General features: G+C 37.3%; 7 protein-coding genes across 10 annotated transcripts; 4 read left to right on the plus strand and 3 right to left on the minus strand.

Moving 5' to 3' along the window:
• The first annotated feature begins 10,017 nt into the window (after positions 1-10,017).
• Positions 10,018-32,712, plus strand: LOC107829307 (uncharacterized). Its single transcript, XM_075250979.1, has 22 exons — positions 10,018-11,201; positions 17,547-17,662; positions 18,099-18,304; positions 19,320-19,439; positions 20,805-20,933; positions 21,024-21,149; positions 21,608-21,663; positions 21,755-21,854; positions 21,955-22,072; positions 22,396-22,605; positions 24,642-24,975; positions 26,916-27,009; positions 27,263-27,371; positions 27,741-28,012; positions 28,133-28,260; positions 28,559-28,793; positions 29,562-29,750; positions 29,848-30,137; positions 30,739-30,940; positions 31,017-31,259; positions 32,068-32,147; positions 32,229-32,712. The coding sequence occupies exons 1-22, from the start codon at positions 10,417-10,419 to the stop codon at positions 32,374-32,376; spliced, it is 4,290 nt and encodes a 1,429-aa protein (XP_075107080.1). The 5' UTR covers positions 10,018-10,416; the 3' UTR covers positions 32,377-32,712.
• Positions 32,713-33,666: 954 nt separating this feature from the next.
• Positions 33,667-36,250, minus strand: LOC107829308 (glutamyl-tRNA(Gln) amidotransferase subunit C, chloroplastic/mitochondrial). The gene is made up of 5 exons (XM_016656779.2): positions 35,980-36,250; positions 35,860-35,900; positions 34,819-34,874; positions 34,040-34,091; positions 33,667-33,949 (listed from the first exon to the last, which is right to left on the minus strand). Exons 1-5 carry the CDS (start codon positions 36,178-36,180, stop codon positions 33,874-33,876), a joined length of 426 nt encoding a protein of 141 aa, XP_016512265.1. The 5' UTR covers positions 36,181-36,250; the 3' UTR covers positions 33,667-33,873.
• Positions 36,251-40,968: 4,718 nt separating this feature from the next.
• On the plus strand, positions 40,969-49,885 carry LOC107822880 (protein NAR1). The gene is made up of 11 exons (XM_016649459.2): positions 40,969-41,282; positions 41,637-41,725; positions 44,418-44,571; positions 44,813-44,999; positions 45,088-45,214; positions 45,615-45,771; positions 45,957-46,006; positions 46,088-46,259; positions 48,535-48,661; positions 48,763-48,854; positions 49,348-49,885. Exons 1-11 carry the CDS (start codon positions 41,169-41,171, stop codon positions 49,498-49,500), a joined length of 1,422 nt encoding a protein of 473 aa, XP_016504945.1. The 5' UTR covers positions 40,969-41,168; the 3' UTR covers positions 49,501-49,885.
• Positions 49,886-60,482: 10,597 nt separating this feature from the next.
• On the minus strand, positions 60,483-77,136 carry LOC107822878 (calcineurin-binding protein 1). Its single transcript, XM_075250989.1, has 19 exons — positions 76,997-77,136; positions 76,806-76,880; positions 76,187-76,306; positions 76,014-76,054; positions 75,298-75,509; positions 73,332-75,139; positions 71,510-71,719; positions 70,677-71,384; positions 70,281-70,516; positions 69,970-70,180; positions 69,682-69,837; positions 69,144-69,301; positions 68,880-69,072; positions 67,961-68,349; positions 64,177-64,357; positions 63,339-63,568; positions 61,832-62,495; positions 61,052-61,127; positions 60,483-60,959 (listed from the first exon to the last, which is right to left on the minus strand). Exons 1-19 carry the CDS (start codon positions 76,997-76,999, stop codon positions 60,571-60,573), a joined length of 6,060 nt encoding a protein of 2,019 aa, XP_075107090.1. The 5' UTR covers positions 77,000-77,136; the 3' UTR covers positions 60,483-60,570.
• A 2,017-nt stretch (positions 77,137-79,153) lies between these two features.
• Positions 79,154-86,286, minus strand: LOC107822881 (long chain base biosynthesis protein 1-like). Of its 4 annotated transcripts, none has more exons than XM_016649465.2 (14): positions 85,987-86,286; positions 85,828-85,904; positions 84,288-84,405; positions 84,103-84,197; positions 83,561-83,652; positions 82,391-82,484; positions 82,232-82,304; positions 81,994-82,126; positions 80,975-81,149; positions 80,336-80,476; positions 80,164-80,259; positions 79,900-80,041; positions 79,682-79,809; positions 79,154-79,572 (listed from the first exon to the last, which is right to left on the minus strand). In XM_016649465.2, exons 3-14 carry the CDS (start codon positions 84,400-84,402, stop codon positions 79,396-79,398), a joined length of 1,461 nt encoding a protein of 486 aa, XP_016504951.1. In that variant the 5' UTR covers positions 84,403-84,405; positions 85,828-85,904; positions 85,987-86,286; the 3' UTR covers positions 79,154-79,395. The 4 variants fall into 4 exon arrangements, with proteins under 4 accessions (XP_016504951.1, XP_016504949.1, XP_016504948.1 ...); XM_016649463.2 differs by having other exon boundaries at positions 84,288-84,412; XM_016649462.2 differs by lacking the exon at positions 85,828-85,904.
• Positions 86,287-100,514: 14,228 nt separating this feature from the next.
• On the plus strand, positions 100,515-104,502 carry LOC107823143 (uncharacterized). The gene is made up of 5 exons (XM_016649739.2): positions 100,515-100,888; positions 101,398-101,536; positions 101,624-101,746; positions 101,835-101,925; positions 104,062-104,502. The coding sequence occupies exons 1-5, from the start codon at positions 100,803-100,805 to the stop codon at positions 104,229-104,231; spliced, it is 609 nt and encodes a 202-aa protein (XP_016505225.1). The 5' UTR covers positions 100,515-100,802; the 3' UTR covers positions 104,232-104,502.
• A 586-nt stretch (positions 104,503-105,088) lies between these two features.
• LOC107823141 (oleosin G-like) lies at positions 105,089-105,511 on the plus strand. The gene has a single exon (XM_016649737.1). The coding sequence runs from the start codon at positions 105,089-105,091 to the stop codon at positions 105,509-105,511; it is 423 nt and encodes a 140-aa protein (XP_016505223.1).
• The last annotated feature ends 38,668 nt before the right edge of the window (positions 105,512-144,179 follow it).

Consider the following 144,179-nt stretch of genomic DNA (forward strand, 5'->3'; position numbering starts at 1 on the left):
GTGATCTAATGATATTACATTCGTACTTCCATTCAGCATACAAATGACTAGGTTGAGGACGAATGCACTTAAACGCGAGAAGATTTTGGATAAATAAAAATGAGCTGCTTGCCTACCAAACGTGCCTGCTTCACCAACTTACTTTCCGTCCTACTTGCTTGAGCTACTCAACACATGTCTAAATTATTTAATGAGGATGAGACACATGTTTCAAAATAGAAAAAGAACCAACATGAATCACCTACTTGATTAAGTAGGTGACAAGTAGGTGCATCACCTACGTAAAAGTTTGTAGACCAAATTTAAAGGGAAAGGGAAATGATAGAGATGGGCATCCAACCCATCTGTCCAAGCCCATTATTAGGGCCATATATACATAGATATTTCACTAAGAAAACAATTTAGAATCCCTATCTCTCTATTAAAATGTGAAGAAGCTCCAAAACATCATCCCAAGATCTCTATCAAAGTTATCCTACGGTTCAAGACCAAATACACAAGTTGGTAAGGTGATTTCTCTCTTGGAAGATCAAGATCACCTAGTTTATCTCTCTCTACTTTGTTGTTTGGGGTAAAGATATTGGCTGAGCTTGTAGTAAAGCTTAGTTGGACAAGTACTCTTACTGCCAAGGTAAGGTTTAACTCTCCTATATGTTATTAAGATCATCTATGTATATCTAGTTGATTTGTTAAAGAAAACTTGTGAAGTAGGTTAAACTTCATGTTGAAGTGTTGTAGTGTGGGACTATATTGGAGTTGAATTCTTGATGTTTTATGGCTGGAAATCAGTAGAAATAACTTAAGAATACTATTACTATTTATGGTTGATGTGTTTGGAAGGAGAGAAGGCTTGGAAAGTGCAAGTTAGAACTTGGTTGTTGGGTGAGATGGTGTGGACTGTTTTGGTGATGTATTGTAATGAATATGGGGTTAGATATAGATATAATATATATATATATATATATATATATATATATATATATATATATATATATATATATATATATATATATATATATATATTATGTTTGTTGACATTTTGGACATGTTGGTCTTGTTGTTTGATTTAATGAAAATGAAAAGAATAAGGGGAGGTGTTTTCGTAGATGAGCTAGTCGCACATTTGTGTTGAGTTCTAGCTTATGTAAGCTTAACAATGGTCCCTTGTTGTTTGTTGTAGATTGAAGTACTAATGAGTTGAACCATCATCGTGTGGTTAGGTAAAAGACAAAGGTACGTTAAGGCTATCTCTTCTTTTCTTTTGGCATGATCCGTATGATACACACGAAACGAGCAAACATGCAACTTTCACAAATGACTATATTCTTAAAAGTACTAGGGGTTCCTATGTCTTGATTCCCCATATGTCCTATTATTCTATCGTCTGTTCATGGGTCTTAGAAAATACGTAAGTTGATAAAGTTTATTTTATGATATTAATCAAAGGCATAATGATCTTATGACAATCCGAGAGATCTTATTGACGTACTTCTCATACATTGCATTCATTTATACATGTACATTAACTCATGACCATATGACATTATATACACGTATATTATATATATATTGGGTATGGGGAAAGGTTATGGCATTATATACGCACCACCTACCTGATCAACTGGTATACATTGATGATTTTGCCCACAATGGCTGAGATGAGATGATGGGATGCCCTTAGAGGCTTGATGATGTTATGTACACATATACCTATGCATGAAATAACATTTATATGTATATGCATGACATTATAAATGTTCCATGCTTCACAGAGCTATTCAGACTTACAGGTTGAGTCTTTTCTTTTGTGTTTCTTTCATGTTTACTATATACTACTTTCATACCTTGCATACTTAGTACTTTATTTGTACTGACATCCCTTTTGCTTGGGACGTTTCATTTTATACCCGCAGGTCCCGATAGACAGGTTGAGAGTCTTCCAAGTAGGCTATTAGCTCAGCAAAAGGTGTTGTTCACTTCATTTGCTCCGGAGTTTCCTATTTGATCAATATGATTTGGACATGTATTGATTGGTATAGCGGGGCCATGTCCCGACCTTTATGATATTTATGTACTCTTAGAGGCTTGTAGACATATGTCATGTATATTGAAACTTGTATGGCCTTGTCGACCTATGTTTTGAGTATACAAATGATCATGTCGGTCTTATAGTCTCGTACGTTATATGTATAAGCCGCTATATCATGTTGGGTCATCCTATGTCAAGTATTGCCTCATATTTTATTCTAATTATTTCATAACAGCATTTCCGGCTTATTTACCTATGATAGTATGACACATAAGATATGTTATGTTAGTACTTGGTTGAGTAAGGCACCGATTGCCCGTCGCGGCCTATCGATTTGGGTCGTGATACTGGGCAGCGAGCCTACATCGCACCATCAGCTCCTGTGAGTGCGCCTCTAATTCGGAGTTATCATCGAAGTTATTCGGACTGTTCGAGTCAGTCTCAATTTCAACTGCCACAACACCATAAGGTTGTTTTGAGCGTGGTGGTTTTGGGCATATCATGAGGACTTGTCTGAGATTATTGGGTGGCACGCCACAGCAAAGTTCTCGTGCCATAGTTCCGGCATCGGTTGCACCACCGCCCGCTCAGACAGTTAGAGGCAGGGGTCAGACAGCTAGAAGTGGAGGCTAGGCTACTATAGGCGGAGGTCAAGTCGCTAGAGGTAAATGCCAGCTAGCTAAAGACCATCCTAAAGATGTATTTTAGAGTGGTGGGGCCCAGCCCCGATGTTATGCTTTCCCAGTCACACCTGAGGCTGAGTCATCTAACATTGTTATCACAGGTACTATTTCAGTTTGCTGTAGGGATGCTTCAGTTCTATTTGATCAGGGCTCTACTTATTCTTATGTGTCATCCTACTTTGCTTAATATCTGGTTGTGCCTCGTGATTCTTTGAGTGCTCCTGTGTATATGTCCACACTTGTGGGAGATTCTACTATTGTAGATCGTATTTATCGTTTGTGTGTGGTTACTATTGAGAGTCTCGAGACTGGCGTAGATCTTCTACTCCTCAATATGGTAGATTTTGATGTCATCTTGGGTATGGATTGGTTGTCATGTTATCATACTATATTAGATTGTCACGCCAAGATGGTGACCTTAGCTTTGTCGGGGTTGCCTCGATTAAAGTGGATGGGGAGTCCTAGCCATTCTACCAGCAAGGTTATCTCTTATGTGAAGGCTCGACATATGGTCGAGAAGGGGTGTCTAGCTTATTTGGCTTATGTCCGCGATTCTGGTGCAGAGGTTCCTTCCATGGATTCAGTACTAGTTGTTCGTGAGTTTTCAGAGGTGTTTCCTGCTGATCTGCTAGGGATGCCACCCGATAAAGATATTGACTTATGTACTGATTTGGCTTTGGGCACTCAGCCCATTTCTCTTTTATCGTACCATATGGCCCCGCTAGAGTTGAAAGAATTGAAGGAGTAGTTGCAAAATTTGCTTGATACGGGCTTCATCAGACCTAGTGTCTCGCCCTGAGGTGTGCCTGTGTTGTTCATAAAGAAAAAGGATAGGTGAATAAGGATGTGCATAGATTATCGAAAGTTGAACAAAGTCACCCTCAAGAACAAGTATCCATTATCGAGGATTGATGACTTATTTGATCAGCTTCAGGGTGACAAAGTGTTTTAGAAGATTGATTTGAGGTCTGGCTACCATCAGTTGAATATTAGGGCATTTGATATCCATAAGACAACTTTTCGGACTCGATATGGGCATTATGAGTTTCTAGTGATGTCATTTGGGCTGACGAATGCCCCAGCGACATTTATGGATTTGATAAACGGGGTGTTCAAGCCCTATTTGGATTCCTTTGTGATTGTGTTTATTGATGATATATTGATCAACTCCCGCAGTCGAGAGGAGCACGAGTAGCATCTTCGGATTGTACTTCAGACTTTGAGAGGCAGCTAGTTATATGCTAAGTATTCAAAGTGCGAGTTTTGGTTGGACTCGGTCGCTCTCTTCCGACACGTAGTATTGGCATAGGGCATTCAAGTGGATCCTAAGAAGATTGAGGCGGTTCAGAACTGGCCTAGACCCACTTAAGCCATGGAGATCCGGAGTTTCTTGGGTTTGGTGGGTTATTATTGTTGGTTTGTGGAGGGGTTCTCATCTATCCATTGACCAGGTTGACCCAGAAGGGTGACCCGTTTAGATGGTCAAATAAGTGTGAGGCGAGCTTTCAGAAGCTCAAGACTGCTTTGACTAAGGCGCTAATGTTAGTGTTGCCCACAGGTTCAGGATCTTATACGGTGTATTGTGATGCATCTCCTGTGTGGCTCAGTGCAATATTAATGCAGGATGGCAGGGTGATTGCATATGCACTAAGGCAGTTGAAGATTCACGAAAAGAATTATCATGTTTATGACCTAGAGTTGGCAGCCATTATTTATATGCTGAAGATCTGTAAGCATTGTCTTTACGGCGTGTCATACAAGGTTTTCACAGATTATCGGAGTCTACAGTACTTGTTCAAACAAAATGATATCAATTTGAGGCAGAGGAGGTGGTTGGAGCTATTGAAAAACTATAATATCACCATCTTGTATCATCCTAGGAAGGCTAATGTGGTGACCGATGCCTTGAGTAGAAAGGTAGTGAGTATGGGAAGTCTTGTGTATATTCCAGTCGGTGAGAGACCACTTGCATCAGATGTTCAGGCTTTGGATAATCAGTTCGTGAGGTTAGATGTTTTAGAGCCCAGTCATGTTCTAGCTTGTACACGGTAGCTCGATCTTCCTTGTTTGAGCTCATCAAGGAGAGGCAGTATGATGACCTTAGGGACAGTGTGGCACGGTGGTGACAAGCAGGTTACTATTGGAGATGATGGAGTTTTGAGGATGCAAGGTCATATTTGTGTGCCCAATGTAGATGGACTTTGTGATTTGATTCTTGAGGAGGACCACAGTTTCCGGTATTCTATTCATCCGGGTGCCACCAAGATATATCAGGACTTGCAGCAACATTATTGGTGGAGAAGGATGAAGAAGGATATAGTTACATATGTAGCTTGGTGTCTAAATTGTCAGCAAGTAAAGTGTGAGCATCAGAGACCTGGTGGTTTGCTTTAGAAGTTAGAGATTCCTGAGTGGAAGTGGGAGAGTATCACTATAAATTTTGTTGTTGGACTCCCATTGACTCAGAAGAAGTTCGATGCAGTATGGGTTATTGTGGACAGGCTAATCAAGTCAGCGTATTTCATTCCTGTGGCAGTTACCTATTCTTCAGAGCAGTTGACTGAGATTTATATCCGCGAGATCGTGCGTCTTCACAGTGTGCCCGTGTCTATCATTTCTGATCGAGGTACGCAGTTCACTTTGCACTTCTGGAGGGCAGCACAGCATGAGTTGGGCATGCAGGTTGAGTTGAGCACAACATTTCACCCTTAGACAGACGGACAATCTGAGATATGCTTCGTGCTTGTGTTATAGATTTCGGGGGTTCTTGGGATCAGTTCTTGACACTTGCTGAGTTTGGCTACAACAACAACTATCAGTCGAGCATTTAGATGGCTCCCTATAAGGCATTATATGGGAGGCGGTGTCGATCGCCAGTTGGATGGTTCGAGCCGGAAGAGGCTCGGTTGTTGGGTACAGATTTAGTACAAGATGCCTTAGATAAAGTCAAGATTATTCAGGATCGACTTTGCACATCTCAGTCTAGGCAGAAGAGTTATGCCGATCGTAGAGTTTGTGATGTTGCATTCATGATCGGAGAGAGGGTGTTGCTCGGGGTTTCGCCCATGAAGGGTGAGGTGAGGTTTGGGAAGAAGGGCAAGTTGAGCCCTAGGTATATCAGACCTTTTGAGATATTTCAGAGAGTGGGTGAGGTGGCTTACAAACTAGCATTGCCACCTAGTTTATCACCAGTCCATCCGGTGTTCCCTGTGTCTATGCTCCGGAAGTATCACGGTGATCTGTCCCATGTGTTAAATTTTAGCTCAGTCTAGTTGGACAAGGATTTAACTTATGAGGAGGAACCGATGGCTATTCTAGCCCAGCAAGTTCGATAGTTGAGGTCAAAGAGTTATCCTTCAGTTTGAGTGTAGTAAAAAGGTCATCCGGTTGAGGCAGCTACTTGGGAGTCTGACACGGACATATAGAGTAGATATCGACACCTTTTTACCATCCTAGGTACTTTTCTATGCCCGTTCAAGGACGAATGGTTGTTTTAGAGATGGAGAATGTGATGAACTGATAGGTCATCTAGAGTTTCAAACATTAATTCTGTGTTTCGAAGCCTCCAATAGCTTCTTTAATCCTTCCTCAATTTACGTGCACAGTCCAAGTATTTTTCCGGAAGGCTTTTATGTTAAAAATAATAAAATATGAAATTTGACCTTAAAGATCCATTTGAGTTGACTTCGGTCAATATTTTGAGCAAACGAATCCGGATCTATTTTTGATGGTTCTTATGGGTCCATATCGTGATTTGGAACCTGGGCGTATGCTCGGAATCAAATTCGGAGATCCGTAGCTCGAGTTATCGCTTTTTGTCGAAAATTGAAAGTTTAAAGGTTTAATGACTTTAAATAATTGACCAATGCCTGACTTTATTTATACCGGGTCCATATTCTGATTTTGGAACCGGTATAGGTCCATTACTATATTTATGACTTGTCTATCAAATTTGTTGAGAAACGGAGTTGGTTTGACGTGATTCGGACGTCTGATTGTTAAAATAGAAATTCTAAAGTTTTCTCAAAAATTTCATTTGATTTGGTGTTCGATTCATAGTTCTAGGCATTATTTTGGCATTTTGATCATGCGAGCAAGTTCGTATAATGTTTTTGGACTCGTGTGCATGTTTAGTTTGGATCTCAGAAGGCTCGGGTGAATTTCGAATAGGCTACGGGTGGTTTGGAACTTAGAAAAATCTTGTTTTTCCTTAGCTTCAGCTATCATCTGGTTTCCTTCTTCGCGATCGCGAAGGTACTCACGCGATCGCGAAGAGTGATCTGGGCTGGGTGGGACTTTCTTTATCGTGAACGCGATTGTTGGGTCGCGAACGCGGAGTGTTGGGGGGTTTACCCTCCACGAATGCGACCAGCTTCACGCGAACACGTAGCTTTAGGGACCTGTGGAAGGGGACAATCATTTCTTCTACGCGAACGCGAGCACTGGCTCGCGAATGCGAACGCCATGGGGGAACAACCTTTACGAACGCATTGTCGAACTCACGAATGTGAAGGCCACTTGGGTTGTTGCACATCGCGAATGCGAAGAAGGCCTGACGCAATGACTAAAAATAGACCAAAAATGGGATTCTTCCATTTTTTGATAAACTCTCCATTGGAGCTCGGCCTAGAGGCAATTTTAAAGGGAAAACTCAACATCAATTCATAGATTTGTACACTTTAACTCATTATCTTCCATTTCTAACATCACCCCATTAATTTCTAGCCCTAATCTTTATTCTTCCATGGTAGAAACGGGGGATTTAGGAAGAATTGAGGGTTTTTTCAAATTAGGGCTTTAAACCTCAATTTGAGGTCGAATTCCGAAACTAATTACATAATCGGGTTCGAGGGTAAATGGGTAAATAAATTTTGGTCCGAACCTCAGGTTTTGACCAAGCGGGCCCGGGTCAATTTTTGACTTTTTTGGGAAAAGTGTGGGAATTCTAAATTTATGCATGTAATTGATTCCTTTAGCAATATTTGATATTATTGAGTCAATTGTGGTTAAATACGAGTGGTTTGGAGGCGGATTCTAGGGGAAAAGCTCCCGTAGAGCTCTGAGTTGATTATGAAGTGAGGTAAGCGTTGATTTTAGCCTTAATTTGAGGGAATTAGGAACCCTCTGACTATGTGCTATGTGAATTTCATGTGTTGCGGCGTATATCCAAGGTGACGAGTGCTTATACGCCGCCAAATTACTTGTTTCCCTGATTTTCTACTTTTCCTTAATTACCTCCTTCCCTGCCTTAACTATTATGTGCCCAAATGCCTTCCATGTTTTAATTGCTACTTGTTAATCGTTGTTTCTCCTGTTAAAAATGTTAGACCTCTTCATGCTTTCATGACTTGCTGTTATTTTCCTTAATTGATGTACTTGCACCTTCTAATTGTCATTTACTGGACTTGTTTTGCCGTATAGTATTTCATATGTAAATTTTCAAGTGGTGCAAGGTTTCCTTTATGTTTCAGCTTTATATTCATCAGTTTTGGAAGTTCTTGTGATTTGAAATATGGATTTAATTGTACTCGGCGAATAATTGTACTTATATGGTGGGATCGGGTTGCACGCTGCAACATGTAAAATAATGGTGGATTGACACGGAGGAATAAGGGTGATTTTGCACTGATATGGTGTGATCGGGTTGTAAGCCGCGTCAAGTGAAATAAGGGTGGATTAATACGGTGAAATAAGGGTGAATTGTGATATTGATTATGTTATATGATGGGATCGGATTACGCGCCGCAACATATATTTATTATGATTGTTGATATTATTACGGGGGGATAAGATAGGATTGTGTTGTATGGGTTGGATCGGGTTGCATGCCACAACAACCTATGTGTTTCTATTTTCGTGAGCTGTGTCGGTTTTCGGTATTTTCATTTGAAACTCTACGGATTAACAATTCTGACCATCACTGGTTTATTTCTTGAGGTTGTAGCTATTATCTTCAGTTAACTGTCTTATTTTGTTCTACATTTCCTTCTTCTGTCTTTATTATATACTGCATAAAGATTGTAGTGTGAGTGACTTGCCTTAGCCTCGTCACTACCTCGTCGAGGTTAGGCTCGCACTTACAGAGTATATGGGGTCGGTTGTACTCATACTATATTCTGCATTTCTTGTGCAGATTTTGGAGTTGGTCCCAGCGGCGGTTATTAGCGTGCTCGGATTGGACAGCTTTGTGGAGACTTGAGGTACAACTGCTCAGCGTCTGCAGCTCCTAGAGTCCCCTCTCCTTTTATTTAGCTGTGTACTTTCCTTCAGACAAATTTATGTTTTATTCAGACCCTTGTTTGTACTATTCTAGTAACTCGTGCACTTGTGACATCGAGTTAAGGGTTGTATCAGATATTTTAGTTGTTATAGTTTCCGCATTTTACTTTTGATTATTACAGTTATTTTAGTTCTTTCTCACTGTTTAATTTAAATTGTTGAAAAATGGATATATTGTTCTAACGTTGCTTGCCTAGCAAGTGAAATATTAGGCGCCATCACGGTGTGAGAATTTAGTGTCGTGACAATAGTACTATTTTATTTTGTAATATTTTTACCTTTTTACAAGCCATGGTTTTGATCCCCGTGGGACATCCATGACCAAATATTGTAAAGTTAAATAGTTATTGATCAATATCTTATTTAACAAAAAAAGAAATAAGAATACACTCATATGTACTAACAACTTCATACTTAAGATGCTGATCGCTATTCTCTTAGTGTTGTTATCAGTTGGAGAAGAAAGGAAAGTAGGGCTTTTTTCCGGTTCGAAGAAGATCAAATTTTAAGGGACACACAAAGATCTTCTCCTTACATAATATGTGAATTTTTTATTTTCGTTGGTTTAAATGCATTCATTTTGTCACAATATAAACGTATTTTTTCCCCTCTCAATTTGGAAAAAGTATTATATCTAAAAGGTTGTACTTGGAACCACATTATATGAATTAATTTAGTTGGTTCATTCTTACAAGTACATATTAATTATTTGAAAAAAATTGGTTACAAAATAAATCATAAATAATTTATGTAATAATCTTTTCTTATTCTTTTTTTCGTGGAGTTTTTTCTTGATATATCTTTCATAAGAATACTTTCCTTTTACAATCTTGGAACCCCACATTTAGTAAACTTTCCCAAAATATTTTAACGAAAAGTTTTACTAAAATCCAATATAATTAGGAAAGTACAAATTACTATGTAAGAATTTAGAAAAAAACTTGTCACTCCTTACCTAATCACAAACCTTTTACCTATCCCACATTAAACAAACAAAACCCTCACTCCCATCATCTCACCACGCTCTCCTCTCCTCTTTCCTTTTCCTTTTTCCCCATTTGCTCACCTCATTTCCAACTTTCCTCTCTCTCTCTCTCTCTCTCTCTCTAAACCCTTTTCTCCCAAACCTCTCTGTCCCCTTTACCGCGAGATTCTCTTCTCCTTCACAAAAAAGAATTTTTTTCTAGGGTTTTCTCTTCTCCAAAAAATTCTAATTTTCCTATATTCATAAGCCCCAAATATAAATACTTATTATTACAGCTGTCTTTCTACAAAAACCCAACTGGGTTTTGTTCAGTATAAGCTTAATCTTTATACGGTTTGATTTTGGGCGGATTTTTTGAGGTGGGATTTTTTTCTCCCTATTTGCGATGCAAAAATCCGATCTTTATCACTGTCCGATGTGATGACTATTTTCATCAGTCAATGGCTTTGACTCTCCTACTTTTTTTGGTATTTTTCGTAAACCCTCTATCGATTTCGGGTTATTCAGACGATGATTCCGAGTTAATTCTATTCCATCAAGACTATTCCCCGCCGGCGCCGCCACCTCCGCCGCCGCACCCGCCGTCGGTATCATGCGAGGACGATCTTGGCGGCGTTGGGTCGTTGGATACAACTTGCAAGATTGTGTCCAATGTGAATATCACTAAGAGTGTGTATATAGAAGGGAAGGGAAATTTTTATGTCCTTCCAAACGTGACCGTAAATTGTACTTTTACCGGTTGTGAAATTGGGATTAATGTGACTGGGAACTTCACTTTGGGTGAGAATTCCGTGATACTAGTTGGAACATTCCAGCTGGTGGCGGATAACGCTACATTTAGTAATAGTTCAGCTGTGAATACCACTGGTTTGGCTGGTTCAGCGCCAGCTCAGACGAGTGGGACGCCACAGGGAGTGGAGGGAGCGGGTGGAGGGTACGGGGGACGAGGGGCGTGTTGTTTGACGGATGAAAAAAAGATTCAGGAGGATGTTTGGGGCGGGGATGCTTATGGATGGTCCACATTGCAAATGCCATGGAGTTATGGGAGTAAAGGCGGGACCACAAGTAAGGTTGTGGACTATGGTGGGGGTGGAGGTGGAAAGATAATGCTGTTGGTGGACAAGTTTCTTGAAGTGAATGGCAGTGTGTTGGCTGATGGAGGTGATGGAGGCGTCAAAGGTGGCGGCGGCTCTGGCGGTAGCATCTACATCAAAGCCTATAAGATGTAATATTTCTTTTGCTTTATTTCCATATTCATATTCAGCAGTATTACTATCTTTCTGTGCCCTTGAATTTCTCCATATTATTAGTTTGTACTGGCGTACTGCCATTATTCTTTGTGACTAGAAATGTGGATTTTCTTTCATATTGCTATTCTTATACTGCCCTTATTCTTATGTTACTAGAAATGTTCAGTAGGTTCATGTAGAAATCTTTTTCTTCTGTGGGATGATGAAGTGTTAGACTATGAGTTGGTAGGAGAAATAGGGTTGTTTTTTGAGGGAATACATGGAACTCTGCACCATTGGGACAAACAAAAGGAGCTTATCACTTGTAAAGGTGCTACAACATGTAGTTTGCATGACTTGCAATCAACCTTTGGTTTGCACCGGATATTTTGTGAATGATTATATCATGTTTCAACGAAAATTTTCAGTGCATGGATGGTATCATATCACTGTGAGATGTGCTTATGCTGAATTTATCTTGCTTTATAAGAGACTGTCCTTGGTCGCATGGTTGTTTCTACAGAATGAAATATGTTAGGTAGATACATGTAATTAGGCTTGACGAACCATGCTTGAATGGTTCAAAATAATAGCTTGTTTGGCCAATCTTCTAAAATCATCTTATTTTGAGAAGCGCAAGTACTTTTCTAAAAAGTACTTTTGGTGAGAAGCAGTTTGTGTTTAGCTAATTGATTTAAAAAGCATTTTTGAGCAGCAATTAGTGTTTGGCCAAGCTGTATAAAAGTGTATAAAAGTGTATTTTTCTCAAAGGTGCTTTTCAAAAAAGTGCTTCGGGGTAGAAGCTACTTTTTTCTGCTTCTGCTTTTATTCAAAAGCACTTTTTTTTCTTCCAAAAGCTTGGCCAAACAATTCAACTTTGAAAAAAAGCATTAGTGCTTTTGGCCTTGGAGAAGCTTGTCTAAACAGGCTATAAGTTGATTTATCATGAGGAATAATCCCAGTAAGTAGAAGAAGAAAGAATACATGAGCTGCAGAATTTCTTGCTATTGGCTCAAGTGAAACAGGAGTAGATCATCCTACATTACTGCACTAGGGTTGGAGGCGTGCTTCTTGGGGCTCTTCGTGGTAGCCTATGAGAGGCAGTAAGTTTATCTTATCCGAATATCCTGTTTAGCTAGAAAACAAGAGTGAAAAGAAAGGAGTAGACACATCTGAGGTTGGTGTTCATGATGAGAAAGAATTCCTCGTTGCTGGGAACAGCACGTGCATACTCTCAGTCAAGATATAGACTACTATTAAAATTTTGGGTTGAAGTGTGCATACTGAAAAAGGAAGATGAAAGTTTGATTATATAAATATTTCTGAAGTCATTTTATCCCCCAAAAAGAAAAAAATTCTGAAGTCATAGGTAGTTGAAAGATTCCTTTTACTATTTACGCATGTTAGTAACTTATAGATACATCTCTTGGGTGATTTTGGAATTCAAATATTTCTGTCGATCAGTACAGATATTCAAGTATTTTATATGTGACCTTTAGATACCATGAGAAAATAAGAGAAGAGAAATATCGATTACTTGAAATTTGATGAGTACAAGGTCTGCATCTTTATTGGGTAACGGGTAAATTCCGAAGCTGTTCTACCTCTTTATAGGTCTTAATGAAGAGACACATATGATATTTGTCCAATGTGGGATAATTCCAACTTAAGACTTAATTCTTCTTAAACGGTGAGCCTTAAAAGAGTTAATTCTTCTATTACTTTAATTGTAACATGCTTACACTAACTCTTCAACATTCTTACACACCCCTTGAAACTCAAAGTAAAACTTAGAGATCTATTCAAAACTATACACCCAATAGAAAAAGCTTATGTACCATCTAGCACTGACATGACCTTTGATTTGAAAACAGCAACTTATTTTTCCTTCATACCTAAAAAAGAAATCTCGTTCTTGCACGCGGAGATAAGGATTTCGTTAATTATTCTTCTGGAACACTGTTCCTGCAGCAGTATGGTGGGTGATATGGAAGGAAGAAATCAGAGAATTTTGAAAAGAAGAAAGGAAAGCATTCTGAAGCTCAAGAACAAATGTATCAATAGTCTAGCTCTTTGGTGTAAGACAATGGATGTAAATGTTACATATAGTTTGGTACTTCCTTAGGTACTGTAGCAGTGTGGTGGGTGATATGGAAAGAAGAAATCAGAGAATTTTGAAAGGAAGAGAGGAAAGCATTATGAAGCTCAAGAACAAACGTATCTATAGTCTAGCTCTTTGGTGTAAGACACCACCACCACCACCAACAACAACACAAACCCAATGGAATCCCACAAGTGGGGTTTGGGGAGGATGATGTGCACACAGACCTTACCCCTGCTTGTGTAGATAAAGAGGTTGTTTCTAATAGAACCCCGACTCAACATCGTCGCAACAACAAAGCAAAGGAAATAAAGTAATGAAAAAGACATGGAAAAGGCAATAACAACAAAGAAGATAGTAACAGAAGCGAAGAAGCGAAGCAGAAGCACATTAGATGGATATAGACAACCAAGAATAAGACTAAATGAGAGGTGCGTACAAGTTGGCCCGGATACCACAGTTATACAAAAAGAATAACACTAAATGAGAGTAATACTAAAACTATCAGTAAGGACAGACAGAAAGCTCTATTACCTACTAACCTTCCACCTTAATTCTCGACCTCCACAACTTCCTATCCACTGTCATGTCCTCACTAAGATAATGGATTTAAATGTTACATATTGAAACAAATGGTAGTTCCTTAGTTACTTGCACATGCACTAAGGAATTGAGCTTTTTGCAATGCCACTCCTGACTCCACTAAACCAACCTGGTGCCAGTACAGCTTTTGCTAAGTTTGCTACGTGATTAAAAATGTCCTAATATATATGTATAGATTTGATATTTCATAAGAATTGGTTAGCATTAGCCATTATGTGGGTTTTATGGAAAGAGAGAAACACGAGAACTCTTGAATGAGTAGAGAGTGATTTCATCAAATTGCAAAATAGCCTTTTGTTTCTAGTTACTTTTTGGTGTACCCATGAGGTTCCTGTGTGTATAAATGATTGGGTTACTTTGTAGAGAACCATATTGCGGTGTAGGTTCTTTTTTAGTATACGGCTTTTATACGGGATTTTCCCTCATCGTTAATAAAATTCTTTACTTTATAAAAAAGCATTTTGTAAGAATGGAACAAAAGTTCACTTATACAGAGGAATTTGACAACTTTTACCTATCAAACAAAGAAACAAAGAATGGAACGAACATGTTGCTTGGGTACTTGATGTCACACATCAAAAGAAGGTAGTGGTTGCTGCTGAGGGAGGGATGGTGAAGGAATTAAAGAATGGAAAAGGTCAAATGAAAAGATTGATACATCAAATGCAGATAATCACATGCCTGTCAAAAGTAACTGAAGCTTTAGATGCATTATTGGGGCTGGCTGTTACAGTTTGTGGTAAACTTTCTTTAAAAGTTAGCTTCCTTTAAGCTGTCATGTTCTTTACTTGAATTGAATGGCATCCTGATTCTCTGATTTGTTTACTCCTGTGTAATTATTCAAGTCAATTCTATGATATCACTGAGGCATCTAGGAAGTGCCTCATAAAAGATGAGCGCATGGAACGTGATGTTCAAGGCGTCCAAAAATGAATCCAAGCATCTTTAGACTTTAAGCTTCAGAAATACAGTGTTGACTTTAAGAGCTAAGCTGAATTCAGTATTATGATGACTTCCAGTATCCGGAATAAGCTTCTTGTTTTAAGTTTTCATGTCTTGCATTTGAATAAAATGGTAATCTTATATCTGCTGTAAGGTTTCCCCATTCGATTTTCAAGTAAATTCATTGATATAGGGAATGCATCTAGCAAGTGGGTAGGGGAATGATGTTCCTCTGTGAGGCTGAAGGCCTTGTAAACATCAACTGATCATGTAATCATATATTGATATGCTCTTGCTTTAGCACATTCACAAGATATAGTTGGCATTCAAGTTGAGATTTGTAGTGTGTGGTGTGAAGTATTATGATCAAAACCTGCAATATAATAAGGTATAACCAAGAAATTCCCCCTGGGTTAGTTAGTTGGCTCAGTCCTAATTGGCGCCATGGGTGAGAGGTTGGCTATGGGGGGATGAGGAGAGGTAGAGGTAGAGGTAGGCCTAAGAAGTATTGGGGAGAGGTGATTAGGCATGACATGGGCTACTTCAGCTTATTGAGGACATGACCGTTGATAGGAAGGTATGGAGGTTGAGAATTAGGGTAGAAGGGTAGTGGTTAAGCAGGCGTGTCTTATTTATATGTCGGTCTCATTAGTGTTAGTCTCGTATTTTCATTTCTTCGTATCCGCATATTTCTTTTACTATATGTCGTTTCTTTCGCTTCGGTCATTATATCACCTTTGCTTGCTATGGTTACTACTTGTTGTTTCTGCTTCCTTTTTAGTTTTTTCTCTTGAGCCGGGGTCTATCAGAAACAACCTCTCTACCTTCGTAAGGTAGGAGTAAGGTCTGCATACACTCTACCCTCTCCAGACCCCCACTTTGTGGGATATCACTGCGTTTGTTGTTGTTGTTGTTGGACACTCTTGTGCTAAGCAATAGATACATGCATCTAAATACATGGAAATTTCAAAATTTGGAGGACACATGGTGCATACTTCTCACATAATGCATCAATTTCGAAGGTGTCTTCTTGAATGATCAATTTCATAATATTTGACATCAAAATGGATAGTCATTCTACAAAAGATTCTAAAATACATTTTCGAAAAAAAAAAGGTTCTAAAATAGCAGCAGGTTAGAAAAGAAAATGGAATACGACATTTGATGTGTGCATCTCTAGTTCTCTTTGGTCTATTTCCTTGTTGGTTCTGTTTGTCTGTTCACAAGTTTCTTTTGCTCCACAGCTCCAGAGAGACCCAAGTCCTCTCTCTCTTATTTCTCCCCCCCCCCTCCCCCCCCCCCAAAGTTGTTCCCTGCACCTAAGAAAGCTTTTGACAAAATAAAAGAGCATGGAACTAGTGACGAATTGTTGTCTATTGGGCTGACATGAATTGAAAAATTCTAAAAGCTATTGGACATGCTGGGTTGGTATTGGACTCAAACATCTGAATGCGAGTGGACTTGAATTGGTGTTCGTGTTATGTGGCTCAGTTGTCTGAGATATGGTGTCCATGCTTGCTAGCTCTTTTATTTTGGCAGATGTGTAGTGAATATGATTTTCAAACTGGCAGGCACCACCACCTTGCTGCCAGCATCAACTTTCTTTCATTAACCTATTAAAAGTTTTCTTATGATGAAGGTAAAAGCTATAATTGCTGAAGGTTCACTTGCAAAAATTGTGTGAAAAAGGTTACCTGAAAGAGACAAACGGTAGAAACCTACTGTATGAAGAATGCTTGACCTGTTGCAAACTTGCAATGCGCATTTATGTTACTCTTTGAATAGCTATATATGCATTGATGTCCTTTTCCCTTATCTTCCTGGATGGTTCCTATTGTTCTCTTTCCCCATCTGCTGGTTATCAGCAGTTATGAGTTACTGTTTTCCACTTTTAGCCATCAGAGTAATTTTGAAACATTTGAAATGGAAGCCCAAGTGGCTGACTTGGAAACTTTGCAATAGGTAGTGTAAATAGAGATGGACCAGATTTTTTCCAAATTCCATGCATGATAACTACTTAGGAGCTACTTACTTATCAGTGTCTCTGGTGATTGCGGATCCCCTTCCTTGTCAATCAGAAGTAGTTGAAGTGATAGAGCCTTTATTCAAATAAATTTTATTAGTATGATGAGCTTCTCTCAATTATGTTGGGTGATAGAATAGGGGATTTGCTTTGATAAGCTTATGAATTTACAAGAATGTAGAGAGGTCAGGTAGGATAGGAACAGGAAGTATAATATGATCGGAAAACAGCTACTTGGTGGAACATCTCTACTGAAGAACTATTTCAGTAGAACGGGTGCTGCTGTGTGGTGACCATAGAAGTAAATTAGTAATGAAAAGGAAAAAGTTATGTCGTTTAACTATTAGTTCTATTGGTTCGATTTTTGCTTCTAGCGAAGATGAGAAGCAAAAAATGAATGTGTTGGTAATACACCCCAAGGTTTCTTTAACAAAAGAATCTTGATAAAAATATAAAATAATACATTAGCCCTTCCATGACTCTAGCAGCTATCTTATACGACATATTATTTCATGTTTATACACAATTACCCTGTTGCCGGGAACACAGTGGTTTTCCTGAAATTTTAATTGCAATTACCTTACTCGGTTGTTGATATGTCTTAAGTTGCAAAAAGAGTCGAATGCTTGTACCTGCACTGCCATTTAACCCTTTCTTTCTCACCAAATGCAGGACCGGAAACGGTAGAATTAGCGCTTGTGGAGGTGATGGTTTTGCTGGTGGAGGTGGTGGAAGAGTTTCTGTCGATATTTTTAGTAGACACGACGAACCAGAGATCTTTGCGTATGGTAGGGCTATTTACCTTGTTTGTTTAAGAATCTTCTAACTTCACACATTGTTTATGTGAAGTGTGATAACTTCCCAGTTCCCGCTCATAGTTGAGCAAGGGAACTAAACCATGGAAAATTCTATGGCTATTCCAAAGATGAATGATGAAGTGAGAATTGGCCTCTCGTGCTTTTGGATTTTAACTTGCACCATGCTGTGTTAAACATTAGCTATCTCTACGTAGCAACTATTCCCTTAGCAGGATGCATTATCTCTCGTCTTGATGAAAGATTTATTCTAGAAATACTTATGGTAAGAAAACCTTATCATGTGGGCTCCGTAAGTAGTTAATTGTGGCCTTTGGATAGGTAAACCGCTTGAACATTTCTTACTTCTATTTATTATTTTGTTCAGCTGGTACTAAAGCCAATGCAACCTCCATTTTTCTGCATGCAGGAGGAAGCAGTCGTGGTTGCCCAGAAAATGCAGGCGCAGCTGGAACTTTCTATGATAATGTCCCCCGCAGTCTTACTGTTAGCAACCACAATAAATCAACTTCTACAGACACGCTTCTCTTGGATCTTCCTCAGCCACTTCTGACAAATGTTTATATTCGCAACCACGCTAAGGCTGCTGTCCCCTTGCTGTGGAGTCGTGTTCAGGTTGGTGGAGTGCATCTTAATTTTCCTTTTTCAGTTTTTCGTGAGAGTAAATATATGTGTAACCTCAATTGATTGAACTTACTTGACATTGAATCTATTGAGTGAAGCATCATAGAGAAGTTATATTTTCCTTGGTTATAATGAGAAATTTTGCTGTTTATTCTTTATAAAGATAGTCCCTTCCTACTCCTTTATTCTATTTTATGCATATCAAACTCTTGCCTCAGGATGTTATGTATGTTTCTAAATGATTCCTGCATTGTTTTACAATTAATGCTTTATTTTCCTTGGTTGCGTTAGTTTTCATGGTTTTGCTTCGTGTTTCCTAGGTTAGGTGTCTTTAACTTGTCCTCATTGATTTTCTTCACATGGATCTTACAATGAAGAAAAGGGATTGTTCTGGTTTCCCATTTTTTATTTTGTTATTTGTTCTGATGTTTTACCGATACTTTTAAGTTGTACCCATAATGTGATGCATTGTAGATAAATCTAGAAATTGAGTTATGTACCAAAGTTATCAACTCATCTTCATTCTAGATTCTACATGTCACAGGATGGGCATTTAATCTGAAAAGGTTAAATTTGCTTGACATCTAACTTCTTTCATCTAAGAAGAACTTGATTTCCTTATGTGAAAGGAACTTGTATAAGATAGAAAGATAAAATCCCCAAGAGCTGCAATGGGGGTCCAAGGGCTCTGAAAGAATAAAAGTGATACAAAACACTCCAATCCTTTTTTTGCTTTTCCAGTTATAGAGCTCTTCATTTAAATTATCTTTATAACACCCCTTTTAATTGAAGAATTTAATTATTCAGAAGCTTACAATAATTCTTTTACTTTCACTCCTTGAAAAGCCAAACAAGCCAAGGGGTTTCTTTTCACCTTGAGGTGACAATGAAATGCCTTGGGAAATTTAGCTGCCTAAGCATTGTAGTGGTTCTCCAGCTTCCTTCTGTTTTGCACCCCTGCCTCTGTTTTTGGATTATATGAGTATCTTATCTCTCTCTCATATAGGTCCAAGGTCAAATCAGCCTTTTGTGTAATGGAGCGCTGAGCTTTGGGCTGGCACGTTATGCGATGTCAGAGTTTGAATTATTGGCAGAGGAGCTTTTGATGAGTGATTCTGTCATTAAGGTAAGCGGTAGAATCTCCTTGCAAATACAGATTTTGTTGTTTTATAGGGTTGTAGTGTCTCCTTAAGCCCTTTCTTTTGGTGATCTATAGAAGTGTTAATGCAATATTCCAATTGGAAAGTCTTTTTCACATCCGTTTTTCATTTACATTTGTCTTCATAAACTCTTAACTGTTAAACTCTAGCTTGTGCCTCTACTCTTCTTTTCTTCTACTTGAATGATGTTATAGCTGTCCTTTGGAGCGTCAACTTTGATGCATTACTTGCATTGACCACCGGAAACATCAATACATGCAATACATATTGCATGTGTTTGCTAAAGCTACTTCACGGAAGTTGAAAAACAGCTTAGCTAAGCGTAAGGTCTCCCTGCTGTTGTGTTGTAGTTGTACTCTAATAACAGCTTGACTAACTATTAACCGTAATGTCTCCTCAGTCTTGCATTTTCTGACACTGTCATATAAAAGCATAAAAATAATCTTAAACGAAGGGAAAAGTTCCAGACTGAAGCAGGTGACGCTAGCTTTGTTACCTTCTTTTCATGCTGCTGTATCTCTCCTCCTTGTACTAAAATAAGGTGTCTCTCCTTGTAGTGCAGATGCCTGAGGCTGTCAAGTAGCTCCCTGAATATAAATTGAAAATTATCTTGAGTTGGTTATTTTGAGAACTTTCTATGTTTAGTTTGCATGATTTGGGTTCTACCTATGTCAAAATGATTTAGAACCCTACCTTCGGTTATTTAACCTAAGATTTTTGCTATAATCATTTTGCTTACTGAAAAAAGGATAATAATAGCAGGGATGACTCTTAGATTTGTGCAATGCGCGGCACCAATTTTGAAACTGTGGTCCAGCACCCTTTTCTTTTATTTCAAAAAGATTTGCATGTCTAGAATCAAAAGGAGAGTTTATAGTTTCTCTTTCCTTCATTATTTGGGGTCATAAGCAACCAAATGAGTTGGGATCCTCTGAATGCTGTTCCTTATTTGATTGTAGATTAATGTTTCTTTCATCATTAAGGTTTTAAGGAAGAGTTGTCACAATTATTCATTAGGATGAAAGAGAAGTTGGAGTTTTATTCACTGACAATGTCTGGTCTATCTCGCTGCTGCTGTTCCCTTCGTGTTGTATGCTCTTGTACCTATTTTTTTGATACGGTAGGGTAAAATACCTACTTCAGCCAGCCTCAGTTTTGCTTCTGTGATTTTATGCTTTCTTTTGGCTCTTTGGCATAAATTTCTTCACTCTGCTTCTAGAATCATGATTATATATTGCAGCTCTTATACTCATTGTCCTTAAGCGCTGTGTCTTGTATTAGCGTATTTCTGAAACCTTGGCAGTGAATGTTATCTGATTTGTTCTTTTCAGGTTTTTGGAGCGCTACGGATGTCTGTCAAAATGTTTCTGATGTGGAATTCGAGAATGATAATTGATGGTGGTGGAGATCAAAATGTTGAGACAACAATGCTTGAGGCTAGTAACCTAATTGTTCTTAAGGTGCTCTTTCTTTTTCCGTTGCTTGTTTTTCTTGGTTGTCTTCGCGTACTTGTTCATTTTGAGATGTCCTCTACGTGCCATCTTATGCAGGAATCATCTCAAATTCGTTCGAATGCAAATCTTGGAGTTCATGGCCAAGGGTTGTTGAATTTATCTGGACCAGGAGATGCTATTGAAGCTCAAAGACTGGTCCTGTCTTTATTTTACAGCGTCAATGTGAGCAGAAATCTTGTTTTGAGTCCTTTTGTTTCTGTGTTTATAGGAGATGTGCAATAGATTCCTAACTGGTCTATACTTGCTTTCTTTCGACACTTGATTTTTCCTGGTCACTTGATCTTTTATGGTATTTTTGACATCGGTATATGGATTTTTCAAATTGCGTGTAGTAATTTCTTTCTCCCTCGTCGTCTTTATATGAATATCAGATGCAAGATAATATATGTCAGTCTGCATTGGGTATCTGTGTTACTGTTCCAATTCTTTTCACTAGCAAGGTGGTAACTGAGCTTAGTCTTTGCTCAGGTTTTCACCTGATCTATGTTCTGCCTCAGCTCCTGAGGAGCTTGGTATTCCAGTTCCTGGCCTTATATGTAGTTTGGGTTGACCATTTTTTTTTTCTATATATCATATCTATTTATTTTATTTCTTGCCTACTATTCTCTTACTGCATGCAGATTGGACCAGGGTCGGTTTTGCGTGGTCCTTCACGAAATGCGACAGCTGATGCTGTGTGAGTTCCTAATTACTTGTTCCCTCCCCCTATTGTTTCTTTTCCAAGAAGCTTTCTTTGATTTGTTAATGGGATATATGGTGCTTGATAGGAAACCGAAGTTGAACTGTGATAGTCCAGGTTGTCCTTTTGAATTGCTCCACCCTCCAGAAGACTGCAACGTGAATTCTTCACTATCATTCACTTTACAGGTGCTATTTTCTGCCCAGTATCAAAACAGACATCTCTGCATGATGTGTGTATAGATTGTACGGTGCACTTATGCAACTCTAATTCTCCCTTTATCTGCAGATCTGCCGAGTTGAAGATATCCTTGTTGAAGGCCTCATAGAAGGATCTGTTGTTCATTTCCACAGAGCAAGGACTGTAGATGTGCAACCTTATGGAATTATTAGCACATCAGGGATGGGTCTGTTCTTAATTTCCTTCAATTTATATTTGATGTTATCATATTAACTTTTTCAATGTAACCCTTATCTTACATTGCTTTTCTTAAGGCAGGGTTTAATTTCTTTAGTGATTGAGAAATACTAGTGTATACTATCATTGCTTTGACAGTTCAAATTTATCTGTTAGAGAAAGGTCAAATTTGCCTTAAAGAAAAAAGCTCACATTTAGATGCAAAACTTCAATGTTATTATTGTCAAACAAATCAAACGACAACAATATACTTTCTCAGAACGTATTATGTAACCTCATTGTTTCATCGGTTCCACTGTGTCATCTCCACAGGCTGCACTGGAGGAGTAGGCAAAGGATCAGTTCTAAGCAATGGTCTTGGCAGTGGTGCTGGTCATGGTGGTGAAGGCGGATATGGATATTATAATGGAAGCTGCATTGGGGGTGGCATCACATATGGAGATCCCAATTTGCCATGTGAACCCGGCAGTGGAAGTGGGAATAGTAGCCTAGCTGGATCAACAGCAGGTGGTGGTGTTTTGGGTAAGTTGGATTCGTCTTCACTATAATCCCCAACTTCCACTTTCTTCCCTGTGCTAGCTTTATCTTTTTGTATATGACAAGTGACAACCTGTGGATGGTTGATCAACTCGATTTGGTAATGAAACAAATTGCATAAACATCTATTGCTTTATTAATTTTGTAGTAAAGGTGGAATTCTTCATGTGATCTTGAATTTCCTCTTTAAGTAGTAGAATAATTATCATGGCATGCCATGGGCCTGGTGAAAAAAAACAATGCAAGCTTTGTAATGCCAAATTTAAATGTTAAGCCGACAACAGTTTTAAATGCCACTTCTTTTTGTTGCAACCATATCAGCTAAGTCTTACATTCAACTGAGAGGTCAGGCCAACTCCGCATTCATCCTGGTTTGATCCAAAAATTAGATTTTATTGAATGGATTAATCACCCGAAATTACTAAAATTTTGAAAGAAAGATACATCTTATTCAAATTCTCCCGCTATACGAGTGGTATAAAGAAGTAGAAGACCTGCACAAACATATGGTTCTTCACAAATAATATCCGCTTATACTTATAAAAACTTTGCCGGTACTCCAAGATTTAACCAGTAACAAGAAACTAGCATTCAGTACAAAATTATTTTCCACACTTTCACAAGCTTCCTTTTTTCTTCTAGAGTACCCACAAGATAGCCAAAAGGGTTTCATCACATGCTCTACATCTTCTATTCCTTCGTCGGAAACCCCAGCTAAACATCACATCCTTTTCTGTGGTGGGCATCATCCACTATATTCCGAACAGACTCTGCACCATCCATCATAATTGACTAGCTGCCAAAAGGGTGGTAATAGTTTGTCCACGTTTTCTCTCGAGCGGTCGCACATGTAACACTGCTATTTACTTATTTTTCGAATAAAGTAATAGTTGCAGATGTTTTGTATAGTCTGCAGGCATAGTAGAGTGTTCATTGATTGAAGATCTGGGGTCTTCTTATTCTCCAAACATGGCAGTTTTGGTATCTGCATCTAATGCTTCTTCTTCCATTGTTTGTAGTCGTCCTCTTTTCCTTCCCTTCCAAGGTCCAAGAACTCTTTTTTGATAAGTCAAATGCTTCATTAATAAGCACCAATTCAGTGTCCGAAAATACATACAAGATGTGTGTGTCACTCTGCTTGAGTCATACATTGTCTTCTACCAAAGGTACATGTGCAATAACAAAGATCTATTCATGCTTTCTACATCATTCTCACTATTACAAAATGATCTCCTATTCCATTTGTTCCATATACTCCTAACGGAGACAAGTAGATGTCATCTTCCATGTCTTTCCTTTCGTTGCTGATTCTCTCCAATCTCCAGCTTTTAGTTGCGTTCTCTACTAGTTCCAAGTAATTTTGTTGATAAAATGATCGATTGTTTCTCTTTGCTGAGGGAAGGGAGTGTGTATGAGATGATCTATTAGATTGTTCCTAACCAACCATCTTGTACCTAAAGAATTTGCTTTGGACAGAAAAGCTTGAAAACAAATAAAAGGGGCTTGGAAAAAATGTAATATTGTTCCTCTAAGTTCACTTCCTTATTCAAGCTCTGTTCATTATTCAAACTGAAGTGTTAACGAGCAAGAAAACATTCTTTATAAAATGTGATATTCATATTTTTTCAAATGTCAGAGTAAAGTAACACATGTGCAACAAATTCTCTAACCTTGTCAACTTCTGTGTGCTTCTACCTATTTAAAGCCTATCTAGTGTAAGTTTTTGGCTTGAATCGGATTTTGCATCCTCTGGATGCTCCTATTAATGGAATTTTACCTTACCTGATTAAAAGAAAAGTTTTTGGCTTGAATGCCTATGACTCGTCAAGCTATATCAGTTTTCGTCTGAATTTTGTCCTGATGCTTTACTCATTCATGAGATTCCCATTACATGCTACTGCTTGGCCAGTTGCTGTGAAAAACAGATTATTGTTTTTAATGCTTTGTCACTACACTATCTTTGGGTACTGTATAAATCTGTTTCCTCTGTTTCTCTTTTTTCTACTGTCATCCAAATGCAGTAATGGGCTCGTGGGAGCATCCCCTGATGTATTTGTCGGTTAAAGGCAAAGTTGACTCTGACGGGGACAGCTTTGAAGAAAGCTTCAGGAAGAAAGGTTATCTAACTAGAGATCAGTACATAGGGCCTGGAGGTGGATCCGGTGGAAGTATTCTATTGTTTTTGAGATCACTCCATCTTGGTGAATCTGGCACCATGTCAAGCCTTGGAGGTAGTAGCAGTTCCAGTGGTGGTGGTGGTGGAGGTGGTGGACGAATACACTTTCACTGGTCGGATATTCCTACTGGAGATGTGTATCAGCCAATAGCAACTGTGAATGGGAGCATCTATACAAGGTTTGTGCAGTTATGAATCAACATATTGCTAAAAAATTTATTTCCACAAGTTGTGCTATTGTTAATTTGCGTACTTTGGGATATGCACGGGTCATTTGATAAGTTATGGATAACTTGTGTAGTCATCTTAGTGCATCTTTTTCTAGTCTAGTTATTGTACTATAGAAATTGCTGAAGTAAACAGGTCCATTGTTCCGTGTTCTAGCCTGCTGGTAATGCCATGTTTCAATTCATTGAAAGATGCAATCTTGTTTCCCTGAATTCATAAACCATTTTTTCGAGACTGTATTATTGCACTATCAAGAGATGCAAATAGCTAGACCTGAAATATCCAAATGTTAAGTCTTGTTGTGTTTGCATTCTTTTGCTGCTGTTCGGATTACTTTGCTATGTAATTGGTACTTCTTGTCAAATTCTCTGCTTATAACATGAAGATACATAGTTTCACTTCAATGACTAGATAGAGTTGTAGCCTCACTTTTCATTGTTCTCTTTGGAAGTATGTCACTACATTGCTTATGATACTTCCTGAGCATCTGATTTCAAATTCTAATGGATGTTGGTTTATTAGTTGCATCAATTAGTAATTTGTTATTTGGCCTGATGGCCACAATCAACTTCAGAACCTCAAGTGCAATTTGTTGCTTCATTCTTTGCGGTTGCTTAGCTGGTCTAAGATCCAGTTAGGAGATAAAGCTAGAGACTGGATTAGAAGGTTTTTTTTGGCTGTTAATACATTTTTACAGGATGGATCCTATGAATGCATTTAAGATCTCTGTGACTGACAGGTCATTAAATTAAAGGTATTACAAAGAATTCCATTGTGGTTTCTTCGTGTATCCCACACGTCCTTTTGAGATTTTTGCAAATCTTTTTCTAGGAAGCATCTATGTATTGGTTTATATCTATATACTATATAGTGTTAGCATGTTAGGAGCGATTAGCAATTGGTTAATACTAAAGCCGTCAATATGGGCTTGGCCCGTTGGGCCGGCCCAACCCAGCCCAGGATTTAATAGAGTTGGGCTAAGATTTTTGGAGCCCATTTAAAAATGAGGCTTTTAATCCCGGTCCAATTAAGCCAGTGGCCCATGAGGCTTGACTAAGGCTGGGCTTGGACGGCCCGCGGGCTTAATGAACATATTTAATTAAAATATAAAGAATAGAAAAAAATACAGGAAACTAAAAATAACAAGAAAAGTAGTTCAATCTCAAACCGGTAATATTTTTATGTGAATTTAAATACTTTTTGTTCTTACAATTTTAGTTATTTCTTGATGTTTAACTAATTAACATTGTATATAATTATATATTTAGATGAAAATGAAGATGTTAAGACATTTTTATTTCACAAGAGGATTCAAACGTGCTTGATGAAGATGATTTGTTAGTGCTGGATATTTGAAAATATTTTGAGTAGTTTGTTTTGAGTATTGACTTTTAATGGATGAAGTATTGTCCTCCTTTTTTGTGTTTTATAGTAATCTATTGGAACAATGTCAAAATTTATTAAGTTTTGTAGGTTATAATTTGAATTTTAAAAAATATAAAAAATAAATTTTAAAAAGGTGGCCCGACCCGTGGGGACCCGTGACCCATGTAGGGCTGGGCTGGGCTGGCCATTTTGAGGCCCGTCAAAACAGTGGGCTGAGCTAGGCTGGGTTGAGCCAACCCGTACTGACAGATCTAGTTAATACTGAGTATTTTTCATGAATTTGTTTTGATTATTTTAAATGTGTTCCCTTTTATGGGAAAATCGTCCAAGTTATTGTAAATAAGTTATGCTGGAGGTGAGCGATACGTGAAGGTCCTCAGAAGAGGTCCTCTTAGTCGACCTTCAGATCAATTACTAATCCGGTACAGTTGTTGACTTAACTTTGTAACAGTGGTTCCAGTATTTACCTTTTTTTGTATTTATGTCATGTGTGCTGGTTCTTCAGGGGTGGATTGGGTGGAGAGCAAGGTGGTAGTGGTGGAAGTGGAACTTTGTCTGGAAAGCCATGCCCAAAAGGTCTTTATGGGATTTTCTGTGAGGTAAGTTCCCAATAGTATCTATAAACTTCTCTTTGTATAAGGTTCTTGAATCAGCTTGAAAGAAGGGCAAAGAAAGAACTTCCTGGATGGAGGGGGTGGTCATTTCTTTTTTCCTATCATCAGTCTGTTATCATTTCCAATTGTGTGGGTTTCCAACTTTCCATTGCTTTTCCTTCCCTAAAATTCGGAAATGTATTGTCTGTGAATTTTTCCCTTTTTTTAATTTTATAATTCCTCTGTTGTGTCTATGCAGGAATGCCCGCTTGGTACTTTCAAGAATGTCACGGGATCTGATAGAGCCCTTTGTGTTTCGTGCCTGAGTGATGAGCTCCCACATCGAGCTGTTTATATTTCTGTCCGAGGTATTGCAACTGACGAGCTGTTTATAGCAGCTGCAAAGGCCTTCACTAGTTTCTGTATAATAGAGGAATAAGGAGGCCAGATACAAGTTACTTTCACCAACATAAATGTTATGGCTTTTGGGGTTAAGTTTTTTCTTTAAATAAATAAATAAATAAGAAATGAATCTTTTAAGACACTAAGTAACATTCAAAAGATCTACATCAGTGAAATTAACTTGTATAAGTCTCTGTATTTCCTACATTTTGACAGATTCTTTTCTTATCCTATTTGTTCAGAATTCGTGAAATTTTGTTCTCTACACAATTCTTTGCTGATTTGCGGTTGATGGCTACTCTTAGACTAACTTTAAGAAGCTTTCCTTGTAATAGGTGGTGTTACAGAACGTCCTTGTCCTTACAAATGTGTTTCCGAGAGATACCATATGCCTCATTGTTATACAGCTCTTGAAGAACTAATCTACACGTTTGGAGGACCCTGGCTGTTTGTTCTTCTCTTGTTAGGTCTTCTCATTTTGTTAGCGTTGGTTCTTAGTGTAGCTCGAATGAAGTTTGTTGGTGTCGATGAGTCACCAGGTCCTGCTCCCACACAACAGGGTTCTCAAATTGATCACTCGTTTCCATTTCTGGAGTCATTGAATGAGGTCTGTCCAGATGTCTCTTATTGACATACAATAATGCAACTGTATTAGATTGTCTACTTTTTTACTAGCTTAGGTGGAATTTGAAGGTAAAAAGTGGAATTTGGCATTGGCTTCTTTCAGGTTTTGGAAACAAACAGGGTCGAGGAGTCCCAAAGCCATGTCTATAGATTGTACTTTTTGGGTCCAAACACATTCAGTGAACCTTGGCATCTGTCTCATACACCTCCACAGCAAATAAAAGAAGTTGTGTAAGTTGATTTTTTTTTTTCCGTTTTATCTTGGCAGTTTACTCTTTTGTTTTGAATGTGTTGCTTTGGTTGTTTTGTTTCGTTGAAGTCGTTTTTTTTTTCTAGTTTACTCTTGCTTTAATCCAGAAGGGAAAATGAGGGAGGAGGAATATGTATCTCTTTCTGCCTCCATTTTCTCTGGCTGGTTCTTTTCTTCATTTTAATATTTTCCCCAAAATCTGGAGTCTTTGTCTTTCTTCTTCGAATAATTTATACAAACTGGGAATAGCCATTCAGTAGTTCTGTATTTAACTGCCAGATATGAGGGTGCCTTCAACACCTTTGTGGATGAGATTAATACTATTGCTGCCTACCAATGGTGGGAAGGAGCAGTGCATAGCATTCTTTGTATCCTTGTGTATCCTCTTGCATGGTCATGGCAGCAATGGCGGCGTAGAATGAAGTTACAACGTCTTCGTGAATTTGTTCGATCAGAATATGATCATGCTTGCTTACGTTCTTGTCGATCACGTGCTCTTTATGAGGGGCTGAAGGTTAGATTATACTGTACTTTGGTCAGATATCATTTGTCATTATTTTATTTTTAAGCATGTTTAGAAATTTGAATGGGTGAAGTTTTGGTTCTTTCTGCTATTTGCTGTTCAAACTTCAAACTCCATTTTTGTACTCTGGCTTTGTGTACGCTTGTTTTATGCAGATGACAGTCTTTTGGATATTTTTCTTGCAACACTTTATTTGTTCATCAATAAAGTGGCATAAATGTATTGTTAAGTTTGAACAGCATCTTTATTTTGTCAGAGTTTCTAATTGGACCAACTATATCATGTTGAGCAGGAAAAAGTAGCATCTCAGTTGTGTGATAGCTCTGCGTATTTTTTAGTACAGCCATTGTGTCTTGTATTTTGACTTTGTACTGCCATCCATATGATGTAACTCACAATTTTGATTTCAGCCACTGCTTTTTAGTTTTCCACTGTTGATTTCTTCCTAAAATTAAAAGACTTCAATCCAAATTCTCTTTCAACCATAGTGGACCGCTTCTAAAGATTAGCATATTATAAATGACTCCTGGATATATCAGACAGAATTTGTTAATAAAGTATTAATTTTATGATATCAGATGATGAATTAAATTATTTTCTTAATAACATTAGTTTTGATTTTCTTTTTCGGTTGCAAAAATGTGTCATTTCACCCTGTTTTATTTGATTTTATGTTCAGAGTCCCAAAAGCAAATTTTACTGAACCATGTGGTTCGAGAATGACTTCTCAACCTTAATTATAGGTCTTCATGACTGTAGGTAGCAGCAACACCTGATCTAATGCTAGCATATTTAGACTTCTTTCTTGGTGGTGATGAAAAGCGAAGCGATCTTCCTCCTAGTCTTCACCAAAGATTTCCGATGTCCCTGCTATTTGGTGGTGATGGAAGTTATATGGCTCCATTCTCACTCAATAATGACAATGTTCTTACCAGTCTTATGAGTCAGGTTAGCCATGATCCAATGCAAAAAAAAAAGTTAGAGAAGCAGGGATTTCCTGATGCTTTTATTCACCTTGTACTTAAAGATATGCTATTGTTTTCAGTCTGTTCCACCTACTACATGGTACCGTCTTGTGGCTGGTTTGAATGCACAGTTGCGCTTGGTACGTCGGGGTTGCCTTAGTACAATGTTTCGCCCGGTGCTTAGATGGCTTGAAACTTTTGCCAATCCTGCTTTAAGGGTCTACGGCATCCGCGTGGATCTTGCATTGTTCCAAGCAACAACTGATAGCTATACTCAATTTGGACTTTCGGTGTGTGTTATCGAAGAAGAAACTGGACTAGTGTCTTTTGAAGGGCTTGATGAAGGCTCCAGAAGTGAACACCTATCAAGGTATGGTGTGCACTTAGAGTTTCCTTTAGATCCTTTATTTGGTTTCTCCTGCATTTTGTCCCGACTCCGGTCCATTTGGACATATTCCTTCATCTGGACTCTCATACTTCTCATTGTTTCACTTTTATCTGTGACTTTTATTTAAGTCATGAATACATGTTAAATATGTATTCATTCGTTTATGCACTGTTTGTGTTGCTATCAGTTGCTGTCATTATTGTGAAATTGTTACATGGTCATCTTATGGTCACTGAAGAAGGACCGGCGGGGAGTGGTAGAAGAGGGCAGGGGTTTAATCATCTGAAGATTCTATCACTGATTAGTTCATGTCTGCAAGTTAAAGTGTTTAATAATATGTAACGACTCTAAAGTCTAATGGATTTGGAGAGTCTTGCTTGAAAGAAGAACAATTCATAGCTAGTTCCTCCTTGAACTTTTTTTTATTCCAGTCTGCCATTTTTGCTATTTGCTCTAGGCACCCCAAATATTTTCAACTTTTAATGTGGAGGAAGGTAACAATATTAATCTCATATCTTCCCCCTTTTGTTTGCTCCCCCAACTGCAATGGACCTAATTGATCTATTTGTTTCGTTGTTTGCAGTGATAACAACACAGACATACAGAATTCTCCGCGCTATCTAAGAGATGAGTCAAACTTAAGGGGGGATGACAAAAACACTGTAAAGCGGAAGTTTTACGGAGGGATTTTGGACATTAACAGCTTAAAAATGCTTAAGGAGAAAAGAGATCTGTTTTATATTCTCTCTTTTTTAATTCATAACACTAAACCAGTTGGTCATCAGGTCGGTCTCTCTCTCTCTCTCTCTCATCGGGTGGCCTTGAAATTTTGTTACTGAGAACATTTTGTTAATGTTGCAGGATCTTGTTGGTTTGGTCATTTCGATACTGCTGCTAGGCGATTTTAGTTTAGTGCTGCTTACTTTGCTCCAGCTGTATTCGATTTCCTTAGCGGATGTCTTTCTGGTTTTGTTTGTTTTACCTCTTGGAATATTATTTCCATTTCCTGCTGGAATCAATGCTCTCTTCAGTCATGGGCAAAGGCGTTCTGCGGGTCTTGCACGTGTATATGCAATGTGGAACATTACATCCCTGATTAATGTTGTAAGTAACTTTACCCTTTACCCTTAAAAATGAAAAGAGTAATTACGCCTGTAGCGAACTTGTTTTGGTAATCTATCTGTTCCTTTCCCAACTTATTTACCTTTTTAGGGCCCATAAACAGTCAGCATTCTTTAAGTGGTCCTTATATTCTGCCTTCTCTTTCCTTGTGCCTTTCTTTTTTCTCTTTACTTACTGGGTCATACTCTGGGATTGACTGGAGGGAAAGCTGCATTATCACTGATGCTCGATATAAAAGTCTCATCAGTGTAGGACTTTACATCTTCTCTGGTGATATACTTTGTCAATTTCTGTTCTTTTCATCTGTTAGGGTTTTTTACCCCAATAAAGTGTCAATTAGTTAGGAGTTATCAATTTGTATACTTCAAAATGCAATCATTTGGATCTACTACCTCTCCCAAATTTGAACCCTGTCCTCTATTGAACCCTAAAAGAGATATTGTAGTAGCACGTTCTCAGTTACATAATCTACCACCAAATAAGTGCTGTTCAATGAGTACCATTTATCTTTCTTAACAGTTTTTGCACTAATGTCCATATCCAGTTCAAGTCAAAATTCATCATTCAGTTTTGGTTGGTGTTTTCAAAACTAACTTGGGATGTACATTCATCTACTGAGATGGTTGAATTGCATGTCACCATAACTTATGATTTTTCTAATTGACCAATTAGAACCATTCGCTGTCTAAACTCTCCACTGAGGGCGTAAATTCATTTCATCAATATGTTTTACTGACTATTTTCTGGTTATGCCTACTTACTGCTCTGTATATCATTTATCTCATGCTAGATTGTCACATTTGTCTGTGGATATGTCCACTATAGCACCCAATCAAGCAGAAAGCTTCCTTACTTCCAGCCATGGAACATGTAAGCATTCTGAAGTTTGTCCAATGTTGTCATCTGAAATTTATCCAATTTCGCTATCAAATAATGCTTTTGCTATTGCAGGGATGAAAGTGAATGGTGGATATTTCCTTTCGCACTGGTTCTGTGTAAATGTATCCAATTGCAGCTCGTAAATTGGCATGTTGCTAATCTAGAGATTCAAGATAGGTCGTTGTATAGCAATGACTTCGAACTGTTTTGGCAATCATAGTACAAAGCTGAGCAGAAATATTCCGCTAACACCCTATCTTTTTTCTGGGTTCATTTAGATTTTTCTACATCACCCACTTTTTGCCTTTTTTATAGTCGTTTAGATAGTGAATTGTCACAGATGTAGAAAGGAATTGGGTAGACAACAGAAGAAAGTTGAAAGAGTAGATAGAAATACCGAGAGAGGCATTCATTGTGTAACACCCTCCACTTTTGGTTGTGCAGTTGTGTTTCTTCACTGTAAATATCCAAGATATATATCCTTCTGGAATTCTAATGTAATCTTCGGGTGATGCTTATTAGTTTATTATTCAATAAGATGTGATTTTCTAGCTGAGTTCTGTTGCCTTATCAGTATCTCGACTGAGTTGCTGTTTTGAGTTTCTTTCTTGTACTGTGTACAGGTTGCCCCTGCTTGTATAGTTTTCGAAAAAGAACAATGGTGATAAAACAGCTCTGGTTGAGTCAGTTGATTTTTTTTTTGTTGTTAGAGTTTGAAGATTGTTTTAAGTGTGGGTAAAAAGGATTTTTTTTTTTTTTTTTTGGTAACAGAACAAAGAAAAGGCAGGAAAGTTCTCATTTTATAAAACACACAACATTTGAATCCTTTGTTGCGTGTTTGTTGGTTTCTCGTACATAGTTACTTTGGTCGTATTAATGACAGATTGAATCGTAACGTTAAGTTCGGTTTGAATTGGAATTCAACTTTAAATTTTGACAGCACTGGGAAAAGTAAAAGTCAAATGGCTAAATTAAACAGATTACTTATTATTCCGTCTGTTTTCATTTACTTGTCTTCTCGAAAGTCAAGTGAATATTTCTTTGCCTTTCTTTCTAATAAATGGCTACAACCTTTTTCTTTGACTAAATGGCTACAACCTTTTTCTTTGACTAAATGCTTACAACCTTGTTAAACTAAATGAGTTCCGAGTATACACCGATGCTTTTGTTGTTATGAATTAGTGATTGACCAGCCTTATATTTAAGAACCTAGTCAATTGTTTACTTAGTTAACGAAATAGAGCAAATCTGCAAGCTCACTCAACCAATTTTTAGGACTCTAAGTGGATCAGATCTGATTAGAATCTTGAGGAAGTCTTCATTTGTTTGTCATTATATTTCATCCATGCTATCTCTTCTATGGAATTCAAACCGGAACAATGACCATTTTAAGGAAGCGCGCGAACACACATAGTAATAGGTTTTAGGGGCTAAATGACGTTATGTTCTAAATATCGGACAAGTATGAAATGTACATAATACCAATTCAGATACTTGTGCACTTTCTAGATGAGCAATAGAGCAACTGAATAGAGATAACAGCAGTAAGACACTAACTATGCAACATGAAAAAGAAAGAGTTCATTTGCATCTAATCTAAATACATCTGGGAAAAGATTTTGGAGGGATGAATTCTAGTCTTTCTTCTAATCAAAATACATCAACAAAAAATCATGGTCTTTCCGTGAAAGTAAAATGTAATATTACCTAAATAATATTACTCCTTATTCAACACTTTGGGAACTTTGATGTAAGGCTCCTCAAAGCTTGGCACAACAGAAATCAATGCTTCCCTGTTGAGGAAATTGCATACAAGAATCATTCGTTTGCTACCATAGGGCCATATAACATAAAAGAAAGTTGATGGAGGAAAGCAACATTACCTATTCTCAAACTTTTCAGGTACATCATCGCGCAAATTATCTCCCTCAGTATCTGTAGATCAAGAAAAAAATTGCCAAAACGAAATATTTCAATGTTGCATCAAATGCTTGTTGTTCAAAAGTCTAGTGCTCTTGCAATTAATACACAAGTCAGAAAAGAAAATCAAACAAAACATTCTGATTGTTCAAGTCAAGAGACACAGAATTCCCAAGCAAATGATTTTAATTGATAGCCTAATTGTATCAACTTGACATTTTTACAAGATCCAGATGAAAAAAGAAGAACAGTAACCTTGACTGTTTAACCTATTGTTAGTCTACCCAAGCATGGCTAAAGCTTCTTCCAGGAATCCATTGCTAAGTCTACTCTGCAAAGGCTAACACAAGTAAACTAGAACACGAGAGGAGAAAAAAGGGATGAGGTAGGCGTTAGTTGCTGTTCTATTAATAGAATACAATCTGCAAGGAGATAAATTTCTTCATTATTGGGTGTCCGATAGCTGACACTGAAGATCAGTCAATGAAATCTTTTAGCATGGCATATTTGGTGCACGGCCAACTCAAAAAAGAAAATATGGGGGAAAAAGTCTCTGTTTTGGTGCTTATAGCCCGAGATGAGAAGGCAGGCATTCCTATACCATTTTTTCCTGATTTCATGCCAAATGATGCAAGCACTATTTTGAGAAACATATGACATTATCTTCAAGAAAAAAAATATAGAACTTCAAAAGAAAAGAAAAAAAATCAAAGAGAAGTATTCAATTAAGTATCTTAAGCACCTGCCCTTAAGGCTGGCTCGATACTCTGCAGATCAACAGCTTGAAGTTGTCCAAACCTGTTTCACCAACGAGGAAGGCACATCAAAACATGAAAAGTAGACAATGCCCCATTGCAGAACGTACCAAAAGTAAAAAATGTACCATCGGTCCCCTCCCTCCCTCCCTCCTTCCCTCCCTCCTATTAGCTAGGAAAGACAAATATCAAGTATCCACCAAATTCTTGGACTAGTGCCTTGCAAGCTTCAACGGTTCTAACTATTTCAAGCTCAAGCACACCCGGAATTCTAGCTTGAAATAAGAACTCTGAACATTAGTTTCAGAACTTGAAGACAAATTTTGGTGATTAATTAGACGACGATTCATCAAACTGCTCCATTCCTCACCCTGCTCGCAAAGAGGGGAAAAGAAAAAGACATATATTACGTGTGTCTTACACACATTGGGGGTTCTCCTAATACAAACTGAGCAGCAACTTCATGTTACTCAGTTTTATCTACCACTTGAGTTCTAAGATACATAACTCTACTATCTTTAGCATAGTTAACTTAGCTAAAATAAATGTAAATGACAACACCTCTAATGTACTAAAAGGCAATAGGTTCGAACCCTGCATCATATATTTAAGTGGAGAAGGGTAGAAGGGTGAGTCCATTATCGCTGAGTTCGAAGGATGCGGTTCGTCCTAAGGGTTGGCCCTAGATGGATTTCTCAGTCATCATTAGTTAAAAAACAACAACTTCTCAGGTCACTAAATAAGTAATACGACGATGAAAATAAAGCCTCGTAACCAAATCAATAAAAATTATGTTCAAAGGGACTAAGTTGAATTAAGAGCAAGATATCAATTAACTGTTGAATTTGAAAAGTGCTTAACAAACATATCCCTCCTCATAACTTTAATATCAATAAATCACTGGAAGAAAATTAAAAAGGCAACAACTTTTCAATTATTAGAACACCATCTTAATTCCTTTTTAATATTAACCAATGACTTAGAAGCAAACATATACAGAGACAAAAAATGCAGAGAAAGAACGGTACCAATCTATAACTTGTCGAATTTTGGGAGCAAATTCTTCAACCTACAAAAAAAAACCAAGATTAATTTTGGAATGTATAAACAATAACAATAAGGTTAAATATGAAAAGAATAATAATTACTTGTTGAGGGATGAGTGAAATTCGAGCAGTTTCAGCCAAACGAGGAACATCGGGAGGCTCTAGAACACTCGATTTCATAGAGTAGCTTCTTCGCTGCTTAATAGACAGTGGTAATGAGGAAATGCCATTTTTAGTGAAACTGAAGAAGAAAGAATCAGTGGCTGGTTTCAGCAAATGCAAAGCTTTGATGCTGCTTCCCATGGATAGATGGTGTTTGTTTGTTTGACGAGGATGACGATGATACTGCAGCTATAAATGAAGTTCTCTCATTTATTTTGGACTTAAGCCCATATTCACATTTTGGGCTAGACTGTAATTGTTGTAAAAATTGCACGAGCGATCGTTCCCATTTAACTTATCCCTATTTTTTTAAATTTATTTTACTTGTACCTATTTTTTAAATAACTTCAGCCCATTTTCTCCTCGTCCTTGAGAATCTCAACTAAGAACCTTAGGATGTTCTTTCCATGCAGTGATACTATATAAATGAACACTTTCTTCTTGGTCTTTCAGTACCAATCTCCTTTTACTATTTTTTTTTGTTTAACTGGACTCTAACAAGTAACACCCACAGAAAACAACAAGGATCTGCACAATCTCTTGAATACTTTAGAACATAGAATCTGGCACTTTAAATTTTTTAACCTCTTTTTTCTCCTCTATTTAGCTTCATCTGACCATGAATAACCACAATGTCCAAGTTTGTTCTTACTGCTATAAAGTTGTAGTATTAACATGTCTTGTCATTGTAGTCTTAAAGAAAATAGAGTGACTCGATCTCCTGTCATTGTATTCAAAGATACTATAATAATTTCTGTGTGCAAAAAAAGATCTCAAAATTAGTTACGCATGTGTCTTTTACAAGACAAAGCACGTGAAGAACCCTACTTGTTTACTTCTTTCAATCTTTTCAAGTTTGTTGGATATTTTTGGAATCTGAGATCATCTGTATTTTCAGGTGAATGTACTTGCAACATCAAAGTTGATCAACCGCGAAACACCAAAAATAGTATTGATTCCCTCAGACTTAAGCTATAGAGCTGAAGTTCGCCAGTTACAAAACAAAAACTTCAGCTCTAGAGCTGAAGTTCGCCAGTTACAAAACAAAAACTTCAGCTCTAGAGCTGAAGTTCGCCAGTTACAAAAACAAAAACTTCAGCAATGCAAATAGAGAACAAAACAAACTTCAGCTCTAGAGCTGAAGTTCGACAGTTACAAAACAAAAACTTCAGCTCTAGAGCTGAAGTTTGCCAGTTACAAACAAAAACTTCAGCTCTAGAGCTGAATTTCAGGCCCGGCTACTAGAATGCTGAAGTTTTGCGTGATTGTCTTTGCTACTTCAGCCTCGTATGTTGAAGTTATGCGAAAAAACGGATACACTTGCAAATTTTTTTGCAAAGCGGGCACAAGTTAAAACGTGACACAAAAAGTGGGTATAGATGCAAATATCCCCTCCAAATCGGGGCATTTGCATCTATACCCGCTTTTTGTGTCATGTTTTAACTTGTGCCCGCTTTGCAAAAAAAAGTTGCAAGCATACCCGTTTTTTCGCATAACTTCAACATACGGAGCTGAAGTAGCAAAGACAATCACACAAAACTTCAGCATTCTAGTAGTCGGGCCTGAAGTTCAGCTCTAGAGCTGAAGTTTTTGTTTTGTAACTCGCGAACTTCAACTCTAGTTTTTGTTTTGTAACAGTTTTTGTTTTTGTAACTGGCGAACTTCAGCTCTACAGCTGAAGTTTTTGTTTGTAACTGGCGAGCTTCACCTCTAGAGCTGAAGTTTTTGTTCTCGCGTTAGGATTGTTGTAGCTTGCATAGAATTATTGTGTTGATGCCCCCACCAGCTCCGAAAGAGAGTTTTAATCTATCTTGATGTCCATAGTATGCGAAAAGTATTTCCAGATTCTATTGGCAGCCTCACTTTCAATGAATACGTTTCTAGTTGAGGAGACCTACAACAAGAGCATTTTGGAGATAATATTTAGACTTAATTTGGCTAAGGTATCATCCAAAGGGAGCTTCTTTCTCCAACTAAGAAATGGAGCTTAATTTAATGGAACTCTTTTGTGCAAAAATCCTAGAAAAGATGTCATTTTTGCTTCTTTTTTTTTTCTAACAGAGGAACATGTGAACTTCCCATCAGAAGTTAGGTCGCACTGACACTGATCGCCTATTACAACATTGAGCAAGATGGGGGCGGATATAACTTCGAGGAGGAGGAGGAGAAGGAGGAGGAGAAAGGGGCATAAGTTGTTTAAAAAGTGGGTACAAGTTCAAAGTTTTTAAAAAAAATGTGTATAGGTTAAATAGGGGCGACCAAATAGGGCGCCCCGTGCAATTTTTACTTGTTTGGAGGGAAAAAGAAAATCACAAATAGCTAGATTTACTTTTGATAATTGAAAATTAGTCACAATTTCAAAAGTAATTAAAATTTAGCTATTTTTATGTAAAAATAAAATTTGAACAAAACTATCTTTAAAAATCCGAAATAATTCTAGCATAATATGGTGGAGTTCAATTTTTTTTTTACATATGAGATTCCAGCTTAATATGTTGTAGTTCCAACATAATATGCTGGAAGTTTATATGCAAGAACTTCATAATCCATCATATTACGATAGAATTTTTCGTGTTTCAGCTAGGGTATTTTTGTCCAGATTTTATCTCTCCATAAAATAGTGGCTATTTTTCAAAATGTTGGCTCTTTTTCAATTAGCAATTTAAGAAACTGGCTAGCCCATGCTATTTTGACTTGACTGGATCGGGTGAAGTACATAAATAGTGGTGGACTTTAAGTACTGGGCTCAAGTTTAAAGGAGAGTAGACTTGGATTTGTATTTATTTTGTAGGAGTCCTTCTTAACTAAATTCCTCCAAAAAAAATAAATGTTCTGGTGTAAAATGAATAAAGTCCTCAAGATCTTCGCAAATACAAGGAAGTTTTTATAAATGATACATTGATTATGTTTTCCTTTTTTAATTTATCTCTTGTATTTATTTTGTTAAATTCAAATTTTATTTTAAATAGTCTCGTAAGTCATGTTCATTGAGCAGAATAAAAAATATATTTTGCACAAGACGTTCATGATAAAGATACTGATAAAAAAAATAGAGGTAGAACATGCCTATTCCCTTACTAGACCCGCATATGGTGTTTTAAGGGTGCGTGCGGTGTTCTGCTAGAGTTTATTCTGTAATTTTAATTATCAGAATTAGGTTTCCTAATTTGAAGTTGTCATTGTTATAAACCTGTGTTCGAAAATAATTTTTGCAAAAATAAAACAAATAGAATAAGAAACATAATAAATAAAAGTTCTGAACCCAACAGTAAATTGTGTTTCCTTAAGGAATTTAATTCCCTCACCGTTGCCCAATGTTTTTGGATTAATACCTCTCATGATAGAATGGAACAACTATTTTGTAATTCCGGCAATGAAAATTACAGAACGTGGTCGAACTCAACAAAAGACATTAAACCACACTTATGCTTACATTTTGCTTTGAAAAACAGTGCAGAAATGCAGACGAAAAAGGGGAGAGTGTGCAGATTTTCGGTGCTGAAAAATGAGGCAAAACCTCTGAATTTATAGCGAAGCCGAAGCCGAGCGAGTGACGACGGCGATGGCGCAAGGCACCACTTGTTTTAACTCTTTAAGAGCTACAAGATATGCTTCTCTATATAAGCACGGAGATTTTTTTTTTTCCATTTTCCGATGAGGAACAAAGTGCATTAGTAAAGGAAACAATTTCAAACTTTTAGTAACCCTCCAAATTTTTCCCTCTATTTCCCGTTCACATATCCTATCTAGTTAGATAAAAACCCAACAGTCGTAGCTATGATTTTAAGTTGTACCATGATGTTTGCTACTTAATTGTTACCTGACATCAAATTTAGTTTAAAAAAAAAAAAAGCTTTAGCTTACTTAATTGGAAAAAGGGCTAAATTAAAAAAGTTCCAAGACTATTCAGTAAAGAAAAATTTGTTAAATTAGTACAAAATTTTTAAAGAAAATTAAATTTTCAAAGTTGATTCAATATTATCTGGATCTTCTGAATATTTAAACGTTAAAATAAATTTAGAAATATATTAATTATATTTGATTAGTTTATCCGCATGTAAATTTAAAATAAGTAATTTATTATTTTGCATGGAAATTAGGAGATTATGATTCATATCATTAAAGAAAAGAAAGTTGAATTAAGGTATAAATCACACAAGAGGACATATATTAATGGAACAAGATGAAAAGAACTCTGCAAATGAAGATTAACAATCCAACTAGAGAAGATTATAAATTGGTTGTACAAGGTGATTATTGTTCGAAAAATAATTCGACATTGCGAAAAGCACAAACAATTGTAGGGGTTAATTGGTTAGAACAAAAAAAGAAATGTATGCATTTGATAATACGGCTTGCTTGTATGGGAGCTATCTCGTTGTTTCTTCCCTATGGTTTATTTCTTATAGTTGCATATTTCATGTCATAATAATCATTTTTTTTTTTTGGCTCATTTCATTTTTACGCTTGGCAGAAATTAAAAAATAGTCAGATTTACAAGTGGTAATTCAAAAATAGCCACAAGTTCAAAACTAATCGTAATTTAACCATTTTTCATGTAAAAATAAATTTGAATGAAAATACTGTTCAAAATCCGAAAAAAAAACTCCAGTATAATATACTGAAGTTCCAGTATAATATACCGGTCCAACATCCAATCTCCAGTATATTATACTGAAACTTTTTGCGTGTTGGAGTTCCAGCATAATATGTTGGAAGTTCATACACAGGTGGACCGATCTCCAGTATATTGTGCTGGAACTTTCCGTGTTGCAGCAAATTAGTAGCTATTTTTCAATAATTTTATAAACACTAGCTATTTTTGAATAATCAGTCCAAAAACTGGCTAGACCGTACTATTTTTATGCTTTTGCCTCGTAAATTAATATCAGCAATAAAGATTATAGTGAATATAATGTTGGAGAGACTGAATGTGATTGGAAAGAAAAAGAAAAAAACAGTAGGCCGCCATTTGGAAAAGGCAGAAAGGAACAGGCCGCCATCATTATAAGAAGAAGGATCTCCCGTTTAGGCCATAGCTTGAGAACTATTACTCTTCCAAATTGATAGCAGCGTTTGCTTCTCTCTCCACCGCCTCCAATTTCCCATTTGCAATAAGAGTTTTGGTGATGTCGGAGAAATTCTCAGCGACACTAAGGATAGGGGATTTGAATGATTACATAGCTCCTTCCCAGGGCTGCGTCGTTTCCCTCAATGCTAATTCTACTCCTAGGATCCCTCAGGTATATCTTTTTTACTACAGTACCATTTTTTAAGGTTAGGGTTTTATTTGAAGTACCCTTGTCTATGTAATTTTTGTTTTCAGTGTGGGCGAAATAGACCAGCTTTCCCTTAGGCATGGATTTTGTGTTCATGCTGTTTTGAATCTAGTCTTGTAGGGATTTGGTGTAAAGAGAACACTTTTATGGTACTTCAAAGAAAGTATTTTGCGCAATGGTGGAAGTGAAAATTGACTTATATAGGATTATTTCTTAGGGCCGCAATTGGTTTGAAGAACAGCTAGCTGCCCATACTTAATATTATTAGACTATTGCTGCTATAACTAATGTTGAGTTAATCCTGCTTTTCTTGAACAGAATGTGGGAAAATCAGCTGGAGCTCTGAGCAAACCAGTAGTACAAAATGAACCAGTCAAAATTTCTCTCAAAGATTGCTTAGCTTGCAGGTATTACCTTATCTCTTTTTGGATATACTGTTCTAGGCAACCATGCCCTGAATTGAAAAGTTAGGCTCAGTAATATGGGGATAACCTTAACATGACTTTGTTTATTTAAAAAAAAAAAGATCATCACAGGGTCAGCAAAGAAAAAGAAGCTATGCCATATTAGCTACGTCATATTATAATATGGGCTGACTTAATTTCTCTTTTGTAATCTTAGCTTCTGCTTGATGCCTTTTAGTGTATCAACTTACTTCATCAAAAAAAGAGTTGGAGATGATTAACAAAATAATGTAATTGGTAAAAGGTCATTTTTGTCATTCTTGTAATCTCTAATACAATGTATTTCTAATACGTCTATCATGTTGAGTTTTATTAAAATAATACGTCAATTGCAGATATCCAATACATAGATTATTCAAGGTTTAGAAGTAGCAAACAAACAAGAATAATTTCCAATTACACATTCAAGCAAATGAGCCGTAGCCAAAGTTCAAAAGCGAAAGCGCAAAAAGAGCGCCAAAGTCTATTGGAGCTTTAAGCACAAAACACAACTAAAGTTGTTTCTAGGGAAGAATATATAAAAATGGAAATGGAATGCAAGAAAATGTAACTATAAACACAGACAATAATTATTTGGACAAAGGAAGAAAAATCAATAATTAAGCTGTATATATGCAGTTAATATCATGTCAATCTAGTTCAAACTTCAAAGTATTTTAAATTTCTGATTTAGAATAGAAGACGTACAGAAGGCTGAATGGTGTACTTGGTTGGATGCTAGGTTATTTACTTGGAGGTTAAGGGATCGAGTCCCACTTAGTACCTTCTTTCCTTATCAAAAATAGAAGATGTAGTCGTAGGTTTTCAGTAGCCAGATTTCTTATACTAAATTTCTAATTTCTTATTCTTAATCATTAAAGTTCAACCACAGCGTTTTCTTAACAACTAAAGTGTATCATTTTGTCAGCTATATTTATTGTCTAGTCCCATAGTGAAAATGACCATGCCTTAGCACCTTGACGCCTACCGTAAAGAACCAGTTAAGTGAAAGGGAAGTGCACAACTTGAGCTTCACCAAGCTTCACGACTTAAGCGCGCTTTAAGCTATCCTTTAACAAAACTGGCTCTAACTGTAAATCAACTATGACGATTCAAATAGCTTGAATTTTTCCATTGTTTTGGCAATAAGGAATTTTGGGCTACATTTCTATGCTAAGGCTCAGGTGCCGGTCTTGTTCTTTTCCCTCAAAAGGTAAGATAATTTTATAAATAAACCAGCACAAAGATCGTGCTGTAGCCACTCTACAATATCAGTAGAGGAGCAAAAAACAAAAGCACCTTGCTAAACCTGTAAAGACTCTAGAACCTGTAAACCTATTTCAGCCTCATTTACATGTTCCATTCTAACCAAAAGCAAAACAAAAATGTATTGGCCTTTATCTTTTGAATGGAGCTAGCGTTGTCTTCAAAACATTTTCTTTCACTCCAAATACTCCACCATATGCACGCTGGCATAATATTCCACCATAGTAGCTTTCTCTTCCTGACTCCCTTTCTGAATCAGCACTTCAACAAGTCCTCTGTTGTCCTTGACATGACCTACTCCAAACCAATCATATCCATGAAGAGCTGCCAAGTTGGGTGGTAACTTGGCAGTGCGAAAACATTTGCTTGTCAAAACAATACCTCTCTTTTGTAGATTCTCATGTGTGAGACAAGCTTCAGTAAATACCATCCATGTGAAACAAGCAACCTTAGTTGGAGCTCTGGACCTCCAAATTTGTTTCCATGGGGAAGGCTTTTCAGGATTATCCACCTTTTGTTAGATCTTTATAGCAACAATTTACTGAAACTCCATTGCTTCTTGGCAGTGATGTCAAAGGCGCGCGTAAGCCCTAAAGCGAGGCTCAAAACACGTTGAGCGCTTCGCCTCGCTTTGTGGGCGCTTCAGTGTCGCATCAAGGCTCTAAGGCATATTTTTCTTTGCCAATGAGTGCAATCCTGAAAAGGCGACACTAAACGATTGATATTTCACTTTTTATCGTAATTTTTTCCAATTTCTTTGTCCATATATTTGTTATTGATGCTTATAATTATTGGTCTTGGATCACATATACATATTTTTACTTTTTCTCGGTTGCGCTTTTTTTCATTAAAGCCCACGTTTTAATTACGCTTTGCGCTTAAAGCCCCAAAGGACCTTAGAGCTTTTTGTGTTTTTCGCCTTTGATAACCCTTCTTCTTGGCTTCCATATAAGGCTATGATCAGTGTTGGATGGCTGCTGATTTGTATTCAGAAGGTTGAAAAATTCAGCAAACCTTTGTACTTCCCAATCATTGAAATTTCTTCTAAATGATGTTCCAAACTTCGTCAATTCTGTTTTCTGCTAAAGACGAAGTATTGTTTGCTGCCAGAATAAACATATCAGGTAAAAGGTCCCTCAAAGGTCTATGACCAGCCCAGTTATACGGTGCTGGTCTTGTTGCAGTCAGTCCAGTCTATAAGTTACCCAGAAAAATGCTTCATTATAAAAAAAGAAGAGAAGTTACTCAGAAAACTGTTACTTGATAGATATTAATTTTATTTGTTGTACTTTGTGTTTGAATTTGTTGCTTGAGCTATTAAAAGCAAATGTCAATCTCTCTATAAAAGATTTAACAACGGTGAGCAACTAAGCTTGATCCCTGATTGCAGCGGGTGCATTACATCAGCGGAAACAGTCATGCTTGAGAAGCAGAGCTTAGATGAGTTCCTTTCCAATTTGGAAAAGGGAAGAACGGTTATTGTCTCTGTATCTCCCCAGTCTAGGGCCTCTCTCGCTGTTCAATATGGACTTTCTTCACTTCAGGTAGGTTTTGATATTTTCATATTTGTAATTTCACTTTTTGCAGTATATCTTCTCACCTGATATGACCGCTGTAATTCTTACTTCCATCTTTTTTTTCTTGGTAAAATGCCTTTTGCGAGGGGTGCGGGTCCGTGGTGTTTGTTTTCCTACTTTTCAGCAAAGTAAAAAAAACAAACAAACAAGTATTACAAAGCATTTGCCTTTGTTTGAAATAAATACGAGCTTGCACTTCTTATGTCAGGTCTTCAGGAAGCTCACAACTTTATTTAAGTCTCTGGGTGTGAAAGCTATATTTGATACCAGCTGCAGTAGAGACTTGACCCTAATAGAATCTTGTAATGAGTTCATGGTGCGATACAAACAATCCCAAAGTACAGGTAATGGGGAGTCAAAGCCACCTTTGCCTATGATATCTTCCGCATGTCCGGGTAATGGCTTCATTTACTTTGGTGTTTGTCTTAATTTCTTGCTTGAGATTCTACGATATGTTCTAATTCTACTGGTGTTGAATCGCAGGTTGGATATGCTATGCTGAGAAGACCCTTGGTTCTTACATTCTTCCATACATATCTTCAGTCAAGAGCCCCCAACAAACTATTGGAGCAGTCGTTAAGAATTATTTATGTCAAAAGCTAAGTGTAAGGTAGCTTGTTGTCATCTCGTCTTTTAAGCATTGTGCATCATATGTAAACTGTAATTTTCATTTTTGTGTTCTTGAACTGTAATGCTTGGACTCTACTTGTCTACCTCAAAAAGAAGAATCAGTCATAAGTTGCTGTATTGCAATTATGCACTAAGCAATCAACTTTTGCTGCCTGTTGTGCTTCCCATCCATTTTATGCATCCTACAGAAAGTTTTCAGAGAAATCATTTCTTTTTCATTTACAGTGAAAATCAGCTGACAGATTGATATTTCAGGATATATGATATGGCATGTTAGTTGGTGAAAAGTTGAAGTTTTTATTATGTTCCTTAAATCGAGCTGTTAGCTGTTGGACTTGATCGCAGTCAATTGGTGCTTGATAGATTTGCTTTTTGTACAGACCAGAGGATATATATCATGTGACGGTAATGCCATGTTATGACAAGAAGCTTGAGGCTGCTCGTGAGGACTTTGTGTTTCAAGTGGATACAGATAGTGAAAAAATTACGGGGGTTGATTCAGTTCTGACAACAGGAGAGGTTTTGGATTTGATACAGGTAAAGAAAGTTATCCGCTTCTCAGTATTACTTTCCCTCGGAGCAAAAATGTGAGAGAGCTTGCTTTTATAGAGTACTTGCAGTTATTTTCCTTTCTATCTTTTGTTTCACTCTTTTCAGGTTTTGTTCTTTAAAAAGGGCACTATGTTGTTTACTCATAGTCAAACTCTTTATCTTTGATGTAGTTAAAAGCAGTTAATTTTCAATCCTTGGAAGAGTCACCCCTAGATAAGTTGTAAGCACTTTTATACACCTTCCATTTATTTCATTTGTTAATGCAAATCCTTACAATTGAGTGCTTATATGCTCTCTAAAGGTTTGCCAATATCGATGAGGAGGGCCATCTTTATGGGGTTCACGGAAGCTCTGGAGGATATGCAGATACCATTTATCGTCATGCCGCTAAAGTTCTTTTAAATCAGGAAATTAAAGGCCCTATAGCATTCAAGACTTTAAGGAACTCTGATTTCCAAGAAGTGAGCCTAGAAGTAAGTTTGCTTCAGTTTTCCCCTAGGAGCATGATTTTATAGAATGTTGTGAAGACGCCCATATAGTGTTCTATTAAACTAATAGCCCATTTGGCAAAGTTGCAAAAATCAGCTTAATTTGAGAAGTGCTTTTTTTCAAAAGTGCTTTTCTCAAAAGTACTTTTGGTGAGAAGCAGTTTGTGTTTGGCTAATTAATTTGAAAAGCACTTCTGTGCAGCAATTAGTGTTTGGCCAAGCTTTAAAAAACTGCTTCTAAGTGTAATTTTTCTCAAAAGTGTTTTTCAAGAAAGTGCTTTTGGAGTCTGCTTCTCCTCAAAAGCACTTTTTTTTTTCCTTTCAAAAGCTTGGCCACACACCTTAATTTTAGAAAAAAAAGCACTTTTGACCCAAAAAAAAGTGCTCCTCAAAAGAAGCTTGGCCAAACAGGCTATAAGTGCCTGTAGGCTGGCAATGCAATATCTTCTTGATTTTGGTTCAATTGTAATTTATTTATTAAGATCTTCCAATAATAACTTGCCTACCCCAATTAAGTTCTCCCTAACATAATGGAATGCTTTAAAATCAAATCGATGAACACCCAAGTAAGAATCTAGCTATTCCTAGGTTGATTCTATAAATTGAGTTATATAATCCTTTATAAAACTCAATTCCTTGATCGTCCCAACTTGCATCTGGTGGACAATTTGGAAAGAGAGAAATCAGAGATGTTTTGAAGATAACGGAAGTCCCATTCAGAAGCTGAAGATGAACTGTCTAGTTCTCTTTTATTTTTGGTGTAAACAGGATTACTTACAAGAAGCTGAATCTATTTATGAGATTCTAGATTTCTTATGATAGTTTAAGGGCTAGGAACTCAGGCTTCAATTCTCCTTGCAATTATATAGGACTACACTACTTTGTGTAATCCCTGTTTAATAGATATACTAATATGTTACCTTCAACACCCCCCCCCCCCCACACCCCCAAAAAAAAAAAAAAAAAAAAAAAAAAAAAAAACTCAATTCCTTGATAATTAATTCTTACCTAGTCTTGGTTCCATCTTCCCAAATAAGAACTAAGAAAATTAGGGCTTAATCTAGTGCTGACCACCATTAAATTGACAAATAAAGCATGGAATCAGCTAAATAATCATAACCCAAGCAATTAGTGACAAGCAATTAATAACCCATTAACTTTCAAACTTAAGTCTACAACCCAAGCAGAGAATTAGCTACTCATGCTAGAAATGAAAGTAAAAGCAATTAAAAGATAAGAATTTATAATAATAATGAAAATTAAGTTGAATGACTCAAACTCCTGATGAATTTCCAAAAGTTGCTTGAATCCTTGCTAAGAATAGAAGAAAGATCTTATTGAATGCTTTCCAGCAGCAAAAGTTCCTAGATATTCTTTCTATCTACTAAACTGATTAAAAAAACTCGTTATGTACTATTTATACTAGTCTAATTAATTTACAAATCATTCCTACAATAGCCCTAATAATACTGCTATTCTGCTACGAACGAAATAAAAGCGCTGACAGCGCTTTTGAATCCCAGATTTGAACTTCAGGAGCCTCCAGTTTTGCTGCCAACAAAATATATTCGCTGCAGCGCTTTGCCGTTGCTGCTGAAACTTCGAAGAATTTCCAGATTGAACCCAATTCCACCGCCTGCGGCTTCCATCTGCTGCAATGGAATTTTCCTGCTGCAGAAACTTCAGAATCCTATCAAACTGTCACAATTCTGCTGCCAGCGGAATCAAAAAGCTGACAGCGGCTCTTCAGATTAGCTTGCATTTGAACTCTTTTTGAATCCTTTTGCTATCTTTTCTTCCTATTCAAAGATTTCCAAAATCTTTTAACTCTGCAACCAACGAAAATCGGGTGAGATTATACTATTGTATGCTATCAAAAGATTACAACAACAACAAACCCAATATAGTCCCACAAGTGGGGTCTGGGGAGGATAGAGTGTACGCAGAACTTACCCCTGCTTTTAAAAAGGCAGAGAGGTTGTTTCAGGTAGACCCTCGGCCCAGGATGGAAAAAGGGGAGGGGCATGCTATCAAAAGATGCAAAACTTTAAATAAAAGCTAGTGAAAAGTTCGTAAAATCCCAACTTATCTGCGGATGTAGAGCTTCCGCACCACCCCGCATATCCAATGTCTTCAAGTTGAACCATATATATGTAGTTGAAAGTTTTTTTTAAATGTATACTTATAATAAGTTCGTAGCAATTGACACAAAAGAGTAGTTGGCCATTGACAAACAACTGACGAGATATCTATAACACAGGTGAATGATAAATCGGTCCTGAAATTTGCATTATGTTATGGTTTCCGAAACCTGCAGAATGTTGTTAGAAAAGTGAAAATGGGAAAGTGTGACTACCATTTCTTGGAGATCATGGCATGCCCTTCAGGTCAGATTCTAGATCTTTCTATTTTGTAAATAACGACTCTGAACCTCCTTGCATCAATGTTAACAGTTAGTTGTCTTTAATTGCCTCCCTCTTGATTATAGGATGCTTAAATGGTGGTGGACAAATAAAGCCACAGCCTGGGCAGTCAGGTAAAGAGTTGATTCGGCTGTTGGAGACAGCTTATGTAGAAGATGTAAGTGACATGGTGCAATTGGATTATTTTTGTTTGTATAGCCAATTATGATTGGCAGAGTTTGTCATACTACACCATCTTGGACTCTAGAAATTTCCACTCCAGCTTGAAGTCTTTGCGTATAATTTGTGCCAAGTCAAGGAACTATACAGTGTGTAACTTGAATTACAGAGCTTGGGAGATTCATCTCTGACTACTCTCTAGTAACCAAATATGAAAACATTCATGTTTGAGATGCTGAAATGGAAGTCTGTGTCTCCCCATCTGTGGCTTTTTTCTGTTATAAAGAGCTGCTGCTTGTTTTGGCTTTTATATTTTCCCCGGTGTTACGAGATGAGGAAGTTTATGAGAATGTTCACCTAAGTAGATTCTAATGAAAGAAAGGTCTACTCTTTAGAAGTTGCAAAGCCATGATTGACATGAGAACTCTTTGTTTTCTTTGCACTTAAACTTTCTGATCTTTTGAAACTGAATGGTCTTTGTTAATGTTCAGGTTGTCGTTGCTGATCCTTTCAACAATCCCATCATAAAAGGCCTATACAATGAGTGGCTTGAACAGCCTGGTTCAGAGAAAGCAAAGAAGTACTTGCATACTGAATATCATCCTGTAGTGAAAAGTATCATTTCACAGTTGCAGAACTGGTAAGAAATGCAAAATATCAGCTTTTAACCGGTTGACGGAGTGTTCCCTTCTGTTGTTTTTCTGCAAGAGCATCCGGAGAGGGTTTTGATATTCAAAGTGCTCGCAATCTATGTTCAGAGGGCATGCAAAACAATTTTTGTCCTGAACGTGTTCACCCCATACTGTAAATATGTTGTGTTTGTACTTGTGAATTACACAGTAGTTTAGGTTGCAATGCTAACATATATGCCCCATCTAGATTGGAAGTTGTACTGTACGTGTCTTATCCCATAAGCTATCAAGCTTATTAAGTTGACACACTTCATTTGTATCCATTAGGAGAGCGGCAACTTTTTGATGCCAATGGTAAATAATATCACCAGTATAAGTGTAGTCCTATTTGTATTCATAGGCTGCCTTTCTTTGGTCTGCTTTCCATCATCGCGCAAACAAGCAAATACATGTTAATGTCTTTTTGGGGCACCTACTCTTGGTTAATTTTAAGCTAGACAATATGACCATTTCATTTTGAGGTTTCCCCCTTTTCATTAAGCATATTTCACAAGTGAAATCATGATGCAAACTCAGATGTTTCTTTTTAAAGGCAAAGTGGCACTCATCTTGAAATTCGTCCTCTTCGGCAAGATTTTCATTTATCGCTAGCAACTTCTTTGTGTGCTGTAATAGTAATATACTGCAGTCGGCAGGAATTTTGTTTACCCACAATTTTGTACAGTTCTTGGTGTTGATACCCAATTTTTTTCTATATATTTTACTACATAAATATACTTTCAAAATAGCATATATGCATATATAAGCATGCATAATCATTTTTATAATTTTTCTATAATTTTAAAGGCTTCAAATTGATTTATTTCCTCCCTTTTTACTCATAAAATCTCTAATAATTATCCTTCAAATTATTTTTGTAGTGATTTAGCCATCTAAATTCTATATTTGTGCCAAAATATTGTTTAAATATTTTTAGTACATTTTTATAATTGTATTTACATTTTTAAAAGCCAATTTGCATATAATTGCAATATTAGCCCTATTAATGTACAATTACGTTATTAATGCATAAAAGGGTCTTTTATATTTTTAAAATATTAAAAAATTATTTTTAAATCATTTTAGTACACGAAATTATTTTTTTAGAAATTATTTATTATTTATTATAAATTATATAGGGTTGAATTGACTATTTAAAACTTAGCCAAATTGTATTTCAATTTCAGCCTCAATTCAACCCAATACCCCAGCCCAATTTCTGATCAAATTACCCAACCCAGGCCCTAAATACACGTATCCGACCCAAGACCCCATTAGATCATGGTCGTTGATCTAAAAGATCAACGACTTTCGTTAAAACTTACCTTTTTTAATTCCAAACGACCCCCAACCCTAATCATTTCTATGCATTCGCCGCCCTAAAATCCTCTCTGCTCTCAAAACACTCTCAACCTAACCCTAGTCTTCAAACGCCGACCTCCCATCTCCGGTCATCTCTAGTGACCTCTCATCGTTTCTTAAGCCTCCCATTGCTTCTCTCATGCCATTCTTGCCTTCTCTAAGGTCCTCAAGGGCCCAGAGCCATGCCGACTTGCATCTAGGGTTCATATCCTGCCTGTTCCTAGCTGTTCCAGTGTGATTCCAAGCGAAATCATTCTATATTTGCTACGATCCTTGGGTTTCCAGACATGTTTCTTCATCTCTATATGGGTTTCTTTCGAAACCCTAATTTTTTTTCTACACAATCTAGGACTATTTGAGTTGTTTCTTGAATGTTTTACACCATCCTTGAGGTTCTTTACAAGAATCATGTGATTTCAAGTGTTTTTCGTCTTCTTCTAAAACCAGGATTTTCGGAACTTCTTTTTAAAACCTTGTCTAACTGATTCTCTGTGTTTAAACTTCTATTTCTTACATATTTTGACTTATTCTATGAGTTTGCTACATCTTAACTCGTCTATGCTGAAAGCCCTAATTTTTTAGGGTTCTTCGTTTGGTTCTGTGTATTAGCACGACTGACCGGTTCTCGTTTTGAGTTTCTGTGATTTCTCGTGATTATCTTGCCTTGATATGTTTCTACTGAGTTTCTTAGCCTAAACTTACACTGATCCTATGTGCTTGTGTTCATCTTGACTGTTCAAGACTCGCCTCTTTCTCATTGAATCAGTATTGTTTAACTTTCATGTTTGCTAGAGTTGTATGTCGACTCTTGACTATCCATGTCTTACTTTATTTATATGCTAAACGCTAACTCTTTTCATGACTTTCTCTTTGATTTATTCTGAATTCCCTATTTCTTGGTTTGATTTGAAAACTTTCCTTTAAACCTTCGATTCTTACCTTCCTACTCAATATGATTGATTTGCTTGCCTAAATTAACTTTCCTTTACCTTGTCTGCATTGTTACTTGATTCTTACTGATTATCTCCTTAATTAGAATTTTCTGAACCTAGCCCTAATTGTTTACTCTGTGCCTACTATGTTTGAATTATTTCCTTGTCTGTTATGCTCCAGTTACACATTGATTTCTTTCCTTATTTGCCACCTGTTCTTACCGTTGAACTGATTCCCTTAATTAAGGAAGTACTTATACTGATTTTGCTCTAATTGGTTCTGAGTTCCATAATTACTATACAATTGTGATTCTTACCTTATTTTACCTAGTTTCGAACTATTATATATATGGTCTCTCATTAATAGTCAACACACACGAACATATTAATTCAAACTCTCTCACACTCTAAACTTTTCTGCTCTCTCTCTTTGGTTACTTGCTATTATTCTGAGTTAGCCGGCTGCAAGCCAAGGCTAATTATTGTGCTCTCATGTTCTTCACTTTGTGTTTACTATCTCTTCACTGGTATGTTCTGATTTCAATTCAAGTCCCAAAGCCAATATGTTTCTTCTACTGCTTCAGTTTATCATGTTTCTAATTTGTTTCTATCTATGGTTCTGTTGTTCAAAATGTAATTGACATGTTTACATTACTGCTTCATAGCATGCTAGTCTAACCCTCTTAGGGCATTTCAGAACATGTTCTACTCCCCTGGTAGTCTGTCTCAACCCTGTTTTGAATGCTTGTCTACTTGTTATCTAGTTTTGATATGCAAACTGATCTGTCACTTTAAATGTCTGATTCTATAATTGGTTCTAAAATTCATACTGTGTTGGTACCACTAGCTATCCCCTAATCCTATAAACCCCCACAAGAACTGCTATGCTCATGTATACTATGTGCTCTATGTGTCCCCAATTCCCATCACCTTTGTGTGAAGGACTGTTGTTTGAGTGTTGCTGAATCTGTCTTGACTATATGTTTGATATGTTGTTTATTTGATTACACAACTCTTGTTAAAACTGTTTTACTGAAGAACTCCCCTATTTATAAAACTAATGAGTCTTTTCAAATACTGCTTTCCTATTAAAACCTTTTCAAAACCATGTCAAACACTCTCACTCCACTCTTAGGTCCTTAAGTTCCTACCCCTCCAGTGTGTGACTGCCTTGGGATCCCTATGAGATCCCTCTGAACTCTGATGCATTGGAGTTGGCTCTTCCACACTGCACTTACTCAGTTCTAGTTATAAAGTCTAGGTGTGAGCACTGCCCCGGATCCTTGAGATCCTTAGGGAACTCTGACGCACCTAGATAATGATATTGTCTATGAAATTTGGCATTTGAGGCTATTGGAGGCTTGGGAAAATCATTTGGGCCTGCTTCAGGCTCCCTATAGTGTAACATCTTCTTTTATTTTTTTTCCAATTATGTAATTTATCCAGCTGGTCTGTAATAACTATTTGTAAATGAATATTGGGGTGATTAGTGAAAAGGGATGTGTGGTTATACATCTATGGGGTAGTATGGGTAGAAACCATGCCTATAGAATTTTGTTAATATACTTGCTATATCTGCTTTACCATACTAGAAATCATGTCTATAGGATTTTGTTAATATACTTGCTATGTTTGTTTTACCATACTAGTGACCATGTCTATAGGGTTTAAATGGTTCCAATAATAGAAATCATGCCTATAGGATCTAAATGGCTTTATAATTAGATATCATGCCTTAGAATGTGATCAGGTTCAGTTTCTGTTACAACGTGCATTTACATTTGTTTCCACTAGAAATCATGCCTATAAGTTTCTAACATCAGCTCTTAACAACTAGATATCATGCTTATAGGGAATAAAATCAGGAATTATACCTATAGAATTAAAATCAATTTAGTTACACAAGTCAGTCTAATTCGTGTTATTTCATTTGAAATTAGCTTAATCAATTGTCCGCTTCTTTAATCGATCTTTTAAACATTGCCTTCATTCACTACTGCTAGAAAGCATGCCTATAGGACCTCAAGAGTCTGTTTTGAAAATTGCTCACTGTTTTACTATATCAACGTAGTTATGATGTTTTTAGGACATCACTGTTCTGCGTTTAGGCAAGCCTATAGGACGATTTAAATTCTACAACTCTGAAAGTGTATTTTTTTGCTACTTAAAGCTGTTTAGATTTAACATGTTTAAAATCAGTAGTGTAAGCACGTGATTTTTGCCCAATATGAGAATTACTCCCAAAAATTCAAAAATAAAATGATTTTTCTTTGGTGTGCAATTTTGTGATATTTTGAATAATTATTTGTATTTGTCTGTGCGTGTTTATCTGTTAAATTAATAAAAAAATAAAAAAATATGTCGCATTTGCATGTAGGATTTAATTCTATAATTGTTACTAATTAAATTTGTTTACAAAAAATTAAAAATTACAAAAATAAGCATCGTTTGCATTTTTAGCATTTAATGTCCAAATATACAATTTTATGCTTAATTATTACTTAATTGTGCGTTAATTGTTATTGGGAGTTAATTTGTGCTTTTATAACTTAATTTAATTCTTAATAACAGTTTAAGTATTTTTATAATTTAGTTTTAGAGAAATAAAAGAAGAAAAAAGAGCGAAAATATAAAGAAAGTCGGAATTGGGCCTCTTCTTCAAATTTAAGCCATAAGCCCAAAAAATGGCCCAATCTTCCCTACGACCCAGTCCATTTCGAACTGGGTCGACCCAGTCCATAACCCAAAAGACCCAAACCCCCTTTTGTCTTTCATTTTTACAAAACAAAAACAAAAACAAAACAAAACAAAAGAAAAAAAAACCAAAAACCCTAAAAAACCTAAAGAACACATCCGCCCCCCCCCTCCCTTTGCTTCTTCTTCTCCAAGCTTTCCTCACACCCCATCCATGGCTGCCTCCCATAGCTTCGCCTGTCGTCCTCAGTTGCGACCATGCCGTCCCCAGCTCCACCATAACACCATCGTTGTTTTGGCTTCATCATCTTCGTCGAGCTCTAACCATCGTTGCCTTTGCTTCATCGTCTTCGTTATGGTGTAACCCACGTTGCTGCTGCTTCTTCCTCACTTCATGCTGCTGCGATATCTGCTTTCATCTTCCCCGTCGCCACTGCTTCGTCATCGACCAAGAAGACCACGCTGCTGCTTCTCCGTCGCAGCTGCTGCCCGGACCCGCCATTGACGCAGCCATTTTGCTCCCCGCTGCTTCTGCTTCAGCCTTCTTCTACTGCTGCTCGTCGAAGCTACTGCTGCTCGTTGAAGCTCCTGCTGCTCGTCGAAGCTCCAGCTGCCTCCGTTCATCACTGTCCATCGCTTTCTGTCGCGTCTCCGTTGCTTCCATGGCCAAGTTCATCGTCGTCTGCTCATTTTATTCATCGTTGGTTCGAGCTTTGGTCGAGGCTCGTCAAAATTCATTGTTTGTTTGGTCGTTGTTTGTCGTTTCAATCCGGTTAGTAGTTTTTAAATTTTATTTCGTCTGTTATTTTGTTTTGATATTTTTCGAATCTAAAATCGGCGAATGTTTGCTTTGTTCATGTCTATGGTTAGATATTTGATTTTTTTGGTTTTGTTCATGTTCATGTTGTTTGTTAAATTAATTTTTAGATTTCAAAATAAAAGTTTAATTAGTTGTTTTCATGTTTATTTCATGTTTGTATTATTGTTTAAGTAAGTATTTGTTAGTTTGATGTTTGTTAGATTCAAATTGAAATTTAATCAACTATTTCTTCAATTTATTTCATGTGTTTATGTATAGTTAGAAATTGTTAATATTGTTAAGTTCAAGTTTAAGTTCATAATTGTTTCTTCGTCGATCTTGTTATTTGCTTAAAGAATTTAGTTGTATTAAAGGAATATATTGTTTTAATCGTTAATCCGTCATGTTTTGTTGTCTTAAAATAGATTCATTCATGTTCATACTTTGTTTTGATGATCTTGAATCCGAATTTTTGTATAGTTTGATTTCTTGTTTACCATTTATGATTATTGCTTGAATTGTTCTCATAATCTTGTTTAAAGTTTAATATAAGAATTGTTTGTTGTAATGTTGTTAGAGTTGATTTTAAGTTCAATATGATTGAATTTAGAAATCTTCATACTTTGTTTGTTGTTGTTGAATCCGAAAATAGGATTGTTTGTTGCTAAAATATTGTTCAATCAAATTTTAGTTGTTCTTTGTTGTTCAATTTGTGTTCATGTGATTTGTTGTTGAAATGTTGTTAAAATCATGTTCATGTGATATTGTTGTTATGATGTTCATCCGTGTTCATATTGTTGTTTGAACATTGTTAGAAATTGATCATATTGTCTATATTTTGGTTAAGTTTGATTAATTGATGTGTTATAGCTGATGGGTAGTTTGGTAAATTTGTAATACGTTCAGGGGTAGTTTGGTAATTTCAGTAAGGTCGGAAGGGGTAGTTTAGGAATTGTACATTTTGAAATTGTTTATTTGAAGCATGGGGGACAAAATGAAATGGGGTGGGTTGTGATATGATTATTTAATATAAAGGGGGACAAGATTTAAATTAAAGGGGAATCTTGCATTATTTTAAATAAAGCATGGGGGACAAAATATAATGGGGTGGTGTGATATATTTATTTAATGTAATGTGGATGAGTGGGAAGATAATGGGTTTGGTAGAGAAAGGGATTGATTTTAATTGATTTATGGGATGGGATATATATATGTGAAGTCTTGAACACAAGAGGAGGAGAAGAAATACAGACAGAAAAAAAAGAGAGATTGAAAAAAAGCTGAACATTTATTCCGAAAAAAAAAACATTGAAACTCTCAAGAAAAGAAAAACATACAAAGAAAAAAAAAAGTTGAAAATTAGAAGAGAAAGTAGTACACACCTGATAAATATTCTGGTATACAGGTGTAGAAATTAAGGGTTGAAGATTAACTAGCCTTTCAAAAATCTGAAAATTTCCCTTGGTTTCTGTCCATTATTTTCGGCATTCCTGGATTTTATTTTGAATTTTTCAAAGCTGTCACTGGGATTTTCGTTGACTGGTTATTGCTGGTTATTGTTGCTGTTGCTGTGTTACGTATTACGTTGCTGACTTTCTTCTTCTTATATTGACAATATCAGGTACACAACTGTAATTTTGGCATTTTGTAAGCTGAAATGAAGAATGGAGTGTTAAATTTTTAATTTAGTTTAATTTAATTTTTTGTATTGTATTTAGGTTATTCATGTATTATTATTCTGTAAATCACTGTCATCGGCATAACTAGGCATATTATAGCGACATATTAAATAACGCCTTTACCAGATTATTAGGAAATATATTTAAGCCTGATTATTAATTAAAATTGTTTAAATAAAAAAATAGAAGAAATAACGTAAAAATGGCGTTATTGAATCAGTTTGGCAAAAATTAACTAAGTTCCTTATTCATAAGGTTTTTCGTCAACGATAAGTTAATCCGAATCATGTAGTCAATTTCAGTTATAACATGAATTAGTTTGCGAACAAGTATTAGGACATGATGAATTAAAACAAAGTTAGTTAATGTTAAATTGTTTAAATTTTTAGAAATATGATTTAGTACTCAAGTTTTTATTTTTATTTCTTTCAATTTTCAGTATTTGTAAATAATTAGTTTCAATAAGCTTAAGTCTTACTAACAATTTGAATTTTAATCCAACTATGGGATAATTAGTTTTTTTTATTTTTTTATTTTTTTACTTTTCGATAATTCCATGTTGTATTTATGATTATAATTTTATTACTTTCTGTTAATATTTGTTTTTCTCTTCTATTTAATATGTCATTTTCAAGAATGTAGATATTGATTTTATATTTATAAAAAACTTAGTAATAATAAAAAGGTAGTCATTAAGGGATATTCTTAAAGGATTTCGCTAAAAATAAATAGATGTAAATAATACAAATTTATAGGATTCTCCAATCTCATTTATTTATTTAATTATTTAAAAAAATTACTTAGAATTTGGGATGGATTGTTTAGTGAATTTCACTTCCTTCCCCAAAGATAATGACGCGTTAGACTCTTTAGGCGCGATTTAATTAATTTTACCTTCTTAAACTCGGATGCGCATTTCATGCGACCCAAATCTAAATCCTAAAACATCAAATAAAATATGTTTCGTATTGTGGGTGCATTTCATGTGACACAATCCAAAGATATGTTTTAAGCGATGTTCACATTCCTAAAAAATAATAATAAAGCGGTAAAAGATAAAATTTGCACATGGTTCATAATTGTATTAAAAATCAGATAAATAAGCCGAATATAACAATTGAGCGACCGTGCTAGAACCACGGAACTCGGGAATGCCTAACACCTTCTCCCGGGTTAACAAAATTCCTTATCCGGATTTCTGGTACGCAGACTGTAATATAGAGTCATTCTTTTCCTCGATTCGGGATTAAAATTGGTGACTTGGGACACCCTAAATCTCCCAAGTGGCGAATCTGAAATAATTAAACCAATCCCGTTTCGACTGTCCTTTAATTGGAAAAAACTCCCTACGCACCTCGCGGTGCCGGAAAAAGGAGGTGTGACAAGTAGGCAAACTGATTAGGACCTTACTGTCAAGTTTATAAAAAATAAAGTTGCATATTTCTGTGCATCGACATCCACTTAGATATCCTGTTTAAGTGTTTTCTCTAATAAAACTGATCTTGTTCGTGTTTGAGACGTGCTGCTTATGTGCATTACTTGTGGAGGTAAACCTGAGCCTCTTAAGTGCTTCTTTCTACATTTATCTGTTAAGTCCTATGTGTTCTTGCTTGTTGCCTAGAATTTTCTCCTTTTAAACACTTTAGGGATCGTCTAGAACTGCCCAGATTTAGAGGTCCTAAAATACCTCCAGGGCCACAGGGAAGGGATAGGTAGTGCACGCATAGGACATTATCAAGGTTACTAGAACGCTTTAGGCTATGACCAGGGGGGAACTTGGGTAGAAAGGGATATGATGACTACGCGCTAACGTCACGTGTAGCCCCTCATTAAGGAGTATTTACCGGGCATTGAGTGGAGTGATCCTGTAGGCTAACCAACCTAGGACCCCTCCTTTCCCAAACTCCTTTTGCTTAAAACTTTCTTTTTATGTATACAACTTGTTCAAATCCCTTGTTTTATTATCTGAGTCATACAATGTCCAACATGCTTTATTTGCAATTATTTGTTTCAACTACTTATTTGTTAAAGGACTAATTCATAAATATGAGTTCGGCCGGGACCCACCGTTGTGGACCGAGAAGGGTGCCTAACACCTTCCCCTCAAGATTATTTCGAGCTCTTACCCTAAATCTCTGGTAATGCAAACCAATCCAAGAGTTAACCGCTCTGGGTGCCCTAACGTACCATAATTCGTTAGGTGGCGACTCTTCAAATACCCAATTCCCAAAAGGAAATGAGTTATCACCCCATGTAATGTCGAAACCCGGACATGCGGAGGGAAAAAAGGGGGCGCGACACTTGGATGCCCTATCCACTTCTGATACTTGAACATGCTTGAGAGTATCGAGTCTACCGTTCGAAAGAAGTCCAAACATAGCAATCATTCTCATTGTACACCAGAAAGAGCTATAAATAGTAAAAAAAGACTGGATAACTATAACACCATGAGCTTTGCAGCAACAATTGTGGGACGGCTAGCAAGAAGAGGAGGATCAGACATCATTTTGTCTGAAGTTTGTAACGCTACACGAATGCTTGAGGGTGATCACTCTTGTGAATTTTGAACAGGAGAAATTAGAAGATGAACGGAACCAATTAAAAGATCAAGTGTAAAGTTTTTTGACTTCAAAGTTACATTTCACAGATGAAATATGAATATCTTTGAGGTTTAAAGTTAAATTTTTATATCATAAAAACAAATTGAAATATGACTTTTTGGATAACTTTAATCTATAACAACCAAAGCTTCATTATCTAATATTAACCAATTTATGAAAAATATTTGTTGCAAGAACACTTAATAAAGAAAAGAAGAAAACAAAGAAGAGAACTACTTTCTATCTGCATTTCAAAAACTGATTTTGGATCAAAGATTAAACTTTTTTTATTGCTTCTTTCACCAGCATGGTCCGCCTCTTCTTTTTTTTAGGGGAGCGGGCATAAGTTGATTCGTCCGAGGAACCAGAAGCACAACGCTAAACCGAGGCGGACAGGCGGAGGCAGAAATAGAAACGGCTCCAAAGAATAAAACCAAAGCAAAAAAGAAAAGAAGGTTGTAGCTAGTTAAGTGCGTTCCAGAGCAAGTTTAAAAAGAACAAAGAAAAAAAAAAATAGGCTTCATTAAATATGGCTTGCTTATGACCAAGGGATGTGGTGGGATGAATGGATCCATCCATCTTTAAGCAGAGTCCCAAGTTCGAGCCCTGAAAATGGAGAAATTCTTGGTAGAAAGCACTTCCCCTTGAACAGGTGTTACAGGACACAAATATGAATTAGTTGGGCTAGTGGGTACCGGCTATCAGATCCTTATACCAAAAAATATGGCATGCTGTTGTCTGTGTGTGTGAGAGGGAGAGTGAGCGAGGGTCATGCTCAGCACGAGCTGTGGGAATAGGTAGAGTACCGAATACAAGGGGGAAAACCTATATTTATATCCCCTTTGACGCCAAAAAACAGTAGAAAAAAAAAGAAAAGAAATAAGAGCTCTTCAAGAAAAGGAACTGCTTACATACAATAATAGACCAGTCACGACGCAAAGTTGCAGAACAGACTGATTAGAACAGGTTGTACAAAATCAAACGTTTTCAGGTTTCGCATCATTCTGCATATTCAATTTCTTGCTCTCATCAACAGGATTGTTTTGATGTAAATGCGGAGCAGCCGATAAAGCCTTCTGGCCCTGATCAGCAGATACAGCTTTTGGACAAGTAGTGCTTACAGATTCAGACAAAGATATGGATGGCATGTTGAAACCACTCTCTCCTTCAGGCAGAGATGTCAATAATGCATTCATTGTGCCCCCCATTTGGGATAAAGAGGCACCACTTGCCTTCTCAGTTTCTGGCAAACTGGGAGGTTTAACCTTTTGTGATCCATCGGTTTTAGAAGATGGTGCATTGCCCGAATTTGATAATGGGGAAACATCTGGTTCAGAGCTTTTACTTGTTCCATCTTTTCCTCCACCTACAACATAGAGTTACAGATCAGCTTGGAGAGGAAACAAAGATGTATGCGCTACTTGACATTGATAAGGATAAATGAAACTAGTTGATCACCTATATGGGAAGCTGTGGCAGGAGATGCATTTGCACTTGAAGGCAACGAGCTTCCGGTTCCTTTTTTTATCCTTGACTGCATGGAATTCAGCACTTAAAATTCATCAGTTGTTGTGAAATGACCATCTATCTTATTTTTCCTTTTCATTTCCTTCTTGGCCTTTTTTTACATGCTCTTAATAGCCAAACAAAAAACAAAAATCTTGATCTAGCACGTGGGAGTTGTAGAAACAGAGTATCGTAAGCTAAACGCAAAATAGAATTATGTTACAGGGCTTTGGATATGTTCCCTATAGGAAAGTGTGCAAGTATCAGGTACCTGAACCTGTAAAGTTTTACTGATTCCAAATATAGTTCAGAGAAAGGCCGCTGGGTAGCCCTACCCTGTCAGCCTTAGACAGCCAGGTCAAAGAAAATAAAGGATCCATTTAACAAAGAATAGAGATTAAAAAGGAGAAAATATTGAAGTGAAGGAGCCACATCTTTCTACAGTTTATGTAATTTGGGAGGTAAGGGGAAAAGGGAAATCAAGAGGTAAGAAAAAAACCAATTTGGCTATAAGGTTAGGTAAGCGAAAAGTATTCCCTGCTGTTCGAGTTTAGACCACAATGCATAGGAGGATGTTACAGCAGAGCACCTCAAGTGTGCAGCTCTAGTTACTACACTCCTAAATCAGCAGTGATATCGTATGTCAAGGTCTTAGATTTATTGGTGATTGATGACTCACCTGAGCGCTCTAGAAATTAAACTAGACTAATTCGACAAGGATGGATGTAATACCTTGGAATTTTCTTCACAATACTTAATAGCAGCTGAGACATTTGTGCAATGGCCATGCAGAAGTGTGTAGGCCCACAAAAGTAGCTTCCGTGAAGTGTTCATATCGAGTATGTCAACTGCATCTATCCCAGGTTGGATATATGTTTCCGTAGCAAATTGAGATGGCACCATATAAAGGTTTACACCTGATGGGAGCAATGCACAAAAAGTGTCCTTATAAAAATTATAGCAAGACCTAAGCAACATAGAAGCAGTTTCCATGTCTTCATCTGCAGCTCTCTTTACTATTACATTTTTTATCTTAGACAATGAAGGGTTCCACTTCCTCTCAAGATCCTTCAAATGATTCATGTCCTCAAAAGATGAACTCCATAGTTCATCCAGTTGGAGATCAACACAAAGCAGTTGTGAATTCTCTAATCCATTAGCTGGCGAATTTGGAACTTGCACTTCACTAGAGAGTCTTGAATGCAAAGGTGTTATTAAGGCCATGCTAATTACAAGTGACCGACACCAAGCAGCAGAAACATGCTTATGAACTTTTGCGCAGTTACTATTCGACAGCTTTGGGTTCTTCAAACGCTTGCGTATCTTCTCATTTATTCCTTCAAGCGCTTCAACTTTGATATTTTGCTCTAAAGACTGGATATATCGATAAAGATATCTGCAAGGAATGTTAAAATGGTATCTGTATAAGCAAACTGCTTTGAGTTTAACCAAACAGTGGACTTCATAGCTTCAAGGAATTTGAAACTGTATTCCACAAATGCTCATGGTATCATTTCTATTGTTCAAAGCCTGGTTAGGACTCATATGAATAAACAACAGAGACACTTCTGGGACACACTGGAAAATTCATACATTCCCAAAAGTGAAATATATAAAGTACTTGATGCAAGGACAATATCTTGATAGTACATGCAATTTTAATGAGAATATTGAGCAACTAACACATGTATAAGTGCTCACTCTATCCAGATTGTTATCAAATTACATCTATTTCTTGTAGTTCCTATTTGTGCACCAATACTTTTTTTTTTTTTTTGAAGAAGAGCAAGTTGTGCACCACCACATTTTATAGGAACAAAGTTATACAATATTTTGATAATCCAAAAATCATTCATTAAATATCACACCAAGATGGTGTCAGTACAAGAGGTAAACAATAAATATCCAAACAAATCCTTCTAACTAATGTCTCTTTTACATCAAAAACACAAATAAAACAAAATATCTTGTTTGATACTAGAACAAAATTATACCTGAACATAGTTCTTAGATAAGAGAGCAATTATTTCCTTATACCTTTGTTATTTTGCTCAGCTTACAATTGGTGTAGATCAATATTGAGACTACAAAAGAGATGGGGAAAATCCTTCTTTCTTTTTTTACCATAGAGATGGAAAACAAATATTTTCGATTGCAAATGTAAGCAAGCTGGAAACCACAGAATAACTTCAAGTTAGTACAGCACACATAAAGTTGGGGTCACTTCAAAAGAACCTACCCAAATAAACAGCTCTCCGTCAACTCTGAGCTCTTTATTTCTGGTAAGCCACAAATATCAGACCACATGGTTACCTGTTCCATGAACAGAGAGAACATTTTCTCCAGATGATGCTCACTAGAGTTGCTAGCAGCACAAGACATATGGTCAGTTTGATGAATAGATGAAATTAATGCCTTTAAGTATCGTCCCAGAGCAACTGGAATAAGATCTTCAAGGCATAAGGAGAACTGGATGAAAAATATATATATGTTAGGCAAGGGAGTTTTCATTAAATAAGAAATAGAGGTATAACTAAATTTACAAGAGTGGGTTGAGTTAATTAAATCAAAAAGAACGGCCAGAGCTTTAGGTTCCATGTTAGTATCCAACAGAACAGCCAACGACGAGAGAATTGAAAGAAAGGAGGGTCTAAATTGGTTATCATAAATAGAAAGTTTAATCAGATGATCTATAACATAAAATAAATGTTCTTCCAGGCGCTTTTTATTTTTTTTCCTGCATTATTTTTCCATGGTATTATACAAGTAAAACAACTCTCTTTGTATTTTCTACTAACTGTTATTCCAACTTATAAAGCTCTAAGATATGGCATGAGGAATGCTTTCCTATAAATAATAAAACCGAGCATTTGTGTCAGAAAATTTAGCTATTAGAAATGCTTTCTTATGGATAAATAAAATAAAGCAACCTCAAAGGGGCTTTGCTAATATGCAACCTCAGAAAGGGGCGACGCGATAAGGTTTATAAAGAAGAATATGTTTTTTTTTCATTAGGCTAATCATTAACGCTGCTAATCATTGTGAACAAAGTATACATCCAATTCATATGGCAGTACCCTCTTATCTGTCCTAAGACAGAAATAAGCCCGATCAAGGGTACATATGTCTTCTGTCTCCTCCAGCAGTTTTAAATAGAATAATATGTACTTGCGGATGCAAGTAATGAACTTCCGAGAACTTTCTGCCAAGTTAACTTCTAGGGCTCTCCTGTTCCCTGAGCAACCTTGGGTTCTGCGCCTGCAATATGAATATTAAAAACATTGATCTGCATGGCTTAACTCATCGAAATTATTAACATTCTGAATCAGATAACGAGGCAAGAAATGTGGCTCCAATACTGACGAAGTAATGGACCTCAAAAGAGATTCATCTAGGAACATGATTATAATTGACTTTGCCCGTCATTGTTACCAAGTTCACCAGGTTCAATAAATAAAATGTTTCCATTACTATATCATTTGATGATTACAACAACCTAAAACCTCACATTTCCTAACAAACATAGGCATTCATCAATTTGAACTTCAGTTCCAGTCGGTCTTCTAATTAACGTTCACATTTCCCTAAATTGTGATAGTGACATATCTTTCTCTCCTACTTGTGAGTGATATAACCTATTCTTGAGAGTCGCAACAAACTAACTTCTGCAATTGCTTACTCACCACGCCCAACAATTTGCAAAAATTGTGACATACATTTAAAGGGTCAAATCAATAGACTCAGTCCCGGCTACGCCATACGTAACTCAATCCTAATGTACGACAATACAAAGTGTGACCAATGAACTTTGTATGTCAGTCAAAAAACTGTAGGAGATCTTACAAAACAGCTGCCGTTTCAAGATCTTACTAGAAGGCAGTGGCATGGGCATCTTTGTCCCTTGATGGATGCTTACAAAAGATTACGTAGTGAAACAATATTTTAGTGGCTTGGGATGCGCTTCAGATGAGATAAATATTTCTTGAACACATCTTTGGTGGAAGCATTCGCAGAGTAGGGAGGTTGAGCATGCAAAGTATATGTTGTCTAAAGTGTCAAACCAAGAAGATCCCCTACAGCTTATCCACTTCCCATTTACAAACAGTCACGGGAAGAGATCGTCTCCACTCTAGATCTGTGCATGTATTTTATGGTCTACATTGATGATATAATTATCAGAGGTGATGAAGAGGGAATTACCAAGTTGAAGCATCATTTTTTTCCCAGCACTTTCAGACCAAGGACCCTGGTTAGTAGATACTTCCTATGTATGAGGTTGCTCAATCCAGATCAGGCATTTCTTGAAATTCTTAATAAGACAAGAACGATAGACTTTAGGCTCATTGATACTCTGTGGATTCAAATGTTAAGCTTCTACTACGTTACGGGGAGCCTCTTAGTGATCCTGGAAGATATAGGAGGTTGATCGGCAAGTAAATTACCTCACTGTGACTCGGCTTGACATTGGTTTCCCAGTGAGTGTCATAAGTCAATTCCTGGATTCTCTTTGTGATAGTAACTGGAATGAATTTGTTTGTATCCTTTGATACATAAAATATGTTCCAGAGAAAAGACTACTCTACGAAGGTAGAGGACATGAGCATATTGCTGGATATACTAGAGGACAGATTGGGCAGACATATGATCTCCCTCCCGATACTGCATTCTGGTTGGGAGAAATCTTTTTGTCTTGGAAAAGTAAGAACAAAACGTAATTGCAAGATCGAGCGAAGAAGCAGAATTATCGGGCTACGACAGTGGCTATATGTGAACTCATACGGATCAAGTAACTGCTAACAGAACTACAATTAGGAGAGATTGACCAAATTGAACTTGTGTGTGATAATCAGGCTACACTTTATATTGCATCAAATCCAGTGTTTTATGATAGGACCAAGCACATAGAAATTGATTGTCATTTCGTCATAGAAAAGATAATCTCAGGAGACATTGTCATAAAGTTCATGAAGTTAAATGATCAACTTGCAGATATAAACACGAGGTCTCTTACCTTTCTCAAAAGAAGGTATATATTATGTAGCAGGCTTGATACATACCATTTGTATGTGCCAACTTGAGGGGAGTATTAGGGTCTTGTGAAATAGTAACATATCAATCCAAAATCAAGTAGATTGCTTTATTTCCTGTAGTTATGTAATTTTGATATTCATTCCTTTCTTGGAACATGTAGACTTCACTATCTAAACCCCCAATAGCTTGAGGGAATAATCAAGCAATGTTGTTTTCTCAATCTTCTCTTGCTTGTTTCATTTCTCTCAATGTATATTTTGGAATGATTTGCGAGAAAGGAACAGTAGAAAAAAACTTGCATGCACATTCAAGGCTCTTTTTACTTCCATTTATTTTATTTTTTTGGGGAAAGAAACTATCTTATTATATAGGGATAATACATAATTATCCCATTGAGGTTGTCTCACTTTACCAGTTGCACCCTCATACATTATAGGGTCCTTATGAACCCCTTTGAACTTTGAACTGGTACTATTACCCCCTTCTGAGCCCACATGGCATGGAGAGTATATGTCACTTACTTAAAGAGAGTAGGGGGAATGAAAAAAGAAAATTAAAAATTTAAATTTTTGCAAGATTTTTTATTAAAAGTATATATTTTACTTTTCTTTCTTTTTTGTTTTTCTTCTCCACATTGTTTTCCTTTTTTTTCTTCTTTTCTTTCTTCTCTTCTTCCTTCTTTTAAATTACAGGTACCTCCTCCGCCAATTCACTGCCTCCATTTCCACCAAACCACCAGATTTCTTTTTTTCTTTTTTAAAAGTTACACCCCTCATATTCATCCATTAAATCACATCCACCAATACTTTGATTGTCATCATCTCCACAATATCAGTTTCAAGAAAAAGCTTAGGAAGCTTCAACCAGATAAAACACAATCTAATAGAAATCCCACAATTCTGTTTTCCAAAATAACCATCCGTTCTCAGATAAAATCTATATAGTGTGAAGAGAAGGCTGAAGGGGTTATAAAATTGTGGTTTCGATGAAAACGAGATTCCATGGCTTTCTCGGATGAAGCAGCGGTGGAGGCATCCAGTGGCTTTCTCTGATGGAGATTGTGGATGTAGGTTTTAGATGAATAAAAAGAGGGTAAAGAAAGAGAGGAAAAGAAAAAGGATAAGAAATAATCTGAAAAAGGCCCTAAAACTGAAAGGAAAAGAAAAAGAAAAGGAAAGAGCCAACTTCATCAAAAGAAACCCATCACAAAGCCATAGAATGAAAACAGGAGAAAGGGATATGAGATTGATGTTCCTCGAGACCACTCTCATCACTGCAAATTCAAAAATGGGAACTTGAACAAAGGAACATGATGAAGAAGGAAAATGATGAAAACAATCAAAAAAGAAAACCAAAATAATAAAAGAAAAAGAAAAATGACATGGAATTGACGCGGCAACGCATGGGATGCATTGCCTTCGCTTACATCTAGTTATCAGTATTCAGGGTGGTAATAACTTCACTTCAAATTAATTTAGGGGGGTCATAGGACCCACGCAAAGTAGAAGGGTGCATCTGACAAAGTGGGACAAGTCCAAGGGGGTAATTATGTATTATCCCTATTATTTATAGACACTTGGATGGATCTTTTGGAATCTCAGGGTTGATCTTTCCAATAACTTATGTAGATGGGATGGCAATCCTTTTATACCCTATACTAAAGCTGACAACGCCTTGGTGTGATACTCAACACCAATATTTTGATTCAATTAAATAAAAGGGCCTTCCCTAAATAAAGAGAGAACAATCTAGGAGGAATCAGAAAGTGTCGTCAAAGTGACTTCTCGATGTGCTAAATGATAGGACAGAGAAGAAAATAGAAATGCATACCTTCCCTTTTTAACCATACTGTCAATCTCCCACATGTTTATTGTGAATGAAGAGCGAGCCGACTTAAAGCAGAAAGAAAGTTCCTCCTTTGCCTTCTCTAGATCCATCTTCCCACCTCTTCGATATAGGCCTTGAGCAAGCATATATCTAGCCTTATGAAAATGTTTCAGGTCACCTTCCACACATATTTCAAGGGCAGAAAGACAATCATTGTAAAGCATCTGCCACACCCCTTCAAAATGTGAATCCCCTTTTACATCATTTACAGAGTAAGCATTGGGAGTTCTATCCTCGGAGCACGTTGATTCTGAAATTGATGGGCAAACCTTACTGAGGATATCCATCACAGTATCCTGAGTCGATTCATTGAAACAGTGCGCAGCAACAACCTAAAATGCATCCGGGCACTAATTAAGTCAACAATTGTACTCCTACCACATGGAAAATGACCACTTGAAAAAGGTAACTATTTCCAAGTCTGGCCAGAGAAGGGGCATGCAGATTGTCAGGGTATGTTTTGGGAACTCTTCTGCGATGAGCTATGAAGAAAAAAAGAAAACGACGCACATGCTGCTGAAATTCATGAACCTATATAGGTTGCTGACTAGAGAAGAGCGTTATATAATACACAAACCTGAACTCTAAGCAGGCTATGCTTAGAATAATCTAGTGAAACATATTTCTGTTGCGCTTGTATATATATTTTGAAATGTGGCTTTGCTGTGTATGTCTCTCGAAATTTTACATACAACTGGAGATAGATTAGATCTATGAACAACGAAAAGAGCTAAAATTAAATTAGCTATCTTCACGACTGTCAATACACACCTGTTCGTGTCATAGTTTGCTTACATGTATAACTGTCACAATAAAAGAGGAAACAGAAAGGAGCTAAAGCAAGTTTCAGAAAAGCACCAACCTTCAAGGCCTCCTCATCTTGTTTCCTACATGTGCAAAGTAACTTCAACCGTGAAGCATGCATCCTATAGAAAGAATCTGCAGCAGATGGATTCAAAGCAATAGCTTTAGCATAGAATGAAAATGACATCTCATGTGAGTATCCAAGCTTCTCGGAAAGTTTTCCCAGATAGAATGCATGCGACCAATCCTCCCTGAAATTGCAGGCTAGGTTACATTAGATGAAGAAATAATCAAGGGATACAGAGTCGCCAAACAGACTTACTTGTGTGCAAAGGCCTTCTGAAAGTGTCTCATTGAGTTTTGACAGAACATCATCCATGCTGAATCTTTGGACGGCAAAACAGATCTTTGATCATAGATTGGTGCTACATTCTGAAGACCATCATAATATACTAATGCCAATAACTCATGTATCTCAGCCTGAAAGAAGCAGGAACAATCATATGTAGACTGTGAGAACGAAATGCACTAACACACTCTTAGCTCCAACATTAACTTTTTTTATAACGTAAGGTAATTATTATTATATAAAAACTGGCAGAAGTTAATCAACATAGTCAAATGCCAAGCAAACTGAAAATTGTTAACACCTAAGTAAACATTCAAATCATTCTATATGTTTTCAGGAGTCAGGACCATCAACCAAACAAGAAAGAAAAAGAAACCTTGATACATGAAACTCGTGTAACATCGGAAGCTTCAAACTCCAATAACGGGTCTGTCCTTGATTACTCCTAGGATGGCAATAAGATCTAACAAAAGCAAAACCTTCACCCACAAGTTGTCAGAGTGAAGCAAACCTGTTGATCTGCTGTTTTGGCTAAAGCTAAAGTCATCAACAAACATCGTCTGCTCCTTCTGCGACTTGCCTCAACTCTCTCAGATAAAACAGCATTTTTCCTCCATCCCAGAACATTTATTTGCTTGCTTCCATCATTTAGCAGCAAGTCTACCTCCTGCATACCCAAAAGATGTACAAAAAACAAAGAGATTAAGTAACTACGACGCCCACAAACTCCCCACAGTATAAAACTGCCTTCAGTTAGGGAATGTATAGCCGCAACAGATAGACTGCAGAACAATCTTACCTCATCATATATATTTGCAAGTTTCTGCCAACTCTCCAAGCGTAGGAGATTGTAAATTAAATCATATTTGATGAGATTTGCATTTTGCTGCACAAATTCCTCCCCTTCTTTTGTCAGAACAAAGCCAGCCCATTTATCAGTTGCATTCATTTCTTCAGACTGAGCAAGAAGATAGTACAAATTGCTATAAACTTCCAGGTATGGCTCAGAACTGCAAACAACCAATGACAAAGATCTGTTTGAGTCCATAGTCCAAAGTACTAGTAAATTCATTTGTTCCAAAATGCTGATCCCATAACTAACATATTTACCTTCCTTTTGATGATGCTTTCTGTTGTTTGAGGCTTCCGGGATCTGATAATAATATCTTTGTCATGGATTCCAAAAAGCCACTGGATCCTGCTTCCTCAGAGAGTTTGTCTTCACACATTTCAGGACCATCTAAGAACTTGTCTATTGCATTTCCAGCTAAAACATCATCTGGTGGTTGTGGAAAGTGCTTTCGTATAGCTCTAAGGACTCTTCGGAGTTTAATGAGCCCCGTTTTCTGAAAGAAAAGCAAAATTGAGAGCTTTAAAATCATATATTATGCCTAGAGAGGAAAATATAACAATATATAACTGAAATAACACTTCTCACGGAATAAGGAATTGGAGGAAGAGGTTTGATAAGTAGGATTTGACAAAAAGAAGACATGTAGCACTTACAGAAGAAGCTTTTGCATAGGGAAGTATATACTGAAAAACGTCAGCACACTGTTCCTTAGTTTGGTAATCACCCCGGCTTGTGTTCTTATGCGCAGCTAAATCATCTTCATAAGATGCATCAGACCTTAGATTCAATCCATACAGACAGTAAAAGCACTGATCCAAAGCATTATCAATGGCAACTTCAAGCTCCTCCTTTTCATCTTCACTTAGCTCGGTTCCATCTTCGACCAATTGATCCTTTGATTTCTCCGATCTAGGGTACAAACCATCAGAGACAACACCAATATTCTTACTTTTCTCCACTTTAGTTTTCTCAACCTCCAGAGCTTTACTGGCAGAAATGGCTTCTGCATTAATCCTCTCAACAGCATCTTTATCTGAAGCAGTCGCTTCATCTCTATCTACCTGACCTGTCACATTTAGGTTGTCCAAATTTGATACATTTGATAACACTTTGATGTTGCTTCCATGAGAAAGTTGCTCAGATTTCCCTACATTATTATCATGAGAAGACTGTTCGTCACACTGAGACATTTCAAATTCCTTGCAGACAGAGTGAAAGTTAGATTTCAGTTTCATATCCAAGTTCAAGAGGTGCTTTATTGCAAGTTTTAGAAATGTTCCTTCTTCCTCTTCATCAGTTGCATTTGCACAGCAGACACCAAACTCAGCAAGCATGTCATGGATTGCCACAATCAACTCTGTCTGGCATGATAAGGTTAAAGAGATCAGCTTGTTTCTAATGAAAGATTAAGATAGAGTTAGCAAACACTGATGTTACAGCTGAAAGTCAACGGTCTAAACCCTCTAAAGAAAGAAAGATGTCTCACTTGAGCTTTTATAGGAACATTTAGGATCAAGTGTTGGAGTTTACAGAATGCAATAGCTGCATCTACAAAGTACGAGCTTTCTCTCTGTTCCCTATGATCTGAAATTCCTGGGCCAGAAAATTTCTTACAAGAATATGTGTTGGCAATGTTACACATAAACATCAGCAGCGACGACTGAATATCACTAATGACAGTCATTGGAACACCACTCTGCAAGGGAAAGATGTATCAAATTCTGCAACCTTAGCACAAAACTTATATATCAAAAGAATACACAGCAAAAACTAAATAGATGTCTGATGATCATTGCTCATTAACAAAATAAAAGTTGATCATTTCTTGGAAAACCAAAATGTGAAGCATCAGTTACATTTCATCTAATATTTGTCAACAAGAACATGGACCTTAATTGTCTATATGACCGAAGTTCAGGACGAGAAACTGCAAAAAGTCAGGTCAGATGAGAAGCATCCATCTCAACAGGAACGCGGTTTTAAATGGAGAGAGCAAGGAAATCACCAAAAACTTAAAAAAAGGGACAAAAGGTGGCAAGACCTTAGAACTAGAGTTGGAAGAAATTGCAAAACAGAACAAGTCATCCTTATTTAAACTTCTCACTTTCTTTTCCTAGTTGGACAAAGGATTTTGACCAAATGAAATCCATGACAGGCTATCATAGTGGCATACTCCACCTTCCCAATCTTACAATAAGCATCATAACCATACAACTACGGCTCACTATCTAGTATGGAAAGTCAAACTATGAAAAAGAGGATAAAGTTGAACAAACAAGCAATATATGAGCGAAGTTGGTCAAAAAGAATGCTTTGAGCTTTTGTAGTAATATTTGGGATCAAATGTTGAAGTTAACAGAATGCATTATCTGCATCTTCAAACTATCAATTTCTCTTTGTTTACTTTGTTCTGAAGTTCCAGGTCCAGATAGCTCTTAGAAATCTAGGTGTTAGCATTATTAAACATAAGCATCACTGGAAAACGTCATCACTACAATAATAATTATAAGCAAAATGCGTAATGCTCCAATCTTCTAGTAGAATTACTTGACAACTAAATAGCCAACAAGTAGTGGATAAAGTTGCAAAGATCAATGTTATACTAAACACTATCAGCATAATTCACAAACCTGAAAGACCATAAAAGCATTAAACAAACTGAACCTTGCATATTTCGAGATTGAATTCTAGAAATCCCTAAACCTTCACCAAAGTATTGTTCTCTAGGCAGTTACACCAGTTCAAGCTTTAAAAGTAAGCTAAAGGCAGCAAGTAAATGTTCAACTACATGTGGAGTGGTGCAGAAAGCGATACAAAATCAGTATTACAATGTTTTTCTAGTGCCCCCAATATGTGAGGTCAACACCCCTAGCTCATTGACAGTGAGGAACTTGTCGCAAGCTAGACTTTTGAATTCTCTATCTTCTCTCTCTCTCTCTCTTTTTTTTTTTTTTTGGGGGGGGGGGGGGGGGTCCAGGGGTGGGAAGGGGGTAAGCCAATGGGCACGTTTATTTCAATACTTCCCATAAAAAGTTCACTCTATGGGGAATCTTAGTAGTCCAATTGTTGGCTACCTAAACTTTCACTTCGCTGGTGAGGGTTCGATTCCCCATCTTGTAATCCCCTCCCCCATTTCCTCTTCCCCTCCCCCTATGTATAATTAAAAAAAGGGTTCATTCTCTGTATGTTTGGTCTAAGATTCTTTACTTGAATGCAGGGTTTTTCCCAATAAAAAAAATTAAAGATCAACGCATCTGCAACAATGAAGAAAAGACGCCCCAAAAACTCTTAAGATAAAACTGACATACAGAGCTTTCAGAAGGGTTACTGATGCTCTTTATCCTTGACGCACACTGAGATATTGCCTTCACTTCTTGAGCAACCAAGTTCCAGAGGTCACTTGGGATTTCTTTTGACTCTGAGTCAGAGACAGATAACATTTTTGAATCTTTCGTCTGGTTAGAAAGCTGATATTCTTCCTCACTAGCAGCAGTAATGAGCACCTGCAACTTCCTTTTATGGCAATTTAAATAGACCTCAATGTCCAATGGCTCCGTCTCCTCACATCCTTTTATTAAAATATCTAAGGCAGACAGTTCAATTGAAGTTAGCCCTCTCTCTGTATGATTGGTGACACGTAATGATTCAGCACGGACCTCTTTTGAGGAAAAGAGAAGAGGAGCAAGTGTCTTCACACACTCAGAGTGCAGATTTTTATCAACTAACTGATGGATACCATCCTTCATTAGAAAATCAACGTCCAGTAGATGAATCTCATGGAGGATTCTATCGACAGTCAGCCTCTTATACGATTTTAAGTGGGACAATGAAACGAAGTCATTTTTGCTTTCCTTATTTGTCAAAAGCTCCATTGAAATAGAGAACTCTTCTCGAGCTCTCGCTTTGTCACCGTCTGATATAGACAATTGCCCACTTAACCAAAAAAAGCGAACCCAAAACCCATGATTTTTACTAATTTGAGGATATCCACTATGACCATTATTCTGACAATGCTCCCTCATTGAAGAGCTTTCTTTCCTGCCAATAATGTGGAATGGACAGTCCAAAGCGACGCATTCAATTATTTTGCATAGATGATATGAAGCCTCTGACATCAAGCTAGACTTTTTTGAAGTGTCAGAAGAACATAAACCAAAATCATAATATAACTCAGCAAGAAACAAATTGCACTCAGGAGTTCTCTCCTGGCCCCAAAACCTTATCACCTTCTCCAGATCTAAAAATTTAGACATGCTATCCTGATACAAAATGCCTCGGTTGGCAACTTCTTCCAGGAGCATGTGACCCAAGTGGTAAGCACCGTGATTTCTTGTCGATTTCAGGACAAATTCAACAACATCACTACATTCTGTATCCGGTGAATTAGGAAGATCCTCAGCTTTGTCTGCAAATCCTGCTTGATTCACAAGATAGGGTCCTAGAAATTGCATTACAACTTTAGCAAGGTCCCTGTTGGTCTCAAAATCTAATTCTTCTTTGTCTGGTTTACGAGTCCTGAGCCTTTCCAGGCGGCTGCTTCGTCTTTCTTGAGGTTGTTCTCCACAAATACTTGATTGTTTTTCTCTACCAGCACTACCTTTCTCAGACTTGTAAGCCACAACGCAAATGCTTTCAGCAGCTGTGGAGACTGAAGTAGTTTTCCTTTCGGAAGGATCCTTAGATTTTCCTGTTATGTTGGACAATTTAATGCTTACTGTAACATCACCAGATATGTTTTTCCCTAGTCCAAGTTCAGAACTAGATTCAATTGATGGATGTAAAATTTTCAAGAGTTCACTGGCAAGAGCTGTCCAGGAAACATCTGGAAGGCAGAACTCCAAACTTTGCTTCAACTTTTTGGAAACAGGTTCCTCATAAAGGTCATCACCTGCAGCTTTTCTCTTCTCTGGGAATTTCAGCCGCATATGTTTAGGTTCTAGCTTGTCTATCCCTCGTGGGGCAAATGGAATTGGTTCAGACTCTTCAATAGTTCTTTTAACATGCAAAGCTCGAGAATGGGAAGGCCAATGTCTTAGAATTAGTTCAGCGACTGAAAGGCAGGCAACCTCATCACCTATAGCAATAAGCACTTCTAAAAGTTTTTCCATACAATTCCCTGCATATTATTCAAGAAGAAGCAGCGGATGAAGGAATAATAAGATTACCTCTGTCATAAGCTGAATATGTTGGCTCTTTTAACATTCAATATCATGTAACAGGAAAAGCTTATTTAAGGAAGCTTATAAGAACTTAAACATGATATAAAATGCTCACAGTTATTGGGACTGCAATATAACCCTTGCTCAAATGCCCAGCGGGAAATGCTCAACGATCCCATTGAGCATGCTAAAGTTCCCAGCTTATTCCAGACAACAGCATCCTTATTATCAATCTCTACAGATTGAAGATAGCATTGCAAAGCATCTTTGTAGTAAGGAGCACCTTGTTGTAGAAAAACATTGGCAAGATTCTTCAGTGCCAAAAATCTGCAGAAATGTGAATGAGTACAGTTACCCAGCATCAGAAATATATGTTTATACAAATATTGACAATTAGAAGTGGAGAAGGGTTGGGGGAAGGCCCATTATCCACCGAGTTACGAACCGTGTACCACTATTCCTTGGGGATTTCTCGGTTATCAAAACAAAAAAGAAATTGTCAATAAGTAGTCAATTATTTGAGGCTTTTATAGGGCAACTATCTTAGTTTATTAACATCCACAATCAACCATGAAACTGATTTTATTTGGAGGATTGAAGGCCATAATTGAATCTTAAAGCGAACATAGAAGGTAAGAGCAATAAATGCGCTTTAGTTTTAGATGCACAGGAAAATTAAATGGGAAAATGTTCTATAGCCAGATAGAAGATATGGTAGTCCACTTGCTATTCTAGACTATTAGAGAAGTAGTAGCCAAGAACAAGCACGACAAGAATTACAATACAATTGGAACCAGCAGTTCAAGTGAGAAGTTAGGCCTCAAAACACACCTGAGCTGCAAAAGATGACCATCACTAGAATTACTAACCACCTAGAATGTCAACAAGGGAAAAAAAATAAAATAATCATCAGCATGGTTGTATTACCTTATCAAGAAAAAAAAATCATCAGTAAGGATGTAGCAGAAAAGATGGTGATTCCAAGGTAACCATCACCATTTTACCTGAGAGTTTGCGACCAAAGGATCCTTTAACACAGCCTCCAAAAGCTCACGAGCTTTTTTATAGTCTTTAGCTTCCAGTTTCAAAAGTCCTTCATGGTAAGTTTGTGACAAATGAAATTCCTGGAAAAACCAAGTTATCATAAATCCATTGTAAAAAGACGAAAATCGAAATAGTGCCATGCTTGCTCTTCATCACAGTAACACAATAAAAGTTCGTAACAAAAAAACTCATCCATATAAGAAACAAGTGATCACAATATTGCATGCATAGTAGATAGAATAGCCGACTTTTTAAGGAAAATGGAAAAAGAAAAAAGAGAGATGCGTTATAATCAACTAAAAATTTAGTAGAAAAAACTTTTTCCTTTTAGATCTTAAGCTTGCAAAATTAGGGTACTTTAACACAAGGTGCTCTTTACTATTAATTCTTGAATCTCAACAACTAAGCAGACTATTTTTTGCTGCATTCTAAGGACTAATATTTGTTTCTTACAGAGAAGTCCCCTTTAATCTCAGACACCAATTGCACCACCAACAACATGTGTAAATTACACACACACACACACACAAAAAAAAAAAAAAAAAAAAAACCAACAAAGAAACTTGAGCTGGAGTTTACCTGGGCTTCTTTGGTTGGGGCTAAAGGTTCCCATTGGCTTTTTGAGTCTGTATCATTGATAGCTGCAATTGAAAACTGAAACCCCAAATTTTGAAAAAAGCAAAAAAAGAATCAGAGAGACACAGTTGAAGATGATCAAAAATATACTGCGAGAAGTTAAAATATTTGAATTTTATTACGCTCTAGCTTACCATTGTAGCAAACAACTATGAGCCGAGTTGAACTCTAACGGATTTTCTCCATTCAAGAAATTGGGCGGGCGAACTTTCTGTTAATAATATTAGCAGTTTTCAGTGTTAAATCCTTCGTTCTCTGTGCGTCGAATTGTTTTCGATTCATGAATGTTTGCTAAATCGTTGTTTTGCCCCCAAAGTTTGGGTAAATACGATATTGTCCCGAAAATATTTGGAAATTTAAACCGAATTACACTTAATAAAGAGTGTGTTTGCCTGTTTGGTATATTTTTCAATTTTTTCATGTTTGGTTGGCTTAAATGTTTTAGGAAAATATTTTATTCGTGAACTCATTTTTCTTTAATTGGAGGAAAAAGTATTTTTCAAAACTCTTCCCACCCTTTTCCCATCCCCGCAAGCCCACCTCCCCACCTCACCTACCTACCCCAACCCCTCGCCCTACCCCTCTCGCCCTCTATCCCACCTTAAATAAAAATATTATTAATAGTACTTTCTTTTATATCATGAAAAAAATACTCATTTGTTGAAATGAAAAAAATCTATCTATAATATGAAAATAAAGTACTATTAATAATAAAAAATATTTTCTTTCATTTCAATTAATGATGTAGTAAAGAGTATTTTCTTTCAGTTCAACAAAAAAAGTATTTTTTTTTCATGATGTAGAAAAAGTATTTTTTTCATTTCAACAAAAAAAGTATTCTTTTTTCATGATGTGGAAAAAGTATTTTTTTTCATTTCAACAAAATGAATATTTTCTTTTCATGACGTAGAAAAAGTATTTTCTTTTATTACAATAAAATGAGTACTTTATTTTTATATTGTACAAAGAGTACTTTCTTTCAACCAAAAAAAAAGTATTTTCCTTTTAGTTATGGAGCACAAATTTCAACGTTGTTTTTATGTAAAAAAGTAAAGTCCTGAAAACGTTGGGTATTAGGAGGGGAGGGATGATGATTTTGGGGAAGGTGGGTAGAGGAGAATAGCATAAAAAAATATTTTCCTAAAAATATTTACTATCTAACCAAACACTAGAAAATATTTTTCGAAAAAAGTTTTTCACTCACCAACCAAACAATAGAAAATAAGTGATAAAACCATTCATTTTTTACGAAAAATATTTTTCTTCGTACCAAACACACCCACAATGCCCTGACGTTTCCCAACTTTGATGGATAAAACAACATTTTTTATGGTAAAAGCTTATCTGCACTTGTAAAGTTTTCTGAAATTTCATTTGTATAAATGTCGACTTCAGGACACAATCATGAAGTTTTATTTGAAATTGTATGATCAATTTGAACCACTATATTGTATGTTTAAGTTATTGGTTTTTTTTAGTCACTTTGCAAAGGCTGGTTATATTTGAACTAGCAATCTAAAAGTGATTATTTTATCATTTTTACTTTATTCTATTACGATATGATTATTATTTAAAGAGTCAAAAACTTTTTCTCTTTCATGATGTTTTTTAAATAGAATATTCAACCCGGATAATCTTAATAATTCATGGCATTCCCTTTCTCACCAGTGACAAAATATTCGAGGTCCCAAAGACACCAAAAACATAAAACCTGAGTTTGCAAAATCAATTATGCGAAAACTCAAACAAACGCACTTGTGTTTCTTTATTCCTTGATACCTAACACACTCAAAGTGAACCAAGGGTCTATCGGAAACAACTCCTCTATCTTTACAAGGTAGGGGTAAGACTCTTGTGTAATTACACTGGACTTGGTGTTGTTGTACTTGTACCTAACACACCCAAAGTCTTCTTGAGTTAATTTTATAGAAAAATACACACCACCCTTTCTAAATCCCTATGGAATTACACTGAATTTATTGTTGTTGCACTTGTATCTAACACACTCAAAGTCTTCTTGAGTTAATTTCAGAGCAGAAAGAAGTATAGCATATCATTAGTCTTATCATATGCAGTCTTGGAAAAAAGTGAGTTATCTTATTGAAAGGGACAATAGACAATAATTTGCTTTAGAATAATTTCTTTATTTACTTGTTTCAGAATAATTATTATTGGCAGTTTGATAGGATCTTGTGATTTTCAGGACTTAACCCAGAAAATGTAAAAACATACTAGGTGACATGACATCCCCATTGAATGACAAGAAGTTGCACATAGAATCACAAACGCACTTTTCCATCTCTTCAACTAAACAAAATTAACTTCATACTCCAACAAAATAGAAACAAATATCTGTCTATACATTCAACTATTCAACTACTACTATCATCTTTCAGTTTTTTCTTGTTCATTCCACTAATAAGCAAATTATGAAATAGGAAATGAAAACAAAATCTTGGACAAAAGAATTTCTACAAGTAGTGAATCAACAACTGTGACCACGCAATCTCTAGAACGTTTGGATCCTTCAATTTCAATCATGAACTGGCAATAGTGATGCCGCTGCTCTTTTCAATGCTTCACTGGCTTTCACCAGATCGGATTCTGTATGAGCTGCCGAGACAAATAATCTAATTCCAACTGGCAGCTTACATTTATCAAGAGTTGATCTCTTTGAAGTCACAATAAAGACAGAATCTTCCTTTAACACCTACAGAGTATAAGATGTTGCACGAAAACAAACTCGTGAGATAACTCTAGATGATGATGAGTTCAGAATTAGATGGCAAAGGTAACGAGCATTAAGCAAAATAACTTACATGATCAGCTATATCTTCAAGCACTTGTAAATCACCCTTTGAAGTACCAATGGACTTCTTTAATGTAAGAAATATAATAGGGGAGAGCGGATCACTGACTAATTCTAAGCCTTTTATATCTGATAAACCTGCAGTTGTACCAAGAAAAAAAGAGTTTCTTCAGACTCACTTAATGGGGATAAGGGAGAAGGAAAAGGTAATCGGTACGGGACAAAGACCTTTAGTCAGCGTAGCAATATTTTGCCTCAGTTTGACAAGAAGTTCAGGTTTTTCTTCCACGATATCAATAGCCTTAATCGCAGCACTTGCTAAGTAAGGAGGCAGTGAAGCAGAGAAGACATAACCAGAACTACTGAGGCGCTGCCAACGTAAGCAAAGTAAACCATCAATAAAAGATGGGTGGAAATATAAAGAGATACAAGTGCAAGAAATGAAAGTCATGAAAATGCAATTATCGAGAATAGAAGATAAACTAGTTGTACCTGGTGATCAATGACTCTAGCATTCCCTGTGCAAAAGCCACCTTCTGTGGCCAATGCATGTCCCATTGCCGCAGTTATTATATCTATCCTGTCAGCCTGCAATTGGATGATCCCGTAAGAGGATGTACAGAGAGATACAAGGTTAATTAACCAAAAAATATGATGAACATACCGGAACTTTACAATGTTCAGTTAGACCTCTACCAGAACTGCCAAGCACACCAATGGAATTGCTTTCATCCAACAACACACGGAATCGATATTTTTCCTTCAACTTGATGATTTCATCTAAAGGAGCTACTTTGCCAGAATTCTGCAAATTACAGTCATAAATGAAATCTGGTATTGCAAAGCACAATTTCCCTTAGTAGAAAGTGCACTGACTAGAGGGGAAAAAAAGAGAACTGCGCTGAGTATTAATAGGCAGCCACTAAACTATGAAGCAACAAGTTGGTTATGCCCATAAAGAAAATCTTTTGTCAATGATAAGGTGGACATCAGGAATACAATGTGCAACCCACAAACCATCGTACTTGATGAATTACTTCCTTGCAGAACCTTGAAAATGATTTAGAACACCGTGGCCCCTCAAAAAGTTATCCAATTAATTCAAAGAAATTTCTGAACAATATAATTGGACTTGGTATCCGGACCAGTTTGAATGAAGCTCATTATTTACATATGTGGTATGCCTAGAGCTAACCTCTCCCATGTCTTTACTAATAACTTCCCCTTCAACTACCACCCGAAAAAAAGAAATCAGAGTTACTCTTTCGTATCAGGTATTTCCATTAACATAAACAGTTGATACCTGATACACAGCTTCAACAACGATATAGCGCCGTAACTTCTTAGCTTGTTTGTTTTCTTGGGTTACTTTCTCCAAAGTATTTCGCAAGGACTCCATATTGTTATGCTTAAAGTATATGATGGTACTTCTAGAGAGCTGGAGGCCATTCTGGATTCCCCAGTGAACACCTTCATCCCTACAGGAGCAAAGAAAGATCGCAGGAACAATGTCAATAATAGCGAGATTTGATGACAAGTGGCAGTCTTAGGGTTATTTATTATGATAATCAGAACTGATACTAGCCAAGGGGAAACCAATAATTTTTTGACACAGCTAAAATTAAGTTCAAGGGAGTATTGCATACATTTTAGAACTGAGGGGTATTAGGTGTCACAACCTAAAAAGTAAATAGCTGAGAGGAGGGAAAGTGTATTACCACAACCTCCTTCCCCCACTCCCTCTCCTAAAAGTAAAAGGGAACAGAAAAATAACTTGCCAAGCAATTTTTAAGGACTCCACGAGCTAATCTACATATGCATAACATGGTAAGTGCATTAGTAAGGAGTTTTACAAGCTAAAATCAATTTTGTAGCTGAACAGTGAATAGACTGAATGAATCAATTATGTTTCTAAGTAATTGATTGTGCAAATTCTTGAGAAAGCACTTTTAACAAATTAAACAGTTCCCAAAGAGAAGCAAGATGAGCTCATACATTTCGAATAAGTTGAGCTACGGACGAAATGCAACATGAGTCAACATAGAAGCTTTTGTGTCAGCATAAAGCAAAAAGATACTTTGACTCTCTTTATTCATATCGCAGTGACGCGTCATGTAATATCAAAGAATCAAAAAGTTACAAGAGAAGCTTAAAAAATTCCACACTTATGTAATATAACCCTCATCTTGTATGCATAGCCCATACTTATGCCTTTGGTTCTTGCAATACTTCAGCAAAATCAATGTAATTTCAACATCTTTTCACACTAAAACCTTGGACTACAGATAAAGCGTTCAATAACTAAAGAATGTAAATACTCACGCAATAACAACATCTCCCTTTTTGCAAAATGCTGGAATTGCACTGAACATCGTAGAAAGTCCATAGGAGTAGAGTATAGAGTCTGGAGTTCCCAGAAACTTTGCTATTCTAGCCTCACAATCAAGGTGGACATCTGCAAATTGTAGAATATTCAGATTGATATTTAATGAGAATGAAGAAGGAGAAGAGTGCAACAAAACCATAGAATAGTAAGTAGATACAAATGATCAAATTATACCAATTGTGCCATAGAATCCCCGGGGACCACAAGAACCTACACCATACTTCTCTAGAGCTGAAGTACAAGTCTCCTGTCATTCAACATTAGTAGAATTTTCTGTTATACTAAAGAACTAAAGCAAAATCCCTGTTAAATAAGTAATGAAGAAAACCTTACTAGTAATTCTTTGCTTCCTAATAATCCAAGGTAATTTGCTGAAGTGAAGTTCACTACGTCTTTCCCATTAACTATAGTATGAGGCCCTGCAGCACTGAACAAACACAAGGTATGAGAAGCAATACATCTAGCTATTCATTCCTAAAAGTTTGATAACTTTAGCATCTGAATCATGAACTTGAACATTAGCAGAACAAAAGCTCTTCTAACAATAAATACGGCTTCAATGCAGCTTAGTAACATTGCTTATCAGCTCATAACTTAAAGACGCTGTTTACAACTTGTAGCATATCTGAGCCATCGTACTAAGTCTCTACATAAAACCTCCAAAAACTAGTATTCATAATTTTGGCATTTTAGTCTGACATGCTAAATGTATATGATATTGATACCATGTTGGAGTTCCTTGGTTCCCTATATTTGTCTTTCATCTCGGGGGAAATACGATCGGGAGGAGCTAATTAAAACCCCTCCGGTAAAATAAGAACAGCCCCCACGTTCAATCCCCCCCCCCCCCAAAAAAAAAAACATTAGCAAGAACTTGTTTCAATTGCATATCATAAGGAATTCGAACAAAATCTCTGAGAACAATGAAAACAAAAAAAGATATCTCGGTAACGAAAACTATAGGGGGCTGTATTGGCGAGATCCAACGGTGACAGCTGCCCAAAAGAAAAACCACCTGAGGCAGCTAAGCTTTTGCAAAGCATATTCAGCACCATCTCAATGCTGTTTCATGAATAAAATAACCTTTACGTTTAAAAAAAAATAGTTGAATCTAGCAAGCAAGAGCGCAGCATAACAGTTTTAATGGCTTTTATCCTTTAGATAGCCATCTAATAATCAATCAATACAAGAATAAAACCAAAACAAATACTAAAACTGGTTCTCTAAATGTAATCTACTTTAAAAAAGATGTAAAGCTGGGGAGAACGGTGCAGAGAACAGAAAAAATATCATTAAAGAGAATGCAAAACATTTATAGAGTTGCCTTTTCTGTCATGTACATCTGGTAGAAATTTCTAACTCTCTGAATGCATACAGTTGAATAAAAGAAAGAGTAACCTGACTGAAATTATCTGAACAAAATGCAATTTTATTTTTACAAAGCTGAACAAAATACAAGCTTCAGACTGTCTAAAACAAGGAAAAGAGAAACAGCTTTTCCACCTTTCCAAAACCGGAGGTTCATGTTTCATCTCATCAGTGATGGAAGGGATAAGTGGTTCTGGGGCCCATTCTTCACATAACTCATCAATTTCCTGAAAATAGTAAAGGTATTCATCACCTTGATTGAAGTTTGCAGGAATTCTGTTCTTGCAATTTTATTTTTTGCTTTCATATAAAAGGTGCTAGCCGGGGACCGAGGGACACTGCATGATTCTCTTGACTCTCATTTTGATGAATATGGGTTTTTCACGTGAAGCGAAAAAAAAAGGAAAACGATGGTTAAACAAAATTGGAAGGACTCCTTATTTTGAAGGGTTAATTGAAAGGACTCCTTAAGCATATCTTCAACATAGATGCTTCTGAAGCATGTTTATCCCTGTCTTGAGCCTAAATGCTAAGTGATATTTAACTGCAAAAATTATACCAGCAACACGCATTGAAGCTACTAAAGACAGCCAGACATAAGGTGGTTTCTTTGAACAATGAGAAGACATAATATTCACAGAGCCATTGACAGTTGAAAATGCAGATCTCTCACAAACCTTCTTTGTCAATGGTCTTTTAGGTGGTTTGTAACTCTTCTGAGACATTAGGAAGACAATGACCACCAGGAGAAGACCTTCCACAAATAGATGTCCTACAGGAAAAACAGCAAAACATTAGCCAATGCACAACACAGAATCTAAAAACAAAGAGGTGATTACCATCCAAAGAATGAAGAGACTACCTCCAATGTTGACCTCAAATATCACAGCTCTTGCGAATGGAACCTCAAAGGCTGATGTCACCCAATCGGATGTAGCTCTCACTGTATTTGCCAGTATAGAAACTGCTGAATCCATTATCTACAAACTTGGAAAATACAGACGATGGTGACAAACTTACCCACAGAAAAAAAAAAATTGTTTTAGGATGGTTTATTTACCACATTCCCTCCACTTTGCAATGCTCAAGAGATGTAAATTAGAACCAAAATAACAAGGTACTGATGAGGTTGATTGGGAAAAAAAATTACCTCTAGTAAGAGAATTTAAGCAGTATAGCACCAAGAATATAGAGCACAAATAATAACGATGATTTTTATACACAGGAAATCTTCTCGTTTTTTTTTTTTTTTTTGGATAAATGAATCATTTACACAAATATCTTTTTTTCTTTTGGGAAGTCACTCATTTACACAAAAATTTTATACTGCAAGTGTTCCCTGTTTTTATGATATAGCACTGAAATAACTTCTTCTCACTCTCCACCAGCAACTTTGCTCTGAGAGAGTTTACACTGATGTCAACTTGAGTATTTGATGAATTTGAATCCAGCAAACATGTCGATCTAAGATGACCATGCAAATGGTAGATACTTTATCATTCAAATATTGAAGTACCAAAATATCTCAATTTGTATTCTTTCAACTTTTTATATGTAGAGCATAGGACTTCTCTATGTAGAACATATTATTCATTTTTTCATACATCTAATGTATTTAATTCCCCGCATTATTATGCAAGTCTTGGTATTATTACTTATGCAGGATGACGATCATATCATAGAACAAAGAATAACCAAATCAACCAAGTTGAACCACTGCTCATTTACACAAACTGATAATCTACACATTCCCATAACAAATAAGCAAATTCATAGTTTTGAGACTGAAGATTAAGATAACTGTGATTATTCCAACTATATTCGGCAAGCAGCATGAAGATTGACAGGCAATACTCCTCCTGTTTTTATTTTTTAAATCCTGCTCATGGATAAAAAGATATCACTAAACAAAAAGGAAAATGAACTTGGGAATACACATATTTGACAAGAATTCATTATAAAAGTAAATCACCTAAAGTAAGCTAAGAACCAAAAAACTTAAACAAATTTGCAAGTAATGCGGATTGATTGATCCTCTTCACAGTCAGTAGACTCGCGAATTCATCTATGTAACTCATTAATGATTATGCACTATGCAGATCCTTCATTGTACATTTGATCACTTAAAAGCTACGTTGCGCGGACTCTCCAAAATGATGCCGCACCCATGTCGAATCCTCCAAAAATACTATTTTTGGAGGATCCGACATGCACCCGGCAACATTTCCGGAGAGTCCGAGCAACATAGCTTAAAAGTGTTGATAAACCTCAACTTGAGATCTAAAGATAGAATTGAAGGAAAGAAAAGTCTTTTTTTCTGCATAAGTTGAGAAAAAAGACATGGAGTACAAAAACAAACATATGAAGGAATTCCTCAGAAGATCAAAATTAAATCTTAGTACCTATTATTCAAGAACTCAGTCTCATTCATAAATTGAGCTCAAATTCTAACCTGGGTGTCCCATTCTTCACTCTCTTCCTATATTTACATTACCAATAGAACTTTAAAAGAAAAGAAAGATCAAAGCTTTGAAGAATTTCAGTTCTGTAATAATCCTCACCTAAGAAGCTGACAGATGAGATCCTGCAATATTGAAAATCTCTCGAAGCAGATCCTTATAAAATGGAATTGAAAATTTCTAAAATCAATGAAAGATTAGAACCCAGTAATAAGGAAACAAGCAGGCGGCTTTATTAGTTGAGGAAGGAAAGAACCGGGAAATGTGAGGGACAGAAATCCTATGGGAGAAGCGAGAAAGCTTTGAGGGAAACGATGGTCAAACGTTTTTGACATGTCAAAGGTGGCAATTTGCCAATTTGAGCATATCGTTATGTCAGTGTTGTGCCCTTGAATTTTCTTTGGCTTAACTCTACTTCACCACCATTGGTTCTACAATTATAATGCAAAGCTAATTCTTGCGATCAATAATAGTAATAAAGAGACTATTATTTTATGGTATGGAGTGAATAATCTATACATACATTAAAAGCACGAAAACTCTTAGCGAAATATCTTTTTTTATCCTCTAAAGATAGAGTTCATACTAGATAAAATAGTCATTTAATTATTTTCCGTAAAATTTGATCTTTGAAATCAACTAAAAATACATTTATTAAATACTTTCTTATTTTAACTATATACAAGATCCTAAATATTAGGACTCTCCTTAAATCCTTCAAAGTTTCCAAGTTTTTCTTCTTAACCATGTTAAGAACCGTACGTTAGGCAATATTTTTCCAAGTCTTTGGCCATTTTATTTTGATAAAAAATAATTTAATCATATTTAGTATCAAACTTAGATAGTTAAATATAATAAAATTCTATCTTTCGCTAAATCCCCGTGAGGCATATGTATTTTTCAAGTCTTTACCCTTTTGTTTTATTATAAATAATATAAATTATGCTTGAACTTAAATAGTTAATTTGATCTTTAGGCAAATTCAAATTATACGTAAGTTTTATACTATTTTAGTCTATTTCTGTTACTTATCGGCTAATTTGATAACCAAAAGCGAAAAAATAGGCGAAATAAGTTTTTTAACAAGTTGTTCTTTTTAATTTTGGTTTCTTCTCTCTCCGTTTATTGAAATATTACGTTAACATTTGATAGATTTAATTAGAACCATCCCAAAATCATAATTATTTGGTGTGGTTGGAGCAATTGTACATCTCATTGGAGCATTAAAATCTTTATCTACATATCAGCATAAATTCTTTGCGAAATATCATTCGTCAATTTTGCCCTTTAAAAATAGATTTTATAATAGATAAAATAGTCATTTAATTATTTTTCTAATTTTAGGACTTTAAAATCAAGTAAAATCCTTATGTAAAGCCCATTAATATTAGAGTTGTATTGAACTATTCCTATAAGATTCTTTATTATGCAAAACGTGAGTTAGCACAATTATGTAGGAGTCAAGCACGCAACGAAAGATTCAAAACATATGTCTTTTCTTACTATTTGTAAATCGAATTCTTATTGAAAAAAAATATAATTATTCTCAAATATTTAAAAATTAGAATGAGCAAATATTCAAAATTTGAATTAAGAAAAATTAAGTTATTTCTTTTAATGTTGAAAACAAATAATCAAGTCGTTGAATTAATTAATTAGTAAAGGAATCCAATTCAATTATTTTACAAATTTATCATATAAGAATTATTTTTTGTTAAATTGAAAAAACACTTAAAGTACATAAATTTATTTTTGTAAGAAGAATATCAATAGTGAAAGAAATCATAAAATATAGCAAAATTAATTATAGCAAAAAATAAAGATTCAAATCGGTGAAAAAAATAAATTTTAAGCAATAAGGTAAAATTGTAGAAGGCAACTAGATTATAAATGAGTTATAATTTGTTTTTTTCCTGTATTCGGTTTAACAAATGAAAACGTCTCGCTACAATTTTTATACTAAGTTTTTTCTTGTAAAATATTAGTTCTATATTACTCATTCTTTAAACTTTATATTGTCACTATCAAATTCCTAAGAGGCATAATGCCAACGTTTTTCATTCGCAAAGTTTTAAGAGACCAAAAGATTTAATTTTTAATTTGTGTTATTTGATAAATCTTTAAAGAATTGTAAATATCAACAATTTTCATAAGTTTGGACATAAGTCCAGACAAAATAACAATAAGGCATCAAATAAATAGAATTCATTCATTTGCTAAGCTAACTAAATGGGAATAATATTTATTATTTTAAAAAAAATCTTAAATTATATTTTATAACTCAAACAAATTATCTAATAACATGTATGTAAATTTTAAAATTTGTGTATTCATTAATATAGGTACACGCGCAAAGCGTGTACCCTAAGACTAGCCCATAGCGAAATGTCATTCGCTTTTTTTACCCTTTAAAAGTATATTTTACATCGGATAAAATTGTAAAATCAAAAAGCTTTCCAAATATTTAGGAGTTCTAAATCAACTAAGTTTTTTTCTAAGTAATTTAGTGTTTGATATCTTCTCCTAATAAGGATATAAAATATTAAGACAATAAAAGAATCCAAAAAAGTAGGAGGAAATATTTTCGTTAGTTTCCAACAAGGAAACTTCACGATTTTGTGTAATATTTCTATTCTTTGTCCTTGTTTAATCATAAAGACCAATTTTGCCTCTTTATTTACCTTTCATAGATTTATTTATTGTTTTTAAAATTTAAATGAAAAGTATTTTTTTAGAAGCTTAGTTGTTAAATTCGTTTATTTCTCAAAATTTTCTACGACATTAGGTTTTAGGGGAGAGTGTTTATTTTTGGAAAAAAGTAATAATTAATTTGTGATAAAAAATTAATTACCGTAATTTAATTTACAAAAATATCTAAATTGCCTCAATAAAAATTTATATTAAAAAGAAACTAATAATTTAACTTTAAAAATAGGAATAACTTACGAAATTTATCTTGTAGCTGATCATTTTTATTGATCTGTCACTAGCGATATATTTTTTGTATTATTTAACTAGATAATTTTTTCATCGCTAATTTATTTCTTTATGTAATAGACTTGTCTAGAATACATGGCATCTAGACCATTATTTTGATACGAAACTAATATAAAAGAATATTAAACTTTCAATATCATCTTGGTTGTTTCATGCTTAGCCTCTACTTTTTTTACTAAATAGACTCAATATTTTCATTTTCAAGAGCTTATATTCTTAAAAAATTATTTTTAAGGACATATATTTTTATAATTTTATATGCATCGTACAAGGTGCACGCGCATCGCGCGTATACTAAAACTAGTATAATAAAGTACTCCGTGTGTTTATGTGATTTTGCTGCCAATTAATGAAGTGAATGAAATTATTTGAGATAAATCTCAACATACATAAAAAGTTTGGTGATTTCTATTGTTACGCTGACGGAGAAAACTTATTTTATGGGTATTTTTGTCTTTAAATATTTAAATTTCAATTGCTAATATATACTTTTTCCGTTCCAATTTATATGGTGGTATTTAATTTGGCACGAAGCTTAAAAAATAATGACTTTTAAAATTTATGATCTACCGTAATTCATAAGTAAAAAATTTAAAGATAAATTATTTTTTGGTAACCATTGTCAAATTACCATTAATTCCAAAAATCATTACAAATAAAGAGCACCTCCTTCCTGAATCAATCAGAAATGAGGCCTCCAACGAAACAAGAAGTAATTACAATGTACTCTAATTATATAGGACTTGTACTAAACTCCTACTTCTACGTGCTTTATGTGAATTTCTGGTAACCTCTATACTTTCTATAATCTCCTTCATCATCTATTGTAATGCATCCTCTTTATGTACAGTGATGCCTCTGAATATCTTCCAGTTCCTAGCACGCCATGTGTGAAAGATCATAACATCATTGATAGCAGCTGCCAATTCTTTCTTGTAGACCTTCCAATATTTCATGTTAATACTATCCAATGCCTGCGTAATATTAACTGTCGGTACCTTGATGTCTGTCCATTGGTTTACCTCTTGCTTTAGAGCTATAATCCATGTATACTCCACAAACAAGTAGACACTAGTTTCGGTCATGGGAGCATTACATTAACACCACATGTTGTCCTCCACTGAGATTTGCAACTTGAGTAGCCTATCCCCTGTGAGTAGCCTCTGATGCACTGCCAACCACGCTATAAATCTTTGCTTAGGTTGACCTAATGAGGTCCATATCAGATTAGCTATTTTCAACTTAGAATGATCACCAATGAGAGCAAGATAATTACTAGTAATAGAGTAGTCACCCCTCCTAGTAAGCTTATAATTAATTATCTTGCTCATACCAGCTCTATATTTTGATTTTCAGACCATTAAGCTTCCTTCAATACCAACTACTATCTTTCGGGGCTGATGGTTCCATATATTTATTTATGCTCTCATGTACACCATATCTACCCACTTCACCCATAATGCTTCTTTACACTTAATCAACTGTCATAATAGCTTACCCACTGATGTCATATTCCAGTTCCTGCTATCCTTAACATTCAATCCTCCTTACTACTTAGGATAGCAAATCTTTTCCCAAGCAACCAAGGACAGCTTCTTCTTCTCCTCCGAGCTGCCCCATAGATATTTTTTGCATATCCTGTCTACCTCGTTGAGTACACTTTGAGGTAGTATGAACACTGTGCCCAGAAGCTATGGATGGAAAATAATACTACATTAATGATTTGCAGTCTGCCAGCATATGAAATGAGACTGAAGTGTCATGTCCCGAACCTGGAGGGCGAGACCGGCACCCAGTGCCTCACCTATCCTTGCATACCAATTTGCAACTCAGGGACTCTGAACCTATGATGTCATACTTTGGTCATGGACCACATTGCAATACAACTGCGAATGCTGACTAAATATCAATATAAAATTGGGCCGACAATGCCGTCATAATTATTACAGCTGACAAACCAACCAAATATACATACAATGCATGCAAGCCCAACATACTGCACTCACTGACATGATATGTCTACAAGCCTCTACTGATGGATATACTGTGATCGGAACAGTTCCCCGACCTACTCATAACATATATACATATATATACAAGATGTACATAAGGCTCTAGACCCGGCAACTCCGAAAGGCATGGAGCTTACCGATCAAGCTGAACTCGGGCAACACCTAATGAGGAGGCCTACCCATCTGTTTGTCTGAACCTACACGCATGAAATGCAGCGCCCCTAGGAAAGGGACGTCAGTATGAAATAATGTACCGAGTATGTAAGGCAATATACTGAAAGCTGAAACTGAACTGATAATATAATAACTGCAAGTAGTTGGAAGTCAAAAGTAATCTAAAGATATGCTTACCTGCTGATACTGACTCAACTCTCTCGATATAGTAAAATAGTTGTCCGGCTCTATAAGGCTCGGTGTGTGTATATATATATATATATATATATATATATATATATATAAAACTGCTCTGTCGTAGTAGGCTCGCTCATAGGCACTCAACCATACTACGCTCTGTATCTCGACCAACTGTGCTCGCTCATAAGCACTCGACCACAGTAGGCTCGGTATGTAACTTACCATCTGATCAGAAGTTTCCCAATAGGGGCCTGACCATCGATTATAGCTCGATGGTAATGAAAATACTTTAATATTGTATATATAAACTCTCTGCTCTCTTTACTAGAAGAAGGAAATACTCAAATGAATATGAAGTCCCGATAAGTAAAATATTATAACTTGCGAGACTAGCAAAATATACGTAAATTCCGGGATATGAATTTTTCTTTATGCCTCGTTATCAAACTTGTGTAATGACGAGATCATGATGAAGGAAGAGCTTAGCCTTAACATACCTGGAGTAGGAAAAAATTCGTATGATGTTTTTGGAAAAGATTGCACCGTACTCCTTTAGAACCGCAAAATTTTACGTTGCTATGATTTTAATAATTCTCGTTAGATTCCTCTTGGTTGCAAGAATTCACGTTGGTTAATGTAAGGTTGAGAATCTGGTTTAATGTGTTTGAAATGAGAAATTGAAAAGTGATAAGAATGGCTAACGCTTTTCCACCTTTGATTGTAGTGTTTTTGCTCTTGAAAATGTTAGGAATGAATAATTTAAAATTGTTAAGAGCCATTTGTTTAGGAACGTTAGTTTTGCCACCTAATTGAAAATTGCTAGGAGTCATTTCCTTAGGAACGGCTTGGTGCCACGTGGGGATGGGGTGGAAAATTTAATCTTTATTCGCGTATTAGTTAATTAACTAGGTAATATTTTGTTACCCGGTAATTAACCAATTACCCGCATAATTAAGAATTGTCTCAAATTACTTAAAGTTCTTCTTATTTTTAATACACTTTATACATTCTATTATCATGGTAATATGATACCTTATATGGTACTAGTCTATAAATATCGGGTATTATCGCTCGACCCGTATTTTATTCCAACATGCCAAACTTGGATGAAAATTTATTTTCTTCGACTTGCTTCCCCTCTCACATTTACGAATTTACTCATCACTTGTTTGAAATAGCATAATCCTTATAATCTTCAAATAATCTTTTCCTTGGACTAATGTCAATTATCTTACGACAAATTCAACGTACAATACTACAGGGTGCAATATCGTCGTAATTTAATACTGCAAAGCGTAACATCATCGTAATATAATACTGCAGGACATAACATCAACGTAATATTGTGGGGCGTAACATGAAGTATGTGACTATGATCCTTTGTGTGACCTTCTCTACCAACATATGACAGTCAAGCTTATTTCATTTCTTGGGGGAAAGAGGAAGTCCAAGGTACTTTGTGGGAAGAGTACCTAATACAAATCTAATTTTTCCCAGTAAATACTCATTAGTGTTATTATCTATTCTAGCCATGAAGATACTTGATTTGTCCATATTTGCTTTCAATCCTGTTACATTACTAAAGTGAGTTATTGCCTCCATAATCCTATAAACTAAGCTCTCATTTCCTTTACAGAATATCATCAGATCATTGGCAAATATGAGATGAGTCAGCTTCAGAGATTTGCACATTGGATAAACTTAAAAATCAGAAAGCCTGCTAACTATATTCAACATACTTGATAGGTATTTCATAACAAGCACAAATGGATGAGGAGAGATAGGATCGTCCTGTCTAAGTCCTCTATTTCCTGCAAAACACCCAAGACTTTCTCCATTGACTCTAACGGAAAATATTGTAGTAGACACATATCTTATAATCCATCACAAGCCTGACAAACCTCACTGGAAAACCATAACCTAGCAGCGCTTCTTCCACAAACTCCCAACTCACCATATCATAAGCTTTCCTGAGATCAATCTTCATAAAGCACCTTGGAGTTGTTTTCCTATTATAGTGTCTTAGTATGTCATGACAAATTAAAACATTGTGCAACATAGACCTCCCCCGTACAAATGCATATTAGTTTTCTGCTACTAAATGATCAACTGCTGCCTTTAGTTTACTGCATAGCAAATTGCAACATGAAATTGGTCTGTATTGGCTAGCAAATTTTGAATTTTTCACCTTAGGAATGAGTGCTATATAACTGTTGAGTTAAGCTGCTTGAGGAGCTTGCCATTGTGAAAAAATTCTATTACTGCCTCAGTGATGTCCTGCCCCACTAAGGCCAAGCGGCCTTATAGAAACCACTCCCAAAGCCATCCGGACCTGGGCTCTTGTTATTATCAATATGGAACATAGCTTCCTTAACTTCCTTGTCTACAACTGATCTTAGCAACTCCAGTTGTTGAGTAATTGACAGAGTAGGGCCATTTTTTAGAGTGCTAGGAAAATCTTGCACTCTAGAAGTAGACTTCTTCCCTAATAGTTCATCATAGTAGTCCACAAATAAATTAGCTATAACTCATGGATCAGTTTGCTATATGCCTCCATTATCCTTAAGTTATGTTGTAGCTTGTTTCAGCTTCCTATGCTTTATAATTGAGTAGAATACTATGCTTTATAATTGAGTAGAAGTATTGTGTATTATCATCATCTAGGTTGATCCACGTAGCTTTACTTCTCTGTTGTAGATACATTTCTGCCAAATATGATTGACAGTTTTAACTTATGATAAGCTAGGGATTTTGCCTGCTGAGCCTCCACACTTGAGGGAACCCTTTGTAATTTCAACTGGCTTTGCTTAAGTAATTTCCTATCTTCTTCTGCTTCTCTCACAGTATCAAGAGAATATTTTGACTTTAGAACCTTCAACTTATTCTTAAGCAGTTTTAACTTCTTCACTACATGATATATTTTATAACCTTTAATACTATCAGCTCATCATTCTCTTACTATTCCATTAAATTGTGGATGTTGAGCCCACATATTACAGAATTGAAAGGATTTTTTGAACTTACATTTTTCCTCAACGAGTGACACTTTTGCAGGACAGTAGTCACTAATGTCTTTTGGGAGAAATATGGTCCTATATTCTGGCATTACACCCAGCCAATCCCTTTTGATGAATACCCAATCAATCTTTGAGAAAATTCTTTGTTCTTTTTGCTTGTCATTCCAAGTGTATCTATTTCCTTGTGCTAGTAACTCCATTAGTCAACACTACACATTTATGGAAATCTTTCACCTCTGCCCATGAGCAGAGTTTCCACCTATTATATCTTCTGCTTTTAGGACTGAATAAGTCTCCTAAAATCATCCAAGGCATTGTACATCCCCTTCTATGAGACACCAGCTTATCCCACAGGTCCTTCCTCTATTCTCTAGTATTTAATGCATAAATATAAGACAATCCAAATGCCATTTTGCTTGATCCTTACTTGGTGAGGCTTGTAACACTTCAGACCATACTCGTTGTTTTTCGATCTGCTTAATTTTCTCTGTTTCACTGTTTATGTTTAATGTTTCATTGGATTTAGGATTGGACTGAGTTTTTTTAATTCATCTCTACCACTACTTGATTTCTGCCCTCACTGAATGATTCCATATGATATGGAAGCTTTCTTGGCCATTAGAGCCTTCTGAGATGGGATGCAAGCTCTCTTGCCCATGGATGGCGCAGGTGCACCGAGAGAGAAAAAACAAGCCATCAGTAAATTTACTTTTTTTTTATTGATAACATATCAAGTTAAATTACTACTAAATAAGGAAGTATGATATATTTTTTGGTACAAAATAAAAAGGTAAGTATGACATATAATTTTTTTTTTGGGGGGGCGGGGGGGAGGGGCGTTGAGTACATTTTATTTCATATTTATATATACTGCATACATAAGTTCTAAACTAAGTTATGGGAAAATAATTTTTTTATCCCCAAAATAAAATAATGCATTATTTTATGCTAAAATTATTGTTTTCTTAATTCCAAAACCTCGCACATACAACATTATTTTTGTCGAACTTACTTGCTTGCTTAACACTGTGTTTAGATCATTGTTCCCCATCGTTTTATAATGTATTGTATTGTATTGTATTGTATTGTATTGTATTGTACTGTACCGTATTGTATCGTTTTGATAGATACAACGTTTGGATAGACTGTATCATTTACTGTTATTAAATAACATCTTTATTGTTTGGTTTGACTGTAATGTACTGTACTGCTAAGTTTACTAAAATACCCTCAATTATTTTAAACAAGGTATACATATAGAAAAAAACAAATGTAAGAACATACTAAAATAGGCATTCATGTGAATAATTTTGTTTTCACATCCAAATTAGAAACCATTACTAATTCCTATAGATCTCCTTTGTTGTTGTAATTAATTCTCATTTTTTTTAATATAGGTAAACCTTTAGATGAACTCAATCCACAAAATTCAACAGATAGAAAAGTAACTCCATGAAAATCTGAAAATGAGGAAAAAATAAAGAAAAAAGATGATATTGTTCCATTTCTCAAAGAAATTAAATAATTCCAAACTGAAAATCCACATGAAGTGGAATAATGTGAACTCCATTTCTAACTCAGTTATCCACAATCAATCTCTCTTGATTGCCCCATCAAAACAGAGTAGATAATAGACCTTGATTTCTTGACCTTTAATGTGGTAAATAATTCATAACTTAAAGTGCATAATATAATAAAAATTTCTAGCAACATGACATATAAAATTCATATCGATCTAGTCAAAGTCTATAAAATCCTCAATAGCTAAAGCACAAAAAATATTTAGTCTAACTCAATTGGTAGGTGACGACATCAAGGTCAGTAAAAGAAATTTACGGTCTTCTAATGGACACCCAATCAGTGTGCGGCACAAGTCTGCATGTTTGCAAAGAAATATATAAGCTTTCATGTGCATACCAGGCTCTAAATCCAATACTTGTACCATTTGCCATATCTCACTCTCAGGAATAGGTGGCATAGTTGAAAGGCGATTAATTGCATTAGCCAAATTATTCATCCCGCCTCTCAATATATCAGCCATGACTTCAAGATAATCATGTTTAGATTTTTTATTCCTGCTAGAAGTCGGTACCTCTGAATAAGCATTGGATTTACGTGCTTCCTGAGTTGATTGATATTGGTCATGTTGTCCATGTTCCTCGATATTTTCCAAAGAGGCAGCATTCATGTAAATTAGTTCATCTACCTCATCAATAGTCAATGAACTATCACTTGATTTTCTCAAATTATTACGAGCACCCCTTTTTACCATATCTGCTCCAGTCTCAGCTTGCTTTCCAGTAGCTCTATCCCTTCCATATAGCTCAATTAGCTTATCATAATTTCTAATCGGTTTGTTTTTCCATTCAGCAGCTTCAAGCTTAGCCTGCACAAAAAAAGTACAATATAATAATGCAGAAAATGGGATAAACATTATAAGATGCAAATAAAGAACAAAACTGCTAAAAATAAATGTATGTGTATCAATTGATCCCATACTTTAGATTCAACATTCCACATATTTGTGTTGAAATCCCATGCAAACCCGCTCATACCATTTTGAAATGTGTCATAACACTTGCTAAATTTTGTTTTAATATTTCTCATTCGGTTGTGAACTCTCTCCTTGGTAAAAACTTTATCTGGAAATTTTGATTGCATCTCTTTCACTATATTGTCAATCACGTGTGCAGTAAAAGTTCCACCAACCCTGTTTCCAAGTGTGTGCTCATGATAGAATGCATCAATTAAGGCATCATCCATAGCATTTGACCAAATACAAACAGAAGTGTTATCTGAAAGATTTGTGTCGCTTGAGGATGCCTTTGACCTTTTCAGCATATTGATAACTACATAATTAAGAGATATTCATAAGACTTAATGAAAAATTTATCAGACATAATATTTGTAAGAGTTATAAAATAAAATAAATGCATAGTACATAATATATTTTATTCAAATAATAGCCGAAATTACTTTCAAACAACATCAAATAAATAAACACGAAAAAATTCGTTGACTTTTTCTCTCCTAGAAGATTAAACTTGATAATTAGCCCACATGTCAGCTGCTATGCCATCTCTAATTAACTCCCCCCTTCTAAACTCCTCATTACTTTCCCTAGGATTTGGTGGTTTCTTCATGCACATCATTATCATTCATAAGCTCCGCATCAACTTGTGCAAGTAACTCATCATTTGGATCTGCACCTCTTAAGTAGTTGTGCAAAATACAACATGCAAAAATAATAAGCTTTTGGGTTTCAACACCATATGACGGTTCAGTTGAACTAGAAATTATAGGAAATCTCTTTTTAAGAACTCCAAAAGCTCGTTCAATAGCATTACGCAAAGATGCGTGTCGCAGATTAAATAATTCACAAGGATTTCGAGGTGGATTTCTTGAATACTCTTTCAAGTGATATCGCTCCCCACGATAAGGCGTAATAAGTCCACTTCTCAACATCAATCCAGCATCAACAAGGTAGTATTTTCCTAAAGATAAAAAGTAAAAGCTTTAATTCTTTATTCATCACATCTTTCTCTATATAAATATATGAAATATTTACCTTCTGGAAGTTTTAGCGGGTCTTGTCTATTTAGCGCTTCTTTCATGATTCTTGAATCAGATGCCGTCCCTTCCCAACCAGCTAATACATATGTGAATTTTAAATCAAATGTGCATGCAACCAATATATTTTGTGTTGGATAATCTTTTCTTCCACGGTATCTGGGTGCTTCACGTTGTGAAACTTTAACACGTATATGTGTTCCATCAATTGCACCAATACAATCCTAGCATTATTATAATAAATTATATGCAATCAACCTTGAATTTAGCTAAAAGTTCAATAAAATTGTATTTGTGTTCACCTTAAAATATGGGTAGAATCTTGGGCTGCTGGCAATTTTAGAAGGAACTTGAGAGCCATCAGGCTATTTAATAAATTTTTCATATAACCCCAAGATCGCTCGCAGGACAATATGAAAATGACGACTAACCGACTCCACAGATCGTCGAAAGATAAAAGCTAACTCGCGATTCGTCGTATTATGTGCTAACATGTAAATTGTTTTTGCAACTTGCTCTTCAGCTGTAGCTTGAAGTGTTGGTCTAAGATCACCCTCTCTAACTAACATCTCACATAGACCGGTAAAAGCTAAAGGGGTCATTCTTATAATATTACGACAAAGTTCAGTTGAGAATAAATGACTTAATAATTCATGTCTAACTTGTTCACTTTCCAGTCGTATATCATGTGTGATCGTACGTCGGCCATTTCCAATTTCACGTACATAAGTCCAAAACCAAATAGCTACTAAGCAAGCAACATATGTAGCTAAAGAGCTCACTTGTTCCAATATCTATTTATTATTTTGATTATTCCGATCAGCCATCTATAATAAAATTAAATGAGTTACATCAACCAATTAACTACATAAAATAAATATAAACCGAAAATAAACTCTTCTTCATAGAACACATTATGAAGTATGAAGGAAAATTTAAATACATACTAATAGGATTGTACAAAAAAGAGAATTCTAGTCAAATATTTCATCACATTACACTAAATTAATTAAGTAAACAAAAAAATATATAAGCAAATTTATTTGTTACAACAGAAGCCACACATAATTCATGTTTTATATTTTTTATCGGTTTTGACTGTATCAAACTAATAACTTGATGCTACACTTTAAACCATGATATTAACTCGATAAATTATATCACCAGAACACACAAGAAAAGAGATGGAAATAATAATCTTAAATTTCTGAAGAGATTCAACAAAGTGAATTAAAACTAGCATCGTCTGTGGTTCCCTGCCCCCAAATTTTCCAGTAAACAAAAATTAAAAGCCAAAAGTATCCAGCTAAAACCAACAGTAATGATACATAATAACAATGAGCAAAAAGCACATGACACACAATAGCAAGAGTGGAATTAGTTAAAAGAGATGACTAGTTGCACGGCATAAAACTAACCTTTCTGCTGAAAACTAAAAGAGATGAAAACTAATCCTGGGGTAACAACAGGAAGAAAAGAGATGAAAACTAACCTGTAAAAATTTTGTTGGAAAGAGATGATACGTCGTTGACTAGTTGCACGGCAGAAAGAAGATGGAGAGAAAGTACTTATTAGTTTGGTGAATATAATATAAATTAGTCTTATGATACGCGCGTTGCGCGTGTACGCTATCTCAATGAGTAAATTTTTTAAAAAACATACTATATTGACAAAAAGATGCTTGGTGGCTAATTTCGGTGGTCAATATTATTAACCTTTCTTTATTATGCTATTTGTTACTTTTTTCATCCCAATATGATTGTCTAATTTTAATTTTTTGATATCATAAGAAAAAACAATTCGAAATATTTATATTTCTCTCAAAAATAATCTTTGTTTTATGAAAACAAGGACGTTCAAAGAAGTCATGAACGTCCATTATGGTTCCTTCTTCTACAGTATATTAAGGATATTGTAGTTAGTATATTAAGGATATTGTAGTTATGGAAAGATTTAAACTCCTAAATATTAGTAGTTCTTACATAATTCAAATAAAGAAAGTTTTAATAGTTAAAATTTTAGTTAATTTAAAAGTCCTAAAAATTAGGAAAATAATAAGATGACAATGACTATTTTGTCCAGTGTGAACTTTATTTTAAAGGGGTAAAAAAGACGAACGACATTTTGCTAAGGGCTTTCGTGCTTTTAATATAGTATAGATAATAGGGTAAAGAGTAATATTGAAATATAGAATAATAAGTGTGGGCATAATTGGAAAGGAAAATGCGGAACAATCCCACCACACCAATTTGGTTGTTTCATAAAATGAGATTTTTCATTGTTCCGGAACAATAGATTTAACAATATGATACAATCAGTTTTATATTAACAATCAAAACAAACATTGTATCTGGGGTAACAATACAATACAACCGGAAACAACCATCCAAACAACGTGTAAGTTTCAAATAAAAGATTAGACGAATCAAAAGCCCGTTTGGCCATGAAATTTTTCAATTTTTGTCAATTTTTTTTAATTTTTTTTCGAAATTAGTGTTTGGCCATAAAATTTTCAATTTTCACTTCAAGATGAATTTTAGAATTGTTCGAAAATTTGAAAAACTCCAAAAAATAACCCAAAATTATATTAATGTTCAAACACAACTCTAATTTTAAAATATCATTTTCACTTTTTCCAAAATTTTAAAATTCTTATGTCCAAATTGTTTTTAGAAGTTGATTGAACCGGTAAATTGTTTGGTAACGATGAAGAAAAGTAAAAATAAAGAGTTAGCCTGCGACGAATGAAAACCCTCTCCTCTTCCACCTGCTAGGAATCTTCAAGCTTTTGCTGTTCCAATCCTCTTAATCCGCCAATATACTTGAAAATTTTGTTAATTTTTTCTGCACTATAGGAGCAACGTATGACACTATTTTGGAAAATCTGATCAGAATTTTTTTAAAATCGCCATTTTTGGAAACTCTGAGGACCGTCCATCATTGTAGGAGGTCAAGATCAAACACGACTATGAGCATTTCACCTTCACTGTTTAGTTCTTCAGCCTCACTACTCTCCGTTCTCACGCTTCTTCTAACATTCACTCATGGGAACACGTAAGTGACTCCGTTGCTTATGTCATCATTATACCTAATATTCAAAATTTTGGTGCAATTTACATCACAATGTTGCTGATTTGTGCTTTATTTTTGGAAATAGATCAGTTTCTTTTAATAATAATGAGTTTTGCAATATATTATTTGATTTAACTTATGTAGGGTGACAATATATATAAATTTGACACAATCGTTGTAATTTAATTGGTTGAAGACATGCCAGGTTAAAAATCCATCCTCATTCCTCACTATGAATAGTTACATATAAGTTATAATGATTTAAGTTGCAGAGTTAATAGTTTGTATACTTTTTCCAAGTTACCACTCAATGCTGATTATACAGAGTTACATGCGATTTCTATTTAGGTGACTTGATTGTATAGATATTTCCTATTACCATCCATTGCATTCAACTTAAACTCGGGCTATAATTAGCTTATAAATAACCTGATTGAGTACGTATGATTTATACCAACACTGTGTAAAAGTTAAACTTCATAATGTTATAGGATGGATGTAAAGGTTTTGCAAGTTGGACAGGAGCTAATGAAGGAAACTCTTCCATTGCAGTCCGGATCTAGACTATATGAACTGCAAGGGTTGAATTCGAATAAGTGGTATGAAGTGAAGATCTCATATCCTGCTTCTGTATGTACATTTGCATTCTTGCCTACTAGTTTTGTATACCCTATTGGTATTTAAAGCTTAAACCTTTTGCTGTTGAATGTATAACAGATACCAGCGACTTTTACTTTACAACTAAGTAAAGGAAGTTCGGGGCTAAATGGTGGTAGGAAGTTATTGAACACTGAGAAGATTATTTTTCAGGCTGACAGTATTCAATTGCTTGGTGACAAGGTTTGGTTATGTCAGCATGATATAGAGTGATTTGTTTTTCGGCTCATTTTTATGGCGGTAAAGGCACTGATAATGGAATTTGGCGCAGGGTGGAACATCTGTCCTGGTAAATGTGGAGCCTGAGGGAATTGTTGCAATACCTGGGGTAAAGGAGAGGAAGTACGTGATATATAATATAGGTAAAATTTTCCCCTTAATTTAGATAGTTCAAAGTTCCATTCAACATATTTAATCATCTTCTCACATGCCACTATGATAATTGTTCACTAAAATTGTCATCACTTATAAGCGAATTGGAAATGCTAAATTTTGAAACATACCTTAACCTCCTTTTTTTCCTCCCACAAAAAAGTGGGAAAGAAGCAAGACCAATATACCTATGACTTGTGTTTTTGAGTGCCATAGCAAAATAAAAAGGAAAGGGAAATGCAATAATTGAAGGCTACCTGTTAATAAATTGAAAATAGGCGTATTGACATAACTCTCTTTGATCTAGGAAGTGCGTTTATGTGAAATAGAAAAAAGGTTAAAGCATGCTATTGAAATTTATTTAGGCTATGAATCAGCTATATCAATATACGGGGACAACAATAGCAACTATGCCTCTATCCCGAGCAAGTTTTTGGGTCGGCTTTATTAATCCTCGTTGCCCATATCGTTCCATTTAAGCCTGAGTCCATATACCAAGTTGTCATATACAACTTATATTATCTGTACCAAGTGTCAAGTGGAACCCCTTAGATTAAAGGAATCCCTAAAAGCTGTTGCAAAAGATTGTCAAAGGGAAGAACGTAGAGCATGCAAATTCTCTTGCAATGGTCTGGTGATTTATTTATTACTCCTATTAGAAGAAGCTAAAATTTTTATAGGTGTTATACAGATTTGCATTGTTTCTTGTCACTTGAAGAAGAGAAAAAAAGGTAATTTTGTGTGAGGAATATATAATATGGGAAAAGACAAAGGAAAATGTTGTGCATGTTTAAGTCCTCAACTGGAGATGCTATTATTATCTAGTTTAGTGGAGTTTCTATCGTATAGGATGAGAGTTTATTATGACGATGAGAATATATGAGCCATGATCTACAGAACTCTGAGAACTGCTCTAGCCAGTGGCTATTGCACCCATTGGCAGGCAGCAAACTCCTTTCGATAGGTGTGTTGGTGTTGGGAAGTTAAATTTTAGCAGATATTTTATTACGCTCTCTTCAGAAGGGAGGATGGCAAGATAAAGTTTAGTATGGATGTATATAGTTGGCTCAACTTAGCATCTGTAAATTCCCCTAGTAATCTTTTGGATTTTGTCAGCTCCCTAGCCTTAGCTTAGCTTTCTTCTGTAGTGGAGCTGATTTTATTATTATGTACTCTCACTCTTTTGTATTATTTGCATCTTCTTAGTACCTTAAATGAAATTTCCCTTCATTTAAAAATAAATCAGTATGGATGGTTATAAAGTTGATCACTTAAAGTCCTATTATAACAAATTACACCTCACACATATTTCAACTTAAGATGCCTCAAAACATTTATCTACTAATGGAGTCATAGCAATGTAGATACTTCTAATCTGGAGGAGAACAACAATACAGTTTGATGGAGGAGAAACAATAGAAAAAGCTAAATACAGTTGATGTTTGTTAACCACATAGTATTGCATAGCCAGGGTGTTTTAAAGTTTAGAGCTTTAGTCTTGTTGGCAGATACCTATCTTCTGCTTGTGACCTATTTGTCCAAGATTAACAAGGTTTCCTTATGCTTCTGGCAGTTTAAGGAGACAAGATTGGCATTTAAAGATACAGTTAGCTATTATAAGCAGAAATAAGGTTTGTGGGTTCTTAATTAAATTCTGAAGGAAACCTTGAATTAGAACTAAAGAAAGCAACGGGCGATCCAATAGAGTCGATGCTAAAAGATCATAGGACTCTAGTTCCCCCTGACACTTTCCTTATGGTAGTTGCTTAATCCAAATAATTTTTATGCCCAGAGTTACTTACCTCGGGTATATTGTTTACTCATAGGAATCTTTCGATGCCTAATCACCTATTCTAAGTCTTCACTATGTAAGGTAAGCAAATATATTTCTATCCTACTCACAAATCAATTTCAGAATGCTTAGGTTCATGAACTTACACTAAGCAATCCCAGATATCCTCTTTCGAGTTCAACCTAAGGTTCTTAGATGGTGCATGATTGTTGGCCCGGCAATCAGACAAAAAAATAACTCTATAAAAGCATAAACAATTAACTAAAGGCAGACTCAAAGCCGGCTATCTAACTTAAGCAATGTCTTTCTAATATCACATGCTTTTCTTTGACAGTGTGTGATGAGCTACTCTTTGGCATCCCTCACCAAGCATGGTATGTTGTAGTGTTGGTGGTGCTCTGCTTGGCACTGGCACTTGTAATCCCGTCTTTTCTTCCGCCATATCTTCTACCAAAGAATCAAGGGCTAAATGCAGCTGGTCGTGGTATTTCGAAGGACTCTTAACCATGTTCTGGTATTTGGCACAGTCGCCAATGGGTAGTGGGTCTAGAAGTTCAAATTATTAGAAAAATTTTGTAACCTGTGCAAGCTAGTTTTGTTAATTGAAAATGAGTAAGATACATGATTAGTCAAGCAATCCTTCATCCCCCGTCTCTCTCAATTTGTGTTCTATTTTTCCTCTCTTGGCTGTAAACATGGAGTTTGTTTTGTTCATCATTTACTTGCTTGGACAATGTTTCTACTTGCAAAAATTTCATGTGCCCCTTGTTATTAACTGAAAGGAGTTAACCTTGTTTCAGAATGAGGGGAGGCATCAAGATACATGTGATGCGCCTCACTCCTTTCTCATTGATATCTTTCTTTAAGTAGAACCTGGAATGTTTTTTATTTTATTTTATTTCGAACAGCAATAGTATGTATTCCTTATTTCTGCATTGGAGTTAATTTTTCTTTATTTCCCTGTTTTGCTTCCTTTTTTAGTAGAGTAATAATTTGTTTGTGTTTTAGTTTTGTTTTAACTATTATTTTGTTACGGAAGAACTGGAGAAGCATTATACGTTACATGCACTTTCTCCATCTTTTCCCTCTCCTCCTTGCCAAATGTTTGATCTTGAATGCTCATAAAACCAAAGGCTCATGCCAATCTGTTCCCCAACACGCCCCCATCCCCTGCACACTTTATCTACACCCCTTCATGTCTCACACCGCCCAAGAAGATGATGCCAACTGTACTTCCATGTGTCCTATGCGTCCCACTTTATCACAAAAATACTATATAATGCAAATTTCTCCTAATCCTTTGCATTCATTCTCAAATCCCTTTAAAGATATTATAACACCTCCTTTTAGAAATTTTAGTCATGTCTGATCAGCAGAGAGAACTCCATAGATCAACTCCAAGTTACGAATCCTTGAGGTTCATGGCAGCAGGAACACTTGGTGCTGTTTTGTTAGGCTTGTCCAGTCTGACCTTTGCAGGGACAGTTATATTTCTGATCCTTGTTACCCCATTCCTTATCATGGCCAGCCCAATTCTTGTCCCGGCTGTGATAATTCATGTCCTGATCAGCGCCGGTTTCTTGTTCTCTGGCGGGTCTGGCACAGGGGCATTAGCTGCGATGTTCTGGATGTATAGAAACGTCCGCGGGGAAAACCTATTTGGGGCAGACCAACTTGATTTTGCTAGGATGAGGATTGCAAGCAAAGCTTGGGTTATGAAGGAAAGAGCTAAAGAGGGTGGACAATCTGTGCAGAACAAGGCTCAAGAGACTACTCAAGCCTAATAATCTGGAATGGGAATACAAGTTATCAAGTGCAATTTGTGTTACCTTATCTTAGACTTTCTGATTATCCTAATAAAGAGGGGAAAATAAAAACGAAAAGAGGGGAGAGATGGGAGAGTTGTCTGTCTTATTCCTACTGATCTTGGCAGTCATAAATAAGTTCGTATTTTGTTCCTTTCTGATATATGAATCAAATAATGGCCTTTTATTCTCCAAGTCTGATGAGTAAATGATGTGGTCAGTATGTAAAATCTTGGATTTTAGCCTTTGGAACCGGTTAAAAACTAAACAAAAAGTTGTTCGTCCATTCAAACTCTTTCATCTACGAAGCTAAGGCGGGAAAAAAGAATCATAGTTTCACCCTGTAATAAGCTGAAATGGATCCATTTGTGTGTCTAAATACTTTGGCCATTTCTTCATCTGGTCAATATTTAGACCCGTATATAAGTAACGGGAAAAAAGACCAACATACTTTTGCAAAACTTACTTAAATGGGGATGAAATTGAACAGCAGCCTGATATTATCATACTTGTGCAAACCTTTTTTTTTCTTTCTTCAGCCCAAGATCTAGAGTCCTCATAATCAATGTGTATTTAGCAAAATGTAACACAAAGGAAGTCAATGATCCATAATTCCATATATTACATATTATAGGTCGGAGACAATGTAAATGGTGTTATAAATCCGAAGGTGGATGTCCAACTTGAGATTTGGAAATCTTGCCATATCTAGATTTGTCTTCATGTCTAGATTTCTGTTGATTTTGAGACTCATAACTAGATTTAGGAAGTTATGTAACAATGCAATAGTATCTATAGATAGGTTCATTCATGAACCTAAAGAAGACACTTTGAAACGAAGAAAGAAACGCTCCTTTCTAATATTATCATTCTCCTCTATTATTAATCTTAATTACATAGTTCTTGCTATATTACTTTTATTTCATAGCACGTTATCAACACGGAGCTCCAATTTTATCATTACTTATCCGTCCACAAATATGTCCTGCATCCTACTTAAGAATAGCTGATTAAAGAAAGTCTATGAATCTAAATGGATCTAATTGGCACTGCTGAGAGGATAGCGCAAAGGTTAGTATGCTCTTTAAAGCTATCTATACTGGCATAGTTACAAAAGCTACATATCTTTAGGGTGCTACCTGATTCTTTATGCTTGCTTATTTTGATTATGGGCAAAACGTTAGTGGCTACTTTAAGTTCACTATTAAAGGAATTTTACATTTATACTAACTTGAACATTAAGGAATAGTAAGTTACAGAAACTCAACAAGACAAATAGTAGTTCAACTGTAAAAGTTGGTTTTCTTATATCAATATCCTTCACATATAACTTTGGCATACACATATTGCATTGATTATATGGGCGTGCTAAACTTATTAGCCCTTCTTTTTGAAAATTATTCAGGATATATTTTCAATTGTTTCAAGTATAGTTGAAAATCACTTTGCTTCTTAATTTAAGTTAACTCTTATGTTTATCCGCAATTACGTTTTTCGCAAAAGTAATGGAATGATACTGCAAAGAGGTTAACATATATCTAGGGTGTGAAATATAATTGACAAATTACGACACTAGTCTAGCTTCATATTTATAAAATTAATGATTATTAGCTATGCTTGGTAATTTTCTGTTGGTTAATTATGAAATATTAAAATTTAATATTTACAGTAGTAGACAGTCTTGATTTCGCCAAAGTTCACTAAGCTAAATATGATAGAAGAAGTGGTATTACTTCAAAAAGCTCGTGAAGACATGCTAGAGAGAAATAGTCTCTATGTTACATACCTCAGATTTGCTCAGGAAGTAGCAATATTTTAAAAGAGGTTTCAAAAGAGTTCGAGTCCTAATGTATGGATAAGATTATTGAGTTTAAGTCCCAATACATTATAGCTTCAACACACCTTCATAAGGATAAGAAGTTGAGTTTGAGTTCTGATGCATCATATTGATGGTATAATAATGATCGGGGCAAAATAATGCCATTTTAATAAAAATTATGACGCTCGTCCCACTGTGATAAGTTATGCGTCTTTTGTTTTGATGATTTGACAAACTTCATGAGAGAACCAAATAAAGAAGTTGATACAACTAGCTCCCTCGCTTTCAGAGTAACTAGTCAGATGTCTGGTTCAATTCTCAATGAAATCAGACAAGGGAATAACAGAGGGAACATATAGGTATCAGTTCCCCTGGTCGTTGTGCAGTCAACTCTACAGTTGTAAAAGCTGCCGCACTGTATCGTCTGGCAGCAGTACAGCATCACAGTTGTATCTTACTAAGGCCAAACTAAAGGACACTTTATTGCATCATCTTTGATGACCTCACACACATATTATCAACATGAGGCAAGGGATTTCATTTTTCTCTAACACTTGCAAATCCAAAGATAATATTTTCTCAAGTGCTAGCCACCACTCCTCTCAAGAACAAAGCTGCTTCAACCTCAAGGACCAGATCCAAAGATTGAAGATATCTTAAGTCTTTATGTTTGTTGAGTCTTTGTTATTTTGTTCTTCATTTGTAATCCTACACTACTTTCAAGAAGTGTCTTTGTAGGACAGATTTAAATCACTGTTTGGTTTAGTTTCTTGACTAGAGTTAGTCAGTGTTTGTTGCTTTGTAATAGAGTTATTGCAAGGACGAGGACAAGGAGGAAGATGAGGTAAGTTTTCATGATGTTCAAAGAAATTTAAGAACTTACTCTAAGAAAAAATCGATGTCCGTAGCAAATATGTTGATTGATGCCTATCATAGCCTCATTAATGAGAAAAATACTCTAATTGAAGAAATTGATGACATAGAACAAGAGATGGATGATATGATAGTTTTTATTGTAGACTTGAAGGAACACGTGGAAGAAGTAACTAGAGAAAATACCTTGTAGAAAAACCAAATGAAAAAATGGATGGACACCCCTAAAGGAAAAGAAGTGGTTAGTGAGGCTCAACTTGAGATTGAGAGTGAGCTTAAGAAAGTTAAAACAAGTCTTGTTGGTGAGCTTGAAAAGAATAGACAACTTCAGGAGGATTTAAAGAAGGGTTACAAATGGTCTTGATAAGTCACTTAAATGTACCTGATCCTCTGATGTAATAACGTCTATGTATAAGAGTAATGGTGGAGTCAGGCAAGGAATCAGGTTCCAAAAGGCTAAAACCTCCTATAAACTCCATTACAAGTATGTAACTGTGGCTATAAATTGTTGTGTACTCACTGTGGTCAAATGGGTCATTACAAGGACTCTTGTAAAACTAAAATTCAGTCTTTGCAGAAAAATAAAGTTTTTGTTGAAAAGAGGCCTACTATTGAGGAACCTGGTTCCCTGAAAAGAAAACATGTGCTATTTGTATGGGAAAAAAGAAGTTTGATCTGCCCGTGCTATCATTATAAGGTACCCAAGCTGGCTTGGGTTCCTAAGTCTAATAAGTAATTCCGGGTGCAAGATGGAGTGAGAGATAACAACCAAAAAATAGTAGATGGATAGTGGTTGCTCTAAGCATATGACTGGAAGAATGGATGATTTCCTCTCACTCTAGGCCTTCCAAGGTGGGAATGTGTCCTTTGAAAATGGAAAGCTATATTCTTGGTGTTGGAAAAATTGGCAAAACACTCTCCCATGCAATTGAAAATGTGTACTATGTGAATGACTTGAAATATAGCTTGTTGAGTGTGTCTCAAATCCGTGATAAGGGAAATTGAAGTGAAGTTCTTGTCCAAATCTTGCACTGTCACCAATCTCAAAGTTGGTGAAGTGGCGTTGATAACCAAAAGGTTCAAGAACATCTATATTGCAGAAATTGATTCATTTAGTAGTAGTGATCTAACATGCCTAAGAGTCATTGATGATGATGTTGATTTATGGCACAAATGACAGGGGCATGCGAGTTTTTATTTGATGAACAAGTTAGTTATGGAGGACCTGGTTCGTGGGCTGAAGCAGCCAACCCTGCCTGCTACGTGATTAAGAAGTGCATGATCAGGTCCATTCTTAAGAAGTCTCTCTATGAACTGCTCAATGGGAGAACACCCAAGCCGACTTACCTGAGAGCCTGCAGATGCAAAATGTTTTGTTCTCAACAATGGTGGGAAAGGGTCACATAACAAAGAAGATAAAGACGGAGAATTTACAAATACTTTTGGTGAAGCTATAGATATTGCAAATAGAAAGACTGATTTGATGATTCAAGTCAAGCAGAGCGATGAAGAAGATGCAGCAGAATCTCCAAAAGGCACAGAGGAACCTGGTCCCTCTATCACCTCATCTGAAGCTGAACATAGAGTTGCTGATGTTGCATCAAGTACATCAGATGCAGAATAAAGAAGTGGAGGTTATAATTCTGTATCAATAATATTTCAAATATGGAGGAGCCTGGTCCTTCAAATTCTGAAGTTTAAGTACTTCAAGGAGCTGCTGAAAAGATTTGAGATGTAGAATGCTAAGACCATTGATACACCTATATTACCACTGCTACTCGATTAGATATGGACGAACCTGGTTCTCCTGTCAATGAAACTATGTATAGGGGTATCATTGGATCTCTTCTGTACTTGACTGTTAGCAAACCTGATATTATTTTAGTGCTGGGTTGTGTTCTAGGTTCCAATCAAGCCAAAAAGAATCTCACTTGAAGGCTGCCAATTTTTTTTTGAGGTATCCTAAGGAAACGTAGGACATGGTACTCTTTTATCCTTCAGGAGATAATTTTACTTGGTTGGATATGCTGATGCTGATCATGTTAGATATCTGGTAGATAGAAAGAACACGTCTCGAATTGCATATTTTCTAGGGTCATGCTTGATCTCACGGGTATAAAGAAATAAACTTTGTGGCTCTTTCTACCACTGTAGTTGAATACGTGATTGCTGCTTCTTGTTGTGCTCAACTACTATAGATCAAGCAACAACTTAAAGACTTTGGTGTATTTGTATCTTGAACCCTGTACATCACAAGAGGACAAAGCACATTGATGTCCGACATCAAATTTTGAGGGATAATGTTGGAAAAGGGTCTAATTTGTATGAAGTTCTAGAAGACGGAGGACCAGATAGCAGACATCTTCACCAAGGCGCTGAGCAGGGAATATTTTGAAAGAAATCGTCTGGAGTTAGGGTTGATCAAGCTCAACTAAGGACCTGGTCTCTCGATGATTGGCTATGTTAAGAAAGAAAGGTACAATACTAAAAAGTATTTTTTGGAGACATCTTACTCAAATATATACTGTTACAGGTATACATACATGGCAGTTTCAAAAAACAAAACAAGTAAGAGTGACATTGCACTTCAAGAAATTTTTGCTCATATTTTCAAAAAACCGTCAAAGAACCTGGTTCCTGTGTAGTCTCTTCAATACTTATATATGTATTTTTGAACTGCTGAAGTGCCATGTCATAAATTTATTCTCACCTCTCTCTTAATTTTTGAAGTCTAAAATATTAAACCTTTTTCTGAACTGACTCGTTACAAAAAAAAAAACCATTTCCTCTCTTACACCCAACCAAAATCGATTCTTTTCTTCAAAACCAAATCCAATCTTGTCTCAAAAAGAATCCTTCTCTCCAAATATCCCAAAAGTGAACCCAACTCTGTCATCTTCCAAAATCCTAACTCCATCTGAATCAAAACCCCAAGAAGTCTTTGGTAGATTTTGATGAGACTTTAACTGAAAGGGAACATGATATATCTAATATTCTAGAGAGTAAGGCTGAAATTATTGCTGGGTTTGTAGAAGCCTGGAAGGATGGAAAAAATGGTGAATATGCTTGAAAAAAGGGAATTGAATGAGGGACCTGATCCCTCTAGTCTGTCTCAGATATTAATTTTGATGATGACATTTCTTTTTGGCTTTGTGTTTAAACGAATTTTTGATCCAGTAAAAAGAAATGGTAAAAAGTAGGCTGATTGGTGATAAAGTGGCATCACTTGTTGATGTGGTGTATGTGGAGGATGAGGAGAATATAATAAAAATCTCCATTTGTGAGAAAGAAGTCAAAGAAGAGAAAAATGGAGAAAAGAAAGTCGAAAGTTGCAACAAGTGATAATGGTGAACAGATTGAGAAAGAGAAGAGAGAGACCTGACCACTGAGGAAAAGAAAGGGTAGTGTGAGCGAGGAGCCTGGTTCCTTACAGAAGCAAAATGTTGAGTTATTGGGTTTTGAGAGATAAAAGACGCTGAAGTCTAAAAAAGTGTTATTGGGCAGAGTGTTTGACTTTGATATTGCTGAAAAATGGAGGAACTTCTTGACAATGTTGAGTTCCAAAAATAGAATCACCTCTTTGTTCTTCCAAGTCCCAAAGTTTATGAAGAAGAAGTAAAAACTTCTATGCAAACTTGTTTGTTACTGACGATGATACTCTGATGTTGTATGTGAATGAGACTGAGTTTATTCTTGATGAGGAGAAGCTTGAGGAGATACTTAGTGTTTCGACTAATGGTTCAGCTCACCTAGAGAGGTAGAGAACTAGCTCCCTATGGTCCCCGTAGTAGAATGGAATGCTCAGTTGAAGGGTGAGAATGAAAGATCAAATAAATAGGTAGAGGACCTGAGAGAGCATATGAGCATTGATCAGAGGTACGAATGAATGAATGTACAATCTCATCAAGGCTGCAGCCCCTTAATTTTCTTCTTGACCAGTGATCCATGTCTTTAACTCCTTCCAAATTTCCTCGAATTCCTATTTTCTTTTGATCCCTGTGTTTGATAACATTGGTACTTTAGTTTTTTAAATTTTCATATTATGTATTATTGAAATTATTGTGCTTTTGTTAAAATTACTCTATTATGGGCAATCACTTTATTTTGTGTAGTGATATTCACTTGTTATTCTTGTTACTGTTCATGCTACATAGGTGTCAATAGGGGGGATGAACATACTTGAATTGATATGTTCTGTTGTACATGAAAGACAGGTCTGCTTCGCAGGGGGAACATTGTTGTAACATGTTTCTTATAGGCCTGATCCATAGGGGGAACTTGAAAGGAATTTGGTTCTCATGGGGAATATCAATTCTAAGTTTGTCATCATCAAAAAAGGGAAAATTGGTATCATATTATGTGATAAGTTATGCTATTTCATGTTTTGATGATTTGCCAAACGTTCTCGAGGAACTAGATAGGGACCAGATGTGATCAGTTCCCTTGGTCGTCGTACAATCAACTCTACAGCTGCATAAGCTGCTACACTGTACCGACTACCAGCAGATATGTCACTTGAAAATTTAAAGGGAGGAAACATGTTCTTAGGGGGAATGTTGATGATTCGTAGGAAAGCTGTTGCACTGTACCATTTGGCAGCACAACAACACAACTGTATCTTGCTAAGGCCAAACTAAAGGACACTTTATTGCATCATCTTTGATGACCTTACACACACATATTATCAGCATAAGCCAAGGGATTTCATTTTTCTCTAACATTTGCAAATCCAAAGATAATATTCTCTCAAGTGTTAGCCACCACCTTTCTCAAGAACAAAGCTGCTGCAACCTCAAGGACCAGATCCAAAGATTGAAGATATCATATGTCCTTAGGTTTGTTGAGTCTTTGTTGTTTTATTTTTCATTTGTAATTGTCACGACCCAAATCTAAACCCTGTTGTGATGACGCATATCGTGATACTAGGCAAGCCTATTTATCCCAAAAATACTAACAATAGAATTATAAGAGTTAAGTAAAGATTTTCAATATTAGAAATTCCCTTAAAAGTCAAAACTAAATTTCAAATTTGAAAATGAAGTACATAAAACGAGCCCCAAACATCAGGGTGTCACTAAGTCATGAGCGTCTAAGTACTTAAACTATTACATCAACTGTCTAAATGTCAATACAACCAAAAAGGAGAAATAGAAGGAGTAACAAGGTCCTGAGGACGCTGGCAGCTACCTTGCATTCTCCGAAACTCTGATGGCCTGAACTCAACAATCACCGTGCTCAAACACACCTGAATCTGCACATGAAGTGCATGGTGTAGTATGAGTACACCTAACTCAGCAAGTAACAACAATAACTAAGGAATTGAGTAGTAGTGACGAGCTAAGCAGAACAATTCTATTAATAATTTTCATAGTTAAGGATAAACAGGAGGAAAAGGTCAATTTCAACTACTACAAGGCAAATAGCAGATAAATGCAATAACACCAAAAATAGATGAAACCTCACAAGCACTATCCCTCAATCCATCAGCCCTCAATGCACACGCTCAATAGGTACTTGCACTCACTGGGGGTGTTCAGACTCCGGAGGGGCTCCTACAGCCCAAGCACTAATCTACACGGACCACTCACGTGCTGTACGGACAACTCAAGTGCTATCATATCATATCTGGATCTGTACGGACAACTCATGTGCTATAGTACAATCTAGATCCGCACGGACAACTCACGTGCTATAGTACAATATCTTACAACAGGCCCTCAACCTCACTCAGTCATGTACCTCTCTAGCCTCACAGTTTTCAATAAATAAAGAAAAGCAGTTCAAATCAAAGTATTACGGTGCATCAACAAGAAGATAATTGAGACTGAGGTAAACATGTACAAGAATCACTATGGCTGAGTATAACTACTGTGAGCAGGGATAAAGCCTAAGCATGATCTCTACCATAGAAGCAGTCAAGTTCTAGCAGACAGAAAAAACACATAACACAAATAAAGGCTATTTGGCTTCACAGCCTCACGGGACGTACCAAGTCTCAATCCCTCACGGCGAACACCCATACGCCCGTCACCTAGCATGGGTGTCACCTCCAAATAGTCACATTATATCAAATCTCCGGGTTTATACCCTCAAAACCAGATTTAAAACTGTTACTTACCTTAACATCGTAGAAATCCTACTCCGGGATGCTCTCGCCCCTCGACTCGGTCTCTAAAAGCTCCGAATCTATTCACAACCAATACACTACCATCAACATATGCTAAGGAAACGAATTCCACAAGAAAAACTACAAAATTAGGCTAAAACACGAAATTGGTTGAAACCCGACCCCCAAACCCACGACTTGGAATTTGGTAAAAGTCACAAATTACAAACACCTATTCACTCATGAGTCCAACCATACTAGTTTCATTCAAATCCGACTTCGAATCGACATTCAAATCCCAAAAATTCATTTTATGAAGTTTCTATAATTTTCCCCATATTTCCACCTCAAAGTAATAATTATATGATGAAATTATTGATATATTCATGTATATTAACCAAATCCGAGTAAGAATCACTTACCCCGATGAATTTTTTGATAAACCCACGAAAATCGCCACAAACCGAGCTCCGTAGGTCCAAAATGTGAAATAATGCCCGAGACCCCATTTACATAGTGCACCCTCTGAACTCCCACTATGCAATCTGTGAAATTCCAAATGCGGCCGTGCCTCCCAGGTCCTGCGGTCGCGAAAAAATGGCGCGACCGCACTTTTTGGTGGATGTATTGCCAGTCCTTAGTATTTTGGACATAACTTTCCCTACAAATTTCCAAATGATGACTTCCTAACCTTTCTGGAAACTAGACACAAAGGCCTACAACTTTCATTTTTGTATCGGCTCAAAATTCTTTGAAGATTAAAAGATATAGGAGATATAGACTTCCGAAGTCGTACCACAGTTCTACAAAACTTTTCCCTGAAGTGCGGCAGCGGCAAAATTATGTGGTCCGTGAAATTCTGCTGAGGTCCACAAAATTCTACTGAGGTCCGCAAAATTCTGCTGAGGTCCGCGAAATTCAAAGCACCAGAATCATACCTGAGTTCCGAAAATGCCCAGACTCGCTCAAAACTCACCCCGAAACATACCCAAGGCCTCCGGAACCTCAATTAAATGTTCCATCAAGTCCTAAAATACCATACAAACTCAATCGAGCTCTCGAATAACATCAAACAATAACAAAAACATGAATCGCACACCAATTCAAGCTTAATGGACCAGAAACCTCAAACTTCCACAACCGATGCCGAAACCTATCAAACCTCGTCCGAATAACCTCAAATTTTGCACACACATCACAAATGACACTATGAATCTATTCCAACTCCCGGAATTCCGTTCCGACTCTGATGCCAAATTTTCCACTGTAGACCGAAAATCACCAAAGTTCCAATTTCACCAATTCTACCACGGACCTCCAAATTATATTCCGGACACGCTCCTAAGTTCAAAATTAGCTAACAGAGCTATCCAAACCTTAAAAATCTCAATCTGAGATCGTGTACTCATTAGTCCATATTCGGTTGACTTTTCCAACTTAACCATCTAAATAACAGACTAAGTGTCTCATTCCACTCCGAAACTACTTCGGACCCGAACCTACCAACCCGATACAACACAATAGAGCTAAATAACACATAATGAAGCAGAAATGGGGGAAACAAGGCTATAACTCTCAAAACGACCGGCCAGGTCGTTATATCCTCCCCCTCTTAAACAAATGTTCGTCCTTGAATGAGTCTAGAAACATACCTGGAGTCTCAAATAGGTATGGATATCTGATCCGTATATCCCACTCGGTATCCCAGGTGGCCTCCTCCACGGGCTGGCCTCTCCACTGCTCCTTCACTGAAGCTATGCCCTTTGACCTTAACTTTTGGACTTGCCGATCCAAAATAGCCACCAGCTCCATATCATAAGTCATATCACCCTCCAACTGAACCGCGCTGAAGTCCAAAACATAGGACAGATATCCAACATGCTTCCGAAGTATGAAAACATGAAATACTGGATGCACACTCGACAAACTAGGTGGCAAGGCAAGCTTATAAGCCACCTCCCCTATCTTTTGAAGCACCTCGAAAGGTCCAATGAACCGGGGGCTCAACTTGACCCTCTTCCCAAACCTCATAGCATCCTTCATGGGTGATACCTTCATCAAGACCTTTTCCCCAAACATAAATGACACATCCCGGACCTTCCTTACTGCATAGCTCTTCTGCCTAGATTGCGCCATGCGAAGCCGCTCCTGAATCAACTTCACCTTATCTAAGGTATCCTGGACTAAATCTGCACCCAAAAGCCTAGCCTCACTCGGCTCAAATCATCCAACCGGAGATCTACACCTCCTCTCATATAAAGCCTTGTACGGAGCTATCTAAATACTCGACTGATAACTGTTGTTATATGCAAACTACGCTAGTGGCAGAAACTGGTCCCATGAATCCCCAAAGTCAATAACACAAGCGCGCAACATGTCCTCCAATATCTGAATAATGCGCTTGGATTGGCCGTCCGTCTGAGGGTGAAAATCCGTGCTCAACTCAACCTGAGTACCCAACCCTCGCTGCATGGCCCTCCAAATTGATTACCCCTATCTGAAATGATGGAAACTAGGACACCATGCAAGCGAACAACCTCTCAGATATAAATCTCATCCAATCACTCTGAAGTGTAGGTCATACCAATAAGAATAAAGTGCGCAAACTTGGTCAGGCGATGCACAATAACCCAAATAGCGTCGAACTTCCTCAAAGTCTGTGGGAGCCCAACTATAAAGTCCATGGTGATCCGCTCCCACTTCCACTCTGGAATATCTAACCTCTAAAGCAATCCGCCTCTGATGCTCATACTTAACCTGCCGATAGTGGAGACATCGAGCCATAAGCCAAAAAATATCCTTCTTTATCCGTCTCCACCAATAGTGCTGTCTCAAATCCTGGTACATCTTCGCGGCACCCGGATGGATGGAATACCGCGAGCTGTGGGCCTCCTCAAGAATCAACTCTCGAAGCACATCTACATTAGGAACACATATCCAGCCCTGCATCCTCAACACACTGTCATCACTAATAGTCACATCCCTGGCATCACCTCGCCTGACCCTATCCTGAAGAATGAGCGGGTGGGGATCATCATACTGATGCTCCCTAATACGGTCATAAAGAGAAGACCTGGAGACCACACAAGCCAATACCCAACTAGGTTCCAAAATGTCCAATCTCACAAGCTGGCCCGCTAAGGCCTGAACATCCAATGCTAAAGGCTCTCTGCTGCTGGGAGATATGATAAACTCCCTAAACTCTCTGCCCGATGACTCAAAGCATCAACCACCACATTGGCCTTCCCCAGATGGTACAGAATAGTGATATCATAGTCTTTAAGAAGCTCCAACCATCTCCGCTGACGCAAATTAAGATCCTTCTGCTTGAACAGATGCTACAGACTCCGGTGATCAGTATAAATCTCACAATGAACCCCATACAAATAATGGCGCCAAATCTTTAAGGCGTGAACAATGGCTGCTAACTCAAGATCATGCACCGAATAATTCTTCTCATGGGTCTTCAACTGATGCGAGGTGTCGACAATCACCCTACCCTCTTGCATCAAAACACAACCAATGCCTATCTTCGAGGCATCACAATACACAGTATAAGAACTAGAAGCTGATGGCAGAACTAGCATTGGAGCTGTGGCCAAAGTAGTCTTGAGCTTCTGAAAGTTCTCCTCACACTCATCCGACCACCTGAATGGAGCACCCTTCTGGGTCAATTTGGTCAAGGGCAAAACAATAGATGAGAATCCCTCCACAAAGCGATGGTAATAACCCGCCAAACCAAGAAAACTCCTAATCTCCGTGGCTGAAGACAGTCTAGGCCAACTCTACACCGCCTCTATCTTCTTCGGATCCACCTTAATACCCTAACTAGACACCACGTGTCCCAAGAATGCTACTGAACTGAGCCAAAACTCACACTTGGAGGACTTTGTATAAATCTTCTCCTCCCTCAATCTCTGTAATACAATCCTCAAATGCTGAGCATGCTCCTCCTGGCTACGAGAGTACATCAGGATATCATCAATGAACAAAATAACTAAGGAGTCCAAATATGACTAGAACACACTGTTTATCAAATGCATAAACGTTGCTGGGGCATTGGTCAGCCCAAAAGACATATCCAAGAACTAACAATGGACATAACGGGTCCTGAAAGCTATCTTAAAATATATGATTCCCGAATCTTCAGCTGGTGATACCCGAACCTCAAATCAATCTTAGAAAACACCCTCGCTCTCTGAAGCTGGTCAAATAAATCATCAATATGAGGCAAAGGATACTTGTTTTTTACTGTGACCTTGTTCAAATGCCTATAATCAATGTACATTCTAATGGAACCATCCTTCTTCTTCACAAATAGAATCGGTACACCCCAATGTGACGCACTAGGCCTAATAAATCCCTTATCTAGGAGTTCCTGAAGCTGTTCTTTCAATTGCTTCAACTCTGCTGGTGCCGTACGATACAGTGGAATAGAAATGGGCTGAGTGCCTAGCACCAAATCAATACCAAAGTCAATATCCTTATCAGGCAGCATGCTCGGCAGGTCTGCAGGAAACACATCCAAAAAATCAAATACCACCGGAACCGAATCAATGGCAGGGGTCTCTGCACTAACATCTCTCACAAAAGCTAAATAAGAGAGATAACCTTTCTCAACCATACGTTGAGCCTTCAAATATGAAATCACCCTATTCGGTACATAGTCTATAGAACCACTCCACTCTACCCTCGAAACTCCCGGCATCGCTAACATTACAGTCTTAGCGTGACAATCTAAAACATCTTGTGTCGCAACCCCTTTTTCCCCTCCTCGTGGAGAGAGGTCCGGGTTTCGATATTCCATGGGGTGTAGTGACTCATTTCCTTTTGGGAATTGGGTATTTTAAGAGTTGCCACCTAACGGATTATGGTGCGTTAGGACACCTAGAGTGATTAACTCTTGGGTTAGTCTGCATTACCAGGGATTAGGGTAAGAGCTCGAGATAACCTCGAGGGGAAGGTGTTAGGCACCCCTATTAGTCCACAACTGTGGGTCCCGGCCGAACTTATATTTACAAATTAGTCCATACAAATAGTTGAATCAAATAAGTACAGAACGTTTGAACAAGTCGAGTAGTGAAATAAAGGTTGGCCAAATTATAAAGGAAAGTGTTAAACAAGGAGAAGGTTTGGTGTAAAGGGGGGTCCTATGTTGTTTATCCTATAGGATCACCCCACGCAATATCCGGTAAACACTCCTCATTGAGGGGCTACACGTGACATTAACGCGTAGTCATCATATCCCATGTCTACCCTTCCCTTCCCCTTATTGGTCATGCAAAGCGAGTGTTGGTCACTGATTCCTATTGCGTGCTGCTACCCATCCCTTCTTAATAGTCCCAGAGGGAGTTAAGACCTCTACCTATAGGCAGTTCTAGACATACCCCTAAGGATTTAAAGGCAAAAATCTTAGGTGATAGTTAAAGAAAAGCATTTAGGACTTTCACATAAGTGGAGAAATTAATGGCTCATAGTTTTCTCCGCAAACAAGCATACATGCAACACGACTCAACCACAAGTAAGGTGTTTAGTAATCAGAGTCCTAAAGTAGAATTTCTAAGTGATTATGCAGGAATAAACCACTTTCAGATACAGAAGTCACAACCTATTAGTTGCCTAGGATCTCCTTTAAAAACCCATTAGAATTCAGAAACGTTGAGTAACAGAAACAGCTTCAGAGAAGTGCAAGTTTTGAAAATGCCTAAGTCTTGCCTATATGCAGGACTGATATTTATGTTACTGCAGAAACAAAACAAGTTCAGAAATAGTCCCCTTTTAAACCTCTAGGCAGGATATCTAATGAGATTATAGCCGTTTTGAAAGGACTAATTTTAGAAAAGTTATCGCTTAGTAAGGCTAGTTTTGAGAAGTAAACTAGGTGAGGCACAATTGATCTATTAGGCTAATTAGAATTACTAGACAGAATTGCGAGTTAGATCCCTATAGACATGATATCTAGGTGTATTACTGATTTTAGTCAATTTGCAGTAGCATATGAAAGACTTACTAAATCAGAATTACATCCTATAGGCATGATATCTATACTTGAGTTGATTTTAAAACATGATGGCTTGGAACCTAAAAACATGGTTTCTATCATGACTAATGCAGGATTTAAGAACATGGTTTGTATCTGATGCAAGTGACATTAAAAGTGAAGTCCTTATAGGCATGATTTCTATTATGAAATTAAAAGTGGAACCCTATAGGCATGATTCTACTATGCAAAAACAATCAGATTTAACAGGAATAAAAACCCTGTAGGCATGTTTTCTATTATGCAAAAACAATCAGATTCAACAGGAATAAAACCCTATAGGCATGTTTTCTATCGAGTAAGGCAAGCAGATTTGAAAATAAATCCTAAAAGCAGGATTTCTACCCAGGTTACCCCACAAAGTATACATCTACCCACCCTTTCACTAAATACCCCAAATATCTATTTACAAGTTATTACAGGCCAACAAATGAATTACATAAGTGAAATAGAAAATTAAGAAGTTGTTCTATAGAGAGCCTGCAATTAGGCCACAGTTACCCAAAGCCTCCAATGGTCTTTCAAGCCTCATTTCCATAGACAAATCAGAGTCCAGGTGCATCAAAGTTCCCTAAGGGTTTCAAGGACCCCGGGCAACGCTTACACCTAGACATAATAACCAAGCATTGAATCAGTGCAGCGTGGAAAGCCAGCCTCAGTATGCCAGAGTTTCATGGGTTCTCAAGAGGATCCCAAGACAGTACACATACTAGAGGGGGCAGAACCTATTAACTAGGAGTAGAGTGAAAGTACAGGACACATGTTTGAAAGAAGTTTATTAAAGACCAGACTGAAAGCTCTATTTTGAAAGCAATTAGTAACAAAGGTGGTTGAAAAGAAGTTGGCTTAGCAAACAGAGTTCAAACATTTCAGGATAGGACCACATACAGTAAGTAAATGAATTCAGTAATCATACAGGGGTTAAGGGGTTTGGGGATACATAGACATTGATTGCAGACACCTGACCCCAGCAGGAGTATTAGGACTGGTTTGGACCTGCTCAGAGATAGTTTGACACTGGCATAATCACAAACCCGTCATGAACACATAAAGGGGAATAGGGATTTGGGATTCACAAAGTGGCAAGTGCACAGTAGGTAAAAGAATACAATTGTTCAGGCATGGTTGAATCACACAAAGGAAATACATGAACTTAAATGGAGGGGGGGGGGTCATATTAGCATGCTTAACTGCAAACTTCACAACAAAACCACAAGTGAAAGCAGGCTAGAAATAAAGAAACTGAAACAAGAAGAGAAACATGTTGTTGTTGAGACTTTAAATTAAACTAGGACATACCAGTGAAGATAAAAAGTAAGCAGAATGAAAGAACCAAGGAGTACAGATGATTAGCCTTGGCTTGCAACCGGCTAGTAGTAGTAGAATAACACAGAGATTTTAAGTAAGAGATGGGGGGTTTCAAAAGCTAAGTGTGTGTGTTGTTTGTGAAAGACTTAGAGTATTTATAGTTGAAGGTAGGTAGTGGAATAAGGTAAAAAAAATCATAGTAGTACACTAGTTTAAGAACTCAGAATCAATCATCTAGAGAATCAAGGAAGTACTTCATTGAGTTAAGGGAGTCAAGGCCAAACGGGAAGATTCAGTACCATATAAGGGAGGAAGGAAAATTAGTGCATGATTAAAATAAGGAAAGGGTCAAGATTCAGTAGGCATAAAGTAGTCAATTAGGACCAAATTCAGAAGGACCCAATTAAGGAAAAACTAAGTAAAACAAAGTACCATAGTAAATAAGGTAATGCAATCAGTTAATTCAAACAGACGAGTAGAATTCTAGGACTTTGAAGGAAAATCTTTCAATTACCAAAAGGTAAGGAAAATCAAAATCAATCATGGGGAGTTATAATTCTGCATACCTCAACATATAAATAGAGACAATTGAACAGAAATAGCAAACAAATAAGGCTGATTATATAGGTAGAAAGAAACAAAGGATGAGCAAACACAGCCATGTAGGGGTGATGTAAGTAGGCTAGAGCTTCAACAGAACTTATTCGAAGCATGGTGACCACAAGAGATTAACAAGAACCAGGTAAACAAGCTAACACACAGAAACGAAGTAAAGGAAAGCCATGCTAACACACAGAACCAAAATAGAGAACATCATGCTAACACACAGAAGCAAAGTAAAGAAAATCAAGATAACACACAGAGACAATTAAAGAAAATCAGGCTAACACACAGAAATAAGTAAAGAAAATCATGCTAACTTACAGAAACAAGTAAAGCAATCTTTTAAGAAATTAGGGCTTTTTAACAGAGTTGAGTTAAAAAGCAGTAAGAACTTAGAATCAGTCGAGATAAACAACGAAAAAGGTTTAGTCATAAAGAAATCAGTCGAAACAGGTCTAAAAAGAACTCCAAAAACCCTAGTTTTTCAAAGGGAGTAAAAATGGTTTAGAGTAGAAGATCTTTTAAAAGAAAGCTTGAGAATAAGCAAATAACAGAAGGAAATAGGCTTAAAGCATAAAAATAGCATAGATCTGAGAGATTCAGAAGAGAGTTAGGGTTTCAAAAAGAAACCCAAGTAAAAATCAAAAGAACCTGTTGAAACTTCACCGATCGTGACATATAAGGTGTGATTTTGCCCAAACTCGCACCGGAGAAACCATAAGTAACAGAAACAAAAACCCTAGGTCCAAATCGGCATGGCCCAAGATCCTTGAAGGCCTTAGAGATGATGAGCAGAGTGATGAGAGACCCATTGGAGGCTTGGGTTGAAAGGGATAGTCGCCGGAGATGACTGGAGATGGAGGGGAGTGGAGGAGTCTAGGATTAGGTTTGAGAGAAGAGTGGAGATAAGAGAGTATCTGAAGGCGGTAGATTGGGGGAAATGAATTAGTTTTAGGGGTCGTTTGGAAATTAAAAACGAAAGGAATTATTTGGACCGTTGATTTGAGAGATTAACGGTCAAGATTAAAATGGGTAGGTGGGTTTCGCGTTTGGGTAAGGGTTAATAGGGTATGGGTCAGGTTTTTTAATTGTAAAATAGGCAGGGAATTGGGGTCCGATTTGGCTATAATGGAAAGCCAAATTGGCTATAATTTAAATAGCCAGTTTTCCCTATTTAATTTATAAGAATAATAGATAATTTCTGAAAAATAATTTATGGTGCCAAAATGATTTAAAATACATAATTAACAATTTAAAAATATTAGATCCAATTTTATGCATATAAAACATAATTATATCTCAAAATGGGCTAACATTGCTATTATATGCAATTTAGATTTAAAAATTACCAAATGTAATTGTAAAAATACATAAAAATTACATTAACCATATTTTGGCATAAATATAGAAATTAAATAGATGAATTATCAAAACAATAATTTTGGAAATAATTATTGGGGATTTATGGATAAAAAGGAAGAAAATAAATCAATTTAAACCCTTAAAAAATTATGGAAAAAATAATAAAAACCTCGAGCATGCTTATATATGCATATATATGCTATTTTGAAGGTATTTATGCATATTTAAAATATATAGGGAAAAATTGGGTATTAACGGCATGACATGGAGATAACCAATCCATACCCAATACAACATCGAAATCAACCATACTGAGCAACAGAAGGTCCATTAGGGTCTCTAGACCCCCAATAGACACCACACATGACCGATATACGCGGTCCACAAAAATAGTATCGCCCACCGGAGTAGAGACATGAATAGATGAAACTAAAGACTCACGGGGTATTCTAGGATATGAGCAAAATACGAGGAAATGTGTGAATATGTAGAACCAACGTCAAATAATACAGAGGCATCTATGTGACAGACAGAGACAATACATGTAATCATAGCATCTGAAACAATAGCATCTGGCTTGGCTGGGAGTGCATAGAAATGGGCCTGACCACCCCCTGATTTGCCTCCCCCTCTAGGGCATCCCCTAGCTAACTGGGCTCCACCCTAGCTGGCTGAGGTCCACCCCTAGCTGGCTGGGCGGTTGGTTGAGGAACTAGTGCTGGTGCCATCGGCCGAGTACTCTGCTGTGGAGCCCCACCCAATAGCTTAAGGCAATCTCTCATAATGTGGCCAAAATCTCCGCACTCGAAACAACCCTTCCTCTGACGAAACTGCTGCTCCTGATGCCCAAAAGAACTACCAGGGATACCTGAGCGGATGAGGCATGATGAGAACTCTGTGCTGGCAGTGCACTGAATGATGACTAACGATGCTGATGACTGTGAGAACTATGGCCAGATAATGCACCACGGTGAAATGGGCGAGCTAACGGAGCATGCCTGAATAGACGGCCTCTGCCGTGCTGGAACTAACCCCCCATGAGGAGCACCACTGAATCCACCTTGTCCATGAGGCCTCTTGGCCTCCCTCTCAACCCTCTCCTGACTACGAACCATCTCAATCTGTCGAGCAATGTCGACAACCTCATCAAAAGTAGCACCAGACACCCTCTCTCAGGTCATAAGCAACCGTAGCTGAAAAGTGAGACCATCTATGAACCTCATGATCCTCTCCCTGTCTGTGGTAACCAACCAGATAGCATGTCGGGCCAACTCCGAGAACCACATCTCATACTGCATCACAGACATATCACCATGGCGAAGCTGCTCGAACTGTCTGCGCAGCTCTTTTCTACGGGACTGGGGCACAAACTTCTCCAAAAATACGACGGAGAACTGCTGCCAAGTAAGGGGTATTGTGCTAATAGGCCTACGCCTCTTGTAAGTCTCCCACCATCATAGTGCAGCCCCAAACTAAAATGTAGTGAATGATACCCCACAAGTCTCTAGAATACCAGCTGTGCGGAGTATCCTCTAGCATTTGTCCAAGAAATCCTAGGCATCCTCTCTCTCTGTGCCACTAAAAGGTGGAGGCTGAAGTCTACCAAATCTCTCCAACCTATGCTGATCATCCTCCGGCATAGTAGGAACTACATGCTCCTGGGCAGCTGCAACCAGTTGGGCTGGTGGTTCCCCCGGTGTCTGGAGTCCCTGAACAACCCTGTCGTGATGGCGCCTATCGTGATATTAGGCAAGCTTATTTATCCCAAAAATACTACCAATTGAATTATAAGAGTTAAGTAAAGATTTTCAATATTAGAAATTCCCATAAAATTCGAAACTAAATTTCAAATTTGAAAATGAAGTACAGAAAACGAGCCCCAAACATCGGGGTGTCACTAAGTCATGAGCGTCTAAGTACTTAAACTATTACATCAACTGTCTAAATGTCAATACAACCAAAAAGGACAAATAGAAGGAGTAACAAGGTCCTGCGGACGCTGGTAGCTACCTTGCAATCTCCGAAACTCTGATGGCCTGAACTCAACAATCATGGCGCTCAAACACACCTGAATCTGCACATGAAGTGCAGGGTGTAGTATGAGAACAACCAACTCAACAAGTAACAACAATAACTAAGGAATTGAGTAGTAGTGACGAGCTAAGCAGAATAATTCTATTAATAATTTTCACAGTTAAGGATAAACATGAGCAAAAGGTTAATTCCATAAATTATCAATTACTACAAGGCAAATAGCAGATAAACGCAATAACAACAAAAAATAGATGAAACCTCATAAGCATTTTCCCTCAATCCCTCAGCCCTCAATGCACACGCTCAATAGGTACATGCGTTCACTAGGGGTGTTCAGACTCCAGAGGGGCTCCTACAGCCCAAACGCTACTCTGCACGGACCACTCACGTGCTGCACGGACAACTCACATGCTATCATATCATATCTGGATCCGCATGGACAACTCACGTGATATAGTACAATCTGGATCCGCACGAACAACTCATGTGCTATAGTATAATATCTCACAACAGGCCCTCGGCCTCATTCCGTCATACCTCTCTAGCCTCACAGTTTTCAATAAATAAAGGAAAGCAGTCCAAATCAAAGTATTACAGTGCATCAACAAGAAGATAATTGAGACTAAGGTAAACATGTACAAGAATCACTATGACTGAGTATAACTATATGAGTAGGGATAAAGCCTAAGCATGATCTCTACCATGGAAGTAGTCAAGTTTTAGCAGACAAGAAAAACACATAACACAAATGAAGGCTATTAGGCTTCACAGCCTCATGGGACGGACCAAGTCTTAATCCCTTACGGCGAACACCCATACGCCCGTCACCTAGCATGTGTGTCACCTCTAAACAGTCACATGATATAAAATCTTCGGGTTTATACCCTCAAAACCAGATTTAAAACTGTTACTTACCTTAACAACGTAGAAATCCTACTCCGGGATGCTCTCACCCCTCGATTCGATCTCCAAAAGCTCTGAATCTATTCACAACCAATACAATACTATCAACATATGCTAAGGAAATGAATTCCACATGAAAAACTACAAAATTAGGCCAAACCCGAAATTGGCTAAAACCCGACCCCCCAGGCCCGTGACTCGGAATCAGGTAAAAGTCACAAATTACGAACACTCATTCACTCATGAGTCCAACCATACTAGTTTCACTCAAATCCGACTTCGAATCGACATTCAAATCCCAAAAATTCATTTTATGAAGTTTCTACAATTTTCCCCAAATTTCTACCTCAAAGTACTAATCAGATGATGAAATTATTGATATATTCATGTATATTAACCAAATCCGAGTTAGAATCCCTTACCCCGATGAATTTCTTGAAAAACCTACAAATAATTGCCAGAAACCGAGCTTCCTAGGACCAAAATGTGAAATAATGCCCTAGACCCCATTTATATAGTGCACCCTCTGAGCTCCCACTGTGCAATCCGCGAAATTCCAAGTGTGGCCGCGCCTTCCAGGTCCTGCGGTCATGAAAAAATGGCGCGGTCGCACTTTTTGGTGGCTGCACTGCCAAATGTTAGTATTTTGGCCATAATTTTCTCTACAAATGTCCAAACGATGACTTCCTTACCTTTCTGGAAACTAGACATGAAGGTCTACGACTTTCGTTTTTGAATCATCTCAAAATTCTTTGTACAGCAAAAGATATAGGTTTCCTAAGTCGGACTAGCGGATCTACAGAACTTTTCCTTAGAGTGCGGCCGCGGCAAAATTATGAGGTCCGCGAAATTCTGCTAAGGTCCGCGAAATTCAAAGCACCAAACCATATCTGAGTTCCGGAAATGCCTGGACTCTCTCAAAACTCATCTGAGGCCTCCGGAACCTCAACCAAAGGTACCATCATGTCCTAAAATACCATACAAAATCAATCGAGCTCTTGAATCACATCAAACAATAACAAAAACATAAATCGCACACCAATTCAAGCTTAATGGACTTGAAACCTCAAACTTCCACAACCGATGCTGAAACCTATCAAACCTCGTCTGAATAACCTCAAATTTTGCACACGCATCACAAATGATACTACAAATCTACTCCAACTGCCGGAATTCCATTTCGACTCTGATGTCAAATTTTTCACTGCCGACCGGAAATCACCAAATTTCCAATTTCGCCAATTCAATCCTAATTCTACCACGAACCTCCAAATTACATTCTGGATACGCTCCTAAGTCCAAAATCACTTAACGAAGCTATTTGGACCATACAAATCCTAATCCGATATTGTTTACTAGTTAGTCAACATCCGATTGATTTTCCAACTTAACCTTCTAAATAAGAGACTAAGTATCTCATTCCACTCTGAAACTACTTCGGACCCAAACCTACCAACCCGATACAACACAACACAGCTGAATAACATATAAGGAAGCAGAAATGGGGTGAACGAGGCTATAACTCTCGGAATGGCCGACCGACCGTTACAACAATCCTACACTACTTTCAAGAAGTGTCTTTGTATGAAAGATTTAAACCACTGTTTGGTTTAGTTTCTTGACTAGAGTTTGTAAGGTTTGTTTCTTTGTAATATAATTATTGCAAATGGCTTACAATAGAGTTATTGTAAGGGGTGAGGGATTAAGAGTTTAATTCCTAGATTACAATAGGTTGTAATATGAAGTTTGCTCGGTTTAGTGGAGTTGAAATCCTACTAGGGTAGGTCGTGGTTTTTAATCCTTTGAGTAAGGAGTTTTCCATGTAAATATAGCATGTTCTTTATTTACTGCCGATTTACTGTGGGAATAGATAGTGAACCTGGTTCTCTATACAGTTTGGTGGAATCTTAGTTTCTACCACACTGGATCTGCTTCATTCTGTGAAGTAAATATGATAGCGAAAGATCAAAAGTCTAAAAGAAGACTAAATAACTATTATAGTTGTATAATTTATGTGGGCGTGGCAAATGGACCAAATAATAATCGTCATGGCGGTAATCAATATAAATAAGATAACAATAAAGGTTCTCAAAATAATACCTCAAAATATTAAGGTAATATTTTCTATTGAAATGGTGAGTCATGAGACACATCCAAATGATTATGGTCCACTCCTTGAAGAGAATGTGACTCGTGATACACATTGTAAATAAGACTCATTCCTAGAAGTGAATGTGGTAACATGTAATAAAAATTATGAATAAGGATGTGCTCATACATGGTTGGATAAATATCACAATTTACTTCTAAGGGAGGTTTGAGAAAAATAAAGAGAATAAATATTATTGTGTGGTTGCATGAATATATCATCGTCCGCGTACTTATGATACAACATCATGAATTTTTTATTAGGCTTTATCAGAAATTATTAAAGGCAAAGTTAAAGTAAGAAACGAGTATTCCCGTAATGATTTTGATCGTGACAATAATAATATAATTTTTTCTATGGAGGAGATATTCACCATTTGGATGGTGTAATAAAAGATCTTGTAGTACAAAATTAATTGAGAGCTATGGAAGGGCGAATTCGATAATATTCGGATGAATAAAATTATTAATGGCATTGATGTTGTAGAAATTCTCAAAAAGTTTTTTTTTTTGAGTTTCAAAGATATTAGCCAAAGTGGTTGGCATATTGAGATTGTAAATGAAAGGAAGATTGAATATGTTTATACTACTATAATCACACTGGGTAAATATGAAAGGTTAACCAACTTTTCTCCTATTTGTACTACGCAAGTATACACATGATGATGAAATCACATCCCATATTAAACTAGAAGTTTACTGAAACAAAAATCAGTTGGCATGACCGGTTGGCCATTCCAGTTCATTTATGATGCGAAAAAATGATTGAGAATTCACATTGACATATATTGAAGAATTAAGACATTCTTTAAGAATTCTCTTGTGCTGCTTGTTCTCATGATAAATTGATCATTATACCAACTAAAATTGAGCATTTTTATCCATTTGGACCAAAATCTGATTATCCATTCACCCCGAGCCCGGTTACGTAATTTATTTTGAAATCCAACCCCAATTCGAGGTCAAATTTCAATTTTACAAAAATTCCTAATTCTACGCAAATTCACAATTTCCACCATAAAAACCCTAGGTTTAATGATGAGAACTTATGAAATGTAATGGGTAAATGAAAGAAAGTAGACTAAGGTCACTCACCAATGAATTGAGGAAGAAAAGCTCTTGAAAAAAATCACTTCTAAGGTACTTAAGGTTGAGAATTTGAAAGAATGAGCTAAAATCCTGTTTTTCTCTTCTTATGTCCAGGCACAGATGTCGCAATTATGACTTGGAGTTCGCAATTTCGAACCCCGATAATGCAAAAAAGCCTTCGTAAATGCGAAGATTTCACACTTCTGCTGCCATCGCAATTGCGATGGTTTGCTCGCAAATGCGAACTTGGACTTCTCGCAATTGCGACCATTTTGATCACAAATGTGAACTCTGTTGATCAAACCCCACTTCGCAATTGCGAAGTAATTGTTCGCAATTGCGAACCTGACAGAGGCAGTGTAACATCACAAATGCAAAACAAGGCCTCGCAGAGGCTTGCAACAGAAACAGATTTCACCAGCTATGCATCTAAGTCCAAAACTACTCCGAAGCCTATCTGAAACTCACCCGAGCCCTCGGGGCTCTTAACCAAACATGCACACAAGTACAAAAATACCATACAAACTTGCTCGCGCAATCAAAATACCAAAATAACACCTAGAATTATAAATTGGATGCTAAAATGAATGAAATCTTCAATGAAACTTAAGAACTTCCAATTTCACAACCGGATATTCGAATCATGTCAAATCAACTCCGTTTTGCATAAAATTTTGCAGACAAGTCATAAACACTGAAATGGACCTATAGCAAGCTCCGGAACTAAGATCCGAATCCGGTAGCAAAAAGGTCAAACTACGTTCAAATTTATGAATTCTTTAAACTTCAAATTTTTAACAAATTGCGATAAATCAAGTTAAGGACTTTCAAATTTGATTCCGGCCATATGCCTAAGTCCCAAATTACGATACGGACTCATAGAGACCATCAAAATATAGATCCGGATCCGTTTGCTCAAAACGTTGACCGAAGTCAACTCAAATGAGTTTTAAAGTACGATTTCACATTTTCATCAATTTTTCACATAAAATGCTTCCAGAAAAAGATACGGATTGTGCACGTAAATTGTGAAAGGCTAAATAGAGTTATTCGGGGTTTCAAAATACAGAATTGAGGGTTAAAATTATAAATGACCTATCGGGTCATCATATTTTGAGACTCATAACTAGATTTAGAAAGTTATGTAACAATGCAATAATATCAATAAATAGGTTCATTCATGAACCTAAAGAAGAAACTTTGAAACGCAGAAAGAAATGTTCCTTTATAATATTATCATTCTCATCTATTATTAATTGTTTACTGGGAAAATGGTAAGAACAATTAAATTTGTAAATGAGATTCTAAAAATATGTGATCTATTCCCGAGCTAGTTGTTAAAGCAGTTAATGCTAAGAACGTGAAGTATAATGATAAAATACAAGCTAAGACGAGGCAGTAATCAAACCAAAGGGGCCTGTTATTCGAGTACAGAGATGGTCGATGGGACCTCGGGGTTGGCGTTGGTATCGATCTCGAACTACCGGGGACAACCGGGGATGGGATAACAGTTAAAGGTATAATTAGATAGGGCTCTTTCGGCCAATATCAAGCTATAGAATGAAGAACAAGTTAAGAAACAATGAATACAGGGGCGGCCTCGGGCCAGTACCAAGTGGTAAGGAGAATGACCAAAGATAAATGACTTTGAACCAAGGGGAATAAGCAAATTAGAGAAGAGAGAGAAGATATTATTACACTTGAGTAGGATCAATGGAGCTCTGCCTTGCAAGGTGTTGGCGACCCCCCTTTTTATAGAAAGGGACGCCCAAACTTAGTACAAAATACTTAGTATGACAAAAAAGAATGAGATGTGATAGCCCGTTAGTTTTACGTCGTATGAGGGCTGGCGTCGAGCCGCTTGAATAGATTTGATTGACCCCGGGTGCATTCCTTGGGGTATTCCTACGTTTGTCGGGGCCTTAGTCGATGTTTATTCTTGGCAGGGCATCAACAAGTTTCGAGGGAAGCGACCGACCCGAAATCACGTGCTTTCGGGGTCACTCTCCGAAGCATTACATTAGGTGGGGGGAATCGGTTCCCCGGTTTTCACCGTACATAGATTGTCTCCGCGTTTCATAGAGGGAAGTAATAAGAAACGGTATAGACATATCATTTCCCGATCCCCTGTAGCGGTATTATGCTGATGGTGCAGCCCTTCTTTGATAGTTATCGAGGTACTTCGCCTTTTCACTTCTTCGGGATCACCCGAAATGTTACGACCCTTGGATTCATATCGTTACTATTGATTTAGCTTCTATGAATGTTTTGACTGCGTCTGCCGTTACATTTTTCGAGGGCGGTAATGGCGTCGTCAGTTGCTTTGCCCTCCCTATAAATGGGGCTCCTTGTGGCTAGCTTTTCTGCTCAAACTTTCTTCGATACCTATCTCTCCTTCTTTTTCTGTCATCTTGAAGTTCCACCATCTTGCCGTGTTCAAGGCCCCAGGCTTCAAGATTTTACGCCATATGCGCCTTGAACCCTTTATTGATCTCTTTTTGATTGGACGGAATTATGCCGCCGTGATGTTGCTGCTATTGTTATTGTTGTTGTTGTTGTTGTTGCGGTCGTTGTTAGCCCAAGGCGATGAGGCAGAAGGTCGATTCCTTCCGACCCTGGGGGTAATTTTTTGGACTATGCACCGCTACTCAAGAGGGGGCTGAAATTATACACTGTTGCTCACCCTCTTCCCTCGGCTCGGCGTGTTACACCCCTTTTGGATTATTGGGGGTATGGCGGCGGTTCATGATGGTTGTTGCCTCCCGGGCCGAGGCAACGTCTCAAGAAGTGGCTTGGTGGGTTTGATATTGGCGGGATTCATGACAGCCAGATTTTTCACCCAGCCACTTCTTGTCTCCTTCTCTCACCTCTCTTCCTTTTGAAGATGCCATTCTAAGGAATCGAGATGAGGTCCCTGAGGGCCTCAAACTTGGAAGATATTGTCTTTGAGGTCATATGCCTGAGGGGATGACGACAGAGATGCCGCACAAAAAGTAGGCTAGACTCTTAGGCTTTTGCTGTATGCATATCTTTAGATTTCTCTTTTGCGTGACGATCCCCTCACGGGCTTTTATAATCATATGTAAGGACCCCTCGAGGGTTGTTGTTTATGGATTTCCTATGAATATGAATATACTTTTTCTGACTTTTGCTTTCCTTACTTTGCTTTATTTCTGTATGCTCTTATGCCCTTAGAGGCTCTTTGAATGCCTTCTATTATTTGTTGACCGTCGATATCTGACTTGAGTGTGTGCGTTTATTTTGATCTCCTGCTGATCAACACGATTCTCCTCCAACCCACCGTCGTACTTTAGACCAATCTTGGATCGTTCTGATAGTTCCGGGCTATCGGGGCCCTCCAAATTGTTTGGAGATCATGCATCGAATTTCGGGGCCTTCGGGAACGTTATCCCAGATGAATGTCATCTTCGGGTACCCGAAGGTCCGTATTGATCTTGATGTAGATAATCCTTTTAGAATGTATAGGATTGACTCCTGCTGAGGAGTTTGCTTGTATTTGGGCACTTCCTTGGACCTTCGTAGAGCTTTCGATTGATAAAATGGCTCCACGTTGGGTTCTTTGTGTCCTGGCCCAAAATAAGACCAGTAACATCGGACCGCCGGATCCTTACCATGAAGGCGTAGGTGGTGTCTTCGAACTTCATAGTGGCCTTTTAGAGGAGGCTTGATCGAGGGCTAGCGGGTTTAGGGACGGTGGCTTCTCGAATGCAGTTTTCGGGCAGAGATCTGCCTGCGTTTGGTCATTTAGATCGATATCCAGGGACTGTTCCGTATTAGTGTATGTTAAGATGCAACTGTATTTGCTAGCTGGCTTCCTTTAGCGGAGGTCTTTGTGTGCTGATCTCGTGTTGGCGAAGGCGTTGCTGGCCTTTTGGGGCTTTATCTTACTACGATGGAGGCTTCAGGGGTTGACTATCATACCGGCGCTAGATACGATGTTGATGGTTGGTGCCCTTGGTCGTTTTTGTTGCCTTTTTTTACATGCAATGTGAGGCTACTTTCGCCTCCTTGGGGGTCATCGGAACCTGCCTTTAATGGCTACTTTACTTGGGGAAGGCAGAGATTGGGCTCGGTCATATCGTTCCTCCCAAGTGTTGGTGCCACACCTTTGAAACCCTCGTCAATTATTTGAAGGGATGAAAGGATGTCCTTCAGGCGGTACGCCCCGCGCTTTGCCGACTCCATCTATGATGATGGTGAATCCAGCAGCCGTTCTTTCCTTTCTCTGTCACAGGCGTTGTTGGTGTCAGACGGTCCCTTGGGGCGCGAATGTACCCCCTCCGGGGGATCGTAGATTTCTAGGCGGGCAACAACGATAGTGATATGTGATATGACATAGACTTTTATCAAGGCGAGGCCATTTCACACCTCTGAGGAGAATGCATCGATTGAGTCGGGTGTTTCCGGAGCCCTTGATTCTGAGGTGATGGGCCCAAATTATGGAAGCTTATTTGATGGAGCAGGTGGCTTCCTGTAGTACGTGCTTCACCCCCTCTGCCCTTAGGGATAACCCCCTTTCTGTTATATTAGCTGCAGAAAAAAGTGGAGATTTTGGAGTACTTTAAGGGCGACGTCAAGCTTCGCCAGAGTGACTCGTATGGAGCTAAGGGCTCAAGTGCAGGCTCAAGCTTCTGAGGGGACGAATGTCTCGGCCAAGGTCTCTGCCTTTCGAGGTCCAACTTCTTTTGACTTGTGACAGCGCCAAAGTTTAGCCGGGTATGATTGGGAAACTTCGAATTTGATCTTCCAAAGTTTTAGAGCCGAGATAATTGATGCTTGGGTCGAAGTGACATTAAGCCGAACCAAGGCGGGTCGGGAGATGGTGATTTGTATGAAGGGTGCTACTGATTCCCAAGCTGAGTTGCAGCGATCCCTCGACCGAGAGAAGAGGATCGAGGAATATGTTCGTTGCAGGTCCCGAGGAGAGTTGTTCGAGCAGGTTGGTGCAAGGGGTTCCATTTCCCCAGAGGAATTGGCTCGAGTCAGGGGAATAATCATGGCGCTTGGTCACTTCTTGCTAAAGTTGCGGAGGGCGATTTTGCCGTTTATTGTCGCTTTGTTCTGATGTATGCAGAATATACCTGTAGATGGAGAGTGCGCCTTTTTTACGCATGCAATATATAAGAAGGAATTTGAAGCTTTGTTTCTCCTGTACCTTTTTCTTTGTTATTGTTTTCGACCGAGCGGGCTGGTTTTGCTGTTCGGTGGGATCCTCGTAGGTCTAGAACTAATCGGGCAGATCGGGGGCTCTTAAGCATGATTTTTGACATGAGTAGGTGGCGGCGCCTCCGTGCTTGGCCTGGCTGTTTAGGCTTGGTCTCCGAGTCGGGCTCCGACTTGAGCCTTCTTGTTCTTTGAATTTTTCGTGGCCGTGCGGGTAGGTAGTATTTGTTTTGATCTCTTGCCCTTGGCCATTTGCCACTCCAACTGTTTGTTAGGTCCAGTTTCCGAGTCGCATTGTGATTGGTGCTTCAATCGATCCTCAAGTTTTTTCCTGCCTGCATGGGCGAATGATGATGGCTCTTTGTGCTTTGGGTCGAAGTGACCTCACGGGCACGTGGCCTGGAAATTTAATCGACTGACGATGGTATCTTTCGAGCCGTGCCTTTAGGCATCCTGCAATTCAACTATTTTGGGTCCAGTCTCCGAGTCGCGTCGCGGTTCGAGCTGTAATCGACCCTTAAGTTTCCTTGATTCCTTTGCCGGTGATAGTGGCATTTATGCCGCGCCCTTAGGCATATTGCAATTTTCGGGTCCAGTCTCCGAGTCGCATTGCGATTCGAGCTGTAATCGACCCTTAATTTTTCTTGAGTTTCTGGCCAGCGATAGTGGCACTTACGCCGTTTGGTCATTGAGACCTTTTAGTATGTGGCCCGGAGGCTTGCATAGTAAACAATTTTGGATCCGGTCTCCAAATCGGGTTACGATTCGAGCTCATTTTTATCCTCAAGTTGTCAAGATTTTTTAGCTGGCGACAATGGCTCTTATGTTGTTTGGTCGTAGAGACCTTTCAATATAAGGCCCATAGGCTTGCTTAGCTAGAGACAATGGCTCTTACACTGTTTTTGCCCGTGGGCTTTTTTGTAGGCTTTGTTTCCGCTCGTTAAGGTCTTTTAGAGTATTTTTGCCTGACCCGTTATCGGTTCCTAGAGGAACCTCGATTTCAAGTCATTGTCGGCGATGTTCACCTCATTAGGTTCATAGCTCATAGGTTGAGTAGATCGACGCTCTTGCATTTTGGAGTCAATATTGTCGGAGCTCGTTTTTGCCTGTTGAGGGAAACCTGTTTTAACCGGTTCTTTCCGAAGTATATTCAGAGTAGTGGCCTGCGATTTTTTAGCGACAGTCGGGCATCCCGAGTCACATTATTTTGGCTGTATTAGTCGTTTTGGCCGTAGTCATATGCGTTTGGCCGTAGCCATTTTTGATCCCTAGTGATAGTTTAGGCATCTACATCGAGAGTATGCCCTTTAGAGATTCTTACAAATGCGATGTATAGCCTAAACTTCGGGATTTTCATGCCTGTTGAGGTCTTACAGTTTGTCATGCCTGTTGAGGTCTTACAGTTTGTCATGCCTATTGAGGTCTTACAGTTTGTAGAATAGATCTGGTTATGCCGAGGCTGCCCGCTAGGAGTCTTACAGTTTCGGGTTTTCCAGTTGTATGGCGATTAACAGCAGCCTCCGAGTCATCGAGTTTGTTTAAGCTTGAAGACAACTTCTCGTGAGCTCAGAGTTGCCTTCCAAGGGCTTGATGAGCCTGGAGTTCCGACCCTGAGGTCATGCAAGTTGTCGAATCGCTAATGCTAAGTCTTCGAGTATATCGAGACTCATTTGATGGAGAAACATTTGCCACGGGTATGTCGAAATCACCTTTCCCGAAATACGAAATGCTGAAAAAGTATTCTTTATTGCTTGGCGTAAATATATGTTGTAAATACATAATGTCCCGTTGCTGTGAGCTCGGCCCGTATGGGTGTGGTTCCTCTGATTATCTGATTTGTTTACATGATTCCATTTTGGAATTTAGCCTTCCATTTATTAGCCCTTCCGAGGGGATGGTACCCTTAAGAGGAGGTCATCGCACGTTGTCCGACTATAGAAGAAAGGACTGCAATCTTGTCGGATCCCTTTCTTGGGGGTACGTTGCTCCGCTAATAATCTTGCTGGCGGGACCTTTAGGTCGGAAACCTAGTCGAGGAAAGAGAGCTCGGCGGGTCCTGCGGAGGCCTTGAATATCCGAGTGGAGTTTAGAATTTTTGAACGCCTTGGCTAACTGCCTGCAAGTAGGTTAGTAAAAGGAAAGAAACAATCAAAGGAGCGGAGTAGTCCTTTCCTACTGCGGGTTGTATAGGCGACGTTTTTGAGGTCTGGTATGTTCCTATCGTTTTGGGGCACGAACCCTAATGCAGCCTTCCGCCGCATTCAACCAAGCTTGGCCGAAGATGCGGTTCTGCTTACCTTTTGATCCCTTTGAGGGCGGAGGTGTTGATGCCGGCGGTGGGTCATATGGTGAGGGATTTCCTCTTGTCGTGTGTAGTTTTTTGTCGAATGCCTTAGTCCCACCTTTGTCGGGGAGTTTCATCCCTTTGGCAGAGTGGGGTCGAAATCGCCTCTGGGCGGTGTGCCCATTGTCATCCGAATAAAACATCCGCACTTTGCGGGCTCGATGTTCCAGTTCGAGCTCAAGTGAGCAGTATAGAGGGAGCGACCTTCCTGATTGCTGTGGCGATCGGCGTCTGGAATCCACCAAAGATTCGAGGTGTGGGAGTGATTTGGTTCGTTAGCCCGAACTGCCCTATTGGTTTTGGCCTGACGCCGTTGGTATAGTTGGTCGAAGAACCTGCACTCATGAACACATGCTTTATTTGAAATAGGTTAAATGAGGGAGGGGGTTAGCAATGCGTGAATATGAGGCTGAGGCAAAGTCTCGGCGTCCCTTTCCTTGGATGCAAGGGTGTCCTTTGGGTATATTCCCCGGACCCGTCTTTTCCCAGCGATAAGCGCTTTCTCTCTGAATTTTATGGATCTTTGAAGGGTGCTGCCACGCTTTTACTGTCGTGGCAATATGTAATGGCTTGTCAGCTTCGTTTTTCCCTATATCCTTCCTCCCTTGGAGCTGGATTCGAGCCTGACCGCTCGATGATACTTGGTGACGACCTCTATTGAATAACATGGTTGTCATTCTTTTGAGCCGGTGACCCCGCGCGCCCCGTGGTTCCTGCGCCGAGCCATAGTTCTCTTGAAGGGGTCTTGGTCGAAAAGGTCTGAGCCGCCTGGCGTTCCCGGCTTCGCTTATGATGATCACGATGTTTGGTATGGCAATGCTGAAATCACACTCGGCTAGGTGGGGTTTCCCTACCAGCTGTGCCTTATTGAATCTGGTCCTACTGGAGGTTCCTCGAGGGTGTTGTCCTCGAGCCATCTCCCTATTATTGCTAGGTATGTTGCATCCCAAGTCGTTCCTTCCATTCGCCGCGCATGGATGATACCTCCATCTGCTTTGTATCAGCTTCTTTGTCGGGAGTCTGCTTGGATATATCGAACCTGAGGAGGTTCCTGAAGGGTTGTCCGTGGCCCCGATTCGGGGCTGGTGCCGAGTGTGGGCATCCAAACGGACCTCGACTGGGTACCTGATCAGGCTTCGCTCGAAATGCCCTAGAGTCTTTGGGAATGCTTCTCTTAGGCTTCGGGCGAAGGCCTGTGTTAGCCGATCATTCGAAACCGGGAGCGATCTCATTCGTCCTATCAGGGAATGCGGTGTGGCTTCCCATGGTATTTCATTTCTTCTTCGTTCGGCCTCAGGTGTATCGGGCCCTCTCAGTAGTGCTTTGATGGCACTGGCACGCGCTTCCGTGGAGGACCATGTTGGTACGTTAAACGATTTTGTGAGGTCAGGTGCCAGGCAATGGCGCTGCATCACAGTTTCTCTCGAAAGAGTTTCTTCGAACTTCCTCAACAAGACAAGCTCGAACTCATCATCTCGGGTGTCGCTACCTCTGAATAAGCATGCGCAAGCGATGGTGAACCCGTAGGGATCCGAGGTCCTGTCGCACCTAGGGAGTTCCGGCATTCTGGGTTTTTGCAAAGCAAGTTCCGCGACTGTTTCCTCGGGATATGGTTGTTGTAGGAGCTTCCACGAACCCGATTCGATCCTTTCGAAGAGATTCCCAAGCATCCTCACTGCGGCGGGATCGGTTACCGACCCGTCGTTACTTGATCTCTTGGGTACTAGCTCATCGTAAAGAGACGTCTCCGGCACTACTGCGTTGGGGGTCCCCGAGCGACTTTGCAGCCGAGCGATAGCCAACTGTCGTGTCTGCAACATTTTAAAAATAACATAAAGACTAACTTCCTGTTCTACCCGGGCCGGGGTTTTTTGCACTTCCTGTTGGTTGTTGTGCCATACACTCCTGTCGGTGTGAGAAGTTTCGTCGACTTGTTGTGCGTCCCGTGAATCTGCGTCGCTAGGATTGATCCGGGAGAGATATCAGGATTCTGCGGAGGTGCCCCAGCAGCTGCGATAGCCATGCAATTTTCCTCATGATTTTCAAGGTTGTCATTCTCAACTCCGTTTACCGAGCTGGACATTTTGGCCTGAAATCAAAGGATCTTGGACAAGAAAAAGTGTAAAAGATAATGTGCGTTTGTCTGATGAAACCAACAAGAAAATAATCACTATTATTTTTAGACCCACGGTGGGCGCCAAACTATTTACCAAAAAAATGGTAACAACAATTAAATTTGTAAATGGAATTCTAAAACTACGTGATCTATTCCCGAGCTAGTTGTTAAAGAAGTTAATGCTAAGAACGTGAAGTATAATGATAAAATACGATCAAAGACGAGGCAGTAATCAAACCAAAGGGGCCTGTTATCCGAGTGCAGAGATGGTCGATGGGACCTCAAGGTCGGTGTTGGTATCGATCTCGAACTATCGGGGACAACCGGGGATGGGATAACAGTTAAAGGTATAATTAGATAGGGCTATTTTGGCCAATATCAAGCTATAGAATGAAGAACAAGTTAAGAAGCAATGAATATTGGGGCAGCCTCGGGCCAGTACCGAGTGGTAAGGAGAATGACCGAAGATAAATGACTTTGAATGAAGGGGAATAAGCAAATTAGATAAGAGAAAGAGAAGATATTATTGCACTTGAGTAGGATCAATGGAGCTCTGCCTTGCAAGGTGTTGGCGACACCGCTTTTTATAGAAAGGGGACGGCCAAACTTAGTACAAAATACTTAGTATACAAAAAAGAATGAGATGTGACAGCCCATTAGTTTTGCGTCGCATGAGGGATGGCGTCTAGCCGCTTGAATAGATTTGATTGACCTCGGGTGCATTCCTCGGGGAATTCCTGCATTCGTCGGGGCCTCAGCTGATGTTTATTCTTGGCAGGGCATCGACAGGTTTCGAGGGAAGCGACCAACCCGAGATCTCGTGCTTCCGGGATCACTCTCCAAAGCATTACGTCCGGGGGGGAATCGGTTCCCCTGTTTCCACCGCACACAATAATCTTAATTACATAATTCTTGTTATATTGCTTTTATTTTATAACAAATAAAAGTATACTTTAGATAGTTTGAATAGTTTTCCTTGTTAGAAGACTATCATGTACTACTATTGTGATATTACTGTACTTATACCCTTCATAGAAGATGATAAGTTTAGTATTGAAAGCTAGTATAAGCGGTCTTAGGAGTTACTTGTTTGGTTATTTCCAATGAGCAAGTGTACATGGTTACTTTGGTTAAATTAAAAAAATTAATTTGATAAGAAAAAAGAACTATAGTTTCAACCAATTGAAACACAGGAATAGTTATTGCTGTTACACTTACATTAGGTATAGTTTTTATTAGAAGTCTTTTTTTTAGTTAAAGTTATATTCTATTGATACTCAAAATTATGTACAGTTGAGTCCGACTTCTGCTTTCTAGTATCTTCAAACTTCTGCTTTCTAGTATCTTCCTCACCACCCAAGATGCAGCCTTAGGTGTGGCCATTGTTTCCAGGTTCATGTTCTTTATGTAAAAACTATGCACCCATATTATCCATAAGCAGTCCTTCTTACTTGTTATATCCCACAGATGCTATATAATTGCTGCTTTGTTCCACAGTTTTATGTCTGGTATATTGAGTCCTCCAGCAGCTGTTGGTCTGCATACCTTTTCCCAAGCTACCAATATTGCTTTCTTTGAGATAGTAGCAGTACCAGTCCATAGGAAAGTTCTGCATATTGCCTCAATTATTTTCATCACCTTCTTTGGAAGAACAAAAATATGTGCCCAATAGATTTGAATGCCAAAGATAACAGCCTTGATCAAGTGACATCTGCCAGCATAAGATAGAAGTTTTGTTGAACAACATGTGACCCTTGCAGTTATCTTTTTAATAAGAGATAAATATTGATGGACTGCTAGCTTCTTTGAATCTAAAGGGATCCCCAAGTATTTGAAAGGAAGCTTTCCTTCAGTAAACCCTAATGTTGCAAGGATTTCTTGTTTTTCAGTTGGAGAGATTCCAACCATGTATATAGCACTTTTGTCTACATTTGCCTGTACGCCAGAAATAACTGAGAGCCTGTGGAAAGCTGCATTTAGGATCTTGATAGACTCAAAATCAGCTCTGCAATACATCAGGAGGTCATCAGCAAAACATATATGTGTAGTATTTAACTTCCTTCACCTAGTATGAAAGTTGAAATTTCCATTCTTATGCAATTGTCCCAGTTCTCTTCCCAGATACTCCATTGCAATAACAAATAAGTATGGAGACATTGAGTCTCCTTATCTAATCACCCTTTTTTCTTTGAAATGCTCGGTCAGTCCTCTATTTAGTACAAAGGAATATGATACTGTAGTAACATATGTCATTATCTATTGCACAAACTTGAAAGGAAAACTAAGGTCAATAAGCATTCTTCTGAGAAAACCCCATTCCAAAGTATTATAGGATTTCCTCATATCCACATTTAGTACACATCTAGGAGAGATACCTTTTCTGGAGTATCCTTTAAACATTTCATGACTTAGTAGTATGTTATCAATAATACACCTCCCTTCAATGAATGATGATTGAGAGTGACCAATCAACCCATCAAGAATATATTTAATTCTTTTTGTAATGACTTTAGATACAATCTTATACAATGTAGTACAACATGCATTAGGCCTATAGTCCTTGACTGTTGAAGGTGCTGGAACTTTAGGTACTAATATGATGGTTGTAGTGTTGATCATTCCAGGCAGGCTACTGGTAGAAATAAGTTCTTCACAGCTGCAAAAATGTCCTCCTTCACTATACTCCAGTTCCTAGTAAAAAGATTCCATAGGAAAACCATCAACCCATAGTGCTTTGTCTTTAGGCATCTCCCATACTATAACAGTGATCTCCTCATTAGTAACATCTTGGATTAAATCCCTTTGTTGTGATATAGTTAAACATGGTCCTTCCTTGATTATAGCTGTATTTACACAAGGAATTTTAATAGCACAATCTCCCATCAAGGATTGAAACACTCTGATGAATTCTTGCTCAACCAATTTGGGATCTGTTATCTTTATTCCTGTATCAGTGTATATGGATGTTATACTATTCTGGCTGGATCTAATCTTCCATTGAGCATGAAAATACTTTGTATTGGTATCACCACATTCAATCCAGCAAGCCTTGGACTTTTGTATCATCACTTGTTTCTCAATATTGCTCCATTTCTCAATGTCAGCTAGTGTGTCTTTCTCTAAATCAAATAGGTTTTATGCCAAATGATCCTGCTGAATTTGGTTCTGAACAATATCCAATTTTTCTCTTGTCTGCTCAAGTTTTTGTTTGTATGAGACCATATAGGCATTAGAGTCTCTCAACTATGTCTTCATAGACTTTAGCTTGCACCAGATCTATTGCACAATTGTGCCATCATTATTCTGACTCCAAGCATGCTGAATAATATTCTGGAATTGTGGAAGTTCCATTACATTTGTGTATAGTCTAAATGGTTTAGGATGTATAACTTCTGTCAACCACATTTGATTAGGATATGAGAATGATCAGAGACTGATGGATTCAAAAAATCTGCTTCTACATGACCATATTGTTGTATCCACTGGTAGTTTCCTAAAGCCCAATCTATCTTGATATATACTCTTGAGCCAGTACCTTGTTTGTTTGTCCAAGTGTAATGCCATCCTTTAGCTCTAAAAAGGGTAACCTGTAGAGAATCAATCACAGCTTTGAATCCATGTGTTTCAGTAGTAGTTATAGGGGACCCTATTCTATCCTCAGAGGATAACACATTGTTAAAATCTTCACTAAATAGCCATGTCTCCTGAGCCTGCATATTTAGCTATTTAAGTCCCTCTATAGATTCTCCCTTTGTTGGCCATCATTCTGAGCATAAACGATATTGAGATGTGTTGTAATTTGAGTGTTGGTATCCTCCACTAGATAATAGATGAATTGATCTATAGTATGTATAATCTGTAGTTGTATGTGTGCTCTCCACAATATTCAAATTCTACCATTCACAGCATAAGGATAATTACAGTAAACATTCCACCTCCGAGCAATCTTTTTTTGTATTTTCTTAGGTTTATGTTCTTTAACTCTGGTTTCAATACACCCCATTACATCTACCTTATTTTTAGCTAGAAAGCTTTTTACCTCTTTCTGTTTATGGGCCTGATTTAGGCCCCTAATGTTTCAAGTAACAATAATCATAGTGAGTTGGAAATTAAAGGCATGATGGACCTGGGTCTTCATGTTGTCCTCTTCTCCCAGTATCCTTTATCTCAGCAGCTGCCTTCCCTTTATCATTGCAATCTTCATTCACAAGATTGCAGCATATGTTATCCTGCATGCTAATCCCATCTTATGCCTGACATGGCATAGCAACATTCTGTTGTACATGCTATATACTCACTCTACCCATCTCAGTGCATTTAATCTCATGAGCAGGGCCTGCTTACCTCTGTGGTTTTGGTTCTGTTTCATCACTCACTACTGGCTTCTTTACCAGCCATGTTTTCTTGACAGTCTTAGTTTGTTGCTTTGCTCTTTTCCTCTGCCTTCTTGGTCTTTCCCCTTCCTTATTATCCACCCCCTCATTACATTTTATGTTGTGCCAACAGTCAATAGAATCATGCCCAAATTTCAGACAAACAATTACAAAATACAGGTTTTCAATCATATTCAATAGTCTGCACCATTGGGCCAAAAGGTGATTCTATTTCTATCTGGTCTGGAAGAGGATATGCAACATCGACCTCCACAAGTACCCTAGCATAGGATATCTTCTCATAATGAGCAGTAAATTTATCAGTGTATAGGGGCTTGCCCACCA

Source organism: Nicotiana tabacum, chromosome 1 (genome assembly GCF_000715075.1).
Source record: "Nicotiana tabacum cultivar K326 chromosome 1, ASM71507v2, whole genome shotgun sequence".
NCBI classification, from domain to species: domain Eukaryota; kingdom Viridiplantae; phylum Streptophyta; class Magnoliopsida; order Solanales; family Solanaceae; genus Nicotiana; species Nicotiana tabacum.

Excerpts from the sequence above, each read along its gene's own strand:
- LOC107822878 (XM_075250989.1), bottom strand. Across the intron at positions 69,838-69,969 it reads TTGCAAATATATATGATGAG|GAGGTAGACTTGCTGCTAAA; the intron begins GTAAGATTGTTC and ends TTGGGTATGCAG. Across the intron at positions 64,358-67,960 it reads AGTATGGTTAAAAAGGGAAG|GCGCAGAACCCAAGGTTGCT; the intron begins GTATGCATTTCT and ends TTCATATTGCAG.
- LOC107829308 (XM_016656779.2), bottom strand. The coding sequence starts at position 36,180 with ATGGGAAGCAGCATCAAAGCTTTGCATTTGCTGAAACCAGCCACTGAT. Across the intron at positions 35,901-35,979 it reads TTTCACTCATCCCTCAACAA|GTTGAAGAATTTGCTCCCAA; the intron begins GTAATTATTATT and ends TTTTTTTTGTAG. Across the intron at positions 34,092-34,818 it reads CGAGCCAGCCTTAAGGGCAG|ATACTGAGGGAGATAATTTG; the intron begins GTGCTTAAGATA and ends CTTGATCTACAG.
- LOC107829307 (XM_075250979.1), top strand. The coding sequence starts at position 10,417 with ATGGCTTTGACTCTCCTACTTTTTTTGGTATTTTTCGTAAACCCTCTA. Across the intron at positions 11,202-17,546 it reads TACATCAAAGCCTATAAGAT|GACCGGAAACGGTAGAATTA; the intron begins GTAATATTTCTT and ends CACCAAATGCAG. Across the intron at positions 27,372-27,740 it reads TGTTTATATTTCTGTCCGAG|GTGGTGTTACAGAACGTCCT; the intron begins GTATTGCAACTG and ends TCCTTGTAATAG.
- LOC107822880 (XM_016649459.2), top strand. The coding sequence starts at position 41,169 with ATGTCGGAGAAATTCTCAGCGACACTAAGGATAGGGGATTTGAATGAT. Across the intron at positions 46,260-48,534 it reads TCCAAGAAGTGAGCCTAGAA|GTGAATGATAAATCGGTCCT; the intron begins GTAAGTTTGCTT and ends TCTATAACACAG. Across the intron at positions 48,855-49,347 it reads AGACAGCTTATGTAGAAGAT|GTTGTCGTTGCTGATCCTTT; the intron begins GTAAGTGACATG and ends GTTAATGTTCAG.
- LOC107822881 (XM_016649462.2), bottom strand. The coding sequence starts at position 84,402 with ATGGATTCAGCAGTTTCTATACTGGCAAATACAGTGAGAGCTACATCC. Across the intron at positions 84,198-84,287 it reads ATTTGAGGTCAACATTGGAG|GACATCTATTTGTGGAAGGT; the intron begins GTAGTCTCTTCA and ends TTTTTCCTGTAG. Across the intron at positions 82,305-82,390 it reads TAGGAAGCAAAGAATTACTA|GAGACTTGTACTTCAGCTCT; the intron begins GTAAGGTTTTCT and ends GTTGAATGACAG.
- LOC107823141 (XM_016649737.1), top strand. The coding sequence starts at position 105,089 with ATGTCTGATCAGCAGAGAGAACTCCATAGATCAACTCCAAGTTACGAA.
- LOC107823143 (XM_016649739.2), top strand. The coding sequence starts at position 100,803 with ATGAGCATTTCACCTTCACTGTTTAGTTCTTCAGCCTCACTACTCTCC. Across the intron at positions 101,537-101,623 it reads AGATCTCATATCCTGCTTCT|ATACCAGCGACTTTTACTTT; the intron begins GTATGTACATTT and ends AATGTATAACAG. Across the intron at positions 101,926-104,061 it reads GTACGTGATATATAATATAG|TGTGTGATGAGCTACTCTTT; the intron begins GTAAAATTTTCC and ends TTTCTTTGACAG.